Source organism: Hemiscyllium ocellatum, chromosome 6 (assembly GCF_020745735.1).
Source record: "Hemiscyllium ocellatum isolate sHemOce1 chromosome 6, sHemOce1.pat.X.cur, whole genome shotgun sequence".
NCBI classification, from domain to species: domain Eukaryota; kingdom Metazoa; phylum Chordata; class Chondrichthyes; order Orectolobiformes; family Hemiscylliidae; genus Hemiscyllium; species Hemiscyllium ocellatum.
The window spans coordinates 14424658-14568836 of NC_083406.1; the positions used below are offsets into that span (position 1 = coordinate 14424658).

The window sequence follows — 144179 nt, forward strand, 5'->3', positions numbered from 1 at the left end:
TGTTCCTTAGGATCACAGGCAAACACAAGAGCATTACGAGCCAGTACTGTCTGCACACACTTTCTAACATTCCACACAATATTCTCAACCTATTCCAACTTTGAACAGTTGATACAATGCAGCAAATGTACTCGTTCTCACCTTTGGTTTAAAATCCTCCCAACCTTCTCTTGCTGTCATTGGATACCTTCACCATCCATTTGGTGACCAAGGCATATCACACCTACCTGTACAATGGATACATATGTTTTATTTGTTTTGCTGACATTCACAAAGTCAGTCTCGGATTTTGTTCAATCTTACTATAAGCTCTTTGTCTATCTTTATCCTTCTAATGAGGAAGTTGTCTAAGAAAAAGCACACATCTTTTATCACTTCGCATCTGATCCATGAAAACATGAAAGATTGCAAGAGTAATGGGCACCTTGATGAGTAACCTCTCATATTGGTATAGCCCTTTATGAATGAAAATTAGTTTCATGCTTGTCATTTAATTCTAACTGCAAATGTCATTTGACAATTTTATCTAACTATTAACAACATTTCTATTACCTAAATTTAAAAACCCTTGACAAGTAGGTGGGATTTGACACCACACATTCCTTGTAACTTTTTGTACCGCAGCGTGGACCTCCATCTAGTCCATGCCGCCCCTCCAAACAGCATCCCACCCAGACCCACAGCCCAATCCATGTAACCCCGCATTTCCCACACAGTTAATCCACCTAGCCTGCACATCCCTGAACACCAGCAATTTAGTATGGCCAATCCACCTAGCCTGCACATCCCTGAACACTAGCAATTTAGCATGGCCAATCCACCTAATCTGCACATCTTTGGACCGTGGGAGGAAACCAGATCGTCTGAAGAAATCCATTCAGCCATGAGGGGGATGTACAAACTCCACACAGACAGTCACCCGAGGCTGGAATCAAGTTTATCTCCCCTACAACTACAAACTGACTGGTCTGTTTTTTGAACTACCACAATAATGCAGCCCAATGACTGCTTTTCATCTTTTCAACAGTCCCATTTTTTGCAATGTATCTACGCCTTTACAAATTGCTTCAAATTGTGAACTAGGGACTGGCCCAGTATTCTGAAATATTGGCTGTTCATTGTCTTTATCTAGACTTCAGCCTCGTGATAACCAATTTAGGATTGGATCCGCTTTGCTCAAAGATCACTTTGTGCTCTCCTAGCACCTCCGCAGTGGCAATGTACTCTTACTGTATCATTTGTAAATAACTCAGCCCAATCCAAGTGCATTTTCAAAAGCCAATTTCTTCACATTAGGGAAACTTTTTCCATTCGTGTAATACTACAAATGGCAAGTATTAGAATGTACAATCATATTCCATATAACATTAATTTATCTAACGTTGGAATATTGTTATTGGAATCACTAGCAAAGCTGTTCTTCAACTGACGAAAGGAAATGTGATTTAGGGATTTCTTGTATTCTGCTTCTGAGATAACAGACACTGCTGCAGCTATATAAATGATGTAAGAAAGTTGTGAGTCTCCAAATTTATTTCTGCTGTGGGTTCTGAAGTTTTTATTCATCCATTACTCTAATCTGCCATGTGCTGTTTCTTTAATTTTGGAGTTTGACTCTTGACCTTCCTGCTTCCTGGACAAATAAAGGCATTGCAGGAGGGAGATAATGTGGTAGAGTACTAATGAGAAGTGTGAATTGTTGAAAATGGAGCAACCCAAATACAAACAGGACCTAAAGGTCTGGGTGTAGGTACCAAACATGGAGGAGGGTAAGAATGTAAGTTAGCTTGCTGAGTTTGAAGGTTTGTTTTCAGACGTTTCATCACCAGTCCTTGACCATCTTACCTCATATGATAACAAAACATCTGAAAACAAACCTTCCAGCTCAGCGAGCAAACTTACATAGTTACCATCAACTTCAACTACAAATCTTCTCAAAAATTGCTAACACATTGAAGAGGATGTTCACATTCAGAAATTGTTAAACTCAATGTTGAGTCATGAATGCTGTAAGGTAATTGGGCGAAAGATGAGGTGTTATTCTTCCAACTTGATTTTCGCGAGAGCAATGAAAAAAAGGCCTGCAACAGAAACGTTGACACAGGAACACTGTAGTGTGTTGAAGTAATAGTTGGGGGACATTTCTGTGGACAGTACACAAGTGCTCTGCAAAACGTCTGTGTTTTGTCTCCGCAACATAGAGGAGATTGCATTGAAGGAGCAAATATAGTAGACGGGATTGAGTGGACTGCAGGTAAATCAGTGCTTCCATTGGAAGGTGTGTCAGAGGCCTTGGAAGGTGAGGAACAAGCAGGTAAACAGACAAATGATACAACATCTATGATTGCAATGGAAAGTGCCATGGGGATGTGGGAAGATGCTGGAAGTGGAGGAGGAGTGGACCAAGGTGTCCTGGGGGCAACTGTCTCTGCTCATTACCGACAAGGGAGAGGAACGTCTGTGTGATGGTCTCATCCCATTGGAGGTGGTGGAAATGGCAACTTTGCATGTTGGTGGGGTGTAATGTGAGAATGAGGAGTCCCTACCTTTATTGTGGGAGGGAAGAAAAGGGTGAGAGCAGACGTGTGGGAAATGGGTTGGACATGGCTGAGGGTCTCTCCAATAATTTTCAACAATTCACACTTTTCGTTAGCACTCACTCACTATTAACTCCCTCTTGGCAATGATATCAGCAATCCCTTTGTTTGTATCTCCCTTTGTTTCTCTCTCACAGACCATCTCCACATATTCTAATCACTCATCCCTACACCCCCACCAAACTCATTGAAAACAAAAAGTGCTGGCAATCAGTGGGTCAGGCGGCATCCATGGAGAGAAAGCAAGCTAATGTTTCAAGTCTAGATGATTCTTCATTGAGTCATCCAGACTCAAATTTAAAAGGCATCCCGCTGTGATTTCCAGCATTTTTTGTTTTCTGTATAGATTCCAGCATCTACAGTAATTTGCTCTACCAAACTCATTCTCTGTCATCAGCAACAACAACACCCTTTCTAGGTGCTTTCAATTCTGACTAAGAGTCACTGGACTTGAAGTGTTAACTCTGTTTTTCTCCTCAAAGATATCGCAGGAGCTGCTGAGTTCCTCCAGAAATTTGTGTTTTTGTTTCAGAACTCTGCAACTACCTACCCTCTGTGTTGGAAACAATTAATAATAAATCTGAACTTGCCTACTGGAAACTACGTTGAAACACAGTAATAAATAATATACAGAACAAGCAACGTAAATGCCTACGAGGATTATATCATCTAGCGGGTCTGATGGCCTCTCAAATCACTCTGCAGTAATCTGTATACATTTCTCTAATAACCTTTTATTTACGGAGTCTCGTATGTATCTATGCACAAATAGTCTCTTCCATGTGATTTCTCCAGGCTCTCTTCAGTCATGTGATCTTACATCATTAATCAGAATGTCTTAGACTCATGTTGTTAACCCATTTCTCTACACCTCCCAATTTTTTGTTCCCATTATTTACACTTACTCTGTCCTCCCCACAAAGTCAATCCTCAAAATGAATATATTTAGAGACTTTTCATGACCAAAAATCACAACAGTGCTGCAAAGCTTTTTAGGAATGCTTAAATAAGTCAGGAAATTCATATTAATCTATCAGAAATCAACAAAACACTGAGAAAGCTGTTTAGATAAGGCTGTTGTTCTAAACCTGCAACTAGTGATGCACTACAGCCCTGTTCTAAACTCCATTACTCTGCTGCTATTCTCCATTTCAGGACTCTGATTCTACTTCCAGGTTGCATTGACCGCTCACAGGTGAAAACCTTGCACTTATAAAGAACACAAGCTGCTCAACTGGAATCACTGAGTCGAAACTGTTTTGAGAGAGAGGCCACACAACCCAGTCTGTGGCTGTAATAAAGCTATAACAGACACAGAACCAAATTACCTGGAGCTGCAGGTAATTTGTCACATTTTATTTCTGAAACCTCCCCTCTGTGTTTGAGCTAAAATCTACTGGAAGGCTTCATCACTGCAAGTTGAGAGTTTCTAACAGAGAACACAAAACTGTACCACTATCTCAGAAAAATAACTCAGCCACCCATACTGAGCCAGGAAGATACCTTAATAGCTTGCTCAAAAGGTGACTTTAGCTACAGACCAATATTTGGATAATCTGTGAATGATTCTTTTTTCTGAATGTAACTTACTTAGGAAAATTACTTTGAAGACAATAGTCCAGTCCACTGGAATTTTTAAAATATATATATTTCTCCAGACTGACACATTGCGTACATGTGCTAGTTTTCAAGAAGAGTGTTTCAATACATATGCATAATTTTTTAAAAAGTAATTGTTGCCTTCTTTGCTCAAAAAAGTTTTGTCTGCAACAAGGTAGTTAGTTATTGGTTACTTACAATTATCAGAGTCATAGAGATGTATAGCACAGAAATAGACCCTTCGGTCCAACTCATGCATGCCGACCAGATATCCTAACCTATTCTAGCCCCATTTGCCAGCACTTGGCCCATATTCATGTAAACCCTTCATATTCATGTACCCATGTTAATTGTACCAGCCTCCACCACTTCCTCTGGCAGCTCATTCCATACACGCACCACCCTATGAAAAAGTTGCCCCTTAGGTCCTTTTTAAATCTTTCTCCTCTCACCATAAACCTATGCCCTCAAGCTCTGGACTCCCCACCTCAGGGAAAAGATCTTGTCTATTTACCCCTCATGATTTTATAAACCTTAATAAGTTCACCCCTTAGCCTCCAACACTCCAGGAAAAACAGCCCCAGCCTATTCAGCCTCTCCCTGTAGCTCAAATCCTTCAACCCTGGCAACATCATGTTTCTCAACCTCAGCTATTTGCCATGTGATGTATTTACAATTAGCAATATCAACTCCCTTTTTCAATTTAAGTTTTGCAACCAATGGAGAAATAGGTTAAGGAAAGGAATCAGCCCTCCCACTGCAACTCCTAACTAGACAATAACAAAATAACTTCCTGTTGTTATTCTTGCCTTGCATCAGAATAGAAATGGAGAAAGTATGTTCTCATTCTTATTACTCCAATTAGTTGCCGAACTGCCAAGCAGTTTGAAGGAGATAGAAGGATGAAGTCATATTCAAGGTGCTATCCTCTGATAACCTGCTCCAAAGCACCAATAGTAAAGACATAAAGAAACAAGATAGCTGAAAATGCGAGCAATCCATTCTTTGTAACCCACTATCTGTATGGCTGCAGTCTTCGAAAAGCATGCACAATAAAATCACCATCAAAATTAGCAGTCAGCCAGCAAGAACAAACAGATGAACAGATTAATACTGCGCAAATAAAGCTGCTTGTCTTAAGAGCATTAACTTCATATTCAGGGAAATGTTGGGGAAATGAAATTATGAGCAAAAAGACCAAGATTGCTAAACAGTTCATAGCAACATTGGTTTACTCAATTAATAATGAATCAAAAACAGTAGACAATTGAAAGACCACTGAAAACTGTCAAGTCTTACACTAACTAGCGTCAAGATCATGTCGGCACCTCATTTAATCTCATCTGATCCTTCACTAGCAATTTGTCATTATCACATCAGCATTAGACTGGCAGCACAGTCCATTCGTAATAAGTAGCAGCAGATCCAACAGTGTAAAATAACAGTGCTTTTAATCTCCAGCTGCACATCAGCGTTGTTTCACATTATCACACACGGCAAAGTGCATCGTCTTCCGGTACTCAAAATGTACACACTTTATTATCATGCATTCAGACTTACTGTAACAGAATAATATTAGTATCAGTTTGACACGGCAGCATCAAATTGTGAGCTCAACTGCCATACCATGATCAAGACTATTTGAGCAGAACAGAGGGAGTGCCACACTGCCTGATGTATGATCTATAGGGTAACATATTACAGCAAAATACCTGCTGCTCTTGCAGGTGGATGCATAAAATTGAAATTCAACAACTAAACATTCAGCAGGAAGGATCTCCTCAGTTCTTTGGTCAAATATTTATCCTTCTAATAATATTTCGCTGCTGTGTTGCTAACAAAATAAAGATTCTGCACATTTCAAAAGTAGTTAATTGGCTATGCCTTTTGAAGGGACCAGCCAAGAAGGTGAAAGACACTGCAGAAAAACAAATGTGTGCCTTCTTAGGGAGAACAGTGTTGGCTAAATATAACATTCACAGGAATCCACCTTCATTCAAAAAGCTAATGTGCACTATCATTAAGCAGAACATATCAGAAGGTTTCAGCAGGGAACTCAATTGCTATTCCAGCTACAACACCAGCAAAACGTTGCATGTGTAATTTTTCTCAGTGATAGAAAATGTGATTGCTATTGGTCCGATTTAAAAGGGGTGATCAGTACATAATGGAATTATCACTAAATCAAGCTTGGTATATTTTGGAAAGAGTTACTGTACATTTTCTACATTCAACAATATGAGTGAGTTAGTGGTATCTAACCCAACAATGCATACCAACTATTTCCTTCAGATACTGCTACCTTCTCAGTTTTCTCTTCGTCAGATCAATACAAATATCCAGAAAAAGAGGAAGTTTAGAATAGGAGAGAACGAAGGTGATGCAGGTTGGGGAGGGGATAATAGCGAGTGTTTGGGGGAAATGGGAGTGGGCAGGGAAGGAAGAGGACAACAAGGAGGAATGGACAAAGAAGGGGATAGGGAAGTGGTTCGAAGCAAAGAGCAGGGAGGACAGCAGGAGAGGGGGTGATAGGGGACAGGAGAGGGAACTAAGAGGACAGGAGAGAGGAGACAAGAGATGACAGGGGAGAGAAATGGCGTAAGGGTAAGACGAGGGGAAATGGGAGGGAGAAACAGAAGGGGAAAGCTTGAAAACAAAGGAAGGGTGGGAGGAATGGAGATGGAGGGGAGGGAAATGGGAATGGAGAGGGATGGAAATGGCAAGGCGGAAAATGGGAAAATTGGGGAGGGAAGTAAAAGAGAGGAAAATGGGCAGAGAGGGGTATGGGGAAACAGGGAGTGATGAAGACATGGAGGTAAATGGGAAGGAGGGCAATGAAGGAAAGTAGGCAGAGTTCCTGGATGGTACAGTGGCTCAGTGGTCAGCACTACTGCCACACAGGACAGGGACCTGGGTTTGATTCTAGCCTCAAGCAACTGTCCGTGTGGAGTTTACATGTTTTCCCCGTTTCTGCATGAGTTGCTTCCGTGTGCTCCGGTTTCCTTCCACAGTCCAAAGATGTGTAGGTTAGGTGAATTGGCCATGCTAAATTGCCCGTAGTGTTCAGGATGTGTAGGTGAGATTCATTAGTTAGGGGTATATGGAGAATAATAGGGTAGGGGAACGGGTCTGGGTGGGTTACTTTTTGGAGGGTCAGTCTGGACTTGTTGGGTCAAAAGGCCTGTTTCCATGCTGTAGGATTTCTATGAGTTTGTTTCCTGTGACCAACTCTGAATGAGATAAACTCCACCCTCACTCGCAGGTTGACCCATAACCTTCCCACTCTGGGTTTGAACAACAATCTACCCACTCTCAGATTGAACACAGAAACTCCTCAAGGGCGAACAGTCCACAACCTCTTCACTCCTAGAATGACCCAGATCATGCCCACTCACTCCGAGGACTGACCCACAACTTCCCCATTCCGGGGACCTGATCCACAAACTCCCCACTTCGGGGACCTGATCCACAACCTCCCCACTCCGGGACCTGATCCACAACCTCCCCACTCCAGGGACCTGATCCAACAATCTCCCCGCTCCGGGACCTGATCCACAAACTCCCCACTCCAGCACCTGATCCACAACCTCCCCACTCCAGCACCTGATCCACAACCTCCCAACTCCGGGGACCTGATCCACAACCTCCCCACTCCAGGGACCTGATTCACAACCTCCCCACTCTGGGGACCTGGTACACAATCTCCCCACTATGATCCACAACCTCCCCACTCCGGGGGCCTGATCCACAACCTCCCCACTCCTGGGACCTGATTTACAACCTCCCCACTCCTGGGACCTGATCCACAACCTCCCCACTCCTGGGACCTGATCCACAACCTCCCCACTCCTGGGACCTGATCCACAACCTCCCCACTCCTGGGACCTGATCCACAACCTCCCCACTCCAGCACCTGATCCACAACCTCCCCACTCCAGGGACCTGATCCAACAATCTCCCCGCTCCGGGACCTGATCCACAAACTCCCCACTCCAGCACCTGATCCACAACCTCCCCACTCCAGCACCTGATCCACAACCTCCCAACTCCGGGGACCTGATCCACAACCTCCCCACTCCGGGGACCTGAACCACAACCTCCCCACTCTAGGACCTGATCCGCAACCTCCCCAATATGGGACCTGATCCACAACCTCCCCACTCTAGGACCTGATCCACAACCTCCCCACTCCAGGGACCTGATCCACAACCTCCCCACTCTAGGACCCGATCCACAACCTCCCCTCTCCGGGACCTGATTCACAACCTCCCCACTCCGGGGACCTGATCCACAACCTTCCCACTCCGGGGACCTGGTCCACAACCTCCCCACTCCGGGGACCTGATCCACAACCTCCCCACTCCGGGGACCTGATCCACAACCTCCCCACTCCAGGGACCTGATCCACAACCTCCCCACTCCTGGGACCTGATCCACAACCTCCCCACTCCAGCACCTGATCCACAACCTCCCAACTCCGGGGACCTGATCCACAACCTCCCCACTCCGGGGACCTGATCCACAACCTCCCCACTCCGGGGACCTGAACCACAACCTCCCCACTCTAGGACCTGATCCACAACCTCCCCACTCCAGGGACCTGATCCACAACCTCCCCACTCCAGGGACCAGATCCACAACCTCCCCACTCTAGGACCTGATCCACAACCTCCCCACTCTAGGACCTGATCCACAACCTCCCCACTCTAGGACCTGATCCACAACCTCCCCACTCCAGGGACCTGATCCACAACCTCCCCACTCCAGGGACCTGATCCACAACCTCCCCACTCCGGGGACCTGATTGACAACCTCCCCACTCCGGGACCTGATCCACAACCTCCCCACTCCGGGACCTGATCCACAACCTCCCCACTCTGGGGACCTGGTACACAACCTCCCCACCCTGGGGACCTGGTACACAACCTCCCCACTCTAGGACCTGATCCACAACCTCCCCACTCCGGGGACCTGGTACACAATCTCCCCACTCTGATCCACAACCTCCCCACTCCGGGGACCTGATCCACAACCTCCCCACTCTAGGACCTGATCCACAACCTCCCCACTCCAGGGACCTGATCCACAACCTCCCCACTCCAGGGACCTGATCCACAATCTCCCCACTCCGGGACCTGATCCACAACCTCCCCACTCCGGGGACCTGATCCACAACCTCCCCACTCCGGGGACCTGATCCACAACCTCCCCACTCCGGGGACCTGATCCACAACCTCCCCACTCTAGGACCTGATCCACAACCTCCCCACTCCGGGGACCTGGTACACAATCTCCCCTCTCCGGGGACCTGATCCACAACCTCCCCACCCTGGGGACCTGGTACACAATCTCCCCACTCTAGGACCTGATCCACAACCTCCCCACTCTAGGACCTGATCCACAACCTCCCCACTCCGGGGACCTGGTACACAATCTCCCCACTCTGATCCACAACCTCCCCACTCCGGGGACCTGATCCACAACCTCCCCACTCTAGGACCTGATCCACAACCTCCCCACTCCAGGGACCTGATCCACAACCTCCCCACTCCGGGGACCTGATCCACAACCTCCCCACTCCGGGGACCTGATCCACAACCTCCCCACCCCGGGGACCTGGTACACAATCTCCCCTCTCCGGGGACCTGATCCACAACCTCCCCACCCTGGGGACCTGGTACACAATCTCCCCACTCTAGGACCTGATCCACAACCTCCCCACTCTAGGACCTGATCCACAACCTCCCCACTCCGGGGACCTGGTACACAATCTCCCCACTCTGATCCACAACCTCCCCACTCCGGGGACCTGATCCACAACCTCCCAACTCCGGGGACCTGGTACACAACCTCCCCACTCTGATCCACAACCTCCCCACCCTGGGGAGTGGATCCACATTTGGAGACCGACGCCGCTCCCTGAAGCTCCGGAGCGGAGGGCGGACTGTGGGAGGCTGGAGTCGGGTTTGAACAGGTGCCGGGCCCCTGGATGAAGCCTGTGCCGGGGCCAGGGTTGGGTCTGGGGGCTGGGGGGCTGGGGCTGGGGAGCGGGGTGGTGCATGACCATCCCCTCCCCAGTGAGGAGCTTGGCCGACGGACACTCACCCAGCGGCGGATGGTGCTCCAGAGCCCGCTCCAGTCCATCGCCTCCTCCCGGTCCGTGTCCGGCTGCAAACGGCGGCTCTAATCCGCTGTCAGACGGCGCATGTTCCGGCTCTGGGCTCCCGCTCTCCCCGGGAACTGATCCCCTTCCTCCTCCCAGAAAAGCGGGCTCCTCCTCCGGGCGGGCACAGCTCCGTCCTCAGACACACAGGGAGACAGATGGGGAACTAATTCACACCAACATACCCGGGGCTACCCGCAACACAATATAATAGTGTGGGCGGAGCCCCTGCTCCCTCAACATGAATCTTTAATATTAATGTTTAATAGCAGCTGCTGCCTCAGAAGGACAGCTCGATTCGGGTCTCCTGTATTTTCACTGTAGCTACGGCACTGGTATAGCTTTTCCTGCACAAGTAGGTGAGCTGTTTGCAAGCCAGACTCCTTCCAACCCGTCCGAAAGTAAAACAAAGGATTGCTACGTTCCTCCACTCCTCTCTCTTAATTTTGTTTCGTGGTCGATTTCCTGCTTGATCTCCACGGGTGGGGGGGTGGTGGCTTGTTCCAGCAACTCGCTGCCAGTGGCAGACGGGGAGAATCCAGCGCCCTCTCAACGTGTGAATGAGGCCAGCAGCAGCAGCTCATTGCAAAAAAAAACACACACAGAATCCAAACACCCATGTGAATTGAGGTCAAATCAGATACCAAAAAAAAAGAGACAGCGTAGGAGAAGGAAAGGTGGGATCTCGACATGCAGAGACTGGAAACGTAAAAGTTTTGTTTAAATTCGTAAAGCCTCCACGTGTTTCTCGGTGAAATTGAAACTGGTTTAAGGAGGACAAGGCAACTCAGCTTCTTATTTCTGCATTTAACACTATTCATCAATTTCACTTTTACCATGAGCCCCTCACCACATTTCCTCCCACAAAAATCGAGGTTTACTTTAAACAAGATGATGTGCGTTTTGGTGTTATATAATATGTTATGTGATACTCTGTTTCTAAAGCAGTTGTGCAGAAGACTGCGAGTTTCTCGGCCAGTATTAGAAACTTTGAGCAGCAATCTATGTGCTCTTTATGAGATTATCAAAAGAGCATTCTGCTCCACGATCCTTTGTAATTCACAGATAGGGAAACAGAGGCATAGAGTCATCGAGGTGTGCAGCACGGAAACAGACCGTTCAGTCCAACTTGTCCATACAAACCAGATGCCCCAATCAAATCTAATCCCATTTACCAACACTTGGCCCACATCCCTCAAACCCTTCCTATTCATATACCCATCCAGATGCCTTTTAAATGTTGCAATTGTACCAGCCTCCAGCACTTCCTCTGGCAGCTCATTCCATGCATACACCACCCTCTGTGTGAAAAAGTTGCTCCTTAGGTCCATTTTATATATTTCCCCTCTCACCCTAAACCTATGCCTTCTAGTTCTGGACTCTCCCACCCCAGGGGAAAGACTGAGCAGCTCCTCTCTCAGCTGACATAGATAATTCTCTTCCGCTTGATGATACTCTGCAACTACATGCTATGAATAATCTTAGTGCAGTTCTGAAGAAGGGCCACTGGACTTGAAACAATAACTCTGTTTTCTTTGTACAGATGATGATTTTCTCCAGCAACTTCTGTTTGGTACAGAACTCTTATTACTTGAAATTTAAAAGGCCATATCTCCTCAGCAACAAGCAAGTACCTGGAAAGGATGGATATCACCTATCAAGCATTAATTTTTGAGTAAATGAGCAAAGTCACTGTCAAACCTCCACCACCACTACTGCCACTACCATCTCCTCTGAGGGAAAGATGCTCTGTCCCATAGGATGTGCAGTTTGCAAACAAGAATGGATATTCTGGGGATCACCAAATTATCAGGCACTTCACTTCCCAGGGAATATTTTCCCAATATTTTCAAAATCACACAATAAATTGAGGACATAGGTTTAAGGTGAGAGGGGAAAGATTTAAAAAGGACCTGAGTGGTAACTTTTTCATTCACAGGGTGGTGCGTCTATGGAATGACCTGCCAGATAAAGTGGTGGAGGCAGGTACAATTGCAATATTTAAAAAACATCTGGATGGATATATGAATAGGAAGGGTTTAGAGGGATATGGGCCAAATGCTGGCAAATAGGACTAGGTCAGATTGGGATGTCTGGTAGATATGGACAAGATGGATGGAAGGGTCTGTTTTCTTGCTGTATGACTACCTTCATGATCTTCTCAGCCACACTGTTACAAAAATCCTTTTTAACACCATTATCACTTGTCAAGTTGACCATTTAGGGAGGTATGCTGCCCCGTATTCCCTCAAAACCACCAGTTTTCAGTCTCTATGAACTTTCAGATTCAGCTGGTTCAACATTTTGTTGAGCATATCCTAACAGCAACAGGTACTATTCACTCAACAACACCTTGGCATATGAGCTACATTGGTTTTCAGTCTAGTAATTTTTCAATTTAAAAATTCTTATTCATGTTTTTGAATTCCTCGCATCCCCCAAAACCTTTTCAAGCCTTAGAATTCCTCTACAGCCTCTGTGATCCTCAAATTCAGGCTTCTCGTGTATTTGTGCTTTCAATTGCTCTAATATTGGTAGTGAAACTTCAACTTGCCTAGGCCTTCAACTTTAGAAATTCCTCTTGAAACCTCATTCCTTTCTCCTCCTACCTATTTGACAAGCCTTTTCTTATTTACCCACTACATCTTCACATGGATTGGTATCAAATTTTGATGGATAATGCTCCTGAAAAGCACCTTTAGACTGTTTAGTATGTTAAAGACACAGTACACAGTGTCTTTGTTGAAGTCACGTTTTGTTGTTGCTTAGATTTGTCTGGATGCTTGAAAGTTTGCTGAAGCTTTTGAATGCTATTGGTCGGGGAGGAAGATGGTCCGGAACAAATCTTCTGCATTATCTTACATTTCTGGAACTAAGCTCCGGAAAGTTTTGGAGCACAAGCTTATTTGATACAGTCAGTTTTGTACAGTCTCCAGGGTTATTGCTGCTTAGATGTTAGAAAACAAAGCAGAATGCCAACAAACACTTCATCATACTGGCCCCTGGAGCAGAGTCTAATTTTTATTGATTTTTAGATTACTTACAGTGTGGAAACAGGCCCTTCGGCCCAACAAGTCCACACCGACCCGCCGAAGCGACAACCCACCCATACCCCTACATATACCCCTTACCTGACACTACGGACAATTTAGCATGGCCAATTCACCTGACCCGCACATCTTTGTGACTGTGGGAGGAAACCGGAGCACCCGGAGGAAACCCACGCAGACACGGGGAGAACGTGCAAACTCCACACAGTCAGTCACCTGAGGCGGGAATTGAACCCAGGTCCCTGGCGCTGTGAGGCAGCAGTGCTAACCACTGTGCCACCGTGCCGCCCTTTCTTTGTGTGCAGCAGATTTCATAAATATACAGTCAGCTGAATTATGTCTTAATTATATTTATAATTACAGAGCGAGATTTTGTTTTGATAAATGAGCAACCCCAATTTTCAAAGCATGTTAAATATGGTGAAGCATTATAGGAAAATCAGGATTAAATCTAATATTGAATAAAGTTAAAAGTGAAATACTTTTGCAATTCTTTAATACAGTCAATTTTATGATTGAAATATTAAAATGCTAACTTACCAACACAATCAAATGGCAGAGTATTCTGCATATTATCACTGTCACAATGCCATTTTTTTTACAATGTCTCCAAAACACAATTCCCATGCAAGGTTTTGAAAAGTGAATCCCTGACCTTCCTTTGGCTTTCAATCAGCAAACCTTAATAATGAAAGTCTTTCTGTAAAAGCGTCACATGAATAGACTTTCTGTCCATGGGGAAGCTTGAGATGAGACAATGAGGCACCAAGACACTTACATTACAATGCCTAAAAGTGTTCTGAAACCAATTTGGAGGTGAAATATTTTCTTTGGATTTATTTCACATTTTAAAATGACAAAGACTGAGGACGCTTGATCAGAGGAAGAGAACAACAAAATTAACAGCAATCATTTTAGCTTATACTGGAAGTTCAGCAGGAACGGAATCTCAGAAGTCAAATGAGTTGTGACCAATTAATTTATTAATACTTAATGAGAAAGAGGGAAAACATTGCTATACAACTATTAGTTTGTGGTTCGTTCATGCCCTTTAAGGGAAGGAATTCTAGGAATTGGTGGCTCAGTGGTTAGCACTGCTGCCTCACAGCACTAGGGACCCAGGTTCAATTCTTGGGTAACTGCCTGTGTGGAGTTTGCACATTCTCCCTGTGTCTGCGTGGGTTTCCTCCCATAGTCCAACGATATGCAGGTCAGGTGAATTGGCTATGCTAAATTGCCCATAGTATTAGGATTTTTTAGTCAGAGGGAAATGGGTCTGGGTGGGTTACTCTGTAGAGGGTCAGTATGGACTTGTTGGGCTGAAGGGCCTGTTTCCACACTGTAGGGAATATAATCTAAATTCTACTGGGCTGAGTTCACCAAGATGCCCAGTTGTCACGTAGTGAGTGGACCCTCACCTTTTAAGACTCACTTGAGTACAGAAGTACTGAGGATATTCTTCATAGTGAACATAAACGTTTTTCAGCTGCAAATGTGTTGCTGGTCAAAGCACAGCAGGCCAGGCAGCATCTCAGGAATAGAGAATTCGACGTTTCGAGCATAAGCGATGAAGGGCTTATGCTCGAAACGTCGAATTCTCTATTCCTGAGATGCTGCCTGGCCTGCTGTGCTTTGACCAGCAACACATTTGCAGCTGTGATCTCCAGCATCTGCAGACCTCATTTTTTACTATAAACGTTTTTCACACGAGTTGACAGGTGGGTCTAGTTTAGTTGGGGGTTATGTTCAGCATGGACTGGTTGGACCAAAGGGCCTGTTTCTGTGCTGTGTGATGCTACGAGTGGGTTAAACTGAGAACTCTCTTGTCTTCTCAGGCGGATGTAAAAGATTCCGTTGCACTATTTTGAAGATGAGCAATTATTCTCTGCGTAGTTTGCTGGAAAATATTTATCCTTCAATCAACATCAGCGAAATTACCTTTGCTGAAATTCATTGGCTTTGGAAAAAAAAATCTGTGGTGATGAAAGATGCTATGAAGTTCTTTATTTCCTTTCTAAATGTGACTCCAAATGAAATGACCTTGGAAAGCATGCAGTTACCACCATCAGGGATGAGCTACAAATGGCAGACTTACCAAACAACATTAACCTTCCCATGAATAAATTTAAAATAATACCTGGATAAAAAAGGCACGGAAACAGTGTGCAGGATGTTTAAATCTCGAGCATGAAAACCTCACACCCAATGCTCAAAATCTGTGGCACACGATAAATCACTGCAAGAAGAACGACAAGGGTCAGCTCCACCCTCAGTGGACCAGGAGTAACCATGGTAACGCCAGCTCTCCATCACAGACCTCCCTCTGCGCAGACGCGCTCCCCCGTGGCCAGCCCCCCCTCCACCTAGATCTGGCCCCGCCCACTCCACGGCTCCGCCCTTTGACCCTTCAGCTGCGCCAATGTTGGACCGGGGTGGACAAACTTAAAAATCACGCAACTCCAATAGGTTTATTTGAAACCTGGCGAAGGGGCAGCGCTTCGAAAGCTCGTGTTTCCAAATAAACCCGTTGAACTATAACCTGGCGTTGTGTGATTTTTAACTTTTATCAACACCAATCATCGCCAGCCAACCAACAAACTGCCCCGCCCATCCACCCACGCCCGGTCTGACCCGCCCCTCTACTAAGTCACGCCCACCTGCTGGCCCCGTCGCGCTCTCCATCCTTCTCCAGCTTGCTCCGCCCATTTTCGCAGCTCCGCCCACATCTTGACACCGTTCGAATCCGGCCTCCCACTTCCATCCTGGTCCCGCTGACAGCCATAGTCCCGCCCACCCATCGTCACGCCCACGCACTGTCCCCGCCCCTTTTAAGGCCCGCCCTCTATGACCACTCCCATCAATACCGTGCCCCGCCCACGCCATTGTCTTGCCCGCACCCACTCTCCCTCCTCCTCCTCCTCCTCCTGACGCTTCCTTCTCGGCGCCAAGCCCCGCCCTGATCTCGGACCCCGATCCTTCCCCTCGCAGTGGATTGGGACTTTGACCCGGAAGTGGATATTTGCAGTTCCGTTGCAATCAAGCGGGCTCTTGAAAAAATGGCGCCGTTGTCGCTGGTGATCAACTGAGACCGAACCTGGGCGATCTGTGGTCAAGCCAGGGCTCCGACCTGGGACTTGTGGGCCAGGGCACTGGGAAGGCGGGCGATGGCGACTGTGGATCATAAGTCCCCGAATCTACTGTTGCAAAGCCTGTGCTGCCGGATTCTGGGCCGCAATGAGGGTGAGTTAGGGCCGGGGTCTGGAGCTTGGGAAGCCCGAGACCTGCTGGTCCCGTCCACAGACAGTGAGGCAGGAAAGTGTCGCCCCAGTGATTCCGCCCCAGTGAGATGAGGGAGTGAGGTAGCGACGTGCAGGGGAGGCATTAGACCGAGTATGTCTGCAGCTGGCATTGAGAGGCTGGAATGATGCGCTCTCTTCCAAAGGCGATGACCATAGAGCAGTGACAAGGGTGTTGGAGAAAGAACGGACAAAATTAGGAGGACTTTCTCACGTCAGAGACAATGAAATTGAGAGGCGTAAAATCCGAGTCCTCCGATCGGGGGTTCAGTATTTGGAGAATAGAGGATGTGTTACTCAGGATTATTATAGTGCCAGTCAATACAGGGATAGTGAGTGGTATACTATCTAGGTTAAAAACAATGACTGCAGATGCTGGAAACCAGATTCTGGATTAGTGGTGCTGGAAAAGCACAGCAGTTACTGCTCCACGGATGCTGCCTGAACTGCTGTGCTTTTCCAGCACCACTAACCCAGAAAGTGGTGTTTTATCACAAGGACTATGAAGAGTAATTAAATTGAGATTATATCAGAGGAAATAATTCAGGCTTTTGGAATATAAACAGAGTCTGGGTAAGAGGATTGTAGATAAAGAAAAGGCAAAGTCAACATAATTGTAACACAAGAAGGCTGTTTGGCCAATCAGAGCAATGCTGGCTCTTCATTGAGTAAGGTAAAAACAATGACTGCAGATACTGGAAACCAGATTCTGGATTAGTTGTGCTGGAAGAGCACAGCAGTTCAGGCAACATCCAAAATGCAGCAAAATCAACTTTGGATGCTGCCTGAACTGCTGTGCTCTTCCAGCACCACTAATCCAGAATCTTCATTGATTGGATTACTCAATGTGTTCCCTCCTTCTCTCCCTGTCGCCCTGCTGGTTTATTTCCCCCCATCGCCATCCTTTTTCCTTATGAAATCACTAATCATTTCCACTTCCAAGACCTCATGCACAATAGGTTCCAGATCATGATCGTTTGGTATTTAAAGATTTTTTTCCCTAAACATTTTCTTTTATCATTTATTCCTGTTAATTTTGGTTCCATTTTCATCTGGTTAGATCCTACTCATATCTTTGAAATGAGCAGTTCTCCAATTTGGAAACTTCATTTTAGATTATTACTACATTCCTAATTGAACTATTATTACTATCATGTTTCCTATAAGTTACTTAAACCAGCTCATTGCTTGGCACCAGAAATGTCACTTTCCTAGTTGCACTGAATGTACAAATTAGGCAATTTGGTTGCATGTTTACCAATTTGCTTTCACAAGTCTGTTGCACCATCAATAAGACCATGGCTGATCCAAAAGGCCTCAACACCACTTTCCTGTCTAGTCTCTAATCCAGTTGATTTCCTTGTCATTCAAGAATCTGTCTACCTCAGCCTCAACAATATTCCGGTAATTATGCTTCCCTTTTTCTCTGGTGAAGAGAATTTGGGGACTAATGTCTTTTTGGGAGTGAAAGATTTCTTCAAATCTCCATCTTAATTGAGAGATCCCTCCTTTTTAAACTGTGCCCTCTAGTTCTAATCTCTCCAACACTTGGAATTGTCCTTTCTGCATCCACCTGTCAATTTCCCTGCAATCTTAACCGTTTCAACAAGAACAGTTCTCATTCTTCTGTATTCCAGTCTCCAATAGTTACAGGGCTGCTGTGTCCAGTCTTTGCTCAGAAACCAACCCTTCATCCCAAGATTTGGTCAAGTGAACTTTAATCCAGTTATGTTCTTTCTTAAACAAAACTGCATTATTCCAGATATCATATCTCAAACAGGCTGTGCAACTGGAAAATTTTAGAATATGAGAGATAGCTAATTGAAAATATAAGAATATTAATAGTTTCTACAGATATTTAGAAATTAAAGAAGTAAAAGAAAATTGTTAGCCTGATAGAAAGTCAGTTTAGGGGATTATTGATCAAAAATAAGGAAATTACGGATTACTTTAGCAAGTAATGTATCACTGTTCACTAGTGGATATAAGTAACATGTCAGAAATGTCTGTATATCCAGAAATGGAAGGGAGAGGGAACTTTGGTTAGGTTATATCAAGCTTGTGGTACTGAGCAAATTGTTGGAACTGCAGACTAACAAGCCCTTAGGTACTCCTAAACCTTATCCCATGGCCTTAAGGGAAATAACTAGTGAGATAGTTAATGTGCTAATATTGCTTTTCCAAAATTCCCGAGATTTAGAGAAGTTTTATTTGATTGGAAAGTAACAAATGAAGCTCCTTTATTCAAAAGGGCAACAGAAAGTAGGAAACTGCAGACCAGTTAGCTTAAACCCTGTCATAAAGAGGATGTTGGTATTAATGAAGATGTTCCAGCAGGGCTCATCCAAAAATTTAAGATAATCAGACAGTATCAACAGGGTTTTGTTCAAGGGAAACCACATTTAACCAATTTGTTGAAATTGAGGTTAACATGCCGTAGAGAAAGCAGATCTGGTGGAGGTGTTGGATTTCGAAATGGCATTTGTGGGTACTATGTCAAACACTTTTGCAGAAAATGTAATCTCATGGCATAGAGAAAGGAACACATTGGCATAGATAAGAGGTTGACTGGCTAACAGGCAATGATACGGATAGATATATCATTTTCTGGTTGGCCTGATGCTTGAAGTAGGGTACCAGAAACAAGTTGCAACCCCAACCTTTTACAATTTGTATAAGCGATACAAAGGAAAGGATGGAAGATATGGCTGCTAAATTTGCTAATAACACAGCAGTAGTTAGCAAAGTATGAGTAGACAGAGCAGATAGCTTAAGCAAGTGGGCAAAAACCTGACGAATGGAGTTGATGTGGAAAGGTGTGAAATTATTTGTTTTGGGAGGAAGAATCAAAGAGGCAGCTTATTGAGATTTTGGGGGATTGTCGAGCTCTTGCTATGTAAAGAAATCTGGGTGTCCTGATAATGAAATGCAAAAGGTTAATGTGAAGGTACAGCAAGTAATAGGAAAGCTGATGAAATGTAATCATTTATTACAAGGAGAATTGAGTACAAGTAGGGAGATTCTGCTTCAGTTATACAGGTTATTGATGAAACCATATCTGACATACTGTGAACGTTTGTAGTCTCCTCATTTAAGAAAGGATACAAATACATTGGAAGCAATCCAGAGAAAGTTTATTTGACTAATACCTGGAATGAGTGGAGTTATTTTTGATTTGAATCATCGAAAATGTTGAACAGGAGAAGACTGAGAGATTTGATAGAACCATTAAGCATGCTGGGAGGTTATAACACTGACAACGGTGGGCGGCACGGTGGCACAGTGGTTAGCACTGCTGCCTCACAGCGCCTGAGACCTGGGTTCAATTCCCGACTCAGGCGACAGACTGTGTGGAGTTTGCACGTTCTCCCCGTGTCTGCGTGGGTTTCCTCCGGGTGCTCCGGTTTCCTCCCACAGTCCAAAGATGTGCGGGTCAGGTGAATTGGCCATGCTAAATTGCCCACAGTGTTAGGTAAGGGGTAAATGGAGGGGTATGGGTGGGCCACGCTTCGGCGGGTCGGTGTGGACTTGTTGGGCCGAAGGGCCTGTTTCCACATTGCCAGCTAGTTTAGATTAGATTACTTACAATGTGGAAAATTGCCCAATATGTCCTCGAAAGAAAAAGGGTAAATCAAACCCGGCCAATTATTGCTCTATCAGTCTACTTTGCATCATCAGTAAAGTGATGGAAATTATCATCAAATGTTCTGAAGCAGAAGTTGCTTCGCAATAACTTGCTCACTAATGTTGAATTTGAGTTCTGTCAAGGCCACTCGGCTCCTGACTTTATTACAGCTTTGGTTCAAATGTAGATAAAAGAGCTGATTTCTAGAAGTCAGATGAGAGTGACTGCGCTTGACATCAAGGCTGCATTTGACTAATTGTAGCATGAAGGAGCCCGAGCAAATTGGGATTCATGGGAATCAAGGAAAAGCTGTCTGCTGTTTGTAGTCATATCTAGCTGAAAGGAAAATTTGTTTGAGGTCAGTCATCTCAGCTCAGGACATCTCTGCAGGAGGTCTCCATGTGGTGCCCCAAGCTCAAGCACCTTTCCTCTTAAGGCAATCTGCTCATTCCAGGTATAAGTCCAGTAAATCTAAGAACAGCCTGCAATGCATCAGCATCCTTCTTCTGTATGTATGGTGACCAGTATTGTACAAAGTACTATAGATGTGGTCTCACCAATGCTCTGTATAATTGAAGCAAACCTCATCACTCTTGCATCTAATTGACCTTGTAATAAAACAACATTCTATTAGCTTTTTAAAAAAAATTTCTGTACCTGCATACTAACCTTCTGTGACACATGTATGAGGGCACCCAGATCTCTGCATCTCAATTCGACAACCTCTCTGTTTTGATCTGGTTAATTTTTTTTATTTTGCAAATATAGACAATTTTGCACTTTCCCACATTATACTCCAGCTTCTAGATCTTCACCCACTTAACCTTTCTATCTCCCTTTATAGCCTCATGACCTCATTACATAGTTTCATTTTATTTCATTGGTTAGTTCTCTAAATGCACATTTGCAGCATTTTGTGTTTTTATGTGCACTTGTAAATATAATAAATAGGAAAGCAAATTTAGTAATTTGCAGTGTGAAGCATGGGATAAAATCTGAGAGACTGGTTTTTGATTATATAATGTTCTCTATTGCGAAATGATCACGGTCAGTTAAAATTGGAACATTTTTGTCAGTATTGTTGTTTCTAAGATCAAGTTTTAGTTTATTTTAATTTCCCGTCCAACCTGTGGAGCTGAATTGGCTTTACTGTGTGCACTTGTCTTTTATAGCTGATGTGGCTCAACAATTCCAGTACGCTGTGAGAGTAATTGGAAGTAACTTTGCTCCCACCGTGGAAAGAGATGAATTTCTTGTCGCTGAAAAGATCAAGAAAGAAAGTAAGTTGACTTCTTAAAGTAGTTCAGAAATCAATGAAAATGCTCTGAGTGTTTGTCCAGGTCACTTAGGCTTGGAATTTTTCTTTTATGTCATTATTATGGCCAACTTATAGTTTGATTAAGTTTTTGTCAAACCTGTGAATGTCTTCACTAGGTTTAATCTATCAAAAATGATCCTTGCAAAAGATCACAATGGTATCTCCTTTTTAAAAAATCCAAGTGTGACATTAGTTCTTGCGCTCCCTCCTTGCACTAATTACAGCAAATATAACACTCAGTGTCAACTCATCGCATCCTCTATCCTTGCAGTGATTTTTGTGAAAACGATATTTATCACCAAGTTGCTCAATCATCTAGCTTACTTTACAAGTAATTGCATGAAAGCTTGAAAGAATGAATGGTTGCATATTCAATGATGAGAAGATGAGTTTCCACATCAAGGCGGAGAGGAAAAAATCTCACGTAGGCTTAAATAACCTAAACAATCGATGGTCCTCCAAGGGAGGAGATCAATGTTTTATTCTAACTTTGTTTGTCTGGCATCTATGATCATCATCTATGATGCCAGCAAATTTAATTCCTCACTTACTTTGGCATTTAATTTGTTGCTATTAAACAGTGGAGCAGAAGAACAAAATCAGGACAGCTGATTCGGTTGTTCTAGTGGTAAAAGATTTCAGATGGCAATCCAAGTGCCTTCCTGTTCATAATATTATTAGGAATAGCATGTTCAATTCGGTCCTGTTAGCCTATTCTGTGATTTCATAAATCTTAACCCATCCAATTATGCCCCACTCCATTTTCCTGATTGTCACCATAACTTTTAACTTCTTTACAAAGCTCTGTCTAACTCAGACTTGAATATACTATATTCAAAGATCCAGGCTCCAGTATTCCCTGAGGAAGATAATTACACAGACTAGCGATCCCCTGATGAAAAAAAAATTGCATTTTTAATAAAAAAAGCAAAATTTACAAATGCTGGAAAACTGTAACAAGCAGAGAATGTAGAAAAAATCTCAGCAGGTCTGGCAGCATCTGCTTCGAGTCTGGTGTGACGCTTCTTAAAAACTGAAAGTTGGAAATTTTTTTATACTTCTGACAGAGGCAGAAGTGCAACAATAGGACCGATGGTATAGAAGCAAGATTAGCGTGATGCTGGAAAAGCACAACAGGTCAGGCAGCATCCGAGGAGCAGGAAACACATTCCTGATGGAATGCTGGCCAAAACGTCAATTTTCCTGATTCTTGGATGTTGCTTGACCTGCTGTGCTTTTCTAGCTCAATTCTAATCTTGCTCTAATCTGCAGTCCTCACTTTCACCCAGATGGTACAGAAGCCCAGTGCAAAAGACAAAGGAGTATTTAATGGTGGTGAAATGAAAAAGAAAATGCAGCTGTAGTTTACAGGACACACAGACACACACAGATACACTGCCCTGGCAAACCCATCATTCCAGTTTATACCTGCCCCACTGAACATAATGTGTTCTTATCTTAACTCTATTTCACTGTCCTCGCTTTACTCAATTTCTTACATAAATTCTTGATACTTCTGATGCTTTATATCATTCCATAATTTCTGCTTTTTTGGCCCTATTTGTCGCTTCTTCAGCATGTATTTGCACTCCCTCTACACATCCTTTTCCCATCAGGATGCTCTGAAGTTGCTCTGCATTTGTACTGAAAAGAGACCTTCGCAATCTCCATCCTATGCCACGTACTTATCCTATCTGTTTCCCATTATGTCCTCTTCACAACTTGATTTGCTACCTATTTTTGTCATCAGCACATTTTAACTACTGTTATCTAAGTCATGAACATATATATTGTAAATAGATCAGGCTCCACCGTAGGTCCCTGTACTCCGCGAGGTTTGATTTGCCAAGTTTAAGCTGTATCTGTTCTCTGCACTTGCTGTTAGCTAACTAATCCACTTTTCATGCTAAAATGCTTCTCCAACAACGCAAGCTCTTTACCTTGCTTAGTAATGTTTTATGTGGCATCTTATTAAATACCTTTTGAAATTCAACTACGTCACATCCATTTATTCGCCATTAACCATGTCACTTTATTTACCCTTTGCTGTTTTATATACTTGTAGAAACCATTTTTAAATATTTTGAGCTAGCTTTCTTTTCATACAGCAAATTTTCCTGTTTTGTCTTTAGTCTTTTTTTTGCTGGTTTCAAACATTTGTCCAATCTCTGATCTCCCACGAATCTTTGCTGTACTTTTGTATTTTCTTTCAATTTGATACTATGCCTAACTTTAGGAGTAAATGCTTAATTTAATGTTCATCAGTGCATCGGTGCCTGTTTTGCAGTGAAGAAACTGTCATGCCTTCCTGGTGTCTCGGTGCAGGAGGTGTAGGATGCAGAGAATTGGATTTGTACATGATTAACAAATAGATAACATATGAGGACAGCAACTTGAGCAATGCCTTCAATGACTGAATAAATTAATTTTAATGGATTTTATTAAGAACAAAGTCTGGATTGTGACAGTGATCCTTGACATCCATTAAAACTTAATTGAATTGATGAAAAATCCAAGTCTTCTCATGCTTGTATATAGAATTGAAGTGGGATGCGCAATTTGATGAACTTGCGGTTTTCAGACTTTCAGATGACCATTTCCCCATGAAAATGTTCTGTCTTACAGTGGCAAGACAGAGGAGAGAGGCAGATGCTGCTTTGTTTGCAGAACTTCACCGTAAACTGCAATCACAGGTAAGATTTAATTAGCCCTTACATGGAAGAAAACTAGTGACATCCTGAACTCCAGCATTTACAGTCTTTATCACCCTAAATTTCATTTCTTCTCTGGTTAATATCATTTTCTCATAACAGATCAAAACGAGCAATCTTTTTCCAATTCCTGAATCTCCTGTCACTAAGAGTAATGCATTACATTTGGTTCTGACCCTAAACTATTTGCACTTCTACAATTTTTGCTTGATCAGTAGATATCTGATATTAAAGTAACATTTCCCCTTTCTCTGTTCATCAAACAAATATATCATTCCTGTCTTTGTTGACCTATGTTGGCTCCAGATTCAGCAGCACCTCAATTTTAAAGCAACGATGGACATGATTTTCACTGTGCAGCAACTATAAAAGCAAGGCGGGAACAGCACCAACCTTTGTATATGGCCTTCTTTGATCTCAAAATACTCTTTGATACTGTCAACAGCAAGAGATTATAGAGTATCCTTTGATATTTTCGAACGTTTGTCACCATTTTCTGCTTGTTCTATAAGAACATGCAAGTTATGATCCTAAACAATGCATCCACTGTCGACCCAGTTCACATTCATATAAGGGTCAAGTTGTGTCATCGCACAATGCTCTTCACGACCTTCCTTGCTGCGATGCTTCATCTCACCCCTTTTCCTGTTGGAATCCACTTAATCTATAAAACAAACCAAAATCTGTTTAACCTCTGTAACCTGCTGGCAAGATCCAAGGTAATCTCATCCTCTGACTTTAAACTCTTTGCATCTGCCAACATTTTATCATCAACATCTTCGCCAGCGCTAAGAGAGCATGGGCCTTAAAGTGAGCATTTATCAAACAAAGCTCCTGTACCTAACCTGTGAGATTTCTCTAATTAGTTTCTCAAATTTCTTCTCTCAGTTTCTCATTCTTAGCATCATTGAGTAAATCTGTATTTGTTTCCAGTGGTTTTAATGTCATTTCCATAAGGAAGCATCAGCACTACATAGTTTCTGATTGTGGCTGAACCAAGTCATTCGTATACATTTTTCATCATACCTTTTGTACTATTTGTACTCTGTGGCCTATTAATAAAAACCAAATGCTATTGGCCTCTCTGACTTTATACTTCCAAAGAGTTACAAACTTGTATTTTTAGGTCTCTTTGTTTGTCTATACCCTTCATCCCTCCATTGAGTGTATACTCTAACGTATTGATCATCTTCTCACAGCCCTTTATCTCATGCTTCTCCACATACCTACCATCTGCTGGTCCATTCTCTTAACTTGCCAATTATCACACTAAACTCTTTTACACATTTCCTTGCTGCCAAACTCTCTCCTTGAACAATCTGGAATGGCCTTGCAGCTTTTCTATTTGGAAAACCCAGACTCCTCCCTTTACTTCACTTTCTTCCTTTAAAGACAAAAGTTGATGGTCTTTCCAATTACGTTAGGCATAAACATTTCCTCCGATGCTACCTAGCCAGCAGTTTAAGATTTTACTTAGATTTCCAGCATTTGTAGAATTTTATTTTTGCATGTTATTTCAACACGTGACTATTTTGACACACACACTCCTTACATTCTGCTGCCCAGAAACTTGAGGTCATCTAAAACCCTTTCATTTTTGCTCTCATCAAATCCCTTCACCTGTCATCCCTTGGATCGCTAACCTAATTAAGCTTCCAGTTAAGCAGTGCATCAATTTAAGAATTCTGATCCTTTCAGTAAAATTCCCAATCTTCACACCCCTCACTATCTCTGTCATCTCCGATCTAGCCCTTAGATGTTATTGTGCTCTTGAACATCTCCAAATTTTGTTTGCTTTATCATTGGTGCTGTACCTTCAGCAGTTTGGGGTTCCCTCAGTATCAGCCTCCAGCTTTTTATTTGATCTTATAAAGTCGAGCTCTTTGTCCAAGCTTTTGGCCATCTTCCCAAAATCAATTTTGCGTTAATCAATGCCAAGCTTTGCATTATTTGCTCCACCAAGGTGTCTTGGGATGTTTTATTATGCTGATTTGTATATATAGTATCTTTTAATATTTACTCCCTCTTTGAGCACCCTGCAGTCTCATGCTTCAGTATGGAAAATTATGCAATGAGTATATTTTTATGTCTGGGTAGCACTCAAGAAGAGCTCAGTGCCAAAAGTATGTCTGTCTCAAAGCTAATGATGTCATTTTTCTAAGTGCATGTGCCCCATTAGCTTTATTTTTCCGCCTGTCGATGATATTTGGTTTCTCCCTCTTCTCAGCCACTCTCCAGTTGCAAATGTTTCTCTTTTTTTTTCCTTCCCAACTTTTCTTTTTAGTTTCTATGAAGAATAGTTGGTATCTTGACCTTCTTCAAATGTCTGAATTACAGCCTATATGGCGAATTATCATGTTGGGTAGAAGCGGCTGCAGTTATTTCATTTCAACATTTGGATGTGTTTTAGAAATATTTTTGCTTTATGATCTATTACTTCAACAAAAGTTGTCTTAGTTCATTTAACAGATATGTTCTGTTCCCCTTAGGGCATTATAAAAAACAGATGGGCTGTACTCTACCTGCTGCTAAGCCTGAGTGAGGATCCACGTAAACCCCAAAGCAAGGTATCAGTAAAGTTATCTTGGAATTTGAAATTCTAAGTACTAACAATCAGCTCAAACATCCTTTAAAACAGAAGAAATGGTTGATTTAAATCTTGGTACATGCTTAAGCAATAAGGTAAGGTCGCCATAGTCCCATAGCGTCATAGGCCTCCTCTCTCATTAGAGAGAGACAACTGGTGGTAGTGTAACCTTGAGTCAACATATTTAAGGCAAGGGAAGTCATTGAGAAGGCCAAACTTGTATGGTAACCTAAGTCAGTGATTGAATTGAATCTGCACTATTCACATCACTCTACATTGGAAACCAGCCGACTGAGCTAACCAACTTCATATTATTCCAGGATTAGAACGTTCAGAATTGAATTGATTGCAACATCTGATACTTTCAGTATAGGCTAGCCATTCTGCTCACTGGCTTATACAGCTGTTAATGCCCAGACCATCCTTCCTTCCATGCTTCTTCTTTAACCCTGCCAGTGTATGTTTTCTTCTTCATATACTTAGTTAAATGCATCTGTTGTTTGCCTCAGCTTTCCTTGCTGGAGGGCACTTCGTATTCTGACTATTCTGTGTATAGATATTTCTCCTCAAGGTGCTATTGATTGTATTAGTGACCATCACGTATGTGACTTTTTTTGTATTCATGCCCTATTTGAGCTTCCTCTCTGTCTGCACAATCAAACATCTTCATAGCCACGAGGACTTTTATCAGGCCACTCCTCAAGTTGCTCACTTCTACAGAGAGTCCCAAGATGTTCAGTCTGTCCTGATAGGTTTAATACCTTAGTATCTTTTATGTTTAGAATCAGGTTTCCCTCATGTGTGAATTTATCCCTTTAATCCAGTCCTTTTTTTTGTTTTTTGCTGTCTTTTTATATTTTGTCCAATCTTCTGATCTGCACAACCTTTGCTGAATTATACACTTTTTAAAATTCAGTTTGAAACTAAATTTGTGATTTGTGTGAATTAAGAAAGTTAAATTCCATCCCTAGAATCTTTCTTTCTCATTGGAATATATCTTAGCTGTTATTTCCCGTTGGGTAACCAATCCTGTTTTTAAAAAAAAAGCAAAGTCCTCACATCCTGATGGGATTCATCCTCAGCTCCTAACAAAATTGGCTGCCAAGGTAATCAATACTTTGATTTTAATTTTCCAATATTTCTGAGCAGGTTCTAATTCTATATCCAAGCTAATATGTTAGCTACACACTTTAGCTCTTATTTTGTCTAATAGCATTATCAAGTGCCTTTGCAAAACCTAAATAAAGTGCAGCCACAGGTACCTCTTCATCCAAGTTGCTTGAACTATAACAAAGCATTCTGAAAGTTAGCTCAGTTTGCCAGATGGCTGGTTGGTGATGCAGAATGGTTCCAACTGCATGGATTCCATTCCCACACTGACTGAAGTTACCATGAAGTCGTTGTCTTCTCAACCCCTCCTCTTCCCCTAAAACATGGTGATCCTTGGGTTAAAAGCACTATCAGTTGTCTGGTAATTATTGTGACTTGACTCTTCCTACATTATTAGACTGTTTATTCCACAGCTAGATGTTCCCATTAATTAAAAATTGGAAAGAGTGAAACTATTGTTTTTGATCCTCAAACCTTTGGAGACCAACTCAATTCCTGTCTCTGACAACAATGTGATTGTAAGACAGTTTGTTCATGACTATAGGATTAGACTTTTATTTAGATTAGAATACTTAGTGTGGAAACAGGCCCTTCGGCCCAGCAAGTCCACACCGACCCCACCAAAGCGCAACCCACCCAGACCCATTCCCCTATGCCTAACACTACTTAAGACCACCAAAGATGAAGATATCCTTTTATTTAGATATTCCGCTTTTGGTATGTTTCATTCAAGTATATATTCATGTTATTTGTCGATGGTAAAAACATCTTGTTATTTTTAGCTGTGCATCTGCAATTGCATATGTATGTTCATGGCTAGTCTTTGCCACTGAATAATTTAAAACTGCTGCGCTGCAATCAAAATTCCAAAATGGTGAAAGGGAAGCAGCTTCAATAGGATAGAATTCTTTAGTTTTGTCACAGTTGGCTGTTGATGGGTCTGTATATCAAAGGTTGAGAAAAGAACTGAACAGATGTTTCCAGTTGGTTCTGCCAAATTTCATTAGAGGGAGGCAGAGGAGATGACTGTCAACATTTAAGATGGGATGGTACTGTACCTGTCACAAGTGGAGGTCATCTGAGAAAGTGGGAGGTCAGTACTAGAGAGTTGAAAAGCAGAGATCCTAATACATTGAAGTTTTTTTTTCTGAGTAATGTCTCAGTATATGGCGATAGCACAAGTTTATCTGTATAGTGTTCCATTTTAGTCATGGTCATAGAGATCTACAGCACAGAGGCCCTTCGATCTATCATCTACACAGACCAAAAACAGCTATATAACTATTCTTATCTGATTTTCCAGCACTTCGCCCACATCCTTGTGTGCCTTGCCATCTATATATTTTTTAAATGGTATAACAGTTTCTGCTTCTAACACCATTACAACTGAGTTCCAGATTCCCTCCAGGTGAAAAAGCTTTTGCTGACATCTCCTCTAAGCCTGTATTCCTTCCCTTAAATTTATGTCCCTGAGTTTTGAATCCTCCATAAAAAGGAAACGTTTCATCCTCACGGCTCTATTTATGCCCCTCATAATTTTATACTTTTCAATCATGTCCCCTCTCCATCTCCTTCACTCTAAATAAAGCAGTCCTAGTCTTTCAAATCTTTCTTCTTAACTGAAACTCTGCAGTCCAGGCAACCTCACGATAAATCTCCTCTGCACCATCTGCAGTGCTATCTTATCTATCCAATAATAAAATACTGCACACAATGCTTGCCTGTGGCATAACCAACATTTATACAATTCCAGCATAAACTACCTGTTTTTGTGAGATTACATACAGCATGTACACATCTACTCACTTCCTTTGACTTATGTTCAAACAGCTGAATAGAAAGGTCTGAGATTAGATATTTGGTATTGAATTTATCCTAATATAATGATCTGATTGGCATTGATGGACTGTACGCAGCAGCTTCCATTGTTGTTTAACTTCTCTTGATATCTAAAACTTATAATCCAAGTCTATTCCCTATCTGAAGTTTTAAAGTTTAATCCACGACAGCTAATTCCATAATACACTTTATATCCTTTATAGCTGTGTACACATTTACTACAATGAGATTTTAAGTAATGTACTCTTTGGAAGCCAAGGTTGATTTGAATTTTATGTTAGCATTTTGTTATGCTATTGCCACCCTGTCTTAAGCTTGATCATTCTGATTTTTCAGGTTGCTAATTATGCAGCATTATTTGCTCAAGCATTGCCAAGAGATGCTCATTCTACCCCTTATTATTACTCAAGACCCCAGAGTCTGCCCCTATCTTATCCTGATAGAGCTCCCTCATCTCAGAGTGCTGGCAGCATTGGAAGCAGTGGAGTTGGTAGTCTTAGTGTGTATGGCTTAAATGGACCAACCCCAACTCCTCAGTCTTTATTACCTGGGTAAGTAACCTTCTGATCTGTAAATTAAAGTAAAATATGAATGTAAAACCCTTAAGGACGACAATGCAATAATTTCTAATGGAGTGACAACGACTCTTTGTAGACTAATGTAACTTGGGTTTGTGTTGTCTCATCTTGGGAGAACTGCTTTTTGGAGTTTTTCTAGTGCCCCTTGCAGGATCTTAATTGCTGACCAAGAACAGGCATTACTAAGCTTGTGAATTCCCAGTTGAATGTTTTTCTTGTCTGCCCTATTATGGGATGTGATGGCAGTGGTCAAAAGGAATTACACATCATCTGATTTCCTCAAACAACACTCTTGTTTTTTTTTATTTTTAGCTTCATAAAAGTAGAGTTAAATCTCCAAGCTTTGTCTGGCTCATCTTGTACTGGAGTACCTGTACAGGCAGTACTTTCATAAGCAGTATTGGATTAGATTAGACTACTTAGTGTAGAAACAGGCCCTTTGGCCCAACAAGTCCACACCGACCTGCCGAAGTGCAACCCATACCGACCCATTCCACTACATTTACGTCTTCACCTAACACTACGGGCAATTTAGCATGGCCAATTCATCTAACCTGCACGTTTTTTGATTGTGGGAGGAAACCGGAGCACCCAGAGGAAACCCACGCAGACACGGGGAGAATATGCAGACTCCACACAGTCGCCTGAGGCGGGAATTGAATCCAGAGGTCTCTGGCGCTGTGAGGCAACAGTGCGAATCACTGTGCCACGATTTAGTTGCAAACCTCAAACCTTCACTCATTGGAGTAAACTCACTCTAAAGGACTCTGCATGTTTTGGCACAATGGAAAAGTTAACTTTCAAATTGAACATCGTGTTTGGTCCTTTATGGTGGCTTCAGACAATCAACACATGCCATATGATGATGGTCTTAATGATTCCAAATGCTTTCAAGTAATATTCAAGTTTAGATTCCAGCTTATGTTTTACTTCTGGGAAAAAGTGCCCATGAACCAGTAATCAATGTTAATTACAAACAGTTAGAAATACTTTCTGAACTTCTGATTAGGATTTTTAGTGATTCTTCTCCTTTTTCTATTGAATTGTCCTCTCTCAGCTCTTGTCAATTGTGCAGTTAAGCAGAGGTGCTTGAAAATGTGAGAGTTGGAGCATCAGTTTTGATGTTCCCATGTGAATGTGTGCAAGTAAAGCAGAGTTTGATACAGAAGACATCAACAGTCAATATTCTATTGGATACATGGATGAAGTCAGTGAGACAGAAACAATATGGAATCATAGAATGCTTGCAACACAGAAGGTTGCCATTAAACGCATCTTAGTTGTTCTGGCTCTATTTTAAGAGCAACTCAGCTTGTCCCTCTCCCACATTTACCCTTTGCCCTCCATTTTGTTTTCTCTTCACAAAATTATCCAAGAACCTTTTGAAAGCCACAACTGAATCTGGCTCAACCGCACTTTCAAGCAATGTATTCCAGATCATAATTACTTTCAGTGTAATAACCTTTTTCCTCATGAAACCTTTGGGTGATTCACCATTCACGTTTAAATTGGTATCCTCTGGCTTTCGATCCTTCACTTAATGAGAACAGTTCCTATCTGCTCTGCCTGGACCCTCCTGAAGTTTGGACCGGTCCACCAAATCTGTTGTTCTCCTCCTCCTTGATGTGGGCAGCTCTATTTTCTCCAATATTTCTTTATCGCTGAAATCCCATATTTTTGGAAGCATTTTTGTAAATCTTTTCTGCAAGCCTTCTAATGCCTTCCTATCTTTGCTTTTTGGGTGACGATGCTATGCTGAGTGCAAATTTTCTCCCACTGTCAGTCTGAAAGTTTTCATCACAAAACTTTTAAAATCTGGTGTGTGTGTGTGGTCAGAATCCCAAAGTAGTTTTCCTGTAACTTCACTGATACTGACCTGCGCAGTTATCACTAGCAGATAATATAATGGGTTCTAAATTGTGGCCAAGTCCTGTAAAATGTAACTTGTAATGAGGATGCTTGTATCTTCATCAGACAAACATACCAAACAACAGGAACGGCAGATACAGTGAGGCAGCAACTAGGATCACGGTTTGCATGGGCTTTATCTGCTGCTCAACCTCCATTATCTACCTCAAAGGGCCTCCCAAGTTCCATTTCTCGCAATATGTCAAGAATGAGACGTGAAGGAGAACATGGATGTGAGTATTCAGTAGATTTCTTAATTTGCTACTCGACAGCCAACCTCTCAGCATGGGCAGAGGTTTTCTGAACAGTTACCCAGATTATCTAATTATTATCACTTTGGTGTTTATGGAACCTTGCTGTGTGCAAATTGCATTACAACAATATGAAAACTCTTTAAATACTTCACGGGTTGTCAAGCACTGTGGAAAATTCTTTATTTTTAAACCTTTCTTCTAGTGCTTATTGTATCACTTGTATAAAAGCAAAAAACTGTGGACGCTGGAAATCTGAAATAAAAACAATGTGCCGGAGAAGCTCAGCAAGTCTAGCAGTATCTTTAGGGAGAAAAACAATGTTAATGTTTTGAGTCGGTATGGCTCCTCTCCAGATTGAACAGCCATAGTCACTCAAAACATTAATAGTTTCCCTCAACAGATACTATCAAACCTACTGAATTTCTCCAGCATTTCCTGTTTTTGATTAAGATGTTGCTCCGGGAATCCATTGTGAAGGATGAGATTTTGAATACTTGGAAATGTATGGTAAAATAGGGCAAAGACAGCATAGTTTCATCAAGGGTCATGCCCGACAAATCTGCTAGAATTGTTTGAGGAAGTAACAAGCAGGTTAGAGCAACGAGAGCCAATGAATGTTATCCTGGACTTCAAGAAAGCCCTTGACAAGGTGCTGCACAGGAAGCTACTCAGTAAGATAAGGGCCTGTGGTGTCATGCGCACAGTGCTAGCATGGATAGAAGCACGGCTGTCTGGCAGAAAGCAAAGAATAGGGATAGAAAGGTCCTTCACAGGATGGTAGCTGGTGATAATTGAGGTTCTGCAAGGCTCAGTGGTAGGACCTCAACTTTTCACTTTAAACGTTAACAATTTACATGAAGGAGCTGAGGGCATTCTGGCTAAGTTTGCAGGCGATGCAAAGATAGATAGAGGAACGGATAGCTTTGAGGAGGCGGAGAAGCTGCAGAAAGATTTGGACAGCTTAGGAGAATGGGCAAAGAAGCGGCAGATCTTGTACAACATGGGAATGTGTGAGGTTATGCACTCTGCAAGGAAGAATAGTGGGATGGACTATTTTCTAAATGGGGAGAAAAGTGCAAAGAGACTTGAGATATCTAGTCCAGGATTCTATCGAGGCAAACGTACAGGTTGAATCAGTAGTTAGGAGAGACTCACGCCCGAGGGCATAGCCTTATAGTAAAGGGAAGACCTTCTGGAACGGAGATAAAGAGAAACTTCTTTGCCAGAGTGTGCTGAATCTATGGAATTCATTACCACAGAAAGCTGTGGAAGCCAGATCTTTGAGTATATTTAAGACTGAGATTGGCTCTTGTGTATCAAGGGTCTCGGAGACAAAGTGGGAGAATGAGGTTGAGAAACTTATCAGCTGTGATTGAATGGTAAAGCAGACTTAATGGGCTGAATGGCCTTATTTCTGCTCCTGTGTCTTACGGTCTTGCACATACTGGTGTTGCTGATGATGAACTTGATCATTGTGGCCTGAAAAACTCAGTGGCAGAACAGTTTTCTTCCAGGTCATTTGCCCTGCATAAGATATTGCTACTCACATATTTGAATATGTAGACAACTATTTGGCAACTTAAATCTATTTGACTATATGTTCAGATAATTAGTTAACTTCTGAGAACTGTTAGACATTGAGACTCAATGAATGTATGCAATATCCAATTAATTACTTTTGCCATATCAGCCCTTATAATGTAGAAAATGCTCCAGTCGACTTGCACAGATGTTTACTGCTCTCTGCCATGTGTTGGCAGTTGGTAATGTTTCTTGTTGAACCCACCTTGTTGAAATTCCTCACATAGATTATCTGAGGCTGTATGTGTAATGCTGAAGGATATGTTATCTTGCTGTACCTTCCTGAGGCCATCATCACTCTGCCCTGTCATTTAACTGTAAATGCAGCCTGCTTTAAAAAAAACAATTGCTTGAAGTCTCAGTCCTGATCTGTTGTGTTGTTTTTCAGCATCTTCAGAAGTGACAGAGGCAGCTCTGGTCAGAGATATTCTATATGTCCTGCAAGGAATTGATGGCAAATCTATTAAAATGTGTAATTCTGAAAACTGCTATAAAATTGATTCCAAGGTAATTGATTTTAATTGAAAATTTGGAGTAAATATAAATTCTTGCATGATATTTAGCATTTATATATTCAGCCACCTTTTCTTGTTCATTTTCTAATCTGTTTGTGAACAGAATATAGAATTCAGTGAAGACATTTATTGAAGTGTTGAGAATCGTAAGTTGTCTGGATTGGGAGAGATGTCATTTTTTTCAATGTCAATGGCCTGAAAGTATAGAGCATTGTTAATCTGCTTTCTTTACCAGTTACCAAAGAATTAGCTTGGTTGTCCAACCAGTTAATTGTTGCATATAAATAATCTACAACTAGATATATTTTCTTTCTGCCTTTCATCCATGCTTGGGCTGTCCTTGAGATTGTTTAAAATGATTTGAAAATGTAGAAATTCTGGTAGAGAAAATGAGGACTGATAATGCTTTAAATTTCTAGGATATTAACAACCTAAAACAGATGAGGCATTTATTCACTAAGGATAACGAATCTGTGGAATTCTTTAACCCCAACACTGCCCACCCAGCCAAAAGGGCTGTTGAGGTTAGGTGGTTAACAGTGTTCAGGGCTGAGACAAGCAGATTTTAAATCAGTAAATGGAATTCAGGGTTATGAGGAAAAGGCATGAAAGTGGAGTTGATGTTTATCAGGTCAGTCACAATCTCATTGAATAATGGAACAGACCTGATGGGCAGAAATGACTACCACTGTTCTGACATTTTTTTATTTAAAACATGACAGAACCTCTTAATATGCAATTAACTTTGAAATGTAATTGATTGCCATATGGGAGAAAGCCAGATGTTTTCTACATCCGAAATGGTGCTGTGTTCAGTCAACATAGAATTTCTTTTTGGTTTTGTACAGATGGGAATATCAAAGTCTTTGAGGGATACTGCAAGTAGATTAGCAGAACTTGGATGGCTTCACAACAAAATAAGAAAGTACACTGACCAGAGATGCTTGGACCGTGCATTTGGTCTTGTGGGTCAGGTATGTTGTACTCCTCTTGTAGCGTCTGGACCCCTGAACAGACACATGTAAGCAAACAACTAGGAAAGGTTGAGGACTTTAGCGAAAGAGAAATGTATCCCTGAGGTATGAAGAGCTTTGCCCACCTTGGCAAAGTTTCAAGGTCTTTGCCAAGTTCTGTGTGCTTTCAATCCCCAACTTGGCATTTGTTAGAAAGGCATTCCCATAGATGAAATGTTATTCATGAATCAAATTAATTCTTTGAGATCGATTTTAAATATTCTTGCTTGTTTAATTTTAATGTTTTGCCTGTTTGACACACATTTTTGATTGTCAGTTTGTTTGAAATAAAAAAAACATAATTCTGAAGCAGTCAACGTTTTTCTATCTGTAATTTTGAATATTTTAGACCTATATAAGATTCATCCTGACATGCTTAAATATTTACCATGACTAATTAGAAACTAATGTGTACTGTACTAATAGAAAATAAATAATTATTCTTTTCAGCCTTTTATTCAAATTTTTTTTATTTCTACAGAGCTTTTGTGCTTCCTTGCATCAGGAGTTGAAGGAATATTATAGATTGCTGTCTGTTTTGCATTCCCAGGTAAAAAAAAAGTACATTACTTCTCTAACACTTCAACAGTTACTCATACCTCCAAGCTGCATCTTTACATTTGAGCTGGTCAGTTCTGTGTGTGTATTTCTACACGTTACAAATCTTCCTTATCTATACGGCAGTAGTTTCCAGCAGCCCTGGCTGAGTAAATTTAAATGACCACCTGTCACTTTTAAGTTTCAAGCTTACTGTCTCAGTGTCTGTTGTGCTTGTGTGTTCACTTGTTCGACTGTGTTTTTGTCTTTAAGTATAGTATTCTGTAAATTGAAACCATTTTCTTTGTGTGAAAGTGGATCATGTTAGCAGGACAGAATTGTTAACTTTACTACTGTTAGAATTGCCTTAGAGACAGGCATGTTAATGGAAACATCTGAACATCCTGTAATTAACTAAAAAACATTGCACCGCACGTTTTCTAATTTTTAAACAAATTCAAACTTGACTGTAGGTGAAGAGAAATGAAGCAAACCAGGCACCACAACTTAGTACAATTCTTTCCAAAATAGAATGTTATAAACTCAGTTCTACTTTTTACTTTGACCTCCAAAAAGAGTTCCCATATATCTTCATAAATTTTACAAGCATGTTGAAGGTCCATCCACTTTTTTAGAACCAATCTGCACCCCTTGGTATTTACTTTGAATTATTCGCAATGTTCCAACTACTCTCCAAAGTACAGGTTATGTGGGGATCATTCCAGTAAATTTTGACTAAGCAACCAAGCAATGTTTATTTGAAAATCTCATGACTGCAACTCTTCAACTAGTTGTCTTGGCTTTGGCATGCAAAGACCACTTTTTCCTCATCTGTTCTCGCAGCTTCTGTACAGCTGTTTCTAAGCTGACAGCTAATTTTCTTTCAAAACGATGCCCATTGTAGATTTTCATGCAGTGGAGAAGAAAGTTAGGCCTCACCATTTTGTTCCCGGGCCAGAAGATTCCCAGCTCCACAAATCAGGCCTTGAAATAGGGCTGCCCAGATGCCTCATTTATGGCGAATCATGCCAGGCGGACCTCAGGAGGCTTCCATATAGCGAGACTGGTTAGGTAGAAAACTTGGCTTGGGGCTCCATCACTGTGTGAACAAAAATAAAAGAATACAGTATAAAATATTCCTCCTAGTTCTCACTCTGCCTCACCTCCACACACCACCGACTCACCCCATTCATTCTAACCCATGCCCTCAACCCAGACCCTTGGCCACATATACTCCCATGCCAACTTAATGCCTACTTCCACTCCGTGCACTTTTCCTTTAACTTACTGTATCAGCCAACTTTATTATTCATGGGATATGGGCATCACTGGCTGGGCCAGCATTTATTGCCCATTCCTAGTTACCCTTGGTAAGGTGGTGATGCATTACCTTCTTGAACCACTGCAGTTCATTTATTATATTAAATCCAACTGCTATTGGAGGCAGAGAGAGGTGCAGCATTTTGTATATATCTTGATAGTAGAAGGCATAAGTTACATAGCAGAAATGGAGGTAACCTAGGCATTAATATGACTAAGGAAAGTAGTATCAGAGTAGTAGTTCTGGAGAGCTTTAAAGCACTAAAATACAGTTTTTCAGCAATAGATGCCCTATATCTACACGAGTCATAAGTTTCCAATATTTCCCAGATTCTGGAGTGGTCACAATATATTGGAAGTTAGCAACATGGTGCTGCTATTCAAAAAAGGGGAAGGAGGAATAACAATGAATTATGGGCCAGATACCCTGATACCTATTGTCCAGAAATTGATGGAATCTTGTTAAGAAACTCCTAATATTGCTCTTCGACCAGCAAAATATTACAAGTCAACATTATTCATAAAAGAGTAAAAAATGAGGTCTGCAGATGCTGGAGATCACAGCTGCAAATGTGTTGCTGGTCAAAGCACAGCAGGCCAGGCAGCATCTCAGGAATAGAGAATTCGACGTTTCGAGCATAAGCCCTTCATCAGGAATAAGAGAGAGAGAGCCAAGCAGGCTAAGATAAAAGGTAGGGAGGAGGGACTAGGGGGAGGGGCGATGGAGGTGGGATAGGTGGAAGGAGGTCAAGGTGAGGGTGATAGGCCGGAGTGGGGTGGGGGCGTAGAGGTCAGGAAGAGGATTGCAGGTTAGGAGGGCGGTGCTGAGTTGAGGGAACCGACTGAGACAAGGTGGGGGGAGGGGAAATGAGGAAACTGGAGAAATCTGAATTCATACCTTGTGGTTGGAGGGTTCCCAGGCGGAAGATGAGGCGCTGCTCCTCCAGCCGTCGTGGTGTTGTGTTCTGCCGGTGGAGGAGTCCAAGGACCTTCATGTCCTCGGTGGAGTGGGAGGGAGAGTTAAAGTGTTGAGCCACGGGGTGATTGGGTTGGTTGGTTCGGGCGGCCCGGAGGTGTTCTCTGAAGCGTTCCGCAAGTAAGCGGCCTGTCTCACCAACGTAGAGGAGGCCGCAGCGGATGCAATAGATGATGTGTGTGGAGGTACAGGTAAACTTGTGGCGGATATGGAAGGATCCCTTGGGGCCTTGGAGGGAAGTGAGTGTGGAGGTGTGGGCGCAAGTTTTACATTTCCTGCGGTTGCAGGGGAAGGTGCCGGGGGTGGAGGTTGGGTTGGTGGGGGGTGTGGATCTGACGAGGGAGTCACGAAGGGAGTGGTCCTTGCGGAACGCTGATAGGGGAGGGGAGGGAAATATATCCTTGGTGGTGGGGTCCGTTTGGAGGTGGCGGAAATGGCGGCGGATGATACGTTGTATGCGGAGGTTGGTGGGTGGTAGGTGAGAACCAGTGGGGTTCTGTCTTGGTGGCGTTTGGAGGAGCGGGGCTCAAGGGCGGAGGAGCAGGAAGTGGAGGAGATGCGGTGGAGGGCATCGTCGATCACGTCTGGGGGGAATCTGCGGTCCTTGAAGAAGGAGGCCATCTGGGCTGTGCGGTGTTGGAATTGGTCCTCCTGGGAGCAGATGCGGCGGAGACGAAGGAATTGGGAATATGGGATGGCGTTTTTACAGGGGGCAGGGTGGGAGGAGGTGTAGTCCAGGTAGCTGTGGGAGTCATTCGGTTTATAATAGATGTCTGTGTTGAGTCGGTCGCCCGAGATAGAAATGGAAAGGTCTAGGAAGGGGAGGGAGGAGTCTGAGACAGTCCAGGTGAATTTCAGGTCGGGATGGAAGGTGTTAGTAAAGTTGATGAACTGTTCAACCTCCTCGTGGGAGCACGAGGCAGCGCCGATACAGTCATCGATGTAGCGGAGGAAAAGGTGGGGGGTGGTGCCAGTGTAGTTGCGGAAGATGGACTGTTCCACATATCCTACGAAGAGGCAGACATAGCTGGGGCCCATGCGGGTGCCCATGGCAACTCCTTTAGTTTGGAGGAAGTGGGAGGATTGAAAAGAGAAGTTATTCAGGGTGAGGACCAGTTCAGTCAGTCGAAGGAGGGTGTCAGTGGAAGAGTACTGGTTGGTGCGGCGGGAAAGGAAGAAGCGGAGGGCTTTGAGTCCTTCGTGATGGGGGATGGAGGTGTACAGGGACTGGATGTCCATAGTGAAAATAAGGCGTTGGGGACCGGGGAAGCGAAAATCCTGGAAGAGGTGGAGGGCGTGGGTGGTGTCCCGAACGTAGGTGGGGAGTTCTTGGACTAAAGGGGACAGGACCGTGTCGAGGTATTGGGAGATGAGTTCGGTGGGGCAGGAGCAGGCTGAGACAATGTTTTTTTATTATGCCTGCCCCGGCCGACCCATTGTCTCATTTTTTTATTCATAAAAGGGAAACCTTGTTTAATAAATTGGAGCTATTTGAGGATTCAACTAGTAGGAGAGTTAAAGGGGAGCTAGTAGTATACCTGGATTTCAAGAAAAAGTATTTAATAATGTGCCACAAAAGGTTAATATGTAAAATAAAGTCTGAGGAGTTTGGGGTGAGACATTAGCATAGACAGGAAGCAAAGAGTAGGAGTAATTGAGGCATTTTCAAGTACGTACGCTGTGAGAAGTAGAATGCTGCAAGGATCAGTGCTGGAGGTTTCCTCTACTTATAATCTATATTCATGTCTTGGATGAAGAGGTGGAAGGTTTGGTGCAGGTACAAAGTTAGGTGAGAATGCAAGTTGGAAGAGATTGCATAAAGAGTTGGACAGATTGAGTAAGTGGGCACAAGGTGTCAGATGGAATATAATGTGGAAAAATATGAAATGGTAAGAAGAGACTAGCAAAATCTTTTTTAAAAGGTGTGAAACTATGAATGATAGTCATTTTCACAAAGACTTGGGTGTACTCTTTTAAGAACTTTATTATTTGCTGTCAGATAATGGTGTTCCAATGAGGATATTTGGTATTAGTGAAAATGTGGTGTGAGAATGAAACAAGAAAAATCCACCAAGATGATGCCCAAGGCTAGCTTTATCGTGAGAGCAGGGACCTCTCCATTGGCCTGCTTGAGGAGCAAGTATTAGCCCTCAAATCGTCAGTGTAGTTATTTGGGCACGCTAAATGCAACAGGCATAAGTCAAATCAAACTAGGTCTGTTTCCGTGCAACAGTTATTTGATGTAGCTGCATTATGGAGTGATAATGCAGCAGCAAAAGTCCAACAATGCTCAGAGACTGAAATCTTTTGACAATGTCTGGTCTGTTTCCAATTATTCTCCATCTGACTGTGGCTAAGACATGGTGGTAACCTGTAAGAACCACGCATGAATGTTGACATGTCCTGCAGCCAAACTACGGAATTGGAAAGTTCAAAAACAGTTCCAGCATAAATTACAGAAGGTTAGGCAGTGTGATACCAGCATGAAAGGCTGGTGGAATGAAATTCAACCTTGCGGTGATTTTCAAAAGTAAAACCATGACAAAACTCAAGTTCCCTGCAATTTTGTGCATGTCCACAATGATTGAATGGATGAAGATGAAGTGAATTTGTCAATCAGTGATACATGAAGTCGGTATCCTGATGGCCTATTCAAAGAATACAGCTTAATAAACGAAAAGAAATAAATCAACAGTTCACTTGGCATCTTCAAGAGAAGCAGAACTGATATTTCAGATCGACCTTTCATCAGATTTGAGGAAAAATTGAAATGTAGGGGTTTCAAAGCCAGTGTAAGGGAATATCTGTTATGGTGTGGAGTGAAATAAATGATAGATGGAATCACAAAATTTCTGAGGTGCAAACCCAATGCGTGGTAATTGGTCTAGTAAGAAAACAAAGGCCATCCAAATGAGGCATGACAGCTACATAACATGAATGTAATATGACAGAACAAAGAAAAGAACAAGCAGCAAAACAATACACACCATACACAATGGAACCAAGAGTTCTAGTCGATAGTTGTTGAACATTACATTGAATCTGGAAGGCTGGAAAGTGATGAGACAAAAGGCAAGGTACTGCTCTTCAAGCTTGTGTTGAGCTTTATTGAAACAATAGCAGGCCGTGGACAGGAATATCAGTCAAAGAGGGAACAAGATGGAATATTAAAGTGGCAAGTGGCAAGAAATTCAGGGTATTGTTCACTGACTAAATAAATGTATTGCACAAAACAGTCACTCAGTCTGTATTTGGTCTGCACAATGTAGAAGAAAGACCACAAGCAGTGAATAAATGCACTAAATTGGAAGAATCACAGAGTATTACTCTGGACAATGTTCGAGTCCCATTTACTTGATCAAGTCAAAAGGTGTCTGCAGACAAAATATCCAAATTGCTGAGAAACGAATGGGTCTGGCTTTAAAAGTTTAATTTTTGTGTGCCTGAGCAAGGTTTTCAAGGTTCATATTTGCACCAAATGGAATGGGTAGATGCTGGATGGAGGAAAAAAAAGCCTTCACAAATGAAAATAAAATGTGTTACTCCACTTGATGTTTTCTGTGATTTTCTTTTCCCATCAAGCTACAGTAATGGCATCAAATTGCTCAAAATGTTGGATAACCCACTTGGTAGATGATTTGTTGTGAAGAGATGATTTTGTAAGTGAAAGTGCCAAATCTGATCTACAGTGGGATTCTAATAACAATGCTGTAGTTGTGATTCAGAATTAATTTGAACTCTGCTTCAAATGATTAGTTTGGTTTTTAAAATAGTTTGATTGTAGTTGATTCTTTTAGAATTAATTCATCCATTAAAACAGCATTTATTTAATTTGAATGACTAGTATATTTTCTCTTCACATTTCAAAATGGTGACCTCCTAAACTAATACTGGCAGTTCATATTTGTACTCAACATAAGTTGCCTCCCATTTATGGAAGGGGAATTTGAGGCTTGACTATCAAATTAAGCAGTGCGGTGTATTGTATTTCCTTACCTGGGTTTACTGTGTATTTTCCCCACATTAATTGCCATTTGTAACTTCATAACTTAATTCCTGATGAAGAGTTTATGCTTATGCTTGAACCATCAATTCTCCTGCTCCTCTGATGTTGTCTTCCCGGATGTGCTATTCTAGCACCACACTCTTCGACTCTGATATCCAGCATCAGCAGTCCTCACCTTCCCGTTTCTTCATAACTTATCCAGGTTGGTTTCAACTTTGCCTGCCTTTTCATTGCTGTTGACCATCTCCCTGCAAAAGGTCCTTCGCTACAGTAGATTCTGGCATTCAGCATTTAGAGGACAAGAGTTACATGTTGTACAGTGGAAAAAGGAAAATACTATCTCAGTATAACAGAACAATTTGAAACATCAAATATTTATCACTAGAATGGAAATAGATTAAAAATGCAGTAAGTCACAGATGCATTTTCAAGGTTCAAGGCCATGATCGTTGCTTATAAGACGGTAATGGTTAGTCTGTGGCTGACAAATAACCGCAATATAATTCCATTAAATGTTTCCCTGTTTTATTTGTAGATTAACAATTCTGGTTAAAGCTATGGAAAAATGTTTTCCTCATTTAACTTTGTAATTTGATCTATTGATGGCTCAAATCCCTTGTTGTAGAACCTTAGAGGTTACAATGAGGAATAGATATCTTTAATATTGCAGGCGATGCTGTGCTTTTACATGTTGAGTTTTCTTATTGACTGTCTGTCAGATCTCTTAACAACAACGTGAATTTATGTTGTGCCTTTAACATATCCCAACCATATAGCCAAAGTTATATTAATTATATTTGTATCAAAGCTCTGGTGTTGTGAAGCTTAGTGGAAATTTAAACTGAATTTCATCCACCTATCTTTAACTTTTTTGAGGGGAAATAATTGAGTTTGAAAGGATGAAAATTATGGATTGTGTTGCTGAAAACTTGCTGAATTAGAAAAATGTCAAAGAGCAGTAGCTATACTCATTGAACTTTGGGGAAAAAAAAAACTGACTAGAGAAAGGAAAGGAAAATGTAGGTAATTGAAGCTCTGGAAAAGAATGAGTTGAAATATGGGTTAGGAGTCCTAATGTGAAATTATTCACAAGGAAGGAAAGGGAGCCTGCATTGTGAACAACTTTTTTTTTCTTGAATCATGCCCAGAGTTAACATATGAGGTATCTCAACATTTCAGTTTTGGAGGCAGTGATCTTGTATGCCTTGCATTCATAAACAATTTGAGGGGAAGTGCAAGTTTGATAGTGTTGTCGAAATGTCTAATTGAATGGATCATGTGTTTTGAAAGTTCCTTTCTTTCACTGTGGAATATATCTTTGCTGAGAGTTGAGATCTCCCTAAGTCCTCATCAGTGCTTCTCAACTGTCTTGTCTTTGCATTTATTTTCCATCCCACTTTGACCAACTCAATCTCGTGCCTTTATTTAAGAGTAAGCTACTAGTTTCAAACTCCCATTTCTCTCCCTCAAGAACAAGGTGAAATTCTATCACAGAATCATAGAGTTTTACAGTTGTTTGTTCCTGTTGCTTTTGTTGCCACCTATCTGTGTCATTGGCAAACCTGGATTTATGGCACCCTACACTGTCATCTTAGCTGTTCATAAACACGGTTAATGGTTGAACCATCAACAGAAATCCCTGTGTGACACCAAACCTGCCGCCCCACCCAACCAAAAAAAAACCCAGAAACATCTGGATCATTCAAAGTGGATCCATTGCATTCACTGTTTCCAAAGCCAAACATACACTCAAGGTCTCACTCTACTTGCCCATCCCCCTCCTTCTGTTTGCTGGTCACCCATTCCCCTCTGCCAGTAGTGACAGTGTCCTGAAACATCGACTCCCTCTTGTGAATGCACAATAGTTTGTAGTGTCCCCAGCTGCCACTCAGGCTCCTAAACCCAGATCTTGACTTGCTCAAGGCAGAGGCACCTCCTGCACACATGGCCATCCTGACCCACCAGGAGAATCTAGAGTTTCCCACATAGAGGTAGGCCAGTCATGGGCACGAGCTCCCCTAATATATTTTAATTCAACAGAATATGGACCGTATGTTTCATTTGAGGTTCTAAAATGCTAATCATCTATGTAACATTTTTTAAGGTAGACTTGTGTCCTTAAATCAATATCCAGCCACAAGAACCAAGGGAATAATACCGACCATTTTCTTCCCTGGATTGAAGATAAGCTCTTGAAACGATATAAAATTGATCTCTGCTTCTGGGGCCTCTCTGCTCTCGCTCCTCCTTTTGAACCACCATTCCTGAGTCCCACACTGGGTCTGTTTGTTTATAAATTTGGAGCATTCGTGGCAGGGAGGCTATCCAGCTGTAAAACCATCTGATTAATTCAAATAGCGTGTGATCAACCAACATTGTGGTGACCCTGTGTAACATAGAAAAGACTGAAAGAGAGAGGAAGGAAACAGGTGACCAGGGTCGATGTCTTAGGTTTGACAGAAAGAGAATTGAGGTTATAAAATGAGTAATTGAAAGTAATTGTCCAGGACTTTTGTTTGGGATGCACTAGAAAATTGCACTTGAGATTTAAACATTTGTTGAAAGCTAAACTCAGCGAGTACATAGAGAAGACACTAAATACATTCTTCTGAGTCCTGGGTTGATTGTGTTGTGATTTCCTGTAATTTGCATAATTGTAGTTGAAATTCATTTGCCATTTTCTTTCAAATTGAAACCCACAGATACAAGTGGAAGATGACCAAGGTGTAAATGTTGGTCTGGAAAATAGCCTAACACTCCGCCGCCTACTGATTTGGACCTATGATCCCAAGATGAGACTGAAGACACTTGCAGCACTTGTTGATCATTGCCAGGGTCAGTCAGGATGTTTTAAGTTTCAGCACCATTTTGCAAATTAAAAAAGGACGTGCCTTTGTTTCTCACTTTTAAAAAGAAGTCATTTGGAAGACGCAACCAGGAACCAAATTGAATGTTAACGTTTATTTCATCAAATTGCTCATGTTGGTGATAAACTCAATTTTTATTTGCTTAACTGAATATTTTGCGAGTAGTTGTGAATGGAACTGAAACAAAATGGTAAAGGAATGCTAACGGGTGTCCAAGAGATCATTGGTGAGTTGATTACTATTTATAACATACGAGAAATAGCTTGGGACGTAAGCCAAAGTATGAAATCTGCTACAAGTTACAATGGGGGAGGTCATATGATAAAAGGCTAGACAATCCAAAAGCTGAAGAAACTCGTTTCTTTGTGGAGGTGGATTAATGAGTGCCAAGTAATATTTAGTACAGATAGGGTAATAAGATTGGCAATGGGGAAATCAAAGAGAGTACACAACAAACTATCTCTGAATTAAAGGACACCACTCAGGAGTGTGATCTGGGCTATTGATGTAAAATTCAGGGTCACCAGTTTAATGCGTAACCGCACAAGAAAAAAGTAACGATATCATTGCATTTATTATTAGGTCAGTAGAGTATTGGTTTTTACAGGTAATAATATGTTAGGCAACCTCAGTTGGAGCATTGGTTGCAGCCTGAAACTTGGAGCCCCAACAATTAGAGCACTGGGCACATTTTCATCCAGAGTGCTGCAACAAAGATGTCTTGGAACTGCAGTCAGTACAGAAAAGAGAAACAAATTTATAATTAGTTTAACGAATCTGACCTGGGAGGAGCTAGGGAAAATTTCCTTCTCTGGCAGAGCGAAGAATGTAGGTGGGCCAAGATTATTGAAGGGTTGAAGAGTGTGAGAGAATCCTTTAATGGAATCTGGTGTGTGGAACAGACTCCGAAACCAGGAATCTGAGCTGAAAGGATGAATGGATCACTAAGAGACAGACTGTAGGTTGTCACTCTTATTCACAGATTGTGTTAATATTGGGATGGACTGGCCATGAATGACACAAAACACATTGAGAAATCATCTGTAAGTGGGGAGATGTTTGAGAGAGTGAAAGAGTTAGCTTATGGAATTGTTGAAGTGAATTGCAGTTTGTTTTTTGCAAATTTCTACTTGTGAGATAAAATAGTACAGAAAAATGTGAAATAAGGTCAGATTTATTAGTGCAGAAGTTCAAATGTTCTGGATTCATTTTTTCATTATGTATTAATTGTGTTTAACTTTATGCAACTGGTGAAGATTAGCTGGAGATTCAGTTGTGGCCCTCAGGACATTCTGAAATTGATGGGATCATGTTGTGAGGTGTATATTTCTAATGTATATTCTGTAACTGAAAGCTTATATGACTGTGTAAAGATTGAAGAATAGAAGCACAGACAATGCTGGGCTTTCTAGATAAAACAAGCTAAATTCCTTAAAGGTATAAAATGTTTTTAAATTTAGAAAGGGTGGTGTAATTTCCTGTTTTGGTTTGCTCAGGAAGGAAAGGCGGAGAGTTAGCATCTGCTGTCCATGCTTATACTAAGACTGGAGACCCATACATGAGATCACTGGTGCAACACATTCTTAGCCTCGTATCACATCCCATCCTTAACTTCCTTTACCGCTGGATTTATGATGGAGAGTTGGAGGATACATACCATGAGGTAAACTATTTTCATTTGTGTGTCTCCCACTGTGTTTCTTAAGATAAGTTGGAGGATGTGGATTGTAGTGTGCACTAGTCACCCAAGCAGCAATGGCTTCACAGCTCATCAGAGTTGAAGATCCTCTGTACCACAATTATTTCTCCTCTTCCATCTACCTGCCCCAATTCCTTTGTCTGCTTTTCCAATCTCAGCAATTCATGTAATGTTTTATTTAGCACACTAAATGCACTGATAAGCAGGTCTTTGTAATGTCTTGTGGTAGAATCAAGCTGTTGCACATGGTGGAAATGGAGACTTGGAGACATTGATGCTTAAGTTTATGCAATTGCCTTTATTCATTAAAAACATGGAAATTATGACTCGGCTCTTGAAGAAAAACAAGTAACTTAATAAAGCAAAGATAACATGAGTAGGAAAAAAATCAGCTCAAATAAATGCATATTGTAACAGACTCTCGCAACCATTGTGCCAGCCATTGAGGAAATTGATTTTTAATTCAGATGTGAAACATGAGCATTGCTGGCAAAGCTAACATGTATTAGCTATCTTGAACTGCTGCAGAGAAGGTGTTAATATACCACTTTTGTGAATGATTGCAGTCTATCTGCATATAGGTATAACCACAGTGGTGGTTTACTATTTCAGCAGAGCAACAAGTGGATGTTTTCGAAGATTAGCTGACAATAGGAAATTCTCATTGGAAGTTACACTTGCGTTTCTGGTTTCTGCAGTTTGCTTTGCCTATATACAGTAAATAAAAACATTATGGGTTACTGGGAAGATTTCTACAAATTACTATCTGTATCTAATGTTACTGTGTAAAAACCTGTGGCCTCTCTCACCGAGAAGAAGGGCATCAGGTGCATGAAAAGCCCATTCCCTTCGAGTCATAGATCCTCTTGACTTGAAATTATGTTATTGTTCATTTGTCATCACTGAATCAAAATTCTAGAATTTTTGAACCACTACATCCGTGAGAGCTCTTTTCCCAAAGGATTCATAGAATCCCTACAATGCATTTGGTCCCTAAAGTCTGCATCAACCTTCCAAAGACCATACCACCCTATCCCCATAACATTGCATTTACAATGGCTAATCCACCATCTTGTACATTCCTGGTCACTATGGCACAATTTACCCTGCTCCATCCACTTACCTTGCACATTGTTGGACTGAGAGGAAATCGGAACACCTGGTGGAAAGACACACTGATTCGGAGAGAATGCAAACATTTATGGTCACCCAAGGCTGGAACTGAACCCAGTTCCCTGGTACTGAGGAAGCAGTACTAACCTCTGTGCCACTGTGCTGCCCACAGGACTGCAGAATTTGAAGGAGGCAACTTACCACTGCCTTCTCGAGCAGTTAAGAATGGGAAATAAATGCTGACCTTAGTAGTAATGCCTACATGCAAGATTAAATTGCAAAAATAAAAAAATCACTCTGTACTCCATATAATGTATCTATTTCCACAAATCACTGTGGTCTTTTATGGTAACCTTTGATAGTCTTTCTGTCTTTTAAACAAAAGTCATGGTACCATTACAACAGAATTCAGGCATTGCTATTAATTGAGTTGTGAAATTTATATTCTGTAACCACTGTATTGCATATCTACATCTATAAGTAGATAAGCTACCATAAATTAGGGCTGCTCAGTCTGCTCGTTGTAATCGTCCTTGCCTGTTACTCCATGGGCATGCAAAGTTTGCAAGTAGACAATTTCAAGGAGGGGCTGCAATTTGCTGTATCCCTGCAATCCTATTTTGGATTATGTTGGAATTAATATAAAGCTCAGATCTATTAATTGTATCCAGGCCATTGTAATGAAAAGAGGTGAAGTGGGCAATTTTGAGCAGTCCCATTCATCACCGCCAGTTTGTACAGTGTACAAGATGCACCACAGAAATTCACCAACATTACTTAGATTATATTTTCCAAACCCATGGCCACTACCATCTAGAAGGACAGGAGCAACGGATACATGGGAGCACAATCATCTGCAGCTTCCCATCCTAGGGGCATGTCATCCTGACCTTGAAATACATCACCTTTCCTTGAGTGTCACTCCCTAATGGCATTGTGCATCTATCAATGCCAAATGGACTGCGTGGTTCAAGAAGGCAACTGACGATGGTGATATTCGCTTGCTTAGTCATTCATGCCCACATTCCAAATTGCAAGACAAACCAATGTGTACAAGTGAAGGTATTCAGTGATCAGTGTCTAATCCCACAGACTCCTGCTTTGCTATTCCCCATCACAGTAGTTGTAATTGTGCTGTTGGTAACCTTGGAAATTATTTATTTTTAGGGTTGTGTCTCATCTTTGGCCTTTTGCCACCAAACCATTACATTGTTGTCAATTTAATTGTTTTTTTTGTGCTTTTTGGAATCCATTAATGTAAAATTGAATAAAGCTTGTTCCTTTTAGACAAATGCTGATTGAATAGAGTAACATTTACAGTGAAGGGAGCATTTAATGAATACTGTAATTATGCAAATAATAGCTTATAACAATAATTAACGGAAATAAAAATCAAAATTATCAAACCATGAGGTCAGAAGTTTTTGTTTGCTGAGTTGCAACCACTGAATTCATCGCTAACAACTCTAAACTTATTTACTAGCTTTTATTAACCCTTCCTGTTGATGGATAGATAGCTCAGTCCATCCTTATTTTACCCATAAAGTTGGAATAAAATTAAATCATGCCTTTAAAGTGAGGTTGACTGAGTTGTACTTGTTCACTGCCTCAAACTTTATTTTGAATCCTAGAAAATTGCTGCCTTGTGTAATTTACTACCAATTATGAAGGTATAATCAGAAGTTTAAACAAGTGTCCGTGGCGAGCATAATTGTTAAATTAGAGCTTTAGTAACCACTGAGCTTGTGAAAGTGCCTAAGCACCTCTGGTTAACAGAATGTTGTACTATCATGCTTGTATGCAGAGCTATTATGATTACTAAGTATGTCACACCTTTTCCTCACTATTGTTTGAAGTTTTTTGTAGCTTCCGATCCGACAGTGAAGGCTGACAGACTGTGGCATGACAAATATACGCTGAGAAAGTCAATGATCCCTTCCTTCATCACAATGGATAAGGCCAGAAAGGTGACTACTCAGGGATTATTCCAAAATGTTTAATGCCAGAGCTTCATTTGTACCTAGCCATTTACACATTTCTGCCATTTCTGTATCTTGGCACGAAAATTACATAATGAAATCCTGATAAGGCCGTTGATGGCGCAGGTGCTTTGAATACTGCTGTCCTCCCAGTTAGGGACAGTGTTGACTCTGTCCTAGGCTGTGTGTTCAGGTGGATATAAAAGATTATTTGAAAGGAGAACAGGGAGTTTTACAGTGAACTAGCCTTTATTTTCCCAGCAATAAACATCAATAACTACTTGTTGATTTAAGCTAATGCTTGTGAGACTTTGGCTTTGTCTGGGTAACTTCAAAAACAGTGACTGCACTTCAACGTTGATGTATTGGCTGTACAAATACTTTGGTGTACACAAAGTGCTGGGCACTATGTAAATGCACATACTTTTCTTCCCCTCCCTGTTACTTTTGAATCTTTATTAAAATATTTAACACAAAATCAGTCGACTTTATAAAGTGCCTATTAGGATTAAATGATTTCAGAAACACTTTCTAAACCAGTGTATGGTATTTACTGTGGGTTTGGTAACAGAGCTCTGGGCTAATAATCTAGAGACATGAGCTAATAATTCAAAAATGTGTTCAAATCCCAAAACAGCTGTGGGGAATTGACATTCAGCTCGTGAAATAAATTTTGGAATTGAGAAAGCCAAATCAGTCACCTTGACTATGAATGAACTGAATTGTCATTAAAAACACAACTGATTCACTACTATCCTGACCCAGACTAGGTTTTTTTATGACTCTTGGCCAATGACAACATTAATGTTATTGACCTTTATCTAGAAAAGTGCAGCAGGTCAGGCAGCATCCAAGGAACAGGAGATGCGACGTTTCGGGCATAAGCCCTTCTTCAGGCCCGAAACATCAAATCTCCTGTTCCTTGGATGCTGCCTGACCTGCTGCGCTTTTCCAGCAATACATTTTCAGCTCTGATCTCCAGCATCTGCAGACCTCACTTTCTCCTCCTTGACCTTTACCTACCCTAACAAGCTATTCAGTTGTTGTCGTCATCATCATGTTCCCGAGGGCAATTAAGAATGAGCAATAAATGTAAAGTGGGCATGTTGGCACATCCCATATATAAATAATTTTTATGCTGTGGTGTCGCCATACATAGCTGTACTGAAATGTTTATTTTAATTTATGCTGTGCCAAAATGTTATTTATCAGATCTCCCCTAAAGTGATCCTGAAATTTGAATTTGACTTATTGAAAGCCACTTTGCATTGTCACAGATGCCAGTCATTGTCATGATCCCTTAAACCTTAACCGTGGGAACCGTTGGGAGCCCATTTCATTAAAAGCCCTGGAGGTAGAAACATAAGTTTTAAATTTTGTGTGCAAATGAATATTGTACAAGGAGCATTATTGATTAATGGCTAAACAAGGTCAACATTCTCTATAATAAGGAGTTTTTGTTTCAGTTAGGGAATTTATTTTGGGGATAATGGGTTAGTAAAACAGTTTTTATTTTAAGCATAGATATTCAACTGAAGTTTCATCTCACGTTTTGGAGCAGTGTTTTAAAGTGCTAGCTGAATGTGTGCTTTTCCAAAAATAAACTAAAGAACTGCAGGTGCTGGAAATCAGAAACAAAAACAGAAATTGCTGGGCACACTCAGCAGGTCTCGCAGTATCTTTGCAGAGAAAGCAAAGTTAATGTTTGGGTCCAGTAACCCCTTTGCAATTCCTGCTTTTGTTTCTGTGTTTCTCCAACTGATTCCAGAATGCTTTTGATACCATAGAGTCGTGCAGTCATACAGCTCAGAATCAGACGCTTTGGTCCAACTCATCCATGCCAGCTAGAAATCCTAAACTGATCTAGTCCCATTTGCTAGCATTTGGCCCATATCTCCCTTAACCCTTCCTATTCATGTTCCCATTCAAATGCTTTTAAATGTTGCACTTGTACCAGCATCCACCACTTCCTCTGGCAGCTCCTTCCATACATGCTGCACTGTGTGTTGCCCCTCAGGTCTCTTAAATCTTTCCCCTCTCGCTTTTCATCCTATGCCCTCTAGGTTTGGACTCCCCTACACTGGGAAAAGACATTGGCAACTTCTTGAGGGATGAGTGAGCCCTGACCAGCACCTGCACCATCCTCAATTCCCAAACTGCACCCAGGCGTTTGATCTCTGCTGAAAAGACCCATTTGACTTCAATGGCCCTTGTCTTGAGCTAGGTTTAGCAGAAGTTGGATAAATGTGTTCCTTTTCACATCTCTGTAAACGCAAGTTTTATTTTCTGCCTCAGGTCCTTTTGATTGGAAAATCTATCAATTTCTTGCATCAAGTGTGTCAGGACCGAACTCCAACAGCAAAGATGATGATGGCTGTGACAAAATCTGCTGTTTCACCGAAAGATGGTAAAAATATTGTATTTCTCACAAATCTTAGTAGCTTTCAAAGTATTCTGCCTTTCAGGTTACTGTATAATGACCTTGAAAGTGATAAAGAAATTGAAGGAAAGATAAAGGCATGCACTTTGAGTTTGTCTTTTTTGTGCTAGACCATTGTGGTTTGATGGATTGTTTGTGAACCAGAGCACTAACTCTTACTAATAGATATGTAAAATAATGTGTGATGCCTAACTAAACAATAATAAAATGAAGGTATCCTTATTAAATAGATTAAGTCAAATGGTTTGTGTGTGAAAGTGGATTATCTATTTGCTTTGTGAATAATTCATCAGATGGCACTTTTAAAGCTAAAATATGTTTGTTTAAGATTTCTTGTGAGTTGAAAAATTGTGAATGATTGATTCACTGAACCATTAAATTGTACTCAGTTGTTACATAAAGTATCAGGTACATTGATATGTTTGATTTTAGTTTTGTTAATTCAATTCTAGCTGCTGAGTTGTTCACTGATTTGGAAGGTGCTTTTCAAGAAAAGATTGATTCAGCTTATCATTTAACCAGCAAATACCTACTGGATGTCCTCAACCAGAATTATCATTTGCTGGAGCACATTAAGGCTGTGCGGCGTTACTTGCTGTTAGGTCAAGGAGATTTTGTTCGACACCTCATGGACTTATTGAAGTGAGTACTAAACTCTTTCTTGTTACTGAGATATGTGAATGTTTTGTAAGATGGGAGAATCATGACTTAGGCAGGAAGTAGTTACTGACTGGCTAATCTATTCCTGAGATGCTGCCTGGCCTGCTGTGCTTTGACCAGCAACACATTTGCAACTGACTGGCTAATGTCCAATACAACTATTGATTCACTAGATTGTGGTAATTCTGTCAGCACTTTCAACAACTTTGAGCAGGGGATTGGGGAACTGCTGTTTAACCCTTTGCGAAAAGGCATGATCCTCAGTTTGACCCACTGGAAGAAACAGCTGATAAATCAAAAGGTGAAGCAACATCTGTGAGGAAAATACTTGGAAATATCTCTTGATTCCCAAATGATATTGCATAAAACACTTGGAATGTTAGTGAGACATTGTCCAGTCCCAATGACCGAAGTTCAGATAATGAATTCTCAGTGGGTTGGAGCTGTTCATTATCCTGCAGAATTGAGTAAGCACCTGCATATAACTTCATCGACCTTAAATGCAACTTTAAGCGAATTTTTAGGAATAGTTTTTAGGAATGTGAGCACATTTCCCAGCAAGTTCCTTGTTCATAAATCAACCAAGTTTCATTATGTACCTCGATCCCTTCTCGTCACCCACCCAAGTCATCTTTTAACCCCATTTATATTGTGCACTTCAAAGAATGTTATCACAACTGTTCCACGTTATTCTCTAGATGAATGAGTTCCACCTCACTCCACCCTCGATCTTTCCCTTTTTTTTTGTTAAAATCTCCCCTGTAATGCAGTATTCAAATCTTCCAGCATAGCGAAACATTTGCCTAATCCATTTACTTCGTTCCCGCCATAATTTTCAAATCAGTTGCTCCAAAGGCATTTCGTGTCCACATAAAGTCAATCTAACTTATTTAACCTTTTCTCATATTCACTAAATTTCATCACACTTTGTAACTCATGCAGATTTCCATGGCACACTTGCACTTGATTGGTAGAAGGGAGAGATGAAGAGCCCAGCTAAAGAGGGAGAGATCACTCCTGTCTAATGGACAGAGATGAGCAAGTTTATCAAAGCGACAGAGGGGAAGTAGGAACTCTCTCGTAGAGTAAGTTTGGATTATTTTAAATACAGCATACTCTAATTATGATGGTTTTGGATTGCCCCCATCCCTACCTCCCAAAGTGTGCTTTGGACTTTTTTGAGGCTGGGTTTCAAAATTATTACAGAAAATATTTATGCTGAATCGCCAAACTCTGTCTCCATTCATGGACCTGGGATATGAATCTGTGTTAGATCTGTCATCAGCATCTTGCATTTGTACAGCAAAATTTAAAGTAGGGAAATCCCAAAATTCTCTACATAAATGCTTTCAGCAATGCTGAGCCAAATAAGGGTTTTTTTTGGGCAGGAGGGCGGGGTCAGAGAACAAACTTTTGGTCAGAAAGGAGTTTTAAGTTGGGGAAAGTTAGTGAGTGGGTGGAAGATGTTAAGTAGGGAATTTACGAACTTGAGGTCTTGTTGGCTGAAAGCAGATAGCCAATGGTGACAAAAGAAGGAAGAGTACAAACACGGTCAGTGTTGTTCCTCCAACTTGGAAAATGACCGAGTTCAGTGAAACCATCACATTAGAAAGAAAAGTGATACTGAGAGACTGGGGCTAATGCATGTTGCTGGAACTGAAAAAGAACTTTTATCAAAGTTTGTGCTAACTCTGTATGAAGTGCTCAGTGTCGATATCTTATGACAACACTGTAAACATATTCCACGATTTCTTTTCAAACTGTGGTGACGTTGGTAAGCACTTCATAAAAATTGGATGCTTAACAAGTGTCTTCAATGTAAAAACTAATTCAAAGACCCTTCTCACAGGCTTGATGAAAAAAGACAGTATCAGAAACTGAGGAGGCTGTCCAGAAATAGTGCATTAATGATTAATGGAGAGAATATGAGTGTGTGGGACATTTAACAGCTGATGGCATGGATCCTGATGGTGTGACTTAGTGTTCAGTGTGGCTGGAATGAGAGCACAGATTTTGGAAATCTTGGATGTGAAAACAAGAGAGGATTTGTGGACATGAAATAACAAAGAATTTATTTTTGAGACCCTGTTCTGGAGCCATTGTAATTATACATTGCTGAGATGTGACAGAATTATGCTTGAGTTAACAGTTACAAGAGGAGGAGGATGATGACAGGGAGAGCATCAACGTAGTGATATCTGGGTCAAAAGAAGGCGAGAAGGTACAGAGCAGAGGTGGATGGAAACATTCAGTTTTTGTTATGAAGTGATATGAAATTTAAAACTAAACTTGCTGTAAAAAACATTCTTGGAATTATGAATGATTTGAATTTGCCTGAGACTGCAGAGGTTGCAAGAATCATTAGCAATGCAGCAGACTGATGATGATGACATCAGTCTATTTAACAGCCTTCATGTGGAATTGATTATCAGACAATATCCAATCTAATGAGTCTCTATCCTTTGATGTGATTTAGCTTGAGTTTACACATATGAGATGTGTTTGTAGTCTGTTCTGAAGTTCTGTCAAGTTAGTCAAATGAGCCATGGGATAATTGTGGTAGGAATTAAGTGTTAGTGATTTTGTATGGCACCATTGTTGTATTATAGGCCAGAGCTGGCGCGATCAGCCTCGACATTGTATCAGCATAATCTGACTGGAATCCTTGAGACAGCTGTCAGAGCCACCAATGCACAGTTCGATAGCCCTGAGATTCTGAAACGTCTGGATGTTCGCCTTCTGGAGGTAACTAATAATATGGATGAAACGAACACAGAAAATTCAGGAGTAACTCTTCAGGTTTGGCAGCACCTATGGAGGGAGAAGCAGAACTAATGGTTCGAGTTCACTGAGTCTTTGATTCTGAAGAAAGGTCAAACTGGACACAATGTTAACTGTTTTTCTCCATCAGAGTGCTGTGAGACTTGGTAGGTTTGTCCAGCATTTTCTGTATTTGTTATGAAGTGATAGTTTCTTGTAGTATTTTGCTTTTGTTTTACAATATGTGTACATGAAGCAATTACAAAACAAGTGCTCTATGTTTTAATTTCACTTTTGGGCTGGCGGTCCAATCTGGTAGTATGAAGATATCTTCATAGTAACTATCATGGATAAAATGGAAAGCTTCTGTTGCTAACATGAGACATGTTTGGCTCATATACCTTGTTTGAAGGCTTTGTTTAATAAGTGTTATATTGTGACTTTGATTATTGTGTATAATTTTTCTGTGGACTGTAAGTACCTTCAGTGATGTATTTTCAGGTCCAGTTCATTGAGGACTGATTGGTAACATCACAATATGAAATTGCAGTCAGACTTTCAATTAGCTGTAAACACAGGAACCCTTTTCCACACTGCTCAAACACTTGTGACTGTGGCAGTCATATCATCTTCAGCAAATTAGTAGCTACACAATATTACTGAAAGCTGCATGCCTGCAAACAAATAAGCCAGTTACAAACAGTGTTCCCTTTAATTCGAACTGAAATTCAAGGGAACGTAAGTAGTTCCATTGTCTCCAAACTTACTGTCCCCCTTTTCATTCTTTTTAGATATCAGCTGGAGATACAGGTTGGGATGTCTTCAGTTTGGATTATCATGTTGATGGCCCAATTGCAACAGTAAGTTCATGTACAGTGAAGCGGTAATTGTAGGGATTCTGGAAATAAATCTGGATGATTCAGAACCTGACCACTTTGTTGTAAAGTTAGTTTCATGGTGGTTCTTAAAAAGCTTTTTATTTCATTGCACTCAACCTGAAAGTGAATTTAGTCAATAATTTATGAGAGCTAAAAGAATTACAGTGTTAAAAATTAATACCATCTGTGGTATTTTACAATGACCCAGTGTTTTCTTGTAATAGTTTAAACAGAGTTCTTGTAGTTCACCAACAATAAATTATTTGACTTTTCTGTACTTAGGCAAAAGTGGTCAACCAGAAATTGAAATCCTTATGTTATTTTTGTTTGTAAAAAGACTCAAAATCACATTTGTAGCTGCAGAAATTCATGATCAGTATACTCAAAGTGCAATATCACTTTGGGCAATGACTTTCTAATAATTTCATCACTAATATTGACGTTAGAAAATTTCTGTTCATTTTCCATCCTCCTCCTAAGAGGACAGTTCCACCCATCCTTACGTCTGTACTCTCTTCCCAACACCCCCATGCATTCTGCCCTCCTAGCAAATCCTCTGCACTTTCCACCTATTCTCCCATCTTTTCCTTATTTCCCTCAACCCTACCCCTTGCCCCCACCCCCATTCCTACTGTACCTTCCAATTTCCTCTTTTACCCCACTCACTTTGTTCCTGAACCCTACTCCGTTTTCAGCCTGCTCATTAACTCTACTCTCTTGACACACTTCCCTCTCTACACCCCCTATACCAAATCCACCACCCTTCCAGCTCTCCCTCTTTCTTCCCCACACCTCAACCTGGCCATCCTCTGTTGGATAAGGACCATGCAGGTACCATGATTATAACCGACAATAGATTTCTGAAGCAAGAAAGTTAAACTATGCAATGTTGAATGTAAACAGCAATATAAAGCTGGTTCCTGTGACTCCAGTCCTTCCTTCTTATTTAGCTGTGGTAATGTTTTGTCATGTGTTCTGTTGACTGATAATCACTGATTCTTTCTCTACCGATATACATCAATGTCAAAAAAACACCTCCACTTCTATCCTGTAAGATCCCAAACTCTACATGATTTGCTCAACCTGATGTCACAATCTCTCTCCTTTTTGCCTTGTCCGTTTTTATTTTCACTTCTACTCCTCTCCACTCCTCTCCCAACCCCTCTGACATCCTTTTTTGTAAACCCATTGCAACCAGACTCTATCAAAGGTGTTTGTTCATCATCATTCAGCATCCTAGGTGAGGTAACTTTGGGGAGAATGCGTACTTTGGGAACCTATGCCTTTTGGCAGTTGTTAATGTTTTATTTTCTGTGTGTTCTGTTTTAGGTATTTACTCGAGAGTGTATGAGCCATTATTTAAGAGTATTCAACTTTCTCTGGCGAGCAAAGCGAATGGAGTACATTCTCACTGATATCTGGAAAGGGCAAATGTGTCATGCTAAACTACTGAAAAACATACCAGGTACAAATTTACTTTAAGCCTTCTCCCTCTTTCCCTGCTGTAATCACCCACCACACTTCCCCAGCCTCTTGTAAAGGACCATCTTCTGTTGCAGTTTGATTTTATAGCATTTCACTCTGAACAGCATGTCTTAGTTCAGACTGAGGTGGCTAACAATTCAACTCTTGTATTAGCATTTCTGTGCTCCTTTTGGTCTGAGTCACAGGACAGTAATAGGGATTGAATCCAGTTTTTCCTCTTTATTGTTTTCTCCTGAATTAGCTACAGCACACAGAATTGACTATGACTGAGTCTAACTCACAGGAGTTCAGTCTGAGACTTTTGATGCTTCCTTGTATTTACCGTCTATGCTCCAGCAACCTTGAAAGACAATGGATCTCGCCTAGAAACTGTTGGCTGGACTCCTTGTGACAAATGACAGAGGATCAGTTTGAATATTGTTGTTCAAGCCTGAAACACTTGAATGGGTTGTGAAAAATAACCTCACTTCCTCTCTACTGGAACTTGCTTGAATAAATGTAGGTCTGTTACCCCTCTTATCTACTTCCTTTTCCTTGTTTTTTTTATCTTGTTGCCTAAAACTTACTGACACATTGAGTGCATGAGAATCATCCTAGTAAAAGGAGTACCATCCTTTTACTAGACAGTACCACTATTAGATGTGTATCCAGGCATGATTCCGGCCCTGGAACATTGCTAATTGTGTTCATTTCCACTGCACCACCATCTCGCCCGGACTGCTTAGACAGTACCTTCCAAACCAGCAGCCTCTATCACCTAGAAGGACACAGCAGCAGATGAATGAGAACTGTACCAGCTTAGTTTCCCCTTGAGTCTATGATCATCCTGACACGGAACAATATCCCTGTTCCTTCAGTGTCTCTGGGTCAGAATCATGGAACTTTTTTTTCTAAGCAACAGCGTGGGTGTCCCTGCAGTACTTGGTCTGCAGCTCACCCCTACCTTCTCAAGAACACCTAGGTATAGACAAAAAGTGCTGGTCGAGCTAGTGAGGCCCATGCCCAGTGTGGAATTTCAGAACTGAGCTGAAGAAGCAATTTATTCATGTGTGGGATGTGGGTGTCCCTGGCTGACCAGCATTTATTGGCTGTTCCTGGTTGTCCCTTGAGAAGATCGTGGTGAGCAGCCACCTTGAACCACTGCAGTCCACCTGCCTTGGATTGACCCACAATGCCATTCGGGAGAGAATTCAGGATTTTGACCCCCAATGCAGGGGGGTTGAATATATAACCCATCTTGCTGGAGTACTGTGTTAGTCTACCCTTTTCTGCTTGATAATGTGATTGAGAGATACTTGAAATGTGTAGAAGAATCAGTAAGTTTTTCTGATGCTCAAATTTTGATTATCAAATTTTTTATTCTTCTTGGTGTGGTTTCAGAATAATCCACCAGAGGGCAGAAGCAGATGAAAATCTGATTCACCATGATACTTTTAGAATGACTGGAATAAAAACAAAAAGTACTGGAAATGCTGAGCATATTAAGCAGTATCTGTTGAGTGTTATGATCGTCGTGAAAATGGGCTATCAATATTCAGCTTTCATCATGAATTTTAATACTTTTGACCTAAAATGGCTGTGTGATCACATCATAACTTCGGGGAACCAAATGGAGCATGCAAAACTGGCTTTGTCAAAATTACCATTTTAATCACGAGGTGCTGAAATGCAGTGAGCTGTTAAGAAATTCCCATCTCCTCTTTTACTCTCACTTGCATGGTAAATTCAAATTAAGAAATAAAAGTTGTCTACAACTGTCCAGCTTGAAGTGGAGCAATGACACAGACCCCAGAATCCACAAAGTAACTTCTCATCATTTATATAAATGGTTTGGATGTGAGCATAAGAGGTATTGTTAGTAAGTTTGCAGATGACACCAAAATTGGAGTTGTCCTGGACAGCGAAGGAGGTTACCTCCAGATTACAACTGAATCTTGATCAGGTTGGCCAATGGGCTGAGCAGTGGCAGATGGAGTTTAAGTTTGATAAATGCGAGGTGCTGCATTTTGGGAAAGCAAATCTTATCAGGACTTATACACTTAATGGTAAAGTCCTAGACAATGTTGCTGAACAAAGGACTTTGGAGTGAAGGTTCATAATTTCTTGAAAGTAGAGTTGCAGGTAGTTAGGATAGTGAAGAAGACACTTGGTATGCTTTCCTTTATTGGTCAGAGTATTGAGTACAGGAGTTGGGAGGTCATGTTGCAGCTGTACAGGACATTGGTTAGGCCATTTTTGGAATATTCTGGTGTCCCTCCTATTGGAAGAATGTTGTGAAACGTGAAAGGATCCAGAAAAGATGTACAAGGATGTTGCCACGTTAAAGGATTTGAGTTTAGGGAGAGGCTGAACAGGCTGGGGCTCTTTCCCCTGGATGTTGGCAGCTGAGGGGTGACCTTTTACAGAGGTTTGTGAAATCATGAGGGGCATGGATAGGATAAATAGACAAAGCCTTTTTTCCTATGGTTGGGGAGTCCAGAACTGGAGGGCATTGGTCTACGGCGAGAAGGGAAAGATACAAAAGGGACCTGAGGGGCAGCTTTTTCACGCAGCGGATGGTGCGTATATGTAATGAGTTGTCAGAGGAAGTGGTGGAGGTTGGTACAATTGCAGCATTTAAAAGTCATCTGGATGGCTATGTGAATAGGAAGGGTTTGGAGGGATATGGGCCCAGGGGTGGCAAATGAGACTAGATTAGCTTAAGATATCTGGTTGGCATGAACAAGTTGGAGCTAAAGGTCTGTTTCTGTGCTGTACTTCTCTATGACTTTAATAGTAGTTCAACAGCATTGGAGTGACCATGAAGAGAAAACAATTAAGGTGGACCTTCAACAGCAAAGATCCTGAAAGCTTCTGTCTATCTCCCACTCTCGATGTCCGAAACACAGGCAAGTGAAAAAATCAACTTGCAACATTGAGAAATGAAAGTTATGCCCATTCCTGAGTAAATGACAGTAGCTAATCAGTTGGGACTCTGTTTTTGCTCGTGCAAGTTGAGGATTCTTAAATGCTTCAAACTGCAGCAGCCTGTGCCTTTCTATCTGTATGGATAGATCTACTATCACCCTCATTTGTCCTTTACGATTGTTACTTGTGCATTAGATGTTGCATTGTGTAGCTTAAGGAAGATGCTCTGATATAGAGAATGAAATCAGAATGGCAGTCAACATAAAATGAAAGCCAAAAAGATTTACCTACATCTGATCTACAAAAAGGAATTCTATCAGACCAGCCAGCTGCAAGAGACATTGACATACTCGTCTCTCATTCACGTGAAATAATGCCAATGTCATTGATTTTTTTAGCAATTCATAAGTGTAATTTCTATCAATTTCTTTCTTGATTCCTTTTGTGTCCTGATTTTTGAGTAGATTAATAAAATCTACTTTTGTTTGACCTGTGATGCATACGGATAGAATGCTTTCCATGGTACATCTGTAAAAATTGATGAGAGTCCTTGTCAACATGCCAAATTTCCTTAGGCCTCTGAGGAAGTTGGGGCATTGGTGTGTTTTCTTGATAGTGGTGTCGACATGGATGGACCAGGGTTGATTGTTTGAGATATTTGCTCCTATGAACTTTTAGCAAGCTGTGAGATCTTAGTGAGAGGCAATATATATTTGAGTGGAATAATTTTCAGGAATGTGCAGCAGCAGGCATGTGCATTAATGTTTTGAATGGAGCAAGAGACTAGTTAGCAAAACGTGCAAATCTTGAGCTTCATAGGTAGATGCATTGACTGACTGATTTGATTGCATCTATGTTGGATGAACACAATGTACCAATGGCTTTATTATATGCTATAAATGATTAGGTCACAGCCAGAAAACTGTACACAGTGCTGGTCACTGTAGTACAGTAAGGATGTGATTTCTCTGGAGAGATTCAGAGGAGAGTCACCAGGATGTTGCCTGAGATGGCATATAGCTATGAAGGGAGGTTGAATAACACTGGATTTTCTTTGGAGCAGGGAAAGTTGAAGGGGGCTTGATAGAGGTGTAGAAAATTGAGGGGCATGGACAGGAAGGATAGAAAGCAGTTGTTCCCTACTTAAAGGTCAATAGCAAGGAACATAGTTTTCAGATTTAGAAAGCATTTGAGGAAAACCTTTTTTCATCCAGAGGGTGATTAGCATCTGGGGCCTGGGAGGGTTGTTGAAGCAGGAAACTTAACATAGATGAACATTCGAAGTGTCATAACATTCAAGGATATGGACTGAGTGCTAAAACAAACAGTGGGACAGGTGTAGATTTAGTGTATTTTGGGTGTACATACTTGATTAACTGAATGGCCATTTCGGTGCTGTGTGATTCAGTCAAATGACTTAACAACTCTACAATAAGAGAGTGAGTTTGTACTTCTGCTAGTTGGAATGTCTAGGACTAGGTACCATTGTGTAAATAATAATAGACTTTTTGAACGTTAGGGACAAAAGCTTTCAGTTTTAGTTTCATTTTTGGGCAGTTCCACAAAAGTCCCTGTGTGGAAGGGGATGTGCAAAGTTAAGATCCTGAGAAATGGAGAAGATCGTTAGATTTGTTAACATTGGATTACTTTAGAGCAAGGATTTAGTAGTAATTGGAGATAAGTGTTTTGATAAAATTCTGAAGGTGTTATTTGAAGCCAAGTATGCTAAAACTGATATATTATAGCTCCAGGTAAAAAAAATATCATCTGATTGTCCATCCAACAAGTTGAAATCATGATTAACTTAAACCTTTTGAGTATTAGAAAAGATTTTTTTTCTTTGGTGTTCAATATTCCGCAAGGGATGTTTTTGAGACCTATGAAGGAATGTCATTGGAGTAATGGGATTCTATTTTTATCATATGTTTGCAATCTTTAAGTTTGTGTTATATGTAATTGGATTAGTTTTATTCTATTTTCTCATTTCATTTCTTTTCATTTTAATACCTTTCTGTTTTATTGTTAAATTAAAATCTGCAACTGTATGTGTATGTGTTTCCATGAGACCTTGTTAAAACTAAACAAAATGAAACTCTCACAACTCCAGGTTATAGTCCAACAGGTTTATTTGGAAGCACTAGCTTTCAGAGCGCTGCTCCTTCATCAGCTGGTTCACAACACCAGCACTTCCAAATCAAAACAAAATATTATTTGTCAAACCAGATTTCAGTCTGGGTTCTAACTTCTCCAGCAATAAAATCAGCTGGTATTATAACTTATATATCTGCAATGACTTTTAAGTGGATTTTAAAAAATTAGATTTCACAGGCAGTAAGAATGACAAATACAGTTTTATTGTTTTATTGAATTTTGGGACTGGATTGAAGTTGCAACTATTTCGGATTTTATTAGCTCATGTGCCACTAACTCATCAGTTAGAATTACATCTCTACTTTATATTTATCGACATGCCTTTTTAAGATGCCTCTGGCTGTACATGCTATTTAAGAATTAATGCATGAAATTAATGGTAGCTACTTGTCACAGTGTTTTATTGTTTAATGAAAAATTGATCCATCTAAAAAAAAAGCAAATAGATTCAGAATCGTGTCAGATTGCTGTTTCCTTTGAGCTTGACGTCTTAAGACGTAAATGGTCTTCTACAGTTATGAAATGTATTCCTTTACGTTTCTTACAGAATTGTCAGGGGTGCTCCAGCAGTGTCATATTCTGGCATCAGAAATGGTACACTTTGTGCATCAGATGCAGTATTACATCACGTTTGAGGTATGTCCAATGAGGATTGCAAAGCGCACATTTGTTACTGGACTAAATTTCTATTTAAAATACATTGCCAGTATTCTTAGTCGTCTTCAATAATTATGCTTGCACCACGTTGCAAGAGATGTATAAAATATCAAATTAATTATATGAATGTTTTGCAGTAGGTTTTGACTATTCAATAATGCAATCTTTTATTAATGGGTAATATAAAGCTATAACTATATATTATTCATTCCTCTCCTGTATACACTATAAGCATATCACCAAGACTGTCAAATCTTGTTGCCTCACAGGTGTTACTGATACCAACCACAGTCAGGCCCATCCAACCCCCCCACCCCCACCTGACTAACAGCACTCCCTTCTGTCCACTCCCCTCCACCCCTCAGCCATTCTGCTCCCTCAGTGCAGTTCGCTACTGAGAATTGATATTCCCTGCATTAGAGAATGTGCCAGTTCAGGAGCAGTCACTCAAAATTCTTGATACTCAGTCTGCTGATACTCAGTCTTCTTTGCTCTCACTACATAGAAAATTTGCTAGTTAATATCTCTTCTTGAGATCCCAAAACTGTCAACACAGCTCGCTAACAAATTATTTCATATAGGTTCCTGAAACTGAAATCTTCCACAGCTTGCTGCTTCTCGAGTTGTCTACAGAGCAACTCAAAAGCCAATTTTCACTGTACCTGACTGATTTGGAGACTACTATAATTTTTTTATTTCAAAAACATTTTGTTCATAATAAGATCTCTATGTAGAAAGATCTTTATGTACATAGTCACTAATACGGTATGGTTCTGTACTGTGGAATATCAAGGAACAAACAAACATTGGAGTTTGACTCCATCCAGCAAGCAAACCGAAGGCATCTCTTGTATAAAACTACATTTACATGCATTGAAGAACTAGGGATCCCCATTTAACTTTGGCAGAAAAACTTCAGACAGTGGTCTTTCCCCATGGTGCCTTGGTGGCAGCTGGCCCAAGCCTAAGTGCGTCCCTCAGTGTGCTGTCTTCGACCTTGGAATGTGTCAGTCTACAACATTTGGAAGACCAGCAACTACTATAAACAATTCTTTTGATATGCTACAGATCCTTTTTTCTGAAAGAAACATGCAGTCTACCTAAGTTCCTGGGTAGTTCTGTCTTTGTGGCATGAGTCTCATTTTGCTAAGTAACAATAGTTTTCTTCCCCCTAAAGCACTGAGCCTTATTAAAGTGCATATAAACAATCACTTTTCCAGATGCCCTGTTCCATTTGTAGAACTCAGAAATGAAACTCAAATTATGAGCCCACCACCCCATCTCACAATACAGAAATAAAACTCACGCATGAATGGAAGAACAGTGTACAGCTTTTAGAAGCCCAGGTATTCCAAGTAATAATACCTCATGAATCTTCATACTTTGCAAAGCTGCCCATCTCATTGATATCAGCATGCATAGGAGCTGCACACAAACCGAGGCTGCAAACTGAAGATGAGCTGCAAACTTATAGAAGACTAGTGTGAGGGACAGTGTCTGTGTGAATGGACTCCCACTTCAGCTGCGGTGGGTGTGTGCATAATGCAGCCTCTAAACCGTAGTTATACCCTGCAAACACTATAAAGTTCTTATTTTGTTGAGGTCAGAAATTAGTGTATCATGTGTTGTACTAGTTCTTAAGTTCAGGCTGTTTTCAGAAATCCTTTCTGTCTGCCCTTATCCCAAATCCTTTTGGTATTTCTCCTCTTCCAATCCTAACCAGTCCAGTTGAAAATGACATTTTGGGGTTCTGTTTTAATAGACTTTTGTTAAACCTTCACTGTTTGAAACCTTCTGTAAGTAGCTAGTTAATTGGTTGTACTTGAAGGTTAGGTGAAGTGATGGTGGCTTTAAGTGGTGTGGAAGTACACTAATCAAAGCAGAAATAGACGCTGCCCTTACTGAAGAAATTATAGGTTTCCAGGCTATTAGATCATTATGAGAGTGGACATTTACCCTCAGAATATCATTTAATAGAGCCTAGAATATAAGGAGCTGCTTGTTATCATCTTTTGTTGATTTCAAGAAGGCTTCCAGTAGCATTCATTGGCATTCATTCCGGTACGTCACAGGGCTGTATGTGGTAGTTTTATTAATATCTTTATAGGTTTTTTTTCTGTATGACTCCAGAGTCATACAGCACAGAAACAGACCCTTCAGTCCAACCAGTTGAACATAATCCCAAACTAAACTAATCCCACCTACCTACTCCTATCCCATGTCCCTCCAAACCTTTCCTATTCATGTACTTATCCAAATGTCTTTTAAACATTGTAATTGTACTCTCGTCCACCACTTCCTCAGGAAGATCATTCCAGATGTGAACCACCGCCTGTATTTTTTAAAAAATTGCCTCTTTTTTTTAAAATCTCTCCTCTCGCCTTAAAAATTTGCCCCTCATCTTGAAATTCCCCATCCTAGCGAAAAGATAACTACCATCAACTCTACCTATACTACTTCTTATGTTATAAATTTCTATCAGTCATACCTAAACCACCACCCCCACCCCCCCCCCCCCCCCCCCCCCCCCCCCCCCCTCCCCACGCTCCAGTGAAATGTCCAAGCCTTTCCAACCTTTCTTTATAACTTAAACCTTACATACCTGGTAACATTCTGGTACATCTCTCCTGAACCCCCTCCAACTTGATAATATCCTTACTATAACTGGGCAACCAGAACTGGATACAGTATTCCAGAAGAGGCCTCACCAATGTCCTTTACACCAGCTGCTGCATAAAGACCAGCATAGATATGTTGGGGTCAGTGTAGTTACAGGAATGAGACAAAGTTGTATAATTTCCGCCTTCAATATCCTCTTAGTTATAGACTTCATTATGAGGAAGATGATATTGGCACAGCCTTTGACATCTTGTAGCAGCAACACCAACTGACAGAGTTGGATTTCACATTCTTTCAGGTCTCATTGTATTTGTTTATTGTACAAATTATATAAAATTATCAGAACAGTAAGGAAAAGGACAGATGATATACAGCAATTATACTGAAAGGTCTAGGAAAATCGACCCTGAATTTTGTGTCCATCTTTAATCACTATCACAAGGAATCAAGCAGTTTGGAGAAGTACAGATCATGAAGGACTTGGAGGACTGTTGGCAGGGGCTCGAGTTATGAGGAAACCTGATCTCAGTTTTGCAAAGAGATCATGTGTAGAGATGAAAAGATCAGACACTTTGGTAAATGTGAAACTTGCACCTCCTTGGAGTGAAGCCACTGGAATGTAATTGCAAGCTAATTGAGGCAAGGTATGTGTATTTGCAGGTGTTGGAATGTTCATGGGATGAACTGTGGAATAAAATGCAGCAGGCACAAGATCTTGATCAAATCACTGCTGCACATGAAAGTTTCCTCAACACGATAATCTCTCGATGTCTGCTGGACAGTAATTCTGAAGTAAGTGGTTTGAGATTGGTCTTGTTGATTTATTGGAGCTATCTGAATCTGTATTAAGTGAAAGTTCAGGAGGTTGACCTTCTTTTATGGAAATGAGATTTAAAGGTGAGTCCAATTTTTAAAAAAATCATATTTGTTCGTGGGATTTGAGCATAGCTGGCAAGATCAGCATTCATAATCATCTGTAATTACCCTTGAAGTGAGGCTGGCCGGTCACCTTGAACTGTTGCATTGTGTGTGTGTGTAAGGGCATCTGCAATGCTTTGGGGAAGGAGTTCCAGGATTTTGACCCAGCAGCAATAAAGAAATGGCAATTATAGTGCCAACTTCAAAAAGTATCATGCTTCGAGAAATTGCAGGCGTTGGTATTCCAGTGTATCTGCTGCCCTTGAGCTGGTAGAGCTCAGAGCAGTGTGGAAGATGCTGTCACATGAACTTGGGCAAGTTGCTGCAGCTTGAAAACTGCAGAAATCTGGTAATATTTATCTGAATTTGTAATCCAGAGGCCTGGACTGACACTTTGGAGAAATAACAGCTGGAGCATTTGAATTCAATTAACTGATAACTCTGGAAGATTTGAATGGTTGTGAAAAAAAATCCAGTTATCATTTCTGCTTATGGAGTTTGGCCACAGCAATGTGTCTAACTCCTAAATGCCCTCTACAATGTCCTAGCAATCCATTCAGTTGATCAAACTGGTAGAGAATCTCATTGAAATCTCAGGTGGCTAGATAAAAATGAAAAATTCAGTCCAGGCAGGTTTGCGGTGTAGTACACAAACCCAAGAATACAAACTGAAACATTCAGTCATATTGTGCTGTATTTCACATCTGGAATGGTTGAATAGTTGAGTAAGTTGCAACTCAATACAAAAGTAGTTAAATAGCAGAGCACTGAATCAGACAAAAGGGACAGAAAAACAATTGGATGCAGAGTGTGGGGAAAAAGGTCTACCACCCTGCTCAGCCACAGTATGGCCATCTAAAAAACACAGAAGCTGGCCAGCAAAACAGATCAAGCCTGCCAACATACAGAAACTTACCCAGAGTGCGCTAGTCTTGGCCAAACAGGCTAACCTAGAAACCAGACATGGCTAACCTACTCCCAGACCAGAGAATACACTTCTTAAAACAGCTTTCACGATCAGCTCCCACCCAGATTAGCACTGCAGTCACAACCCCCTGAGGGCAGGGCATTTCCTATTGAAACCGATACCGCATAAACAAAGAGGCAGACCGAGGGACCCCAGAAGACTTGGCTCGCAAGAGGAACACGATGGACACACCTGAACACTAGGAGACGGGACACATACACATATGTGCACAGGTGGAAAGTAGAATGAAGAATCCTCTAGCAGACGTTCTTTTCCACTCAGAGATAGGTGGAATCTCCTGTGTCAGTTACAAATAAATTGCTACTACTGGACGCTTGATTAACTTCTATTCAGTTTATTCTTGTTTTAACTTCTTCACTATTTTCACCATTGTACTGTAACTGCTTTACAGTTATCAGCTTTGTGTTGTACCCCTATAAAGCATGTTCTGGGAAGAGTATTCTGACTATCTGTGCAGAGAATCAGTTCTGTGTCAGCCTGGTCAATTTCTCTTCCACAATATTGCTTTGTTTAGTTAAACTGCTTGTCAATTTCACAGTGAACTTCATTTGTGATCTTGGATCCATTGGGCTCAATTTCTCCAACAGTGAAAGGTTTGTCAACAAGGTTGTAACTGGGATAGTAAACTTAAAACGAAATACATTACTGGTCACAGAGGTCTGTGACTGAAACTTATTTTCTTAAAGTTCACTTTATCCTGAATAAGAGTTAACTCCGATCAAGATTTTCCTTGTAAAGTTCCACATGCTATGTTCATATTCAGCAACTAAATGGTTAGAACAAAGAACAAGAACAAAGAAAATTTACACTCCAGGAACAGGTCCTTCGGCCCTCCAAGCCTGAGCCGATCCAAATCCACTGTCGAAGCTTATCACCCAATTCCTAAGGATCTGTATCCCCCTGCTCCCCATCTGCTCATGCATCTGTCCAGCCGCAGTTTAAATGAATTAAATTAGTTTAACGTTTAACAACTTTTTGTTGATTTTCCAAAGAATTTGCTTAGTTATTGATTGGTGGAGGTGTTCAGTCTGAGACTGAGGAGTCAGTGCAAGTAAGTGAGGAGGAAGGGAAAGCAGTAACCTTTAATGCGAAGGTTCATGCTTTAGAATTTAGTGTCTGTGGAGAGTCTGCTAATCTGAATGGCAAGGAGTTTGAAATACTTTGTTAAATGAGAAAATTTCAACACTTTCTGAAATCTGTGTCCATTCAAGGAACTGTTGACGCAACTTCGAGCTCTGTTCGATCGAATCCTGGAGTTTCAAAGTGCTCAGGATTCCATGTACCGCTCAGCTCTGGAAGAATTGCATCTCCGGCTTCGTTATGCAGACATTAAGAAGCAACGACAAGCAGAGGTATGGATGTGCACATTGTTGAAGGGCTTTTTGTGTCCCACAGAACCGAGGGGGTCTGTAAATATTTAACTGTGTAGTGAAAGGCATTAATACACTCCTAATCGTGTGGATAAGATATAATCCATAAATAGATTGAAATATTATACCTTGAATCTCAAAATATCCAAAAGTATTTGATAACCACTGAGAAATTTTAAATTTAGTGACTATTGTAATCTAGGCAAACATGTCAGATAATTTGGATACAACCTGATCCTATCAACAGCAGTGGTTTTTTAAGCCAAATAATTATATTAATAATGTTACGGCAAAAAAATTGATTGTAACAGTGGGAACTCTCCAGTTATTCTTCACGTTGTACTTTGGAGTCTACTTACAGCCACCTGACAAATCACAGGGCCTTGAATTCATTCTCATCTGAAAGATAGCAAGTTCAACATTAGAACAGTGCCTCAGTACTGTTCTAGGAGTGTTAGTCTGGATTTTGTGGTCAATCTTCTTGAATGGAACACACTGCCTTCTGAGTCGGAGACAAGTGTTCTACCAACTGGTCATCAGATCCACCAGTGATACATGAAGGCTATTTCATTTACAGGAATATTAAAGGAGTGCCATTTCAAAATCTCCCCTAATTCTTGAACAATTTGAATCTAGTGCCAGACTTCTGTGGCAAGGTAATGGACCCATCCAGTGGACAGATAGTTGGGTGCCCCACTTTAAGCCACTTATGCAAGACCCAACCAAATTTTCTGTGCATTGGAAAATTGAATTACCTGATTTGAAGGCTCCTGTCAATTTAAGGGTGAAGACCTCCCCTCCAAGAGCTACTGGTCAAGAACGCAGCCAATGTGCTCCTGCCCAAGACAATCTCCCCTCACTAGCCGTCTGCCAGTCTTCTCCCTAAGCTCTTTGAAGTCCTGTTTTAGGTGTCAGAATATCTGCACAAAGTGTTGATCCAACTCTGAGAAGTTAAGGTGGCCAAGGAAGATATATTATTGCTTCAGGGCTTGGGACCAAGGAACTGGAAATTGCTCCGAGGACTGCCGTTACGGGATTAGAGGATGTTGAAGTTCTTTTGCAATGACACAAGTCGGATTAGTGATGTCAGTGGGTTTTTTTTTCCTCTTCATTTAGGGTAACTGGGGAACAACAACAGCTGAAGAAGAGGCAGAAAATAAAAGAATTCATGAATTTCAACAGTTAATTCCAAAAATGTGTTCCCAGATACGTGTGTGTTCCCATTTCTACCAGGTATGTCATTCAGATCTGAATTGCAGAATATTTGGTTTCAGTGAATAATCTGGTGGAGACTAATTCGAGAGGGAGGGAGGGTCTGAGGTTGGAGGGGGGGTGAGTGGGGGGAAGTGCGACAGGTTTGCAATGCACAAGGATAAGACAACATTGTAGGGCAATGTTTTGATGATGATTCAGAGTGTGGAACCGGAAAGAACAGCATACAACCATGAAAATAAAAGATGAGAGCAAAGACAGAACAATAGGTAGAAGGGCAAAATTAATGGCTTTTTAATTGAATGTACTATACAGTCAATACAAAGTAAATTAATTATCAGAAAAAAGAAAGCAAATTGAAGAAAATCAGCAATTAACATAAATCCAGACAGTAACAGCTGCTTTAAATATTTAAGTGGAGGAGAGAGGCAACAGTTGATGCAGGCTGGAGAAATTATACTGGGGTGCCAAGAATTGAACAAATACTTTGCTTCAGTTTTCAAAGTCGAGGGTACAAATAGCATTCCAAAAAATAGTAAATAATCAAGGGGATGAAGAAGAGGAAATACACAAACAAGTAACTATTGCTTGAAAGAAAGTAATGGAGTGAATATGGTCAAAAGTCCCCTTGCACCTAATGGTTCTAGAATTTAAGGAAGTAGCTGTAGCCATAGTTGAAGCAATTCTAATAATCCAAGAATCAGAGCATTCAAAAATTGCCAATCAAACACCTATGTTCAAAAAGGATGGGAGACAAAAATACAGGTAATTATAAGCCAGTTAGCTTAACCTCTGTCAATGGGGGAAATGTTGGTATCTATTAAACAGGATACAATAACAGAGCATTTAGAAACCTGATATAATCAAGCAAAGTCAGCATGGCTTCACCCGAAGGGGACATTTATGCCTGACCAATTTTATAGCAGTTCCTTGAGAATGTAGCAAGCAGAGTAGATAAAGGGGAACTAATGGAGGTAATGTGTTTCATTTTCCAAAAGGCAATCAATAAGGTTCTGAAAATGAAGTTTCTTAATAATATAAAAGCCTATGGTGTTGGAGGTTGTGTATTAGCATGAGTAGAAGATTGGTTACCTGATAGAAGGCAGGGAGTTGTGATGGCAAGCTGTAACTAATGGAGTGTTACAAGTGTTTTGACTATAATTATTTACGATATATATTTTAATGACTAAGAGAAGTGAATGTACCAACACCAAGTTTGCAGATGATTCAAAAATAGGCGTGGTGGCAAATAGTGAGGAAAAAACAAAAGAATTTTATAAAAGAAAATTGGCAGGTTAAATGAGTGGGCAATAACTTGGAGTATAATGTAGAAAAATGTGAGGTCATGCACTTTGGCAGGCAAAATAGATGGGATGAATGTTATTTGACTAGGAAAATCCTGCAGAAAGCTGCAGCATGGGGATTTGGAAGTCTTTGCGCATGAATTGTAAATAGCAAGCACAAGTTCACTGGGTAATAGGCAAGACAAGTGGAATGTTGGCTTTTATTTCACAGGGAATGGAGTATAAAAAAAAGAGAACTTTTTTTACTGGATATGGAGGGATGTTTGAGATTGAACAAGTGGAACTTGTACTAATTTGGCATTTAGATGAATGAGAGGAGACCTAATTGAAACAAATTAGATTATTATGGACCTTTGCCAGAGCAAACGTGGAGAGGTCGTTTCCACAGTGCAAGAGTGTAGAACCAGCGCGCGTCTTCTGAGTAAGGAGTTACCTATTCAAGACACAGCTGAGGAAATTTTTCTGAGGCTGGTGAATCTGTGGCATTCTTTACGACAGAGAGCTGTCTAGGCTGGGTCGTTAAGTATAGTCAATGCTGTGATAGCCAGGTTCCTAATCATAAAGGGAATAAAGTGTTACAGGGGTACTGCAAGAAAGTGAAGATGAGGATTATCAAATCAGCCTTAATCTCATTGAATGGCAGAGTGGGATCAATGGGCTGAATTATCTACTTCAGCACCTACAGTTTATGATTTTAGTTCTCAGGTAATTTTGTCAACTGATTGCTAGTTTTCAGGCCTTGCAATCTATGTTACATTTATGTGAAAAAATAATTATTTCCTCTTGAGCAGAAGCATGGGAACAATATTTCCATTTCAACTTTCTCTCATGCATTGTAGTTTCACCTGTAACACTCATCCTGTGGAGCTGGTGATCACCCATTTGTGCAAAATTCTGCCCTACTTAAATTTGTTCTACCCATAATCAACATATTTTGTATCCAGCCAGTTCATGTACACCTTTGTTTTTGAGTTTCATTTAGTTAATATATTTATTAGCTAAGCCATCCAGGTCACTGGCTTGGATGATCTCCTTAACTCTGATATCAAGGCTGTGGGCAAATCTCTAGTCTTTTGCTAAATCTTGTACAGCTGATTTAATTTGTTTAGCTGCTAACCTAAAAGATGAAGGACAATTTTCCCTGTTTTTGCTTAGTACACACCTTTTCCATGCTTATTAAGCTAAACTACACCTTCATGAGCTTCAGAGTAGCATATTGCAATACTGTCCAATTTTTATTTCACTAATCTTCCTTTCTTTCCCTTAGGACATTGTTCAGCAATTCCTGGTACTGTTGACAAAAAGTTCTGATGAAAGTCTCCGTTTCCTTAACTTCAGGCTTGACTTCAACGAGCATTACAAAGCAAGGGACCCTCGTCTGCGTACCTCACTGGGCAACACCAGGGGCAAACGCAGCTCAGCATTGTAAACTGTTGTCCAAATGTTTCCAGCTGTTACAATTAGGGCTACATTTACATGTACCTTGGTTTTTTGCTCTCTCTGCCATCCTGTGAAACCTATGTTTGTAATGGCTGTCAGTGATGTACCACACCACTGGGAGTAGAGGGAATGATTAGTCATCTGATAATGTTAAATTTGTTGAGCAAGAAATATATCCACATAAAAGTGTAAGTTATTTATAATCTATGAATGTTGAGTTTGAAGTTGAACTTAAAGCTTGAGCTGATTGGCACTTCGCAATTTTCAGCTTCACTTTGCTGAAAGAACTTTACAGTGTGTACAGAAAGGTGACTGTTCCAGACCTAAACCCACATTTTATTTTACAGATGACACAATTATTTAAACTGCTAAACAAAAATGAAGTTTCTTCAATAACAAAAACTTTTTTTTAAAACTAAGAGACACTTGGTCCTTTTCATGTAATATACATTCTAGGTTGTCACAATTGGTGTTCGTTTTAAAAACTCAACATATGCTTTGATTAAAAACCTCAGTTTTTACATTGTGTAAATAGTTTGAGATTTTTTGATCTTATGAATAAACCTCCTTGATGTACGAGAATATGGACAAAAGGTAAAAAGAAATAACTGGAAATCGGTTCCTTTTTAAAAAGTTACATTTGTTACGCAGTTCGTTTTTTTAATTATTGGTACTGTAGGAGAAAGCCATACATTTAACCCTTTGTAGATGCTCTGGCTGAGTTGAGGATTCCCTCCTTGTTCTCACCATTCTCCTTCTCAAAGCATAGAAGCAAAGGAATTCCAAGATCGAAATCTTGGATCTTGAAATCTTACTTTTAAAAGAATTACATTAACTTTACACTATGTCCAATGCAGATTTTGGGGAAGACTTACACATACCTTGGACATCATCACTAACCAAATAGAATGATAAATGGATAGATGAGATACTTATAAGTGTTATTTGTGAAAAACAGCATGGTTATTAAGACTTAGAATGTTTGTATATACTGGAAGCCCTATTCTGCAATTAGAGAATGATTATAGCAGCAACATTTTGGAACACGATTTCAATGTACAGTTTTTCTTCTCCTGAAGCATCTATACCATCATAAGTTGGCCCAGAAATTACCAAGATATTCAGTGCCTTGCAAAAAAGTCTGCTTTGTGGAAGTCACAACATGTTACAAATTATGTTCAGAAGGCCAAACCTCTTGCTTTATCACAAGACTGGAGCAATAAACCACATTTATTTTTTAGTAATGAAGACAAAGTGTTGGAGAACCACAACATCAGGTCTGACAGCATCTGTGGAGAGAGCAATAATCCAAGTTTCAAATCCGATATGATAAGTATACTTAAGACACTAACTCTGAATCTCTCTCCAAAGATACTACCAAACCTGCTGAGGTTTTCTAGTGCTCTCCTTTTAATTCAGCACCTATCTTTCTTTGCCTTTGTTTGCTTTCCATTTCTTTCAAGTTTATAGATAATAAATGTTTCAGATTGATGGCTGGTTCTGAGACTGTACCAAGTTTGTACCAGCACAGCTGCCAGTCCTGCTCTAGAATAGAAACATAAGAGTTTCATTAGCTACAAACTGGCAAGAATTAACAAAGTCAAATCACAAAGCTACGTAGTATAGTTTTAAAACTTGTAACAAACTACGCAGTATGCCTTTCTTGAACGTTTATAAACTTGTATATTTGAGAGAGAATAAGATCACAAGAAATCCATTTTAATTCCTGGATTGCAGAAATCAGCAAAAGTTAATATTATGGTGATCATAAGTGGAAGTCCACTTAATCTTCTGTTTTGATGTCTCTGATGTCCTCTGATACACGCACTTCTTCAAACTAAGTAAGCTTGCAGTTAAAAATGTCATCATCTCATTCATCATACAATGAAGTAATTGTGTATCCAGATGTAAATGAAGTACTGTCATCACTCTTGGGTGATGATGACTGGATCAGAGAGCTGGGCGTACTTGATAAATCATTGGTCATAGCCCACAATGATTGGGTAGAGGAACTCCATGCACCTGATGAATCATCTGGGCTGGTGGATGAAGGAAATATAGAGGAACTAGGTGCAGGTGATGAATAATTAGGTACAGAATCCTTACAATACTTGTTCCAGAATGATGCTAATGAAGACCAAGAAACTTGTGACTCAGCTTTACTGTGAGGGGATTCTACTTGATTGGAAGAGTCTGATTCATCTTGCTTTATTTCGGCACTGGAGCTGTGTGCTTGCCTGTAAGCATGTTGTACACTCTGAACTTCTTGATGAACTTGGGAAAACTTGGAAGATTCTGTACTAGTTTGTGCAATTTCTTCAGTATGGGTATGTCTCGATTGGTTAGAAAGAAAAGAAGCATCTGGTACTTCAGCTGGCACATGAGTAGATAATAATTGAGTGCAACTAGGTGGAATGTTTTGGCCATTGTCAACATAAATTGGTGATTTAGGGGTAACCCTGCGTACATGTACTGAATTATCACTAACTGGGCTGACTGATGAATAGGCAGGAAAACTGGATGTTGGTATCACACTATAAAAAGCATGGGGTGATTGTGAATGTTTAGAAGATCTGAATGCATGTAACATATCTGATCTGTGGTCAACTTCCGTGGATGGACAAGGAGTAATTTGTGAGTTATTACCACTAGATCTTGACTGAGTGGGAGTGTAGGAACAAGAAATATCTCTTGGATTATTACTAACTAGGTTAGTATTTAACCAGGGCTCAGTGGGTGAATAAAACCCACCTTGGAAATTATTACTAACGGAACTAGACCAGGACTGGATAGGTGAATTGGGATAAACTTGTCGATTATAACAAAAGGGACTGGACTGAGATCGGGTAGGTGAATAGGTACCATCATGTGGATTATAGCTAATAGGACTGAACTTGGAATGGTTGGACAAACTTGAGCCACTGTATAAATTATTATAATTATTTGGGCTGAACCTGGAGTGGGTGGATGAAATGGAATCATTGTGGAGACTATCATGAGCAGGACTGGACTTGGAATGGGACATATTAAAATCACTCTGAAGATTATGATAAATGGGACTTGACTTGGAATGGCTGGGTGAATGCAAACTGCTGTGCAGATTGTTACCATCAGGACTGGACTTGGAACTGGTGCATGGATTGGAATTACTGTGTAAATTGTTATCAGCAGGACTGGACCTGGAAGGGATGGATGAAGACCTGTTGTCATATAAATCACTGTTATTTGATTTGGCCGTGGAATGAGTGCATGAAGAGCAACCGCCGTGTAAACGATTGGTAACTGGGTTGGATGTTGAGTGGGTGGATGAAGAGCAACCACCATGTAAATGATTGCTTTCTGGGCAGGACTTGGAATGGGAGTGTTTATGGGAAATAGTTTGTGATTTGTTACTGATAGGAATGCTTTGAGATTGGGTGCTTGAAATATTAGCTGTACTGTTTTTATGTTTGTGCAGTAATTCAGAGGAAGGAGTAGAAACGCTTTGCAAGTTATTATCAACGTTGGTGGATAGTGATTGGGGATAATTTGCTGCATCTTGTGTTTTGCTGTTAGTGTAGACTGATAGTGATTGGGCAGAGGAGCAAACAACAGTTTGATCATTAACATCAGCAGGCAATGATTTGAACTGAGATGTTTTTGCATCTAATGTATTGTCAAGGAGAGCCTGAGAGGATGGTGAGTGAATGTAAGGCTTGAAAGCATGTTGACTGGTGGATGAATGTGATACAATGTGTGCATCTTTTCTCTCAGGATTGAGCAGTGGTCTGATGGAAGAGGAAGAAGCTTGTGCATTACATGCCAAGTGTGCAGATGCTGATTGGCTGGCTGACGTTGATGGAATTTGCTGATCGTCACTGATAGATGTGAGTGGTGACTTGGGGCAAGACTTGTGTGAATGCAATATGTTATCTCTGACAAAGTTGGTTGATGACTGATTGGAAGTATAGAAGATAGTTTGCTGAGGTTCTTCTATTTTGGATTGTAAAGAGGTAGAATCAGAGACACCTTTTTCATTATGATGGGCAAAGCCAGAGGGTGTATTGATGGAAGAGCTAGTTGCGCTTCTCTCATTCTTCTCTGTTTTAGACCAGAGTGAACCAACAGAAGAACTTGATACAGTTCCTGCATCATCTAAAGCATGGGGTGAGGATGAATGAATAGACTGTCTCCATTTACATAATGTATCTTGCTTATCCTCATCATTGTTGGTATTACCAGGATTGAGATATGATTTACTGGTCGGACAAGCAGTTTGTTTATTACCTCCACAGGTGGATGGAGTGAAAGATGTAGATATATCTTGAATGTGATCAGGAGTCCCTAATATTTGATTGACTGCAGAAGGCAAACACTGCAAATTGTCAGTAAAAGACGGTAGTGATAAGGTAGAAGGACTTGACTGACTTTGTGTATTGGGGTCGTCATTGGTTGATTGCATGGAAGAATTGTTTGTATCACGAATATTATAATGGGTAGAGGTTAATGTTGATGTGGAGGTAGAATGAATGGAGACATTTCTAGGATCTGTGTATTGTGATTGCTTGGGTGAACTGGATGCAACTTGTTGAGCAGTGGAGGTTGAAGGTGATTTTGTGGGGGCTTTGGATAAAGTATTATTTGGAAAAGTGGATGGTGCACAGATAGAATAGGCTGTGGTGCAGCCATTGTGAGCTGATGGTGAATTGACAGGGGGGTTGACTTCATGCAGTATGCGTTGTCTGTTTTCACTGCTATTGGGGAATGATTGGGTTGAGGAATGAGTGACATCTTTTGTGTTCTGTGTGGGCAGTGATGTTAGTGAAACAGCATCTCTCCCATTATCATCACAGATCGAAACTTGAGTGAAAGAAGCAGATGCATCTTGTACATTTTTAACAATATGAGGAGTTGACACTTTGCATGATGGGTGAGATGCACTTCGTCCACTCTGGTTTACAGAAGTGTGCAGTGGATGAATGGGAGATATTTTGTTCTGAACAGGAATCAACAATGGTCTGCTCGGTGAATGCATACCTTGTGCATTATGCATCACAGCTGTAGGCAGTGTTGATGCTGTACAAGTTATACATTCATCATGACCATAAACTGATAGTGATTTGGAGGAAGATCTGAATTTGTGTACTGCATTAGATTTGACACAAGTGGATAATGTATGAGTGGAAGAGCTGGGAATATTTTGTTCATTGTTAGGAATGGAATGAGATTGAACTGAAGAACTGGATGAGCTAAATGTTTGTAATCCACCAAGACCATTTTCACCAATGTTAGTAGATGTTTTTGGGGGCAGAGAATGAGAAATAGCCTGTCCAGTATCATCTGCATGGATAGCCAATGATTGGATGGACATGCTAGATACATTTTGTGCCATGCTATCAATCTGAGTAGATTGAACTTTAGAAAGTTGATGATCAATGTTAGAAGTGAATGAATAGGTGACAGAATTAAATGCACTTTGTTTATAACTATCAATCTGAGATGTTGGTGATTGGCTAGGTGGATGCAACATATCTTGTGTCTCACCATCAACTTGCAAATGCAATGACTGATTGAAAGAATGAGTGTTCTCTATCACATTACCTTCAATGTGTGTGGCTGAGGTTTTCATGAGCAATTTTGATGTATCTTGTAATTCATCATCCGCTTTTGTTGATGGTGTTTTATCAGAAAAATTATATATATGTTCTTTGTTAGTGTTGACAAGGGTGGGTTCTGTATTGGTGGAAGGGTGGGATATTGTTTTTATATTATCAAGCACATGATCAGGTGAACAAGTGGATACATTCTCTACATGACTGTCAAAATTTGAAGGGATTGAAGGTCTGGATGTATGCAAGGTGTGGTGAGAGTTATCAATGTCAGTTGATGACTGAGGGGAAGATGTATGTATGTGTTGTATATTGTTACTTTGAATGATAGATTCATGGACATTATCACCAACATTGTTGAGATATGAACTAAAGGAAGCATTGTGACTTTTGTCACCAACATGAATGGGCAATGATCTGACAGAAACATGAAATGCACTTTTTTCATTGTCACTGTTGTTAAGTGGGAGTGACTGATTGGAAGAATATGATATAGTTTGTGTATTAATATCAGCAGGAGTAAATACTAATTTTCTGAAATTAGACACATCTCGTGCATTATCTACACATGCTTTGGTATTAGCATGATGAGACAGTGACTTTGTGGGAGAAGATGCATGTGTTCTGTTGTTGACATGAGAGGACAGTGACTTTGTGGGAGAAGATGCATGTGTACTGTTGTTGACATGAGAGGACAGTGACTTTGTGGGAGAAGATGCATGTGTTCTGTCGTTGACATGAGAGGACAGTGACTTTGTGGGAGAAGATGCATGTGTTCTGTCGTTGACATAAGAGGACAGTGACTTTGTGGGAGAAGATGAATGTGTTCTGTCGTTGACATGAGAGGACAGTGACTTTGTGGGAGAAGATGAATGTGTTCTGTTGTTGACATGAGAGGACAGTGACTTTGTGGGAGAAGATGAATGTGTTGAGTCATTAACTTCAGAGGTCAGTGACTTTGTTTGTGATGAAGCTGCCCGCACTGTCCACCTGTGTTGGCTACATAATGAATTGTTGGATGTTTTATTAATGCCAGTGGACTGGAAATGAATCTGTGACTTGCAGTTCATATTGTTGGTCACACAGGGAAATAATGAATAGGTAGAAAAATCAAATGCATTCCTATTATTAACATCAACGGGAAATGGAGAATTGTAGGAAGAATTGAATATTTGGTGTGCATTACTATTATCATGAGTAGTTGATGACAGAATGGAAGAATTAGACATGCGTTCACATGAATCTTGCTTCTTATTATCAATACCACAGAACACTGATCCAGAAGAAGAATTAGAAGTACTTTGCACATTATGTTTAATAGGGGTGAAAGGATTAGATATCCATTGACCATCAACTACATTGATGGATAATGGTTTAATGGGAAACTTGGATTCATGCTGTACATTGTCAGCAACTTGGTTATTTATTGCATCTTTGTCATGATGTGTCAATGCTTCACTATAACAGTAAGGGTACATAATGTGTGCATTTGGATTTGATAGAAGAGAATAATAGTGTGACTTTTGTGGGCTAATTGATCTTGATCTTCTAGTTCTGTATCTGTCTGCTTTCTGGTTAACTGATAGTGCTTCATTGTAAGAACTGGGCCTATTGTCATGGGCATGGAAAGCTTGAGTTACTGATATTTTTGTTGACTTCTGATGTTGAGCGTTGCTTTTTAAGAAAGAAGTGTTTTCTTGTCCGGTGTATCCTTGAAGATTGGTATATGGGAATTGGGCAGGAAAATAATGTAGTGATTGTTCATTATCAGCTGAAACATCTGGTCTTTGTATGAGTGAAGTTAATATATTTGGCTTGTTACTGTCTAGTTTGGATGAAGTACTGAAACAGTAGGAATCTTTGATAGTTTCTTTGAGGCAAGGTTTAGGTAAATACAGACAAGATTCTTGTTGGCTAACCGATTTAGCTTTTCTGTCTCTTTTGTGTCTATTATTTCTGTGATGAACTGACCCTGATTGAAGAGAAACTTCTCCCTTTGAATCAGTGGGATGGAAGATTTTGGTTCTAGGTGTTTTTATTGGCTTTTCATGATCACCCCCATTGTGTGAATGAGTACCCTCACCTTGGGCTGTACACTGTTCTCCATATGTAACCTGTGACCAAATGGGAAGCCATGCCATACCTTGAGTTTTATCAGTAGCTTGAGGGGGTAGTGATTGAACAAAATGTCCAGATGTGTGTGAGACATCATTCTGAGATGGCCGTATTTGGTTAGAAGATCGAACCATACCCAACACATTATCATCACGAGTGTCCTCTGATTGGATGGAATAAATAAATACATCTGGTTGATTGCTGACTTGGGTGCATGGGGATTGTTTGGGTAATCTGGAGGTACCTTCTGTACTATCAGCATCTAAGTGCAGCATTTGAATTGGCGAAGTAGGAGTCCTGTTCACAATGTTATCAGCATATGCGAGTGGTGGTGCAATCGAGCTGAATCCATACGTGCAATCAGTCTGATTAACAGTCAATCCAACCAAATTGCCTCTTGTTTGTATGTCACTGTCTTGACTGGATGATAGATGGCTATGATTAGAATAGGAGTTGATGTTAATCATTATGGGAGAGGACGTTTCTGTTGTAGCTTGTTCACTTTTTGACATTTGGCCCAAATATTCACTTGCATGCAAGATTTCAAGTTGTTCTGAGTATTCCTTCATGTTATTTGCCTTTGAAGATGTAAGTCCTGTGTTACCTGAATCTTTCACTGGATCTATCAGATATGGTAAAGAGTAATGGCCAGTCACAGATCGCTCTGAAGTACTTGAATGTTTCCAGAATGCATGTTCAGGTAGTGGTGGTGCAATAGGCAAGTTCTCATATTTGTTGCTTATGCCTTTATTGGTGGTGTCAGCGTAAATGGGCTCACTGCTTCCATGATGTTTGACTTTCTTGTGTATTTTGTGCTGTGGATATTTCAAAAAAGTCACTTTGTGATTTCTTTTAATTTTCTTCTGTCCATCAGTTGCACTTTCCTTGTGTTCAGGTATACCATGCTGAAAACTCCCAACATGTGACCTATATTTTGAGACAGAAACAATTGCTTACTTAAAGATATACAAACATTGAAAGATTTTATCTATAGTATGGTAGAACAGGCACTTAAATTGTATTAAATGGGGACATTTAGGAAATTACACCTATTTAGAGTAGTTTTATTGCTGTAATATTAGTCTCTTTCAGTTTGACAGTTTACAAATGGAACTATGTAGCAAGAAACACGTTTTCTTGGATGTGCTGGGAGACTGAAATAATCATAGTTTAGATTTGCCCCACAACCCAGTCGATAGAGGAAAAATAATCTTCTAAAACTAAGTTAGAGGGGTAACCAGAATATTGTTTGACAGCTAAATTTTGTAAAATGGGAATGATCATAATTTTGTTTTAATATTATTTTGATTAATGAACATTGAACAATATCGGAAGGAGATTTTTTGAAAATGCTTAGCTTAACAATAAACAAAATCTAATAATTGCAGTAGAACTTTGCCAAGTAGTCAAAAGGCACTTAATGTCTGGTGAGAAATTAAGATTTAAAAGATGGTTAATCCAACTGGAGTGGACAATACTTCTGGCAAAGTCTTTACTTGGTGAGAATTACCACAAGCTATAATGGATAAATGTACAGAGTTTAATGTGATTCTGGAATAATTTTAGCAGATTGAAGTGTGGAATTGGTACTATTTAAAAAGAAACATTAGGGAGAATACTAGTAATTAAAGACAAGATGACCTCAGAAAAAATAAAGTCTATTATAAAAATGTAGTAATCGGACACTTTAAAAGTACAACATTATTTCCTTTTCACAAACCCTTGTTTGTGTAATAATGTTGACAAACCAGTTGGAGATTTTTTGAGTAAGTAGCTAGCAGATTAGATGAGGGAGAACCAATGGGTGCGATATATTTGATTTTTCAGAAATATTTTGATAAAGTCTCACATTCAAGGTTATTGTACAAAACCAAAACAAGTGGTAGTAATATACTGGCATGGACTCAGAATTTATTTGTAGACAGGAAACAGTAGGATGAAATGATTTATTTTTCCGGAGAAAGGCAGGGAGTAGCTGCGGGAGCTATGCTTGGGCCCGAGCTGTTCACAATCTACTTCAACTATATGAATGATGAAAACAAATGTAATATTTCCAAGTTTGCTGACAATACAAAATTAAATGAACGTCATGAGATGTAAAACAGCTTTGCAAGATTTAGACAAGTTGATTAAGTATAAATTTACAGCAGATATAGTATAACGTGGATAAGAGTGATAAAGTCACTTTGGTAGGAACATTAGGATGGCAGACTATTATTTAACTAGTGACATTTGGGAAAGGTTGATGCACAAAGAGGCTTGATTGTCATCATACACTATTTGTCATTGAAAGCAAATGCTTAAGTACCGAAACAAAGATGAATGATATTTTAGCCTTTATTGTATGAGGGTTTGTGTACAAAGAAGCCTTACTGCAGCTGTACAGGGCCTTGGTGACACCACACACGGATGAAACAACTAAAGTTTACCAAACTGATTCCTGGGATGACCGGTTTGTCATATGAGAAGAAATTGGGTTGACTGGGCCTGTGTTCATGCTTGAGAGAATGAGAGGGAATCTTACTGAAGCACAACAAATTCTGACAGGGGTGATATTTCCCCTGACTGGGAGGTTCGGAGCAAGGAGCCATAGATTTAACATAGGTGATAAGCCATCTTGAACTTATTTGAAAAATTTCTCCGGAACATTGGAATTCTCTATCATAGAAGGCTATGGGGAAAGTCGCTCAATATAATCAAGAAAAATATATTTCCAGGAGGTAATGGTGTCTAGGAGTGTGGTGCAGCATTGGTATATGGCATTGAGATAGCTCATCCTCTATGATCATGTTGAATGACGGATTGGGCTCCATCGTCTGAAGGGTGTAATCCACCTATTTTCTGTGTTCATTGATCCAAGACCCTAGCAACCCAAATCAGAAAATGCAACACAAGTTCAGTAGACCTCTAATAAATACTGAAAGTACAGAAAATCGGCAGGTCTGGCAACATCTATGGAGAGAAATAATTGAGTCCATTTAATTTTTGTTAGGATTTCTTTAGGCAATGCAATGGTGGTGGGATATCCTGTGGGAGGTTATGCCTAGATTTTTCTCAGCACATCAAGTTTACATAATATGTATAGCTTTAAATTTGGTCACTGTTGCTATGTCTGCTTTCAACTGATGCTGTGGAATATGGATTGTTTAAAAGTAAAGTCACCATAGTTGTCATTGTTCTCTAATGAGAAAGGACTGGTGGTGGTTTAATGTGGGGGGTCACCACATCTCAAGCAAGGGCAAAGGTGAGAAGAAGAGTCTATCATGGTAACCTCAACTTGTGCAGGACTCTGCATCACAAGCCAGCTGTCCAGCCAACTCCGTTGACCCCTCACTCGCTCGTACAAGATGTTCTTCATTTGGTGTTGTCCTGAATGCTTGAACATATTCTTCTGGCCTCTTCAGCCTGCTCCACTATTCAACAATAACATGGCTGATCTTTTCTTTGTGACTTTGCTATTCCCTTGAAATTTATTCTTCAGCAAGAACACTACAATCATATAAATAGCTTTAAGATGTTTTATTGGTAACAAACAAAAACTTTGAATTCAAGGGAATACCTTTAAGCTCTTGAGCTGTTCTGGCTACTCTGGTAAAATGCCAATTTTAAGTGGCAAAAGATTTGAAGGCAGCACAAGACATATTGTTTTCCTTGTGCTGTGCAGTGAACAGTTTGAATCTGGAATTCACTTCCTAAGAGTATACTGGAGGCAAATTCCAACATGGCCTTCAAAGTTTTTATTTGTAACACTTGGAAAGGTTGTAGGACTAAAAAGTAAAGCAAAGGCTGGGGGTAGTTAAAGCAATTTCTCCTTCTTTAATATGGGGGATAGAGTTAATCAGAGTTAATTTGAAGAGATGCTGGGCAAAACAACCATTTTTGAGGAGAACACTGGTATGAAAGTGGGAACTATGTCATATTCCATGGTCACACCTTTATTAATCATTAACCACGGGGGGCATTGTGCCAGAGCTCAAAACGATCAGAATTGCTGAGCTAGAATAGCAACCTTCCAATACTTGATAAGGGCAGCAATCTTCTCAAGTTACAATTGGCTGACCAATGGGCTTTAGATGGAATTGTCTGGAGTGCTTGTTAAGGAAACGTCACTTAGTGATAATTATGAAGAAGTTTCAGGGCTTCAAAATCAAGACCATATCGTATAGTGGAAAATCATATTAGTATCAAAATGCCTATGAGAAGTGTGGAGTGTACCTCGTCTTATGCTGGTACTGCGGGAACTTGGATACATCAATTCCAAACTGTATTGTACAGAGCAAAATACCACCAAGTGAATAGTTTAATGAAATGTACACAGCTACTAAGAGTAGGAGGAGGCTATTCAGCTCTTTCAGCCCGCTCTGCCATTCAATACGGTCATGGTCGATCCTATCTCAAAACCGTATTTTCACTCTCCGTATCTCTTGATGCCTTTAATATCTTTAAGAAACTAATTTCTTGAATGTACTAAGCTTCCAATTTGTGATTTCCACAGGTTGACCACCCTGAGTGCCCATCTCCATCCTGCCCCATATCCTCAGACTGACTTAGAATTACCACAGTGTAGAAACAGGCTATTCGGTGCAACAAATCTACACTGAGTCTGAGGAGCATCCCACCTCTGACTCCCCCACCCCCATCTCATCCCTGTAACCCTGCAGCTCCCATGGTTAATCCAACCACCCTACACATCTCTGGACATTATGGGCAATTTAGCGTGGCCAGTTTGCCTAACCTGCACATCTTTGGATTGTGGGAGGAAACCAGAGCACCCAGAGGAAACCCACGCAGACACAGAATATGCAAACAACATACAAACAGTCACTGAAGGCTGGAATTGAACCTGAATCCCTGGCACTGTAAGGCAACAGTGCTAATCGCTATGTCACCCTTTCTAGTTGGAGACTCCCTGAATAAGGAAAACATTTCCTGCACCTAGTCTGTCCTGCTCTTTTAGAATGTTATACATTTCAATCAGATCCCCTCTCATCCTTCTAAACTTTTGAAAATACAGGCTCAATCAAAACAATTTCTCTAGTTGTATAGATAATTATGCTTGGGAAACTAATGGTTGAGACCAGATTTGTTTCGAGGTGTTTAGTATCCTGAAGGGTCCGAGAACAAAGAGTGGTGTTCTTATTGGTGAATGGATTGAGAATAACGAAATAACGGTTTGCAGTGGCAAAAGATTAAGAGGCAGCACAAGGCATATTTTTTCCGTTGTGCTGTGCAGTGAACAGTTTGAGTCTGGAATTCACTCCCTGAGAGGATAGTGGAGGCAGATTCCAATGTGGCCTTCAAAGGGTTTTTTACTTGTAAACACTTGGAAAGGTTGTAGGATTAAAGAGTGAGGCAAGGGCTGGGGCTAGTTAAATTGTTCTTGCTGAAGATCTTGTAGGCTCAACAGAGCAAGTGGTCTCATGAATCTGCGATAAACTACAAATGGAGAAGGGTAAGACTTGCTTTGATACAGGTCGTTAAAGTTATGGAAGTGTTTGTTAGGATAAATGTAAAGATACTTCCATTTGATTAGAGGCCAAGAAATATAAAATTGTGATGAATAAATCCAATAAAGAATTTAGAAGAAACCTCTTTACTTGGCATGCTAAGAATGGTAATCCTGTCACAACAAAGAATATTTGAGGTGATTAGCAGAGATGAAGTTAAGGGGATGCTGGATAAACATTTTTTTTTAGATATCCTATGAGGAATGAAGAAATCAAAAAGTGAGCTAATCAGCTGAGATGAAGGTGGGAGGAGGTCACATCCAGCACCAAGACCAATACTGACCAATTGTATTTCATTAATTCATGGGATGTGAGCATCACTGTATGGGTGAATGTTTATTATCCATCTCTAATTGCAGTGCCCTGATAGGCCATTCCAGAGTAATGAGTTTGATGTCAGATGTAGGCCAGTCAAGATAAGGGTGAGAAATTTCTTTTTGGAAAAGGACAATAGTGAACCATGTGAGTTTTTATAACAATTGACAATGGTTACATTAAGTTGGGCTTTTTATTCCAGATTTTTACTGAATTCTAATTTGACACTGTCCACAGACCATTAGACTGGAGTTCTGGTTTACTTGTCCAATGACTTTACCGCTACTCTCCTGTATCCTTATTGGTTTATTTCTGTGCTGTGAAAAGGGGGAAAATTCTTTCAGGCAGGTCTGACTGGCCCACTTTTGGAGGAGAAACTCAACGGATTTTGAAGAAAGGTCACTGGACTCTAAACAAACTATGCTTTCCCTCCATATATGCTGTCAGACCTGCTGAGTTTCACTGGCAATTTCTGTTCTCATTTCCCTTCTCCCCCCCCTCAGAAAAGTTTTTTTCCCACATTTTGTGCTGGAAGAGTTGAAAAACTACATTTGGCGAGGCTGAATTAAATAATTCTAAAATAGTAAGGAAATAAGACTCTGGTTCAACCAAGCTAACGGAGAACTATCAGCTGATTGTTGGTATCTCAGTGTTAACTGCAACACTAAAGAATTGAAAGGATTATGGAACCAGTCAATCTAGTTGTGCGATTTAGGCTGCTGCTACAGAATTATACACTCCTGACATTGTTTTCTCCAGACCATTTACAGTAATTGTATTTTGTCTTTCTTTTTCCTGATGACCGTGAGTTTCAAATGGGGTAATCCTTTTACTGTTCATATTAAAGCTAAGAGTGTTACAATAACTTGGTTTTATTGTTACTGAAGAAATCTGGTTGAGTTTGCTTTCATCCTGGGTATGTTTGAGGCAACTTGGGATTTTTGGTATTTTCATTAAACCTTCACATTTTGGGTCATTCTGAAAATCATGGAATTAGATCTCCAGTGCACTACTCTACCCCAGAGAGTCAGTATTACACACAACATTTAGAAGGATACCTGCCTGTGCATACTTGTTTAGTGCAGATAAATGTACAACGTTTCAAGTTTCCTAAGGTTTTGGGCATTTCTGAAGCTCAGTTTCTCCAGGCAGTGTTAGCAGAGAGCATTTTGGACTGATACTGGAATGAGGAGGGGTTTTCATAGACCTGAACCAGAAAGTTTAACCTGGGCTGAGTGGTGGGGTGGTGGTTTGGAAGAGAGTCAGCGTAATTTTTTTTATTTGGAGATGTGAGGGGAAGAATCAGTGTTTTTTTCTTCAAAACTATTAAATCAAATCTCAAGATAAAGAAAGCAGAGGTTTTGCCTGAACTCACTGTTGATTGTCCATAACGACTGTATCAAGGAATGTGGCTGAAATTGTTGAAAATATGAGAAAGTTTGATCACGAAGCCAAGGGCCAGAAAATGATTCAGAGTGTAACGGTTTTCCAGTTTCCAGCCATGTTTACTACCTGTTTTTTGAAACAAAATTCTAAATAAGACAACAGATTAACATCAAAGTTTGATTCTCTATGCAACTTCTTGTTAGCTAGTGATTAGTTTTGTTAAAATTTGTGTGTGTTACAATTACAAGTGCAAGTGGTTGACTGTAATTCATTAAAGAAGTTGCACCTTCCCTTCCTTTTTAGCAGCCCATTCCGTTCATTCTATTTCTGGTTTGGTTCATTTGAAGGTGCTCTGGTTTATTCGGCATTTCCTGTAACACAAATCATCGAGAGAACATCTTACTAACAACATTAAGAGGTCAGTTATACTAATTCAGTTAGATAATGACTGATCTGTGTCAAAAGTTTCTGACTTGATGACTATATCCCATGATTCCTTTAGTGTCCAAAAATATTCGAAACTCTGTCTTAAGTAGATGTAAAAACAGAACATCCCCAATCTTTGGGGAATGCTCTGAGTGATACAATTTCTTCTCGTCTCGGTTCTAAATGGCTGATACCTTTAGTCTGTGCGTATTTCCTTGGTTTCTAAACTCAAGAAAGGGAAACAATTTCAATATCTACAGTTTAAAATTGTACGTTTTAATTAGATCAGTTCTCGTTTTTTCTAAGTTCAAAAATATAGGCTCAATTTATTCAATACAGGTACACAATTAGATTACTTACAGTGTGGAAACAGGCCCTTCGACCCAACAAGTCCACACCGACCCGCCGAAGCGCAACCCACCCATACCCCTACATTTACTCCTTACCTAACACTACGGGCAATTTAGCATGGCCAATTCACCTGCCCCGCACATCTTTGGACTGTGGGAGGAAACCGGAGCACCCGGAGGAAACCCACGCAGACACGGGGAGAATGTGCAAACTCCACACAGTCAGTCGCCTGAGTCGGGAATTGAACCCAGGTCTCAGGCGCTGTGAGACAGCAGTGCTAACCACTGTGCCACCGTGCCGCCCACAATCCTTTGTCCGAAATCTGAAAAGCTCCAAAATCCCAAATTTGTTCTGTGGAGTGTCATTTTGGTGTGCGAACAGGTGACCCAACTCCACACCCACTCGAACCACATCACTCAGATGTGACGTGACATGGCATCATGGCCCAGCACTGGCAGGAGTCAATTGTCTCCACGTGTGTACTATTCACACATGCATCAGCTGTTAGGTAATTTTTTTAAAAAATTTCTCTGAAATTGCTATACATTCCAAAATCCAAAAGACAACTGGCCCCAAGGATTTCAGATAAATGATTGTGTACCCGTACTTAGCAGAGCAACTTGATCACCCCAGGAACACTTGTTGCATCCTCTCTAATGCAAATATACACTTCCTTAAGGAAGGAGACCAAAACTGTGCACACTACTGCAGAAGTGGACACATTAAAGCTTCATATAATTGCAGCAACATTTTCTTTACCTTATCTTGCAATAAATGATTACATTCCATTTGCTATGGAATGAGAGTATTAATAACCAGATCATTATTTGTTGCTCATCACTAATTACCCTGGAACTGAGTAGCTTGCTGGACCATTTCAGTGGGCAGTTAGGATTCAATCACATTGCTGTGGATCTGTAGTCATGTGTAGACTAGACCAGGTAGTGATAGTAGATGTCTCTCCCTAAAGGGCATTGATGAACTGGATGCAATTATATGATTTTCCAATAGTAGTTATATAATTTACATGACACTAGCTTTGTTTTTTTGAATTCAAATTTCACTAACAATACAGTGGTGCTCAAACCCATGTCCCCAAAAATATTAACCTGGAGTATCAGATTACTAGTCCAGTGACACATCTGTGGTGGGCAAGTTGTTGGAGGGAATCCTTAAGACAAGGACTGATTAGGGATAGTCAACATGGCTTTGTGCATGGGAAATCATGTCTCACAAACTTGATAAGAGTTTTTTGAAGAAGTAACAAAGAGGATTGATGAGGGCAGAGCGGTAGATAGAACATAGAAAAATACAGCGCAGTACAGGCCCTTTGGCCCTCTATGTTGCGCCGATCCAAGCCCACCTAACCTACACTAGCCCACTATCCTCCATATGCCTATCCAATGCCCGTTTAAACGCTCATATAGAGGGAGAGTCCACCACTGCTACTGGCAGGGCATTCCATGAACTCACAACTCGCTGAGTAAAGAATCTACTCCTAACATCTGTCCTATACCTACCACCCCTTAATTTAAAGGTATGCCCCCTCGTAATAGCTGACTCCATACGTGGAAAACTGTTCTCATGGTCAACCCTGTCTAAACCCCTAATCATCTTGTACACCTCTATCAAGTCACCCCTAAACCTTCTTTTCTCCAATGAGAATAGCCCCAAGTGCCTCAGCCTTTCCTCATACGATCTTCCTACCATACCAGGCAGCATCCTGGTAAACCTCCTCTGCACCCGTTCCAGTGCCTCCAAATCCTTCCTATAGTATGGCAACCAAAACTGCACACAATACTCCAGACGCGGCCGCACCAGAGTCTTATACAATTGCAACATGACCTCAGGACTCTGGAACTCAATTTCTCTACCAATAAAAGCCAGTACGCCATATGCCTTCTTCACAGCACTAGTTAACTGGGTGGCAGTTAACTAGTTAACTTTCAGAGATCTGTGTAAATGGACACCAAGATCCCTTTGCTCATCCACACTACCAAGTATCCGACCATTAGCCCAGTACCCCATCTTCTTGTTACTCTTACCAAAGTGAATCACTTCACACTTAGCTACATTGAACTCCATTTGCCACCTTTCTGCCCAGCTCTGCAGCTTATCTATATCCCACTGTAACCTGCCACATCCTTCCTCACTGTCAACAACTCCACCGACTTTCGTATCATCCGCAAACTTGCCCACCCAACCTTCTAGCCCCTCCTCCAGGTCATTTATAAAAATGACACACAGCAATGGTTCCAAAACAGACCCGCTAGTAACTGAACTCCAAGATGAACCTTTACCATCAACTACTACCCTCTGTCTTCTTCCAGCCAGCCAATTCCTAATCCAAACCTCCAACTCACCCTCAATGCCATACATCCATATTTTTTCAGTAGCCTACCATGGGGAACCTTATCAAACACCTTACTAAAATCCATATACACCACATCTACCACTTTACCCTCATCACCTCCTTAATCACCTTCCCAAAGAATTCAATAAGGTTTGTGAGGCATGACCTGCCCTTCACAAAACCATGCTGACTATCCTTGATCACATTATTCCTATCCAGATGTTCATAAATCCTATCCCTTACAATTTTCTCTAAGACTTTGCCCACAACAGAAGTGAGATTCACCGGCCTATAATTACTAGGGTTATCCCTACTCCCCTTCTTGAACAAGGGAACCACATTTGCTATCCTCCAGTCTTCTGGCACAATTCCTGTAGACAACGAGGACATAAAAATCAAGGCCAATGGCTCTGCAATCTCCTCCCTTGCGTCCCAGAGAATCCTAGGATAAATGCCATCAGGCCCAGGGGACTTATCTATTTTCACCCTTTCCAGAATTTCCAACACCTCTTCCCTACATACCTCAAAGCCATCCATTCTAATTAATTGTGACTCAATATTCACGTCGGCAACAATGTCCTGTTCCTGAGTGAATACTGACGAAAAGTATTCATTCAGTGTCTCCCCAATCTCTTCAGCCTCCACACGCAACTTCCCACTACTATCCTTGACTGGACTTATTCCTACCCTCGTCATTCTTTTATTCCTGACATATCTATAGAAAGCCTTTGGGTTTTCCCTAATCCTACCAACCAAGGACTTTTCATGTCCCCTCCTCGCTGCTCTTAGCTCTCTCTTTAGATCCTTCCTGGCTACCTTATAACTCTCAATCACCCCAATTGAACCTTCACGCATCATCTTTACATAGGCCGCCCTCTTCCCTTTAATAATGAATTGGAATCCCTTGTTAAACCACGGCTCCCTCACACGACCCTTTCCTCTCTGCCTGACAGGTACATACTTATCAAGGACACTCAATATGATCTATATGGACTTCAGTAAGGCGTTTGACAAGGTTCGCCATGGGAGACCGGTTAGCAAAGTTAGATCTCACAGAATACAGGGAGAACTAGCCATTTGGATGCAGAACTGGCTCAAAGGTAGAAGACAGAGGGTGGTAGTGGAGGGTTATTTTTCAGACTGGAGGCCTGTGACCAGTAGAGTGCCACAAGGATCGGTGCTGGTTCCTCTATTTTCTGTCAGTGACATAAATGATTTGGATGCGAACATAAGAGGTATGTTAGTAAGTTTGCAGATGCCACCAAAGTTGGAGGTGTAGTGGACAGCGAAGAAGGTTACCTCAGATTACAACAGGATCTTGATAAGATGGGCCAATGGGCTGAGAAGTGGCAGATGGAGTTTAATTTAGATAAATGTGAGGTGCTGCATTTTGGGAAAGCAAATCTTAGCAGGACTTATTCACTTAATTGTAAAGTCCTAGGGAGTGTTGTTGAACAAAGAGGCCTTGGAGTGCAGGTTCATAGCTTCTTGAAAGTGGAGTCGTAGGTAGATAGGATAGTGAAGAAGGCGTTTAGTAGCTTTCTTTGATTGGTCAGAGTATTGAGTACAGAAGTTGGGAGGTCATGTTACGGCTGTACAGGACATTGGTTAGGCCACTGTTGGAATATTACATGTAATTCTGGTCTCCTTCCTATCGGAAAGATATTGTGAAACTTGAAAGAGTTCAGAAAAGATTTACAAGGATGTTGCCAGAGTTGGAGGATCTGAGCTATAGGGAGAGGCTGAACAGGCTGGCGCTGTTTTCCCTGGAGTGTCGAAGGTTGAGGGGTGACCTTATAGAGGTTTACAAAATCATGAGGGGCATGGATAGGATAAATAGACAAAGTCTTTTCCTTGGGGTCGGGGAGTCCAGAACTCGAGGGCATAGGTTTAGGGTGAGAGGGAAAGATATAAAAGAGACCTAGGGGGCAACCTTTTCACACAGAGAATGGTACGTGTACGGAATGAGCTGCCAGAGGAAGTGGTGGAGGCTGGTACAATTGCAACATTTAAGAGGCATTTGGATGGGTATATGAATAGGAAGGGTTTGGAGGGATATGGGCTGGGTGCTGGCAGGTGGGACTAGATTGGGTTGGGATATCTGGTCAGCATGGACGAGTTGGACTGAAGGGTCTGTTTCCGTGTGGTACATCTCTATGACATTACCACTGCAACACTGTCTCCCCTATTGATTGTAGTATCTCCATGTTCATTTCCAGTAAATCACGTATCAAGGCATCCAAAATCCCTGTGTACCACAGTATTAGTTCTTCACACTCACAAACAAAAAAATCTGTTCTTCTATGCTTCCTGTTTAAGTGGTTAATTTGCACTCTCCTCATTATTCTCCATCAATCATCATCTCGCTCAGTTAAGTAACTGGTCCATATAACTTTATAACCTTTTTGCTTCCCTCTCACAGCTTATTTTCCTAGAACTGCAGAAATAGCTGCCAAATGTATTTCTTACAAAATGCTTTCATGAATTCAATAGCTGTCAATCAAGTTAAGTCAAAGACAAAACAGTGCATTAAATGAGGAGATGCCATTAACTAATGTCCAAGACCTCACGTCTAATCAATCCCCTAATGAAGCATAATCTGATTCATGCTTGAACATGATCACTGCATATTGTCCATCTGCTAAACATACCCCCTAGGCAATATTTTGCTACTTTATTAGCAGCATCCTCCATTTTATAACACTGAAAAAAAAACTAAAAGAACTGCTGTTCTGAAGAAGGGTCACTGGACCTACAACATTAACTCTGAATTCTCTCCCCAGATGCTGCCAGAATTGCTCAAATTTTCCAGCAATTTCTGTTTTATTCCATTTTATAGCAACCAGGACTAGCAATAGCATTTAACCACCACTTGGCTAATATATCATTAAATATAAAAATAAAAAGACTTGCAATATCAGTTTAACAAAATCTATGTAGCATTGCTTCTGTTCACATCACACAAATGCAATGCAGTCCTAAAATTATTAAAGATTCTGAAATCCAATGATACTGAGGTGCAAGTATACGAACTATGACAATGCCATGGAAAGCTGAGGAGCCGGGAAGTAGAGGAGATCTCAAGACAGTAACAGCTGCAGAAATAGACGAATGGAGTTTGCCGACACAGACTGTCAGTACCACCCGGAGCAGCCAGTGAGCAGAGGACCCCAAGACAGACACAGAACAGGCAGGCAGCATCACTTGGAGGACCATGTGAGTGGGGGATACTGAGACAGACAGTGAAGATGCCAGCTGAAAATGTGTTGCTGGAAAAGCGCAGCAGGTCAGGCAGCATCCAAGGAACAGGAGATTTGACGTTTCGGGCATAAGCCCTTCTTCAGTGAAGATGGCAGGCCAGATGATGTGTTGTGACCACAGAATGCAGAGCTACTGGACTCTAGTGTGATCCAATATAAGCAAACATGCCTAAAACATGTATTTTGCACCTCTTAAAACTTTGGCTGAGGGATTAAACAGGTGGCTGAACTTTAGACACTGACATGTCAGATGGGGGGAAGCTTATCCACTTCGTTTCAGGAAGCAATCACATCCATTAGAATGAGGTCTTCTGATATGGAAAAGGAGGGTGTGGACTGAGAGTGAGGCAGATAATAGGTCCCAGAAGGTAGAAGCCTCAGAATATGATAATGTCTCGCAGCTTTGAATTTCTTTCAGCTTGTTTGGATGAGAGTGAGATGAATAACTAACCAAGATGAATAACTAACCAAGGCACAGTTGTACAGGAATCCATTTGATTGATTGGAGCAAAGAGAAATGTCATGTTAGTAGTGGATAGTATAAAAAGGGGGTTGAGACTGCTTTCTGTTCCAAAGAGTGAGTCTCTGGAATGCTGGGTTATCTTTAGGTTTCAGGAGATCAGCTCAGGGCTGAAGAAGAGTTTACAGTCTGAGGGGTTGGATCCAGTCACAATGTTTCATTTAGATACAAACAATATAAGCAAGACAAGGAAAAATGATTTGTCTGCATTGTCAGAATGAGGTGTTATGTCCCAATTTAAGAAGTATAACCTCAGATAATAACCTCTAGATTATTAGCAAAGCCATGTGAAAGTTGACACGGGACAAATAAAGGTAGAGAAATTAATGTGTGACTCAAAGATTAGTAGAAGGTGATTCTGGTTGATGGACTCTGGGGAATTGGGAAGGTGAGGGCTGTACCTTTGGAACAGCCTGTGCCTCATTTTACTGGAACCAGTGTTCGAGAGAGCTGCACAATTAGGGAAAGAGAAAAGATTTCAAAATAAATAGTAGGAGCAAGCAATCAAATTTGGGAAGATGTGTTAAAACAGAGTAGAGACAAAAATAGAGTAAAGAGGAAGGTAGTATTATTGGAAATGATCAAAAGGGCGTGACATGAAAGAGTAGAGAGTTGATTTAGAAGTAAATCTATAATTAAACCAAAAGTAACAAAACTAATAAAAGGATAAAACTTAAATGCATATAGCATTCCAAACAAAATATGCTCTGAAAATGTCACTAAAATTCAACCTGATAGCCATGACAGAGGCATTGCTATGGACAGACATTTATTGGAACATGAATACTGAAGGACAGATGACATTTAAGAAACGCAGGGAGCTTGGAAAAGATGGAAGGCTGGCTCTGTTAATTAATGATGGTATTAACACTTTGAAGACAGATGACTTCAGTACAGGAATCCAGGCTATAGAAGCAATGTGAAGAGTGGTGAGGAATTATAAAGACAAGAAGTCACTTGTGAAAGTGATCCCCTCACAGTAAATACATGGTAGGATGGAATATGTGGAAGATCTAATGGGAGATGGTCCAAAAACTTTGGTGATAATCATGGGGTGCCTTACTTTAGATGATATTGGAAAAATCAGAAAGACAAAGACAGCTAAACTTGCTGATGACTGAAAGATAGATAAGAAAGTAAATTTTTAAGAGGATATAACCTATTTATATCCCTTTGTAGACTTCTGTTTAACTAAGTGAACAAAGATCCGGCAAATTAAATATGATGAGGGAAGAATTACAAGTAAGTGTGGCACCTGGATAGTGAGAGAATGTTGAGCTGAGATGTCGAATGTATGATCTAGTGCAAGCACCCAAGAAGCTGAGAATTCGACAGCAAGTAACTCACCTCCTGATTCCACATACTGGAAGCCAGAAGTCTACAATGCTCAAGTCAGGAGTGGGATTGTATATGCTCCATTTGCCTGGATATGTGCAGTTTGAACCGCACTCATGAAGCTCAACACCATTGGCACAATACTATGCCTATATTTTGTCCTGCTTTTCTTCATGAAGAGAAGTTGAGACAGAGGTGTCAAGTGGCCTGTTTGCGCTATTAAAATAAACATCGTGGGAGGACTTGTTTTTTTTAAATTGGAACAATGGAAGCAGCCTGAAAAGGTGGGTCCAAACTCCCACTGCACCGGGATTTAAGTTTAACTTGTAGCAACTGTTAGGGTTGTGAAAGCTGCTACATCTCTCTCTCTCGCTCCCTCCTGCTTACAGCTAAAAGCTGAGGTTCTCTTCCTGCTGCTAGAGTTGCATGTAAGACAATTTGGTTTCTGAACTGGCCTTTGCAAGTGGTGTGTTTATGGGATTTACTATATTGGAACAGTTGCTGTTTAGTAGTTAATAATGGATTAGTGTTTTAAGTTTTCCAATAGAGTTAACTTTTATTTTAACAATTCTGCATGGGATATCCAAGATGGTGGTGATCCAGTAGGTCTGCCCTGCTGAGCTCTGCACAATAACCCAGGCAAAGTGGTGCATTTACCCCCCGTTTCTTAGCTATTGTGGTAAAAATTGGCAGTTTTAGATCCCAAGAATTGCTGTATTTCAGTTTTGCTGACTAAAGAAGATGACCAAGGGAAAAGGAAAGCGAGGATTGCAACCAGCAGGGCACTCACCTGCAGCAACGGACACGCCTGCAGCCGCAATGTCGGCTTCTGCGAAAATCCCAGGGGACCTAACTGTGGAGCAAAGCCTGGTGTTGGAGTTCATGAAGCTCCGAGAGAAGATCGATTCAGCAATGGAGGAGACCCAGACCAGGTTGGAACTGATCTCGGTGATGCTGCAAAAGCATGATCAAGAGATCTAGCGTCTCGGGCAGTGCATCATGGAGGTGGAGCGGCGGACCACAGCTTCCTAAACCGCAGTAGAATCCTCAGTGGGTCAGGTCCTGGCCCTGGAATGACAGGTATGGAGCAGGTCGACAACCTCAAAAATCGAGGCCATCAGAAGCACATCCACCTGATCGGGCTGCTGGAGCGGGAGGAAGAAGGCCAGCTAGTTAGTTTTTTGGAGCAATGGCTCCCACAGTCTTTGAGGCTGGAAGTCGAGGCTGGCCTGGTGCAGGTCGAGCGGGCCCACCGGGTCACAGTGCGCAGGCCCAGATCGGACCAATGCCCCCACCTGGTCTTAGAGCGACTTCAGCATTATAGAGATAAGCAAATGTTGTTGGAAGCTTCCAGAGCACTGGGGAAGGATCCACAGGCCCTGATATACAAAGGATCAAGAATTATGTTCTTCCAAGATTTTTCTGTGGCTGTGATCCACAAGAGGAAGGTCTTTGATGAGGTAAAGAGGAGGCTGAGGGACTTGAATATTCAGTACTCTTTAAGATATTCGGCAATATTCCATTTCAGCCACAGAGGGTCCGTGTTTAATTTTGACTCACTGGAAAAGGTAAAGGACTTCCTGGACACCTTAAAGTAGACTGCTGGCTCAAATAATATGGACAATAATGCTTACCTTGTTTTCTCTGTGGTTTGCCAGGTTTATCTGGTTTTGTTCTTTTAATATGTGAGGGTCCCCTTTTTCTTTTTATCTCCCTTCTCTCCTCTTTCTCCCCTTCCATTATCCTCTTTGTAATCATTGCCTTTTCTTTTCTCTCTCTTGGTATAGGATTGGGGTGACTGGGGGGCAGGGTTTAACTACGAGGATTGCCTAGGGTCAAAGTATGAATGGAATGGACTGAACGCCCACTTGTAATTTTCTTGTTATAAGATGCATGTAATTTTTTTTTACTTTGTTTTGCTTGGGTTTGGGGTGCGGCCTCAGCTTGAAGGAGCCATGGAAGGGTTAGTGGGTTGTGTGAGTGGCCCCTGTGGGCAAGGTGGAAAGTCTCCTTTTATTTGTTTTGTAGGTTGGTTCATTGTAGAAGTAGTTGTTAGAAGTTTTGATTTGGTAGTTTTTGTAATTGTATTCTCAAGTTTATACAAACTGTTTACTGTTTTCACTTGGTACATTATGGCAGGGTTCTTCCTTCCGGAGGTTCACTGGCTGTCTCGGAAAGCTATGGCTAATAGTTTGTTTAAATGGTGCACCTGGAATATTAAGGGGAGTCATTCACCGATTGAGAGAAAGAAGATACTTTCAAGCCTTAGGAAAGAAAAAGTCAATATAGCCTTGCTGCAAGAAACATTGGACCGGTAAGGAGCACTTAAAGTTACAGCAGGGAGTATTCGGGCGGGTGTTTTTCTCATCCTTTAAAGCAGAGGGGTTGCTATACTCATCCAGAAGAATCTCCCATTTCAACTGTTAGACCAACTTAAGAATGAGTATGGGTGGTTTGTGATCCTTAAAGCTTTAATGCGGGGAGAAGAGTATGGGATTTTGAATGTAAATTGTCCCCAGGCACATCCCCTCAAATTTTTAACGAATGCACATTCCAGGTTGATGGCCTTTGGGGCAGGTCATATGGATACCTTATGGACCCCACTGTAGATAGGATGCCCAGGGGTCTCACGGGCATATTCTCGCAATCCAGGCAACTGGTGGACCTGGTGGTGAGCTGGGTGGTGGGTGTGTGGAGATGTCTTCACCCTGAGGGTAGGGACTTCACCTTTTTCTGTAACCCACACAAGTGCTACACTAGGATTGACATGTTTTTTTCTACCATCGGTCTTGTTGAATTCGGTGCTGTCCTATAGAATTAGGAACATAGCCATTTCTGATCACGTGGCAGTGTACATGGCGATCAAGGCCGATGGTGATGGGACAGGCTTGTGGCATTGGCGATTGGATCCTTTCCTCCTGAAGGATAGCAAGTTTACTGAGTACTTTTTGTGGGAATTTAAAATTCTTTGAGACATTAATTCAGGTATGGCCAGTAACCTGTAGCTGCTCTAGGAGACCGCTAAGGCCTACGCAAAGCCATTGATTATTTCTTTCTTGGCAACTGGAAGGGGCAGAGGGGAGGGCATCAGCTTATGCTTGAGGCCCGGTTGAAGGCAGCTGAGACGGCATACTTTGACAGACCATCTGTGACCAAGTTGTAGCGGATTACAGACCTCAGGCTGCCTTGAATGCTGCGCTCACCCAGGCAGCAAAGAGGGAGATCTCCTTTGCGAAACAGAGGTTATTTGGGTATGGTGATAAACCGGGTAAATATTTGGCGTATCTATCATCCATCAGAGAGTGTGCTGGTATTCTCACTTGTGACTCCAAAAAGATTAACGCAGCATTCAGGAAATTCTACTCTTGCATTGTACCAGTCGAAGAGCTGTGAGGACAGACTGGCGAAGATGGAGTCCTTTTTTAAGACACTTGGAATTCCCAGGTGTAACTTCAGAGTAGGCGTCTCTTTTGAATGCCCCTCTGACAATACAAGAAATACAAAACGCGGTGAAGCAGCTCCAGAGTGGTAAAGCACTTGACCCAGAGCGAGTTTTATAAAGAGTTTATAAACATGCTGGCCGGCCAATGCTGGATATGTACGATTATTCGTACGGTCTGGACTGCCTCCAATCCTCTCTGAGAGAAGCAAATATCTCCCTTATTCTCAAGACAGGATAAACTCAGAGGATTGGACTTTATATAGGCCCATATCATTACTAAATGTGGATTTTAAAATTTTGGCGAACATGTTGGTGTTGAGGTTGGAGAAGGTCTTGCTGTCCATTGTAAAGGAGGACCAGACAAGTTTTATTAGGGGTCACCGATCTTCTAACAATATTAGAAGGGTACTGAATATGGTTCAGGTATGCAAACAAGAATCAATTCCGAGCTTGGTAGTCTTCCTGGATGCAGAGAAAGCATTTGATTGGGTGGACTGACCGTACCTCTTCTACGTCCTGGAATGGTTTGGCCTTGGAGAGGTCTTTGCCAGGTGAATGGCAGTGTTACATAGTGACCCTAAGGCAGCAGTTCTCACTAATGGTATACAGTCTGACAATCTTAGTATTAGAGGCAGCCAACAAGGGTGCCCCCTTTCACCATTGCTGTTTACATTAGTGATTGAGCCGTTGACAGGGGCTATCTGGAGAGGCCCCAATATAATTGCCCCGGAGGTAGGATGAGGAGGGCATATGATTACCATTTATGCAGATGACATTCTTGTTTTTCTAGCTAATGCAACAGTATCTGTGCACCGTTTAATATAAGTCATCAATTTAATTGGTTCTTTCTCGGGGTAGAAAATCAATTTTATGAAGTTGGAGGCCATGCCTGTGGAGGGTCTTGTTTGAGTACCCGATCTTGGAGGTGGAGTCCGATTCCCCTTCAGGTGGTCACAGGGAGGTTTCCTGTACTTAGCCATTTTTATCCCCTCAACCTTTGATCAATTATACAAAGCTAATTTTGTGCAGCTGCTGGAGAAGATAGAACAGGGCCTTCAGCACTGGGAGGATCTTCCAGTATCCTAGCTGGGTAGGATAGCTCTGGTCAAAATGAATGATCTTCCTTGTTTGTTATAACCCATTCAAATGCTCCCTTCGATACTGCCCAGGCAGGCACTATGGAGGCTTTACAGTTAGCTTGGTTCTTTTATCTGGCATGACAGGCGGCCTCTTATTAAGCTCACCAAATTGCAGCTTCCACAGAAGGTAGTGGGTGTGGACTTGCCAGATTTTAAGAAATATCAATTGAGTTCCCTTTTATCCTATGTGGCTGATTGGGCTTGCCAGGACCCAAGGTCAATACAGCTGGACATCGAGGCCTCCCAGGCAGAATGCCCCCTCATTAATTTGTTTATGGACAAGATGAGGACTGATATGGAGTATTGCAGAAATCCGATTGTCCTTAATACAGTTTAAGCATGGAGAATGATGCAACAAAGTGAGGGCAATTCACAAAAAACTTCCCCTTTTACTCCCATCGTAGAAATACCAGGATTCCAGCTGGGATCGATGTATTCTGGCTTTAGGCTCTGGGAATCTAGAGGAGTTTTCTGTTTGGGAGATTTATTTGAGGGGGAGGTCCTGATGTCTTTCATGCAGTTGAGACAGAAATATGAACTATCTAGGAGGGACCTTTCGTTATTTTCAGATTAGGGACTTTACATTGAAAAAGACAACATTAATGGTTAGTCCCTATAAGTCAGGTATGGAGAGGAGGGTACTCTGGTCCACAGGTATTCTTTCGGCCAGCACCCTCTATCATTTATTAGGAGGTAGTGTCTCGAAGGACATTGAGCGGATCGGGATCTGGAGTCAGGAATTGGGGGTGGAGATCTCATTAGAGACTTGAGAGGACATTTGGGAGAACGTAAGGAAGATTTTGATTTGCAATAGAATGCAGTCCGTGCAGCTGGAGGTGCTCCATAGGGCTTACCTGGAACTGGTACGGCTTGTGAAATTTAAGACAAGAGCGTCTCCAATGTGCCCCAAATGTAAAATGAATATTGGTACTCTTACTCATTGCTTGTGGTCATGCCTCAAGCTTCGTAGGTATTGGGATGCTATAGCGAATGTCTTGGAATTGGTCCTGGGAACCACGGTCAAGGTAGAGCAGGTGACCCTCCTCTTGGTTTGCCGAATTGCCCCTCTTTGGGCACTTGTGGGAAGAAACTGTTTAATATTCTTTCAGATTGTGCAAGAAAAAACATTCTGATGAGCTGGGTGTCAGAGAATTCCCCCAGGACTTTCCGGGTGGTGTAGGTTAGTTATGGAGCACATCCCCCTGGACCTCCTTCCAAGTATAGTGCACCAGAAAACAGACGTTTTATCGGACATGGCAGCCCTTTTTGAACTATATAGATGCAGACTTGTCAGCTATATTGGTCAGGGTCTTTGTATAGCCGTGAGGGTTGTGTCTGGCTGGGGGCCCCTGGGAGGAAGAATTCCGAATGAATACGGGTATACCAACTGAAGCTCCCGGTGATGGAGAGCATTGGTGCGTTTACGCTGAGTGTTATAACTTAATTTAGTTTAATTTGCCTTGGTTCAATTTGATTTAATTTAGTTTTTTTTGTTTAATTTATTTATTGAATTATAATATGGGTAGGGCTTTTCTTTTTTCTTTTAAACTGTTTGTGGAGTAGAGTGGTAGTTTGTTTGCTATTATTGTTGTTATATCACAAGATTGTTATACTTTTGTAGTAATTGTATAATTTTGTAAAGAATTCAAAATCTTTTTCTCAATAAAAATATTTACAAAAAATACCATAATTTATGAATGAAGAGTGTTTTGTTTCAAACCTCATAGTTTGACCAATCAAATTACGTCGGAACACGATGCCCTATTTGCCTTCTAAAATAAGAAGACGTTGAGGTCTAGGCAATCTTTGTAATGTATTTTGAGAAAGTTTGGTCTTGACCATAGCACCATACTAGACAAAACATCCCATTTGATAGACATCCCATCTGACACCTTCAATATTTACTGCCTCTACCACTGATAGACTGAGGCAAATACATGCCCCATCTATGAGATATGGTACAAATCACCAGAATTTCTTAGACAGCACATTCCAAACTTGTTGAAGGACAAAGACAGTACACACATTAGATCACCACACCTTGCAAATTCTCTTCCAAGCCATACACCATTCTAACTTGGAAATATATTTCTTTTCCTCCACTGTCACTGGGACAAAGTCCTGGAAATGCCTCCCTCATAAAATTGCAGATGTACAGACACAACACGGATTGCAGCAGTTAAAGAAATAGGCACATCACTAATTTCTAATGGGTAATTAGGAATGGGTAGTAAATGGCAAGCAATGTTCACATTATGTGAGTGAATGTTTAAACAAAGACAAAATAAGGTTTCCATACACATACAGCAATTAATTAGGAAAACCTAATGTTCTTTGTTTATTGCAAGGAGCATTAAATATAAAAGAAGAGAGTTTCTGCTTCATTTACAGAAGACATCAGTGAGGCACCATCTGGAGTATTGTAAACAGTATTGATCGCAACTTAATTTACAACTGGATTTGGCAGGACTGCACAGTATTGATCAGATCAAAGAGCTTTGATTATCATTTGCAAGTATGTCCCTTCTTAAGTAACAAGATCACAACCTAACATGGTCTCACAATACCCTATGCAATTTGTATGAAGATCTCCCCACTTGTATATTTAATCTTCATTGCAATCTATTTGCCTACCTAATTACTGTACCTACCTGATAATCTTTTTTGTGTGTCATATTCAAAGACACTCACATCTCTATATCCCACACTATTTTATATTTTCTTTCTGTTGTATTGATATACTGCTCATAGCAATTAGTTCCTATTTCTTCATAAGAATGTACATCAAGCATGCCACATATTACTGCTGTATATAGCAATGTATCAATCTACCAGCATATTATAAGCAGTTAAAAAAAACTTAATGAGGCTTCAGCAATTTTAGTTTAAGATGTAATTATTTCTAACTTATGGAACAAGAAGACAATGCTCTCTGTTTAAATAATATTTTGTTTCTCTGTTCTTCTGCCAAAATGGACAATCTTAAATTTTCTCACAATATATTCTATATGCCTATTTTTTGGTCACTAACTTAATTTTTCTATACCTTTGTGCAGATTCTTTGTATCTTTTATGTTACGCAGGAAGGTTGTGCAGATTGGACCTATAGTTATTAGACTTTAGAAAAATGAGGGGGAATTTAGTTAAGACATAAGATCATAAGACATAGGAATGGAAGTAAGGCCATTCAGCCCATCGAGTCCACTCTGCCATTCAATCATGGCTGATGGGCATTTCAACTCCACTCACCCGCATTCTCCCCGTAGCCCTTAATTCCTCGTGACATCAAGAATCTATCAATCTCTGCCTTGACGACATTTAGCGTTCCGGCCTCCACTGCACTCTGCGGCAATGAATTCCACAGGCCCATCACTCTCTGGCTGAAGAAACGTCTTGGCATTTCTGTTCTGAACTGACCCCCTCTAATTCTAAGGCTGTGTCCATGGGTCCTAGTCTCCTTGCCTAACAGAAACAATATCCTAGCGTTCACCCTTTCCAAGCCATGTATTACCTTGTAAGTTTCTATTAAGTCTCCCCTTAATCTTCTAAACTCCAATGAATACAATCCCAGGATCCTCAGCCAGTCCTCGTATGTTAGACCTACCATTCCAGGGATCATACGTGTGAATCTCCGCTGGACATGTTCCAGTGCCAGTATGTCCTTCCTGAGGTGTGGGGACCAAAACTGGACACAGTACTCCAAATGGGGCCTAACCTGAGCTTTATAAAGTCTCAGTAGCACAATGGTGCTTTTATATTCCAACCCTTTTGAGATAAGTGACAACATTGCATTCGCTTTCTTAATCACGGACTCAACCTGCATGTTTACCTTTAGAGAATCCTCGACTAGCACTCCCAAATCCCTTTGTACTTTGACTTTATGAATTTTCTCACCGTTTAGAAAGTAGTCTATGCTTTTATTCTTTTTTCCAAAGTGCAAGTCCTCGCATTTGCTCACGTTGAATTCCATCAGCCATTTCCTGGACCACTCTCCCAAACTGTCTAGATCCTTCTGCAGCCTCCCCACTTCCTCAGTACTACCTGCCTGTCCACCTAACTTCGTATCATTGGCAAACTTCGCTAGAATGCCCCCAGTCCCTTCATCCAAATCATTAATATATAATGTGAACAGCTGCAGCCCCAACAATGAACCCTGAGGACACTGCTTGTCACCAGCTGCCATTCTGAAAAAGAACCTTTTATCCCAACTCTCTGCCTTCTGTCAGACAGCCATTCCTCAATCCATACCAGTAGCCCACCTAGAACACCATGGGCCCTCACCTTGCTCAGCAGCCTCCCGTGTGGCACCTTATCAAAGGCCTTTTGGAAGTCTAGATAGACCACATCCACTGGGTTTCCCTGGTCTAACCTACTTGACACCTCTTCAAAGAATTAAAGACATGAAAGACTCTGAGAGGGATTGACAGGTCCAATGCCCAGAGAATAATCACCCCTGTGAAGAAATCTTGAACGAGGAGGCACAGTTTTGAAATGAGGGATTTCTCTTTTATTGTCAGATGAGGAGAATTTTTTTCTCTCAATCATTAATCTTTTGAATTCTCTCTCCCATGAAGGCTGGGTCTTTGAATATACTGAAGACTGATTGTTCTGATTTTTGATTGACAAGGGAATCAGGGATTATGGGGACATGCAGGAAAGTGGAGGCAAGGCCACATCAGATTAGTTTATGGTCTTATTGACTGTAGGCGGAATGGCCTTCCCCTGCACTTATAACTCACAAACGATTATCCTACTACTTCCACAGTCATTTCTTTTAAGACTGTAGATTTTAAGGCTTCAGGTCCACATGAATTCCTAAGTCACATCATTTAAGGGACCAATGCTTACTATAGTTATTTTATTTGATATATTTGTAGAAGTTTTCATGTCAGCTTAATATTTCTTCCTACTTTTCTCTCAAACTGTAATTGCTTCCTTTTACAGGCATTTCTTGCTGGTTTTGAAAACTTTCCCTATCTTCTGTCATACAATTAGTCTTCACACATTGGATGCATTTTATTTCCATTTGATATCTTCCTTAGCTTCCTTAGTTAGCCACAGATGGTACATCATTCTCATAAGTTCTCCCTTTCTCAATGGAATATAATTTTGTTGAAAATTATGCAATATCTTCTGAAATGAGTTCCATTGGTTCTCTACCATCCTGCCTTTTCACCTTTCTTCCCAAACCACTTTTGCCAACTCTGTCTTTGCACCATTTTAATTGGCTTTAAACTTAAGGCTATAATTTTACACCTATATTTTTCACATTCAAACTGTGCTACCATTGCCTTTGCTTTCGTATGAGGTCATTAATAATCCTTCTCATTTCATATTGACAAGTCTAACTTAGCCTGCTTACTGGTTGGTTTCAGAATTTATTGTAGTAAGAATAGTCCTGAATAGACTCTATCAATACATCCTGCAGGCCATCTTTGATTTTTTCTAATGTTAAAGACTAATATGGTCCATACTATTATTGGAGTACTTTTGCTTTCAAACAATCTTCCATTATACTTTGTTTAATAATTATTAAGTTATTTTGTTCTATCTAAAACCAATATATCCTGTAATTGTTTTTGCTGCTGAGTAGACCTCTGAGGTTTGTGTGCGACAGTGACTTTCAGAAATGGAAGTGCATAGAGATTTCCAATGGCTATATGGCCATGCAGTTTAGGGGGTCAAATTACTCGTAACTACTGTTCAGGAACCTACAAAATGATTTCACTAATAATGTCCTTTGTTGACTATTTCTTATCTCCACCACTTAATACAATTGTGGTTGATTCTAATAATTTCTCAATGATTTACAAAATTAACTGGTCTGTCAGTTCATACTTTCTGTCCTTGTTGACTAAGGGTGTTATACTGCTATTTTTCTAATCCACTAGAACCTTTCATCCATGGAATTTTAGAAAATTACAATTGATGGTTCTATTATCTCAGTTGCCACTTTCATTAAGACCTTAAGATATATGGTCAACAGGGCTTGGAGACCTTTCCGCCTTCAATCTCTGAGTTTGCGCAGTAATTTTTCTCTAGTGATGATTATTGTTCTAAGTTCCTCCCTTTCTCGAACATCTACACTACTTGTAACTAGTTTGCTAGTGTCCACCACCTTGAAAACTGAAGCAAAATATTGATTTTGTGACTGTGCCACATCTGCTATTCGCCTTTGATAATATGGTATGCCTTAGTTTTGTCTTTACATTACCTTTAACTTCCTTGCTTACCAATGGATGGCATTTTTTCCTCCATCTTAAAATATTTCTTCCTTTCTATAATATACTTTAATCAGGAGCAATTAAGAATCTCATTAAACCACTGCTACTGTTCTTAAAATGTCCAACCTTTTAGTCTTCCTGCCCAGTCCACTAGGGCTAGTAGATTCCAAATGAAACTACTAGTTTGACACACTTTAAAAATAAATTTTCTGCTTTTCTACTCTTACTACCGAAGTAAATAGCCCCCTATTTTTCCATATTATAATCCATCCTTCACCTTGTTGTTCTTTTGTCTCACCAGGATATATGTTTTTGGAGCCTGTGTTCTCCTCAAAGCTTACTTGTCCACTTAGATTTGTATTATCAGCAAACATTAACAGGGACACAAATGGTACTGAATCTGAATTATTAACATTGATTATAAATAGCCAAGGGCCAGCTGATTCTTGTGACACTCCATTTGCCATATTGTGACGCTCACTCCCATATTGCTGACTTGAAAATGTACTATTTGCCCTCAATTCTTGCCTCCTTTCCATTAACCAATCCTCTATCCATTGCTCCACGTTACCTACAATTCCATGAGCTTTAATTTGGTGTAATCTTGTGGCACCGAAACGAAAGCTTTTTGAAAATTCAAGTATACTACATCTATTAGTTCCCCTTTATCTACCTGACAAATTTTACTGCGTAACCCTCTAATAAATTTATCAAATGTGACTTCCCTTTGTAAAACAACGTTAACTCTGTTTGATAATGCTATGATTTTCTCAGTGCATTGTTTTGACTTCCTAAATTTCTGGAAGTGAATTGTCCCATTATTCTAGATAATGAAAGAAAGATTTGGACTTACCTTTCCCTGTTACGTTTTGTATACTTGTATGTTTTAGGATTGCTAGATTGAGGTAGTTTGATAAGAGAGATTTTGGGTGCAGTTTGCTCCACTGTGACATACTGAGGTTGTACCACAGTGATATCATGAATGGGAATTGTCAGCAGAACCACATTCATGATGTCACAAGATGAGGTCACCCAAAACACTTCACACTCCTCTGCATTGACTTTTATCTGTTGTTAGGCTTTCCATTTCACTGGGTCCTGCAGTATAGCTAATCTTGTCATTGTTTACAGCATTTCCATGATTAGGTCATCTGTAATCTTTGAAGTAAGTCCTAAATATCCAAGACCAGGTCATAAATATGCATCAAAAGTGAAATGCTCCAAATACTAGTACCTGGAAACACCACTGGATACTTCTATCTAGTCTGAAAAACTACTTTCTGCTTTTGTCCCACAATTTTTTTTTACTAATTGATAAGATTTCATTTTAATCCTAATACTTTTAATTAGCTAACACTTCTAATAGGTGCTTTTGTGTCACAATTTTTTTTTACTTATTGATAAAAGATTTCATTTTAATCCAATAGCTTTTAATTAGCTAACACTTCTAATAGGTGCTTCTTGCAAAACACCTTTTTTGAAAACCCATATCCACAACACTAACCTGACTAACCTCATCAATCCTCTCCATGACTTCAAGAACTTAATCAAACGAGTGAAACATTTTTAAAAAGTTCATTCAGGAGACGAGAGTGTCACTGGTTAGGCCAGCATCTATTGCCCAGAGGGAAATTAAGAGTCAACCACATTGCAGTGGGTCTGGAGTCACAAGTAGGCCAGACTAGGTAAGGATGGCCATTTTCTACCCGAAAGGACATTAGCGAACCAGATGGGTTTTTCTGAATAGTTTCATGGTCATCATTAGACTCTCATCTCCAGAATTTTATTTAATTCAAATTCCACCTATCTGCTGTGACAGGATTTGAACCCACGTCCCCCGAACATTATCTGGGTCTCTGGATTAACAGGCCAGCAAAGGTACCACGAAGCTATCACCTCCCCACTTATACTTTAACAACTTGTTGATAACTTTTATTTATTAGTGCATAATTTCCCAAGTGTCAAATAATTTAGACACAGTGGCTCAGTGGTTAGCACTGCTGCCTCATAGCGCCAGAGCCTGGGTTCAATTCCCGCCTCAGGCTGTCTGTGTGGAGTTTGCACGTTCTCCCCGTGTCTGCATGGGTTTCCTCCGAGTGCTCCGGTTTCCTCCCACAATCCAAAAATGTGCAGGTTAGGTGAATTAGCCATGCTAAATTGCCCTTAGGGTTAGGTGTAGGGGAATGGGTCTGGGTGGATTGCTCTTTGGAGGGTCGGTGTGGACTTGTTGGGCTGAAGGGTCTGTTCCCTCAATGTAAGTAATCTAAGCTAATCTAACCTAATAAAATACTGAATAAGTGTTTCCCCAGCAATGGTTATATGATATTGAGCTGTAACTTCTCTTTATTTCAATGTTTTTTTTTAAAACAGCTGCATAATATTTGCAATCCACCAATCCTTTAAGCACCTTCCATATTAAGGAAGGATTGAAAAATTTAGACCTGCAAATTTTCCATCCTTACATCTCTCAAGAGCCTAACATGCATTCCACCAGGACCAGGTGTTTTTCTACTTTGAGGACTACCAGTGCTTAAGCAACCTCTCTTTATCTATTTTTGTCCAATCCCTCATCAAACCTGCCTCCCCTCCTTTACTGTCAATTTGGCAGCATCAGATTTTAAACCACAGCCCAGGGACTAGTCAATAGGTTGTCTGTATCTGTAAGCATCCTGGTCTGATGCATGATCTAAACATTTTCTTTAAAAGTCATCTGCAGCACAGACAACTGACAGTAAATGCCTTGCAATCAATAAAATGCATCACTTAGATAGATCATGCATTGCTCTCACCATGCACAAGACCAACAAAACATTTCTGTGAAGGTGCCTCCTCTTCAGATGAGTGCAGCCCTGCAGAACAAAGAATGAGATCATTTGTTTCTTCTGTTTGAATTATTCACAGAAACACAATAATGACCTTTGGGGAAATCCAAAGTTGCAACTATAATTGACATGTCTTGGATGTAATAGACTCAGTTTAGTTGCATTCTGCCGTTCACTCCTCTACCCTTTAATATCCCTCCTAGTCTAATCCTACTCTCTAGCTATAATCCACAGATCTGCAGGCACTAACAAAACTTGAGATAAGGTCATGTTTTGGAGATAGGGTTAGGGTTAGGGTTAGGGTTAGGGACTGGGGTGGACAAAGTTAAAAATCACACAACATCATGTTATAGTCCAACAGGTTTAACTGGAAGCACAAGTTTTCGGAGCTCCCCCTCCTTTTGTGTCCTCCACAACCACCTGATGAAGGAGTGGCGCTTCGAAAGCTAGTGCTTCCGATTAAACTTGTTGGACTATAACCTGGTGTTGTGTGATTTTTTTACTTTGAGATAAGGTGTTAACCCTTCAATTGGCAGGTTGACAGTTTGTAGTACATATCTAAGAGGGGCAAACAAGTGATAATATGTAGAGTGTGGGTTTACGTACTCTGCAATCATCCGCTTACCTCAACCACCACATTCTGTTCATTTATCCGCCAACACAAAATCCTATCAGGAGTGGCTGACTTTCTGTCCCAAAAGATTTTCTGCATATTCTTTTCTAATTGCATACCAAAGGATCACCTGAGGAACAGGAACCATTAGGATGAGAAGGAGATGGCATAGATACTTCTTACTGTAAACGTCACAGATACCAACTATTCCTTCAAATTGCACCATACTCCACCTCATATTCACTTTTACAATTAGGCTGAGAGTATGAAAAGGAAGAAAGTGTAGACTAAAATTATTTCATCCTTTCATGGACTTGTAGAGAAGTAAATAATTGACTGTGTAACACATTTTTAAATGAAAATGGCTGAAATATTGCACCTCATTTCGGGTAATAGATTAGTTTTGTGGAATAACATTCAACCTATGCTCATATTTACTGCAAAACACCAACCATAACCTACAGTAAGCCAATTTTTGTTCACTTTTCCACAAAACTCAATAAATCTTGTTCTCACCATATAACATGGTTCACAATACTCCTTCAATGATTTTCTCAGTGGTGTCATTGGTATAAACCACAACCACATCTGAGTTAGTTGGAGAGGGTGTCATGTCAATCATTCAAATACCGACAATAAATGTTCAAAAATATCGGATTAAAAGCAAAGTTAGTTAAAATACCTTTCTCTGATTAGATGGAAATGAACAACTATCGTTTTGACTGAGTCACAGAAACACAGGAAATAAGAGCAGCATTTAGCTCTTTGAGCCTGCTCCACTGTTCATTATGATCATGGCTAATAACTTAACTCAATCACCTGTTCCTGCCTTTCCCATGATATCCCTTAATCCTTTTAGCCCCAAGTGTTAAACCTAACTAATTTTTGAAATCATGCAATGTTTTGGAATCAATTGCTTTCTCTGGTAGTGAGTTCCATAGGTTCACCATTCTCTGGGTAACGAAATTTCTCCTCATCTCAGTCCTAATTGATTTACCCCATATCGTTAGATTGTGAAACCTGGTTGTGGACTACCCTGTCATCAGGAACATCCTTCCTGAATCTATCCTGTCTAGTCCAGTTGGAATTTTATAGATTTCTGAGATTCCTAACCAATTGAACTTCTCAACAGTCAGTACTGTCATCCCAGGCTGGTAAGCCTGGGCCGCACTTTCTCCATATTAAGAAAATCCTTCCTCAGATAAGGAGAGCAAGACTGCACAAAATATTCCAAGTTCTCTTGATATGAAGGCCATTATTTGACTGAAATGCAAAATGTGATAGATTTTAATTGTTAACTTGTACTTGTGGCTATTTCTACCAAGCGACCTGTTGTCATGGTGTGCCATGCTCACCTGTCTTGATTCATTGTCTCATATTCACAGTAACTCAACTGTAGCTGCTCTGTGATGTCAGTCATTCCACTACACTGAGCTCGACTCCTCTTTCTGCAGTCTTTCACTTTACTCTGAGATCTCCGTAGACTTTTAACTCTGATCGAATGGCCAACATACTGAAGTTTTTTTTGATGTTGTATTTTAAGAGTTTATTTTCCTTTCAGTTTCAAGCATCTCTGAATTGTCTATCATCTGTATGTGATTGTTAACATGTATCTTAGCATCATCCATATTTAAAAAGTCTATTTTTTCTTTCAAAGATCTTTATTGTCCTGCTTTCTGAGGGCTGAAGGAAAGTGGATTGAATATAATGAGCTTTTTCCAGGTTCCAGGTTTTCTTGAGTTTTCTTGTCATTGGCACATGCTTCATCTTCACAAAACTTCCATCCTACTTGTGACTTCCATACTGCATCTGCCATTTGGTATATTCTTATTTTTCTTAAGTAAACACACATCTACTTATGGGAACTGCAGATGCTGGAGATCAGAGTCAAGAGTGTGTTGCTGGAAAAGCACAGCAGGTCAGGCAGCATCCGAGGAGCAGGAGAATTGATGTTTCGGGCATAAGCCCTTCATCAGGAATGAGTAATGAGCTTTTTCCAGGTTACAGGTTTTCTTGAGTTTTCTTCATTCCTGATGAAGGGATTATGCCTGAAGAGTTGATTCTCCTGCTCCTCGGATGCTACCTGACCTGCTGTGCTTTTCCAGCCACCGCATATCGACACATATCCTTTTATTCCAATTTAACACCACCCATGTCAATCTTCACTAGTTTCCTCTCAAGTGTTTGTTCCATTAGCATTGTTTGTAAGTTCAGTGTTCATTTCTTGATGAACCATATTTTAAACTCCTAGACAGTATCGGTAAGAGCGACCACCACACAATCTTTGTGGAGACAAAGTCCCGACTTCGCAATGAGAGACCTTACTTTATGTTGCTTGGCACTATCACTGTTCTGAATGGTAGAGCATCTATCAACTCAAGACTGGGCATCAATGAGGCATTGTGGACTGTCAGCAACAGTAGAATTGCAGTGCAACACATTCTGCTGCCTTATGGCCTGGCATATCCTCACCCTATCATGACCATCATCTTGGAGGTCAATCCTGGTGAAACGAAGAATTCAGGAAAAGTACCAGGAGTGAACAGGACTACCTATGTGTCAAATAGCATATACAGCAAATGATAGATGGAACTAAGCAATTCCACAAGCAACATTCTAAGCTCTGTAATCCTGCCATATCCAGTCATGAATGGTGATGTTCAGTTAAACAACTAATTGAGGAGGAGGCTCCACAAACATCCCCATCTGCTATGATAGGGTCCCCACAAGATCCCAAAATATAAACTGAAGCATTTACAACAGTTTTCAGCCAGAAATGCTGAGTGCATGATTCATTTCAGCTTCTTTCAGACCTCCCCAGCATCACAGATACCAGTCTTCAGCCAATTTAATTCACTCCTTGTGATATTAAGAAATGAAGGCACCAGATTGTTGCAAAGACAGGGATCTGCAATGATATGGACCTGACAACATTCCGGCAGTAATACTGAAGACTTTTGCTCCACAACTTGCTGCTCCTCTAGCCAAACTGTTCCAGTACAGTTACAACGTTGGCATCAATCTGACAATGTGGAAAATTGTCCAGATGTGTCCTGTAACAAAAAGACAAGGCAAATCCAATCCAGCCAAATACTGTCTCAAAACTAGTCTCAATCATCAGTAAAGTAATAGAAAGAGTCATCAACAGTGCAATCAAACAACTCTTGTTTAGCAATAACCTGCTCACTGCCGTTTAGTTTGGGTTCCACCCATAGTCCAAGTCCAAATGCAGCAAGACCTAGAACCCAGGTTCAATTTCACCCTCAGGCAAATTGCATATTTTCCCCATGTCTGCGTGAGTTTGATCCGGATGCTCCAGTTTCATTCTGCAGTCCAAAAATGTGCAGGTTAGGTGGATTGGCCATGCTAAATTGCCCATAGTGTCCAGAGACTTTTAGATGGATTAGCCATGGAAAATGCAATGGTACAGAGATAGAGTAGGGAATTTAGTCTGGTTGGGATGCTGTTCAGAGGGTCGATGTGGACTTGAAGGGCGGAATGGCCTGTTTCCACACTGTAGAGATTTTATTGTTTCTCTGAAAATGTTCAAGGTCAAGTTGATAAGTGGTAAATAACTTTTGCATCACACAAGTGCTGGTAATGGCCATCTCCAACAAGAAGGAATCTAACTATAGCTCCTTGACACTCGATGACATTACCATCATGGAATCTCATACTATCTTGAGGGTTATCATTGACAAGAAACTGAACTGGATGTATAAATATTGTGGCTACAAGAACAGGTCAAAGTTTGTAAGCTGTGGGTAACTCAACTCCTGACTCTTCAAAGCCTTCTCATCATCTACGCAGCACAAGTCAGATGTATTCATTCCCATTTGCCTGGATGATACAGCTCCAACATTACTCGGAAATGTTGACATCATTCAGGTCAACGGTGAGGACTGCAGATGCGGGAAATCAGAGTCTAGATTAGAGTGGTGCTGGAAAAGCACAACAGGTCAGGCAGCATCTGAGGAGCAGGAAAATCGACGTTTTGGGCAAAATTTCTTCATCAGAATTGAAGGCAGGGAGCCTCCAGAGCGGAGAGATAAATGGGAGGGGGCGGGGCTGGGGAGAAGGTAGCAAAGAGTACAATAGATTGATGGGGGTGGGGATGAAGGTGATAGGGCAGAGAGGAGGATGGAGCGGATAGATGGGAAGGAAGATTGGCAGGTAGGACAGGTCATGAGGATGGTGCTGAGCTGGAAGTTTGGAAGTGGGGTAAGATGGGGAAGGGAAATGAGGAAATTGGTGAAGTCCACATTGATGTCCTAGGGTTCAAGTCTTCCGAGGTAGACGTAAAGTAGTCTGCTTGATTGGCACCACGTTCACAAATATTCACACTCTCCACCGCTGATGCTCAGTAGCAGTAACAATATCCACTGTAGAAATTCACAAAGGCTCCTGAGACAGCACCTTCCAAATCCATGACGACTTCCATCTGGAAGGACAAGTGCAGAAGGTGCATGGAAACACCATCACCTGCACAGACTGATTGTGAGGTACTGGAGGGGAGGTGATGGGCAGTTACGCAGTTGGAGCAGAGGGGTCATTGATGTTCTTCACACAGTGCTGTGCATTCCTCCATATGGCTGTAACCTGGGTGACAAACCCGAACCAGCCCGACATGTTCTGGTATCGTGGCCTTCACCTATCAGCCCCATCCTGGGAGAGAGTGAGGACTGTAGATACTGGAGATCAGAGCCAAAGGGTATGGCGCTGGAAAAGCACAGCAGGGTCAGGCAGCATCCGAGGAGCAGGAGAGTCGATGTTTCGAGCATAAGCCCTTCATCAGCCCTTTATCAGCCCCATCCTGTCCAGCAGGTCCTCCAGGGACCTGCCCACATAGGAGGGCTCCAATTTCCCCCTTTCTGCCATGTCTAGGGAAAATGTCAGGATTATCTGCAAGCACACCTGCATTGAAGATGATACAGGTGCAAGCTATGCTGGTGAAGTCTGGATATCCACTGAGTGGTGACTTAAACTGGGAATGGGTGTGGTATGATGGGGTGGAATTGAAAGACATCATGGGATGGGATAGGTTCTTAATTAGATGAATTTGGTAAGACAGCGTGAGATAACTCACTAGACCTTGCAGTGATAAACCATTTTTTAAAAATACAACATGCCTTGGACTTAGGCAAGGACAAATGAGGAAGCTATTAGATTTAGTGATGATAATAAACTAGGTTTTGTTAACAATCTAATATTGTAGGAATATTATCAAGGTCACATTTGAAAGGGAGAAACGTGAAACATCTATAAAGATCCTAGCTTTATATAAACTTCAATAAGATGAGTCAGAGACTGTCCACAGTTAATTGAAAAAAATCTGACAATGGGTAAAATGACAGAAGGTCAATGGGAAATGTTCAAACAATAATTTAATGTCATATAAAAGCAATTTATATCTCTAAGAGACCAAATCCCTACATACCAGGATGAAAACAGCCATGGACAACAGAGATAAGAAATAATATAGAATTAAAAGAATAAAACGAAGATGTAAAAAAAGTGATGAATCTTGGTAATTAAGAGCAATACAATAAAAATTGACGGAAGAGCTGAGAGGGACTATGAAGAAACTTGCAAGCAATATCAAATGAGCATGAAGATGATTTTAATTAGGAACAAGAGGATTGTCAGGGGCAATGTTCTTGCTGAGCTCCCTGTTCAGGTATAAAGTACGCTGTGGCTCTCTGATAAATAATGTATATGTATTACTGTACACCAGACACATTGGTGTAGGTTTTTTTAAAGAGACCACTGAAAGTGGAGCTCTTCAAACCTGTTAATGGTAATATTTGTGAATTAAAATAATGCATGTGGCAGGGATAATGAATAGTTAACTTACACCAAAGTTTACAAAAGCCAAGTAAACATACTGGGTATCCCAAGAGAATGAAGGTTGAATCGGGGCAAGGACTCAAAATTAATGTGAAGAAAAGCGAAAGTAATTTAAAAAACAGCAGCAATGATTGACAAATTCCCAGCATTGGATGATGTTCCTCCCAATCTTTTAAAGGAACTAAGTGTGAGAACATTGCAAATAAAAACAGACAAACAATTTAGGACTAAAATGTGGGGAAATTTCTTCACAAAGGCTGAAGAAATCATGAGAATTCTGAATCCCAGAGCACTGCTGCAGGTCAATCATTAAATTACCTCAAGCCAGAGATCAATAGATTTTTAGATACTAATGACATAAAGGAATACGGAGATTGCACTGGCAAATAGTGTTGATATTGTACAGATCGTGAGTCTACTCCATCATTTACATCAAAGGCTGACTGGCCTACTCCTGCTGCCACATGGAAGATACAGTATTTTGTTACTTAAGATAGTTGAGAAAGGAAATAGGGAATCATAGTCCAGTCGGCCTAACATCAATTGTTGACAAATTACTTCAATCTATAATTAAGGAAAATGTGATAGAAATCATAAAATTTTTCACTGTTTGGAGGGAGCAAGCATGAATTTGTCAAGGGTAAGGCATGTCCAATAAACTTGATTGAACTTTTGGGGTGTGATTGATGCTATTTATGCAGACTTCCAGAAGGCGAATTGCCAAAATGATTCTGACAAGACTGTAAACTAAAGTTGAAGATTGTGCAAACAAAAATTATTGACATCATTGAGATGCATGAGACAGAAGGGCAGGTACCAGAATTGGCAGATTGTGTCTGGCAGTGTCCCAGGAGGATCTGTGTCAGAATGTCAACTATTCACCATATTTATGAATAACTTGGATGTTTATATAAAAAGTCACATTTCCAAGTTTGCCTATGACACAAAATTAGGTGGTACTGTAACCAGTGCAGATAGAAGCATTAAATTACAACAGGATAGAAATAGATTGAGAAATAGGCAAAACTCTGACAAATGAATTTCATTGTGTACAGTAATGAGGTCATTCATTTTTAATTCAAAAGGATGGAACTGAGAACTTTTTAAATAGTTGATATAGTTAGAAACAGTGGAGAGTGAAACAAAGTTTGTGGTCCATATACACAGTTCATTAGACTGCAGTTGGTACAGAAAATAATTAAGAACATTGATGGAATGCTGGCTAATGTATTTGGAGGGCTAAAATACAAGGGGTTAAATTCATGCTACAGATATACAAATCCCGGTTGATCCAGAGTTACTGTGAGCAGTTCTGGGAGGAAGTATTGACCTTGGAGGTCATGTCATACTGACTTTCCCAGAATTACATCCAGACTCCAAGAGGATAATTCTGAAGAGCAAATAGACAATAGACAATAGGTTCAGGAGTAGGCCATTCTGCCCTTGGAGCCAGCACCACCATTCATGATGATCATGGCTGACCATCCTCAATCGGTATCCTGTTCCTGCCTTATCCCCATAACTCTTGATTCCACTATCCTTAAGAGTTCTATCCAACTCTTTCTTGAAAGTATCCAGAGACTTGGCCTCCACAGCCTTTTGGGGCAGAGCATTCCACACACCCACCACTCTCTGGGTGAAGAAGTTTCTCCTCAACTATGTTCTAAGTGGCCTACCCCTTATTTTTAAACTGTGTCCTTTGGTTCAGGACTCACCCATCAGCGGAAACATGCTTCCTGCCTCCAGAGTGTCCAATCCTTTAATAAATACAGGAATTGGGATTGCATTTTCAAAGTTAAGGAGATTAAGGAGAGACTAGGTGAAAGTTTAAGGTTTAAATTGCCTAGATGGAAAAACTAACTATTACTGCATGTAGGAGAATCTAACATAAGGGACCTAGGCAAAGTTAGAACCAAACCTATCAAGACTAACTTTTAAAAAAATTTCTGCATACAAATAATGATAGAAGTTTAGATTTCTTGTCATAAATGACAAGTGATGCTAGGTCTCAGAATCCAAATCAAAATAATGAATGAGGCCATGAATTGTTCCATTTAAATCAGAGATTAATTCATTTTATTAACCTAAAGTACTAAGACATTGGGGGCAAAGGCAGATTTAGGGAGATTGGTTACAAATTAGCCACAAATTTGATCTTTTACGGAGTAGATTTGAACATGAATTAGCCTCCATCTATTCAACATGAGGAGATAACATAGGAAGATGAAGGAATTGCTTTTATTAGCAAAATCAAAAGTGGTGCTGAGGACATGGGAGCAGAGGAGGTTTCTGCTAGTGAATACAAACTGATAGGTTCTGCAGTAATGTGCTTCACCTTATTCCATAAAACTCCCAGTCCAGCCCCATTCAATCTCAACCACCCAACTCAACCTGCTGAACCCAGGCAAAGCTTACACAAGTGGCATCTTAACAGGTACAAAAGAAACATTAGCTTTTCAGGGATGTGTGGAATGCAGACACACTTCCCATCATCCCAAAGCTTCCTCACCACCAGTGTGTGGGTTTGAACTTTCAAGTCTTGGACTCTTCTAATTATTGAAACAGCAAACAACAGGAAAGCAATTGCTACAAGCATTTTGTATCCTGGGAATCATACTCACCTTTAATAGTTTCTCCTGACTTATTTTCTTCAATGTCAATTTTTGCTATTTCTTCAGGATTCACGTTCCTCAGTTCTCTTATGCAAATTACCTCACCTACTTTTAACGATTTAAGTTGTCTCATTGATATCAACCCAATGATATCTTAATCTTTTTTATTAATCTATTTTTCTAACCAATCTGTTCAGAGATCTTAATCCACATCTTTGAAGCAAGCGGGACTTGAACCTGGGCCTCCCATTCGAGGGGCAGGGACACTATCACTGCACTACAAGAGGGCCTTCAGCCCAATGATAAACTCTGCATATTAACCAGAAATGTCTGTTTTCAACTTATGAATATTGGTATGATTAAAGGTGGTATGAGTGTGCAGTGTTGTCTAGGAGTTGTTGGATAAGTGTCAAAAAGGGGTCAAAATTATGGAGTGACATAAGCTACCACCACATTACCCTCAGTCAAAATCTCTCTCCCAGACAATTTTTGGAGGAGATGGAGAGACAAAAAGAGACACAATCTAGAGTCCTGCCCATTACCACCTCCCCACTGTTCTGCTTTCTGTGTTCCCTGCACTGTCTTGCTGTCCATGACTGCTGACCCAAGGCATGGGTGGGAATGGCATCAGATGGAAGGAGCTATGTGCTCTCCGTCTTGTACTCTGTCTCGTCTACTCAGGCCTTGGACTCTGCTACGGTCTTTGATGTACACTACCTGGTTTTCAGGGCTCTGAATGATCTCTAATGTATATTGAAGGACCTTCACTACCTGCATATTCAATGATGAGCTCCTAGTTGCTAGCTACAACCTTCTGAAAGCTGTGAGTTCGTATGATCCCAGCTCCAGAGAAAAGGCTTCAGGTCATTTAGAGGTGAGACCAGTGATTGAAAGTCCCATCCTGATCCTACAGGCTAGGGAAATCCAGTAAAAGGTCACAATGACTCTGTAGCTCATCTTTTCTTTCCTTATATCCTTCAAATTGCCAGAGAAACTCACTCAAAATATTTGAAGGTGCTGCCTGCCTTTCAGGTGAAACCATAAGATGCAGTTCCGTAAATTTATAAAACAGATGGTTAAGAATGACCATTTCAGTGGGAAAAATCTATACATAAAGAGAGAGAAAACCTCTGCCAAAATGCCTACACATACTGCTGGGCTTGCTGATGTCTTGCAATACATGCTTAAGGATTAGCTCAGTCTTTTCCCCCTGGAGTAATGTTTGGGTGCTCCACCTGCTCACCTGAAATAATTAGGAGCTGATTAAAGTTACAAAGAACTGGTGCTTCCTCATTAAGTTTAATTAGAACCAATTTTCTCTCTGAGCTCCAGAGTCCACAAAAAGTGATGAGAGGAAATGGGACATATTTAACCTCCTTTTCCCGAGTGCATATATATTTTATTCTCTCCAACATCGCCCAGTCCTTTCACTCCTCTCTCTTTGCATTTTTATGTAACACCTTTTGAGATTTGACTTCTCTGTTGTCCATGGTGAAGCAGAAAGATAGATCTCCTGGAATGTTGTATGTTGGTACATCCTTCAGAATAGGCACGAATTTCATAAATGGATAGGTTATCTAAGTTTGTTTCGGTTTTTGTGAAATGTTTAGGCCTGTCGGGAGCTGAGACTGCCAAAAGCCACATGATATGCTGCAGCTTCTGAAAACATTCTGTGTTAACTTGTTCAAAAACATAAAGCAGTAAGTTTGTAATATCATCATGTATAAACTGGGCATAACAAGAAGGATACAAAATACGTGTTCACAACTTGTGCTATTTCCATGATTTCCATTACTAATTCCCCTAGCAGCCTCTAAGGGACAAAGGTTCACCATTGTCATTATTTTGATTCCTTATATATTTGTAGGAGCTTTTATTGTCTGTCTTTATATTTTGCTAGTTTTCTTTTGTACTCTAATTTTTCCTTTCTTTTAAGTCATCTTTTACTTGTGTCTAAAACTTTTCCAATCTCCTGACTGACTATTAACCTTTGAAAGAAAAAAACGTTTAAAGTTGCAATTTTCCATAATCCATAATCCATAGTTGCATAATTCCAACCAAACCTATCTCCAAACTCAAAGACCTAGGACTCTGCTTACCCCTCTGCAACTGGATCCTCGACTTCCTGACCTGCTGACCACAATCAGTAAGATAGGCGACAACACCTCCTCGATAATCCTCAATACGAGTCCCCTGCAAGGTTGCGTACTCAGCTGCCTAATGTACTCCTTATACACTCATGACTGTGTGGCCAAATTACACCTCAACTCCATTTACAAGTTTACAGGTGACAACCCCATTGTAGGTCAGATCTCAAACAACTGGAAAGAGATTGAGTGCTTAGCAGCATGGTATAAAGAGAGCAATGTCTCCATCAACGTCAGCAAAATGAAGGAGCTGGTCATTGACTTCAGGAAGCAGAATGGAGGGTATGCCCCTATCTGCATCAATGGTGCTGAGGTGGAGATATTCATGTTCCTGCATCAAGTTCCTGGGAGTGATGAACACCCCAACAATCTATCCTAGTCTATACAAGTTGAAACAGTGATCAAGAAAACATACCAACACCTCTATTTCCTCAGGAGGATAAAGAAGTTTGGCATGTTCACAAAGACTCTTACCAATTTTTATAGATGCACCATAGAAGCAGCCTTTCTGGATGTATTACAGTGTGGTATAGCAACTACTCTTCCCATGACTGTAAGAAACTACAAAGAGTCACCAACACAGCCCAGTCCATCACGCAAACCAACTTTCCATCCATTGACTCCATCTGTATTTCCCACTGCTTCGGGAAAGTGACCAATATAATTAAAGACCCCTCCCACCCCGGTTATACTCTCTACCACCCTCTTCTGTCGGGCAGAAGATATAAAATTTCGAATACACACATGAATAGATTCAAGAACAGTTTCTTCCCTGCTGTTATCAGACTTTTGAACGGACCTCTCAAATGTTAATTCTGATCTCTCTCTCTTTCTGCACCTTCTCTACAGCGGTAACACTGTCCTGCTACCCTGATGCACCTTTTATGGTACAATCTGCAACACTTTGCACCGTCTCTCAGTACGTATGACAACAAAAATCAAAGTCAAATTTTCCATCTGTCAAAGATTTGACTATCTAGCTCTCATTTATTGATTTTCTTTCCAGTTCCAATACTCCCTCACAGATGCCATTACACCATTTCTCCTTAGGCTTCCTATATGCATTCTTTCCTTTTCAATGTTTTCAGCTGGGTTTCTTTTCCTTCTCCATTGCTAGTATCTCTTCTCATCCACTCCTTTTCTCTTTACCATTTCTATAACATTTCTTTTGCAGCATAGCCTCTTCCATGCTTTCCCGTTTACTAATATTTTTCTGAGACCTCAGTCTGTACTTTAATCCTGCAACATTCCTAATTGAAGAGGCAATGCTCTTTTCTGGTGTTCTCATCCATCAACAGATCACCTTTACCTAACAACCATTGATAATTCTCAGATCTACAGTTGACTCCCAGCATCCGCAAATTTCAGGGAATGATTTGTCAATGTCCACCATTTATTGTGATACTGAACAAAACTCTGAATAAGATTGGGGTAAGATGTACCCAATGCTGCCTCAAGCTGATGACCACCTTTGTGTGTGGCTGCATCAAGCTGTGTGTAATCCCTTGGTATGTAAACACCAAGTGTCTCTATATACTGAGGTTCTACCTGTCCCTGGTGTTGCAAAGGATGGGCTTGGCCTTGTTACCATGGAACACTCTAAGTAGTTGGGCCACTCTGTATCACCTGTCCGTTGTGTAAGAATTTGCAAAGAGAAACATGTTTGATCACAAGTCCATCAGGAAGTGGTCAGCACAGACCATCCTCAAGACCCTGCACGAAAAGGAGATCCTATTGGATTGTTCCCTGAGCAGACTGTCAAAGTCATTTGGCAGAATGCCTCATCACCAGAACTTTCCAACAAGCACCAAAACATAGCTTGGTTGGTGGTGTGAAAGGCACTGCCCTTAGATCCTTCATGCACAACCATGTCGCTGTGCACCACTGCATACTGCCCAACAAGCAGTAGAATCTGTTACACATCTCTTTCTGGAACGTGCCTTTGCAAAGAAAGTCTGGAGAAAGATGCAGTGGATTTTGTCAAGGTTCATCCCAAGCAGTTCCATGACACAGGACTCTGTTCTACAGTCAGTTCCCAGGACCCACACCAAGATAAACATTAACTGTGACTGGAGGGCCATCAACGTAGTGAAAGATGCTCTTTGGTTTGCCTGAAACCTGCCAGTCTTCTAGCATAAAGCACTGACCTTGACTGACTGTTGCAGACTGGCATAGTGCTGAGAGATGCATTAAAGTTTGGGGCAGTTGCCACCAGGGGGCAGTGGGAAAAGAACCATAGGTTAAGTTCTTTCTGCGAAAGTTTAAGAAGGGTCCCTCCAGTTGACAGACCCTCTCAGTGCCTCCAAATGAACATAAATAGTTCCCTGTATAAGGAGGAAACGCCTTTGCATTTTTTTTGCAACCATAGAGGAACTCCAAGAAATGTCAAAATTCCAATATTTTGTTTATTGTTTTACTCGGCAAATACTGTACAGATGTGATTTAGAACCTTTGTATGTACTTAAAAACGATTTTTATGAGTAAAGTATATTTTCGACAAAAACTGTGTTGTGTTAAATCATGTCAGTTCCTTCAAATAATCATATCACCAGACTGTCACAAAATCCTGTTTCAACCAAACAAGAAATACCGACCCTCTATTCCTGATGAAGGGCTTTTGCCCAAAACATCGAATTTCCTGCTCCCCGGATGTTGCCTGACCTGCTGTGCTTTTCCAGCGCCACTCTAATCCAGAATCAGGTTTCCAGCATCTGCAGTCATTGTTTTTACCGAAGAAACACCAACACCCCAACCACAGCCACAGTAACCTGCTTATATTTACACTATAAGGTAAAACTGAAAAACTTCACTGAACCAATCAGTGGATTGTATGATTATTGCAGAACCAACCAATGAACTTACCCTATTATCCATGAATCAACTAGTAGAATTTGCTGTTTATTGTAGAACTGGTCAAATGATTTACCAGATAATGTTAAATAGGTGTTTGGAGCCACTACAAGTTTTTTTTTCTCTTCTCACCTGAGGATTAAGACAAAATACTGTCTTGGAAACAGATACTAAAAGTGACAGCCACAAAGATCTTCTCAAGTCACATATCAGTGAGATGGGCAGATACAAATCCCTAGATTTGCCAAATTGGAGTCGGTTCTTAAACATTCAGATCTGAATTTCATCAGCACATGAAAGTATACTCCATGGAATTTAAAAATGATAATGTAGAAGTTTTGTGGAGCTTACTGAAGATTTTATAATTGAGCTTTGGGATTTCTCCCATTTCTATAATTGCTGATGTTTAATCTCAGCTTTCAAGCATTTTATCAAATATGAACAAAGATCTGTTACAACTACTTAATGAATCATTTCCCCAAACATGTACCTGTCAGCTTTTCCAGCATCTGCAGGATCTGTTCCAATTGCTTCCCTGGTGATAATGGAGCTCTCCTGAAACATTTTATACAAAAGGTATGAAAAAGTCAGAAAAATGTCATAAGAAATGTTATGAACCATTGCACGTGAGAACCAAACCAATCAGGTTTCAGATCTCTTACTTGTGTCGCTCTACCATTTCTGGGTTTCAGCCAAGGTGATTTGTACAGTTTAAAAATCTGAATGATGGAATGGAGCTTAATCCCGGTGAGAGTGCAGAGTGGGAAATTATGTGAACTCAGTTCTGAGGTTCAAATCACAGAGTCGCAGACTTGAGCATTGCTGCTAATATTAGCCCCAATGACAGAAATTCAATTTGATTGCACTGCATGGGTGGACATTTGAAGATTATTACTGGTACTTTAGAAATTCTACAAAACTATAAGATCATGACAGATAGGTGTGGATGTAGGCTATTTAGCACATGAAGCCTGTTCTACCATTCAATAAATTTATGACTGATTTGCTTATGACCTCAACACATTCCTGGTAGACCTTCAGGGTGATCAAAGATTTGTCCAATTCAACCCTTAAAACATTAAACAGCATCAACTGCGCTCTGGTTTGAGAATTTCAAGGGTGACCAACTCTCAGAGGGAAGAAATTCTTTCTTACCTCTGTCTTAAAAGAAAAATCCCTTATTTTTAAACTGTGTTCAATATTCTAGAGTACACATGACAATAAACATAATTCTAATTCTAAAGGACATTTTCAGAATCAAGAGAATTTTGGAATTTGAGTCCATGAGTGAGGGTAGTACACCTAGCGCAGAACAACCTAATACCTTCTGACCTGATATACTGAGGGGACAGTACACTTTTGGAGATGTTTCAGGAACTTTCAGAAGAAATATTAAAATGAGGCCTACTCTGCCTTCTCAGATGAAAATGAAAGATCCGTAACAGAATTCAGTGAACAACAAAGGAGATCCCTGCAGTGGCCCGACCAATATTCATCCTTCAACCAAGATCTAGGTGAGCTGACATGGTCGTTTATATCATTACTTTTTTGGGGAGTTTCTTGTTCACTAAGTGGCTATCAACAACTCACCATATAAACACACTGGCAAGAGCAGGTCAGAGCCATGGAATACTGTGGCGAGTAATTCACCTCCTGACTCCCCATAACTTGTCCACCATTGACCAGGCACAAGTGTGATGGAATAGTCCCCAATTGCCTGAACAACACTCAAGAAGCTTGACACCATCCAGTACAAAGAAGCCTTCTTGTTTGATACCACATCCACAAGCATCCATTCCCTCCACCCCAATGTTCAGTAGCAGCAGTGTGCGCAATCTACAAGATTTACTTAAGAACTTTATCCACAATCCTTATACTTCCAAACCCATGATCACTTCCATCTGGAAGGGCAAGAGCAGCAGATACATGGCCACACCATCATCTGCAAGCTACTCACCATCCTGTCTTGGAAATATATCACTGTTCCTTCATTGCCACTGGGTCAAAATCCTGGAATTCCCTCACTCAGGACATTATGGGGGTACCTACAGCACATGGACTGCAGCAGTTCAAGAAGGCAGCTCACCACCACCTTCTCAAGGGCAACGAGGGACGGGCATTAAATGCTGGCCAGCCAGTGAAGCCCAATCCCACAAGTAAATAATAATAAAAATTGCTTTGGAAGAATCACTAGCAAGATTAACAATTATTGCCCATACCGAATTACTCTTCAAAAGGTGAAAGACATTCTTTAATTACTGAAAGTACTGTTAGGAAGGATGTGCAGAATTTTGACCAATCGACATTGAAGTAACAGTGGTGTAATTCCAAGTTAGGATGGTGCACAGCATGGTAGGGAATTTTACAGGCACTACACAGCTGCTTTCCTATCTATCTTGTTATTGGAGCTTAAATGTTTGGAAAGTGTTGTTAAAAGAAGCTTGGCAAGTTGCTGCAGCACATCTCACACATTCAACATGCCTCAGCTGCTGGGTACCAGTGGTGAAGGGAGTAAATAATTTCAATGGTGTGCCAATCAAGTTGGTTGCTTCTTTTTGGATGCTGTTGAACCTCTGACATGCTGGTTAAATCACATTCATTGACAGATAATGCTCATCACATTCTGGATTTGTGTCTTGTAGACAGTCAGCTGGATTTGGGGAGACTGGGATGGGTTACTCACTGCAGAATTCCCAGTCCTTGTCAATTTTTTTTATGGTGATCCAATCAGCTACTTGCCACTTATCATCTTAAGATTACTTTCATGACTGAGGGTAGATTGATGGGATTGCCATTGATTGGACAGGATTGTTAATTGGATGGCATCACTCCCTACATTTTGGTGTTAGTTTTCTTCTGGGCAAGTTGTGTGCATTCCTGGTCTGCTTAGTAATTCCATTCAAGAGGCCAAACGACGATATGAACTCATTTGTATAATGACAGAACGTTCCCACGCAGAAAGTGGTCATATTAATTAATATATTTCCTCTACATGAATGAATCATCATATTGTGGTGGTAACTATAAAGTCAATACGGGATGAATCAATCCGGCTAAAATGGGTTCCTGAACTAGGGCAATGTAAAATCCAAACAAGCCCAGGAAGACAATAACTAAATGAGGTCTGTGTAAATGAGTACATTCTTCCAGAACAAAACAAACTGAGAAACAATTGAAGTGTGTAAAGTTGAGAGATTTGCATACTTGTTAAGTGAAGTTAGTTGAGAATGAATGGAGACTTACTAATAAAAAAGTATAACTGTGGCTGGTGATGGAATAGCTCGATGGGTTGAATGGTAGCTATTGTCCTCAGGAGGTAATCTTTCTCTTTCATGGGACAAGAGGGTACACCTGTCATTTTTTCCTGTTCAGTTACCATGTTCTTAAAGTGTTGGAAGCAAGACTGCAGCTTCAGCTATGTTATCCAATGTGGCCCTCTAGTGGCCACAACGGTTATTAGAGATTGATGTTATTTGACATCAGCTTTATATTTGCTGCCTTTTTGTAGTTATTCATGGAATGTTGGCAACATGACCAAGACCAGTGCATATTGTACACTCTTACTAGCCCTTGAAAGGATGCGGCTGAGCTGTCTTCCTGGACTGTGACAGTCCATGCAGTAAATGTTTCGGTGCTCTAAGATAGGGTGTCACAAAGCTACTCCCTTTTTTTTCTAAAAGCTGGTCCTTGGCTCAAGGAGACTCTGTCCTTGTTTTTTTTTCAGACGGGCAATAAACCAGGCAGGACTCCAATCAGTCTGGTTTGGTACAGAGATGAAAAGGATTTTGAGAGACCTTTTGTTGATATGCAAACAGATGAGACTTCAGGCCAAAGTGGTCATGCTTTAGAAGTGACCTGTATAAAGAGAGGGGAGTGGTCAGCTCTCTAGCTGAGCTGAGCTGAGTAGATTTTAGTTCAGAATGAACTGGGAAGTTTAACTGAGAGGTATGTGGAAACTCTCTTTCTTTTCTGCCTTTCAACTTCAACCTGTAAGCATGTGTTCCATTTAGATTAGATTAGACTTACAGTGTGGAAACAGGCCCTTCGGCCCAACAAGTCCACACCGACCCGCCGAAGCGAAACCCACCCATACCCCTACATTTACCCCTTACCTAACACTACGGGCAATTTAGCTTGGCCAATTCACTTGACCTGCACATCTTTGTGACTGTGGGAGGAAACCGGAGCACCCGGAGGAAACCCACGCAGACACGGGGAGAACGTGCAAACTCCACACAGTCAGTCGCCTGAGTCGGGAATTGAACCCGGGTCTACAGGCGCTGTGAGGCAGCAGTGCTAACCACTGTGCCACCGTGCCGCCCATTTATACTGGATGTTAAAGGGAATTTGCTTATTGGGACTGTTGTATGTATTCGGAACAGCATAATTAAGTTGAGCTGGTTAGGTTGAGTTCTGTATGCATTCTTTATTTGTTCTTTGTGTTGCATTGTGAAACTTTGTGAATAAATTTTTTTGTCTGTTTCAAAATCTAGCAGTTAACCTAGCTATTTTACTCTGGGTAATTTTCACTGTACACTTACCGAAACAAATTGCAAACTTAGGTCTAGGGCTGTCTGCTTAAGAATGTTTTGAGTGGTCTGGCTTGGTCCATAACAGACTGGGGGCTCTTTGCAGGAATTTAAACTGTGAATGGTGGGCGCTAGTGTCTTTATTTCAAGTGTTGGTTTGGTTGAGTAGACAAAGCTTGGGATAGTAATGCCTCTTTCAGTCGCCAAAAGTTTTCTGGATGTGGATGCAGTGACTTTGGAAACTTTATAAGAATTGAATATGACCCAGTTGCAAGAATTAGCAGAGAAGCTAGAATTGGAACTGCCTATAGCTCAGCATTTAAACTTGCTGGAGAAGCCATCAGAATCTATAGAGATGACAAGAATTTAATCGCAGATGAAGCAGCTTGAGTTAGAGGTGAGAGATAAGGAAAGGGCAGCAGAAATTAAATAGTTTGAGTTTAAAGAGAGGGAGAAAGAGAGAGCAGCAGAAGAGAGAAAAAGAGAAAACAGCAAAAGAGAGGGAAAATGAGAGAGCAGAGAAATAAAAAGAGAGTTTTTGAACTTCAAAAACTGACATTTAAAAAACAAAGTCAGGTTAAAAGGCTGGAGATAAAGCCTGAGGGTAGGCTTAATGAGGAAGAGAATGAGGATGCGCAAGCCCCTGATAAGCAGAAGCCCAGTGAGAAACTGTTTAAGTGTGTTCAAGCATTGCGTAGATTTGATGAGAAGGAAGTGGAAGTCTTTTTCATCTCATTTGAAAAGGTGGCTAAACAAATGCAATGGCCAGTGGCAATATGAGCTTTGTTGTTCCAAATTAAACTTGGAGGTAGGTTAATGAGGTATTTGCATCCCTTTCAGAGGAGGTGTCTGGGGAGTATGAGGAAATGAGAAAAAAAACATTTTAAGTACATATGAGCTTGTACCAGAAGCCTATAGGAATCTAAGGAGGGACTTGGGTCAAACATATCTTGAGTTTGACGGGATCAAAGAGAATAATTTCAATAGACGGATAAGAGCTTTAAGAATCAAGCAAACCAATATTGCCCTTAGAGAGGTAATTATTTTGGAGGGATTTAAAAATTCACTGCCTGAAATAATGTGAATTCATGTGGAAGAGCAGCAAGATTAGCAGCTGAAGAGGCTGATGATTATGAGCTGGTCCATAAAACATGGTTTGGCTTCCAGAATCATTTTCAGTCCATGAGGGATAGAAATTGGGGCAAGGAGAAATCCTCACATGGAAAGGGAAAGGTATATCTCAGTGAGGATTGTAAGGATAATTTATCAAAGGGTAAAAAAGAAACCCTTGAGGGGGACAAAGAACTTAAAAAGCTCCTGTGTTTTCATTGATTTTGTGTGGCCCACTTTATTACACAGTATTGGTGGGCGAGGAGAAAGGTAGATGTAGGAAAACCAGACAAGCCTGGAAGTTTTGTTGGACTAGTAACAAAAAGCACAAGGGACATTAGACAATTGCCTCAGAGTGTACAAGATGATCAGAGGTTGATTGAGGAGGAAGTGCCAGGTCTTCTTAAAAAATATACATGAAAAGGTAAAGTTTATTCACACAGGCCAGGAGTAATAGGTAAAGAGATTACAATATTAAGGGACACAGGATCCTCTCAGTATGTAATGCTGAAAGATGAGGAGATATGTACTCCTGAGAGTCTATTGCCAGAGAAGGTACTGGTGACAAGAATTCATGTTGAGAAACAAAGTGAGGCTAGAGAGTCCAGAGAGGAGTGGAGAATTTGTGGTAGGAGTATGGACAACTCTCATCTCCAGGAATACAATTTGTCCTTGCAAATGATATAACTGATTCATTGGTAGGCGTGCTGCCTACTCTAGTTGAAATTCCAATGGAGACGCAGGCAACTGAAGACCTGGAGAATGTTTATCCAGGGATTTTCCCTGAATGTGTGATCACAGAGGCACAAGCAGAAGCAGGAGAGATCAAAAGGCACAGATAAGAAAGCAGATGTAGGGTTAGTCGAAACGTTTTTTGATCAAATATGTGTGACAAAACAGGAACAACTAGGTAAACATGCAAGTATCTTTTGCTCTGCTAAGCTGATTGAATTACAGCAGAAAGATGAGGAGTTAAAACAGTTATGTCAAAAGGCATGTACAAAGAAAGAAAGTGAATGCATTCCTGTGTGTTATTACATAACAAATAGGTGTCCCAATGAGGAAATGGAGACTGTCACACATTCAAGCAGATGAGAAATGGGCAGAAACTCATCAAATGGTTTTGCCAGTAGAGTATAGAAAGGTGATGCTACGAGTGGCACATGAGCTACCACTTGGAGGTCATTTAGGGCTGAGGAAAACACAGGCTAAAATACAAAGACATTTTTACTGGCCTGGACCACACAAGGATGGAGTTGAATTTTGCCAGAAGTGTCATACATATCAGCTAATCGGAAAACCACAGGCAATAATAAAACCTGCACCTTTAATATCTATTCCATCATTTGAGGAACCTTTCACGAGAGTCTTGATTGATTGTGTAGGTCCCCTACCTCAAACAAAAAGTGGGAATAAGCATTTATTAACAATAATGGATGTGTCGACTAGATTTCCAGAGGCAATCCCATTACGCAACATTACGGCTAAAAGGGTTGTGGAAGAATTACTTAATTTTTTTTACAAGATACAGACTTCCAGTAGAGATCCAGTCAGATCAAGGATCAAACTTCCCATCCAAACTATTGAAGGAGGTGATAGACAACTTGGGAATAAAGCAATTGAAATCTTCTGCGTAACATTCGGAATCACAGGGAGTGCTAGAGAGATGGCATCAAACACTGAAGACCATGTTCAGGCTTATGATTAGGATTATCCAGATGATTGGGATAAAGGAATTCCGTTTGTACTTTATGCGATCAGAGATGCATCGAATAAATCGACCAAATTCATTCTGTTTGAATTAGTTTTTTGGCATGAAGTAAGAGAACCATTAAAATTGATTAAGGAGAAATTAATAAGTCAGAATTCAGAGACCACCCATTTGGACCCCAAATTTTAGGGAAAAATTAAATAGAGCTGGAGAGTTGGCTAGACCACATTTAAAAGTATCACAGCGTACAATGAAATAAGAAGCAAATCAGAAATCACAAATTCACAATTTTGCAATTGGGGATAAGGTTACTTTCAGTCACAGGTGAGCCTTTAAAAGCAAGGTTTAGTGGACCTTATCAAATTGAGAAGAAATTGAGTGAGGTGAACGACTTGATAAGGATTCCAGACAGTAAAAAATCTCACAGAGTGTGTCATGTGACTATGCTCAAAAGGTGTATAGGGAAGGAAAGCAAGAGGAGAAGGTGTTACTGATTACAGCACAGGAGGAAGAACCAAGTTCAGAGGATTCTGACTTGGACGTTCCTCAAATCAAATTGGACAACGAGGAAGTTGTCAAAAATTGGGATAAATTATTGTGTTACCATCCACAAGAAAATCAAAATGACATGGGGAGATATGTGGGAATAAACTGGGAATTACTAACCTAATTGTGCATGATGTAGAGATAGGAGACACTGTTCCAATTAAGCAACATCCTTTTAGGAATAGCCCTCTAAAGTTGGCACAGGTTCAGAAGAAAATAGAGCGCATGCTCCAAGATGGCATAATCACAGTGAGTTACAGTGACTGGAGCTCGCCCATAGTCATGGTGCCAAAGCCAGATGGTACCCAACGGTTATGTGTGGAGTATCACAAAGTCAATGCCATTACAAAGACTGATGCAAATCCAATTCCATGGTTGGAGGACTGTGTTGAAAAAGTGGGACAAGCAACTTACATTTCTAAGTTGGACTTGCTTAGAGGCTATTGGCCAATACCTCTGTCAGAGAGAGCAAAGGCAATTTTAGCTTTCGTAATGCCAAATGGACTATATCGGTTCAAAGTCATGCCATTTGGCATGAAAAACTCTCCAGCCACATTTCAGTGAATGACTAATAAGGTCATTGCCGGATTACCCAATTGTGCAGTGTACATTGATGATGTAGTGATTTTTAGTCACTCATGGAAGGAACATTTACAGCATTTATCAGACTTGTTCGATTGATTTTGGAAGGCAGGCTTGGTGGTAAACATAGCTAAAAGAGAACTTGCCAAAGCCCAAGTCACCTTCCTGGGCCATGTTATTGGATCTGGACAAATGGCCCCATGGGATGCAAAAATGAAAAATAATTGGGAACTTTCCCACACCATTGATGAAAAAAGCAGTACTACGGTTCGTGGGGTTGAGTGGATTTTACTGAAAGTTTGTGCCGAACTTGAGCAGTGTGGCTGCTCCACTCACCGAATTGTTAAAGAAGGACAAGAGGTTTCAGTGGACAGTGGACTGTCAAAAAGGCATTTGACAATCTAAACACTGTGTTAACCACTGCCCCAGTATTAGCCAGACCAGATTATACAAAGCCTTTCAAGGTGGCTATTGATGTCAGTGATGTGGGTGTCAGTGCAGTGCTCCTGCAGGAGGATGATGAGGGACTAGAAAGACCCATTGAGTATTTTTCGAGGAAGTTGAACATTCATCAACAGAAATTTTCAATGGTGGAGAAAGAGACTTTAAGCTTGGTGTTAGTATTACAACATTTCAGTGTTTGTATTAACAGCAATGCATCTGAGACAATCGTATACACTGATCATAACCCATTGACATTTGTGGAAAAATTTAAGGACAAAAATGTCAGACTGTTTAGATGGAGTTTGTTGTTGCAGCCGTTCAATTTGACAATTGTGCAGGTGGCAGGTCGCGACAACGTAATTGCCGATGTGTTATCGAGACTCGAATGAGATACAGAGGCATTCGGTGGTGGTGTGTCATGGACTGAATTTGCATGTGGTTGTACATGTTTGCATGTTTAGAGTTAGTATAGTGAATATGTTTGTTCAGACTACGAACCAGGGTTTTGAAGGGTTAAAAATGAAGCCATCTTTTGGTATTGATGTTTTTTTAATGGAAGAGGTGTCACAAAGCTAGTCCCTTTTTTTTCATAAAAGCTGTTCCTTGGCTCAAGGAGACTTTGTCCTTGATTTTTGCAGAGGGTCAATAAATGGGGCTGGACTCCAATCAGTCTCATTTGGTACAGAGATGAAAAGGATTTTGAGAGGCCTTTTGTTTAGGCCAAACAGATGAGACTTCAGCCCAAAATAGTCATGCTTTAGAAGTGACCTGTAGAAAGAGAGGGGAGTTAACTCTCTAGCTCTAGGAAGTTCAACAGGGAGCTGTGTGGAAACTCTCTCTCTTTTCTGCCTTCAACTTCAACCTGTAAGCATATGTTCCATTTATACTGGTTTTTAAAGGGAGTTTGCTTATTGGGACTGTTGTGTATATTCTGAACAGTATAATTAAGTCTAGCTGGGTAGGTTGAGTTCAGTACGGGTTCTTTATTCTGTTCTTGGTGTTTCATTGTGTAATTTTGTGAATAAATTTTTTGTCTGTTTTAAAATCAAGTAGTCAACCTAGCTATCTTACTTGAAATAATTTTCACTGTACACTTACCGAAACAAATTGCAAAGTTAGGTCTAGGGTTGCCTGCTTAAGAATGTTTTGAGTGGTCTGGCCTAGTCCTTAACAAGGGAGTTCCAGAATTTTGAGTAAACTATGTGTGATCAGGATGGCATGTGCCTTGGAAGTAATGGTGTTGTTATGGAATGTCTGATAGGTTGCAATGAAGAGGAAAGTAGGGCCAAAAATTAGAAAGGATATTGATGATGGATATATGGAGATGGTGGTTCTATGGAAGGTCAGGAAATGTGGTTTACCTGGTTGGAGATGGCTGTTACCTAATGATTATTCAGTGAGGATCTTACTTGGAGTTTATCCAGGTTTTATCGCAAATGGTCACAAGTTGCATCATTGTCAAAAGAGCTGTACCTGGAACACAGTTGTAGATGATTACAAACAAGGCAAACTGTTTATTCAAAAATAAAACTTTGTAGATGCTTGAAATCTGAAATCAAAACAGGAAACACTGAAAAATCTCAACAAGTCAGGCAGCAATTGTGTGAAAAGAAAGTTAACAATTCAGGCTAATGTAATTTCATGAGAATTAGAAAACGTTCAAGTTTTAAGCAATTGGAGAGGCCGGGAGAGTGGGAAGGACAGAACAAGAGAGAAGGGTTCTCATAGCAGAAGGCAAGCAGAACATATTAAAGAAGGCAAAATGGTCAAAAGTGATGGTGGACCAAAGGAAAGGGAGGAGAGATGTTAGTGAAGCAAGAAACAAAATATTTGGTTAAAGGAGGACAAAAATGCCAACAAAGATGAGAGTTTTGAGTTAATTATGGAAAGCCAACACATATTCGAAAAAGACAGATCATGGTTGACTAATTTGTGTGAATTCTTTGATAAAGGAACAGAGGGAATGAATGTTTTAAAAAATTTAATAAAATGTTAAAAATCATACATTACCAGTTTATAGTCCAACAGGTTTATTTGGAAGCACTAGCTTTCAGAGCGCTGTTCCTTCATCAGGTGGTTATCTGAAAACAGACCAACTGTGCTCCAAAAGCTAGTGCTTCCAAATAAACCTGCCAGACTATAACCTGGTGTGGTGTGATTTTTAACTTTGTACACCCCAGTCCAACACCAGCATCTCCAAATTTTGATAAAATTCCATGTTAATGGCTGGTTACAAAATTTCAGGAAAGTGAGTGTCTATTCAGATTTTTAAATGACAAGAAATAGTAAGTTATGGTGTCAATTTTCACTTTGATAGGAAACTTAGAGATGTAGACTATTTTCTCTATGGGGAAAGGTTTCAGAACTCTGAAGCACAAAGGGACTTTGAAGTTTAGTTAAAGATTCTCCTAAGGTTATTATGCAAGTTCAGTTGGCACTTAGGAATGTTAATTCATGTTAATATTTATTTTAACAATTAAACCGAGCAAACTGACCAGGGCATCATGGTATAAGAGACTATTGAAGTGAGGCAAGTTAAGAGTAGTATACTAAGGGACAATGTCATTCAGGGGATTGACACTGTTCACTGCATAGAGAACAAGAATTAAGTGAACATGTCACTTGCCTTGTGTCAAGGTTAATGACATCTCTTCAGGGCTGGAAAGTGTAAAAAAAGGTGTTTGGCATGCTTGCCATCATTGCTCAGTAGATTGAGCATAAGAGTTGGGACGTAATGTTGCAGTTGTATAGGATGTTGGTGAGGCCACTTTTGGAGTACTGCATACAGTTCTGGTCAAACTGCCATAGGAAGGAAATTATTAAATTGGAGAGGGTGCAAAAAAGATTTGTAAGCATGTTACCGGGACCAGATGACTTGAGTTATGACGAGAGACCGAATAGGCTGGACATTTTTCACTGGAACATAGGAGGTTGAGAGGTGACTTTATAGAGGTTTATAAAATCATAAGAGGCATGGATAAGGTGAATAGCAATGGTTTTTTCCCTAGGATAGAGGAGGCCAAAACTAGAGGGCATAATTTTAAGGTGAGAGGGAAAGCTTTAAAAGTGAAGGACAACTTTTTCGCACAGAGGTTGGTTCATATGTGGAATGAATTGTCAGAGTAGGTGGTAGATGCAGACACATTTATAACATTTAAATGATATATGGACTTCTCTGGAAGTAAAGATAAGTTTGGGTTAAAGTATCAGCATCTGTATTAATTGTACTTTTAATATTTTGAATATAACTGACTAACTAGTGGGAAAAATGTAGAAGAACAAATTTATAAGGAAATTACACAGGTGTGTAAAAAATGTAGATTAGATATAAGCTAGTAACTTTAATGTTTCTAATAAAAATGTTGAAAGTAGTTGTGTAAAGGACACAGAGAATGCCTATAGGATGTTCACAGAAATTTCTGCAGCCATATGCTTGCAGTCTGAAAAGAAAAGAAACATTGTTAGAAACAAAAACAGAAATTGTTAGAAACATTCAGCAGGTCTGCCAGCATCTGTGGAGAGAAACGAGAGTTAACATTTCAGGTCAAGTGATCGTTCTCAGAACTCCTCGGGAGCACTGTCAGACTTGGTTCTTAGGATCAAAGTGGGTCAAATGGATCAAGTATCATCGGGGAAATTTAAGTCGTGACTACTTTTACGTCATAACATTTAGTTTGGCCATGGGAAAGGATGAAGAACAATGCAAGGTAAGACTAGTTAACTTGAGAAAAGCCAACTTAAACGTGGTAAGAATGGATCTTGGCCAAACAAACTGGAATCAAATATTGACAAACAAAGCAATAATTGAACAATGGGTTGCCTTTAACAGGAGATAGTTTGAGCAAAGTAAAGGTATATTCCCCATGATGGGGAAAGGTGGGCCAAACATATCAAGAGTCCATTAGTAGTGATTAAAGATTCAGAAAAAAAGTATGCTTCAAACAGATGACAGGTGGATAATACAACTAAGAGCCAGATTGAATATAGAAGGTTCAGTGGTATGGTGAGAAAACAAATAAGAGAAACAAAGTACAAGAAAAGAATGACAGCTAATGTAAAAGGGAGCCCAAAAGACCCTGTAGGCATAGAAATAATTTTTAAAAGGGTCAAATGAAGAGCAAGGCCAATTAGGGAGCAAACAAGGATTTACACCTGGGGTCACAGGCTATGGTTGAAACATTAAATAAATACTTTGAATTTATCTTTACTCAGAAAGAATATGTTGTAAAGGTTGTGGCAAAAATAGAGATAATACAGACTCTTGAAAGGCTTAAGAGTGAAAAGAAGGAGCAATAAAGTGGGCTGTCTTTATTTAAAGTTGAGAAGACACCAGAACCAGATGACCATAAGACCATGTGAAATGTGAGCAGGATTAGGCCATTTGACCCATTGAGTCTGTTCCACCATTTTGATCATGGCTGATATGTTTCTCATCCCCATCCTCCTGCCTTTCCCCATAACCCTTAACCCCCTTACCAATCAAGAACCTATCTATTCTGACTTAATATTTTCAATGACTTGTCTCCACACCCCTCTACAGCAATGAATTCCACAGATTCACCACCTTCTGCCTGAGAAAATTCCTCTTTGTCTCATTTCTAAAATCTCATCCCTTCAATCTGAGGCTGTGCCCTCAAGTCCTAGTCTCTCCTATTAATGGAAGCATCCTTTCCATGTCCACTTTATCCAGGCCTCTTAGTATTTCATAAATTTCAATCAGATCCCCTCTTACTCCATCTAAACTGCAGCGAGTACAGACCTGGGGTCCTTAACTACTCTTATCCATCTGAACTCCATTGAGGACAGACCGAGGTTTTTCAACTGCTCTTCATATAAAAAGACCTTCATCCTTGGGATAATTCTTGAAAACCTCCTCTGGACTCCCTCCAACACCAGTACATCCTTCTGTGCACATGGAGCCTAAAACTGGTCATAATGTTCCAAATGTGGCCCGACCAGAGTCTTATACAGCCGTGACTGTACATTTCTGTTCTTGAATTCTCACCCTCTTTAAATGAATGATAGTATTGCATTTGCCTTTCCAACTGCCAACTGAACCTGCATGTTAACCTTAGAATCCTGAGATTCCAAGTCCCTTTGGGCTTCAGATTTCTGAAGCCTTTTCCCATTTAGAAAGCAGTCTATGCCTCAACCAAAATGCATTGTCTCACACTTTCCCACATTGTACTCCATCTGCCACTTCTTTGCCTATTCTCCTAGCCTATCCAAGTGATTCTGCAGCCTCCCTGCTTCCGCAACACTACCCGTCCCTCCACCTGCATTTGTGAGCTGCAAACTTAGCAACAGTGCCCTTAGTTCCTTCATCCTGATCTTTTATATATAACATGAGTCATTGTGGTCACAACACAGACTCCTGCAGGATTCCACTAGTCACCCGCTGCCATCCTGAAAATACCCTCTTCATCTCTCCTCCTTGCCTCCTGCCAGTCAGCCAATCCTCTATCTATGTCATTGGCCCTAACACTATGGCTCATCTTTAGCAGCGTCCTGTGTTCTGGAAATCCAAATAGATCACATCCACTGACTCTCCTTTGTCTAACTTGTGTATTACCTCTTCAAACATATTAGCCAGGAGAAAGTGAGGACTGCAGATGCTGGAGGTCAGATCAGAGTCTGGTTCAGGAAAAGGTCAGCAGGTCAGGCAGTATCCAAGGAGTAGGAGAATCAATGTTTCGGGCATAAGCTCTTCATAAGGAACGGGGTTTGTGGCCCATAAACCTCATTCCTGATTAAAGGCTTATGCTCAAAACTTTGATTCGCTTGCTCTTTGGATGCCGTCTGACCTGTTGTGCTTTTCCAGCAACACACTCTCTTGCAGATCAGTCAGGCATGACCTCCATTGGAAGGCACCCAAGGGTACCTAAGGTAGTGAGATTGAGGAGGCCTGACCATAGTTTTCCATCTTCCTTGGACTGCATCTGGTGCTGGAGAATTGAAGACATTATACCCTGGTTCCAATAATGGTCCTTCACCCATTCCATTAACTCTTGCGCACTAATCCCATGTATTCACCATGTGGCCAGTCTCAGGAAGCAACAGTCACCAAACCCCACACCCGTCACCTCCAGGCTGTTCCTGCAGCCGGCAGATGGAAAAGGGGCGTGCAATCTGATATCCTTCCTTGCATGTTTACCTCTTCGCGTTTCGACGATGATAAACCGATGGCATAGGTAAGGTTCGAATGTCAATGACACAACCACACCGGAGACACTGCTCGAAAAACAAACTCCGTCTCTATGAGAACGGCATACTTCTGTCAGACTTCTGGGCTCTGGGAATTCCTAATGTCTGAGACACAACAGTTGTTAGATGTGCTGCTCCTCGTTACCTGGCAATAAAAAAAGATGGGAAAAATAAACAGTTATATCAAACTAAGCGTCCAAAGCACAAATACCAGTGTTGGTTCCGTGTCACCAGTCTATCGCTGCAATACCCCGCTGAATATTTGGAAACTGCAGTCCATCTGTAGAAACCTCCCTGGTCAGAATGTGGGAATGACAGCCCCACCCAGTGACTGGGTGGACTTCAGGAGTTTGCAGATTAAAATAAAATTGAGTGGCGCGTCATGTGCCAGCGGATTTGTGTAGGTGGCCAGTCTGTCTGACCGCTTCTCCCCACGCCCACTGTCGCTCTCTTGGAGATCTGCTGATAGATCTACAAGATTTACAAAAGTAAAACAGCCACTGAGAGAGGGAAGGAGATTGGCGAACTAACAAGTGGCACTGCCAAAGCAAATGTATTCTCTGAAGGAGGATGTCCAATACTAAGCGCGGATTTTATTTATCATTTCGGTTAAATAGCAACATTGGATGGAACGCACGAACAACCAGCTCGGCTGGGAGAATAAAAGCAGGAACTGTATCAATATTTAAACATCCGGCATCATCTCTGGAGAAGCGGCTGTTTGTCATTGCAGGCCTTGGAAGTGGGGAAATTCATCAGCATCCAATTCCCGGGAAACGCTGCAGAGACACCAGAAGCAGAGATCTCCTGTAGAATTCCATTCTGAAAACTGCCCAAGGGGGATAGAGACCGTGAGAGTCCTTCTCCCTTTCTACGCGGATTCACTGAGTATGAAGCACTTCATAAAAGCTGCTGTGAAATCACAGTTCCTTCCAATGTTCAGGGTCCCCACAGTTCAGAAGCAGAGATATAAACAACCGGGACTTATGCATCCCATCTCTCCCCAAGAACTCAGTTAACATTGGACCAGTCCCCACTGATAAAATATGAAAGTGGATGTTTTTCCTTTCAGAATCAGTGACAGTTAACGTGCTGGCAGAATTGAGAAAGAGAACTGAGATTAAGATCCAGGAAACACTGCAGCCATGGGAACAGACGTGAGTATAATGAGTATCATATCACCTCCCGTTCTTTTTCTCTATTCCCTCCCCCCTCCCCATGTCTCCCCTCCCTCCCTCCTTCCGTTGCATTTCTTTATATTTACAGCTCTCCTGTGGGGTTTAACCGCGCTTGTTCTCATCACTTCTTTTTAGATGGCAAAGCAAACAAAGCACAGCAATGGAGGTAATACTATCCCAGAATGCACAGAGCTTCTGAAACCTCTCTATTACAGAGTCAGTCTGTTAGGAAAGCAATTTGCCATCTGCTCATGCTCCAGCGAACGATATCGATTTGAGCAGCAGAAGGTGACTCCCCGAGATAGCTGGGGGGAGTGTGGAGAGTTGTTGTGATTTTGGAAGCACAGGGAGTTTCGCAATGGCGAATCAATAACAAAGGTAGCCAACAGGGAGGGAAATGTGGTTTTGATCCGCTCAGCACTCGTTGGGTAACTATTCGGGTACATGAGTCGGATCTATCCCAAGTAAGTCTCAGATAGTTTGGGGGTGGGGAGTGAATTTCCAGTGCTTACAACTTATGCTGTTCTTTCTAGTTAAGTTTGACAATGTGGAGAAGATGGGGCCATACAGGGCTTTGGAGTCCAGGGGGGAAATTTAAATCGAATCATTGGAACTGAAAATACACCAAGTGTTTGGTGGGTGGGGTGGGGGAGTCAATGATGGGTCACAGTAGGATTTAGTAAGGGGATCACTGTGAGTAATTGGACAGAAAGTTCATAGTTACCCAGGAGTTAGACGAGGATTTTTCTGTCAAATCTTTCCTGAGCAACTATTAAAATTTGTAACTGGAAGGATCTGAACTCTGACTCCGTGAATTGGAAGCTTTGGAGTGAAGGAGCAGGGCAAATGATCCAAGACATGACTTGGTTCTAAAGTGCCGCTTGGATCATGCATCTGGTCTCCAACAATCTGGAGAGCTGGGTGGTGAATGAGCCATGCTGAGACTTATAACATGGTCAAAAGAGTTTAGCTGGCTTCAAGTTGGTACCAGATTGGATACTGGATGCTGCCAAGGAATGCCTTGGAATGGTTAAGTCTAGATGTGACAGAATAGATACAAATCAATACAACACCAGCAATATGGCAAAATCTTATACACTATTCCCGTTGACTTCAAAATGCAGATCAATAATGTTAAACACCAAATTTAAAATCTTTGGCCATTTTGACAGTCAAGAGGGATACAAATGCAAATGGTTTCTGAGCATCTGATCAAACTTACCTTTACCTTTAAGCCTGCACAACACATAATATGCTACTCCTCTTACAATCTCATTAGGAACATGAAACTTCAGAACATCATTTTGAATCCTAGCCACTGAAAATTAAGTATTTTGGGGGATAATTTTCCTTTATCTATGATCAGCATATTTTGAAAATGAACTGAGCAGTTAAATTATACAATTACTTTTCAACAATTCTAACTCTGAAGCATTATCCCAGGCACATAAATGGCAGAGTCCACACCATACAAGGTTCCACTGGATTAAATCCACCATCAAAATGAGCTGGCCCACCTTGATCCCACAACAGTCTTCACATTCACAGCTTCTTTCTTAATGGTACAGCACCTATGGCATTGCCATCCCTTATTCCAATCTGGGAGCCTGCAGAGTGGGACACATTGGCTTCTCCTATTCTGCCTCTGTTAGTTTTAGAAAGGATCTAATGGAGAAAAAAGGTTAAATTTATGTCTTGTTCACTAGTGTTGAGCAACGTCAGCTGACTATGGCCCAGATCTTCTCGTCTGCAGCTCATTGGAGACCAGATGTATGATCCAAGTTGCATATTGGACCCTTTGCAAGTCCTGTCACAGGTCATTTTCCCTGCTCCACAATGATAAAGCTGCAAATTCTCAGCAGCAGAGCGTTCAGACCATTCCAGTTACTTACCCTGATAGATACCCAGGAAATGTTTGATGGAAAATTCTTAGTCTAACTCCTGACTAATCTAACTCTTAGTAACTATACAACTGAATGCCCAATTATTTACACTGATCTTTTACTGACTCCCACCATGATCCCTCATTAACCCATCTGAGACATCCCTCTGACTTCCACCACTGGATTGTCCCAACCTGAACTGATTAGACTCCACCACCCAACCCTCTTCCTGACCCAAGCTGATGCATCCTCCATCTGACTGTGCCCTATTGCTGCTGAGTTCCTGACACGCCATGTCCTGATGTCCCCAATCTGCCAAACCTTCCTGACCTGATTCAACCACTAACCTATCCATCCAACCACTTATGCACTGACAGATCTATCACTGTAAGCATCTACCACCCCACTATTTCCCCCACCTATCACCCTACCTGGCTGCCACCCTATCCACCTCATGTACATACCATTCTACCCAGTTGCCACCCTTACCAAGTGCCACGTTACCTACTTAGCACCCTGGCAATTTGACAATAAATTCAGTTACTGCCACACTCTCCTGTCATTCTGCTTACACACCCATTCATCATCAAACACTTACCAAAATATGCAACTAGTGCTATAAAAGGGAAGCTTAGTTCTATGCAGATTCTCTTCACCAGTCCCTTTATGAATGCCTAACGGATGGAGTTCTTCTGAATTGTCCATTCAAGTTTGGACAAAAGAACATTGTATGCAGTATGTAGTCCTCTGTTTGATTGCGATCAGAAAAATTAGGCCAATTTTTCAGCTGCTGGCAAATTCCCACCCAGTCAGGGACCTGCTTTGTCATCTCCTGATACACAGGTAATAAATACACTGAAAATGCAGAAAAAAGGAAATTGGCCTGAAATGTTGATTCAGTTTCTCTCTCTACAGATGCAGCCTGACCTACTGAATGTTTTCCAGCATTTTCTGTTATTACTTCAGAGCTTCAGTTTCTGCAATATTTTGCTTTTATGTTAGAAAATGTATCAATTATGGAATATGCATGAGGGCATCCAGAAACATTTCAGATTTCCATAACACTAAGAAACAACGAGAGGAAAAGCTCACCATATTCATATCACCTAT

General features: G+C 40.8%; 2 protein-coding genes across 3 annotated transcripts in view; one reads left to right on the forward strand and one right to left on the reverse strand.

The window, feature by feature from the left end:
• atp11a (ATPase phospholipid transporting 11A) overlaps positions 1-10920 on the reverse strand; it is a 139754-nt gene extending 128834 nt beyond the window's left edge. For both annotated transcript variants that reach the window (XM_060825823.1, XM_060825824.1), the window contains exon 1: positions 10302-10920. In XM_060825823.1, coding sequence (XP_060681806.1) covers positions 10302-10340 — 39 coding nt within the window. In that variant the 5' untranslated portion in view covers positions 10341-10920. The remainder of the gene's footprint in view (positions 1-10301) is intronic.
• Positions 10921-16447: 5527 nt separating this feature from the next.
• tubgcp3 (tubulin gamma complex component 3) lies at positions 16448-74518 on the forward strand. The gene is made up of 22 exons (XM_060826472.1): positions 16448-16649; positions 21503-21610; positions 24274-24341; positions 26849-26926; positions 30232-30446; positions 32448-32614; positions 34605-34723; positions 35580-35705; positions 36226-36294; positions 45286-45418; positions 46947-47113; positions 50119-50229; positions 52537-52648; positions 53134-53323; positions 55951-56086; positions 56893-56961; positions 58309-58444; positions 64070-64158; positions 67459-67590; positions 69916-70056; positions 71191-71307; positions 73858-74518. The coding sequence occupies exons 1-22, from the start codon at positions 16574-16576 to the stop codon at positions 74017-74019; spliced, it is 2721 nt and encodes a 906-aa protein (XP_060682455.1). The 5' UTR covers positions 16448-16573; the 3' UTR covers positions 74020-74518.
• Positions 74519-144179: the final 69661 nt, after the last annotated feature.

What these genes read in the sequence shown, in the direction of transcription:
- tubgcp3 (XM_060826472.1), top strand. Translation starts at nt 16,574, where the DNA reads ATGGCGACTGTGGATCATAAGTCCCCGAATCTACTGTTGCAAAGCCTG. An exon ending in CACCTCATGGACTTATTGAA is followed by an intron (nt 53,324 to 55,950) that starts GTGAGTACTAAA and finishes GTTGTATTATAG; the next exon opens with GCCAGAGCTGGCGCGATCAG. An exon ending in AGTATTACATCACGTTTGAG is followed by an intron (nt 64,159 to 67,458) that starts GTATGTCCAATG and finishes GTGTATTTGCAG; the next exon opens with GTGTTGGAATGTTCATGGGA.